At 34.8% G+C, this 144179-nt stretch overlaps 1 pseudogene; it reads right to left on the bottom strand.

The window, feature by feature from the left end:
- Positions 1–30485: 30485 nt before the first annotated feature.
- Positions 30486–127947, bottom strand: LOC149542768 (serine/threonine-protein kinase Aurora-2-like; annotated as a pseudogene).
- Positions 127948–144179: the final 16232 nt, after the last annotated feature.

Below are 144179 nucleotides of genomic sequence, written 5' to 3'. Positions count from 1 at the left end.
TTGATTAAAAGAACATGTCCCCTTTTAATTAAATAAAAGACCCCATTCTTCTAACCCACTTAAAGTGCACACATAAAGTCCTTTTTCTATTTTACAATTAAAAGAAAAGGTTTGTGAGACTTTTGTCTTATATGATAAGTCAACTTATATTCTATTGGTTGACTTGTGTGTGCACATGGATCACTCCTATTTTCGAATTCAACCGTTGATCATCCACCATCTTAACCTTGATCTCCACCGTCCATACATCTTTAAAAGGGAGAGAGCTTTCCCCCTCAAAGGATCCATCCTCATTTTGAATATTGTTATGCTGCAGGTTTTCGAACAGGTTTCCTTGGAGCTTTGTGGAGAACTTCTTTTCCTTGTCTCATTCTCTCATTTCCTTCATATTAGTCTTAAGATCATATTGCATGATAGTGTACTTTCCTTTGAAAATAATTAGATCACATAGATTAATAGTTGAATTTGTAACATTCCCATCTCATTTTTAGCATAGCTTGCATTGTGCATCTCATCTTAATTTAGTTTCATTTTTTCATTGCATGATCCAAGAGTTCTTTGACACTAGCACTCTTGCTCTTGTCTAAAGAATCTCCCATTTTGTGGTTTATTAACAAGGGTTGTATTTCTAAGGCTCATCTGAGAGCTCCTGTATGTTCATTTGTATGCCCCTTGCACTCCATGACTAGGGAGCTCTAAGTTGGCATTCGAGCTTTCCAATCTATGGAGAACCTCAGATAGAATGATTGAGAGAAGTACACCTTTTCTAGTGTACATTTTTGGCACCCACCGTGGGGCAGGACTGTATGTTTCACCTTACTTTTTCTTGTTTTTGCTCACGTTTTTCGTACTGCTCTGTATTTTTTTTTTTTTTTACAGTCGCAGTATTGGGCGATATTTTTCCAGTATCGCGCGACAGTTCACAGTACTATCGTGCGACACTTTTTTGGAAATAGTGTCATGCTTGCAGCCTGTATATTGTCGCCCTCTGTGAAAAATTATGTCGCATGGATAAAGTAAAACTATCGCCTAAACAAAAATTGTCACCCTCTTATACTACGAAGTATCGCGCGACTTTTGTTCAGCAAAAAGTATCACCTGACATTTTTTTGCTCGTTCCTTGAGGAATTTGATCAAATTTCTTCGTAGCTGGCTTGCTGTCATCTTTAAACAGATTTCTAAACTGTTTTACAGAGGTGTAATTCATGGTTTTTATGATTATTTTGTGCTAACTTATGGGCTAACGAGTTGTGATTGCAGGTTGCCTTTTTTTGTGAAGAAAATATCAAAACCTTGCATACAAAAAGAACGCATGTCAAAGCTTCAAATGCGCAAGGGCTACTAACGTTGTTTGCAGGGCTGCCCAAAGCATAAAAACTCAAACTTTCTTTATTTTTTGTTTCCATGTGCGGCATTGAATAAATTGTTCATTTTTTATAGGCACATAAAACTTGTGATTGGAATCTTTTGGTAATAGGAGAGTATGCTCTTCACCCTTGTGGTGAATCAGGAATCTTGACTTGCCATTTGGTTTCAAAAATAAGGGGTAACTAAATCTTCCTGATGTGTTTGGAAGAAAACAATTGGAATAGGAGAGTATGCTCTTCACCCTTTTGGTGAATCAGAAATCTTGACTTCCGAAAGTTGATCCACTTTGTATAGTTAAGATCCTTTAGAGGGCCTGCTCTCAGACAACCTAAGAGGGATGAACCAAGTGGGGACAAGCTAATTACCTGGCTCTTCCAACCCACTATAAACTCAGGGCTACCAAGGACACAAAACTTTGGTAGACATAGTGTTTTTCTTCGCTTAGTGTGATCGCTTATGGGATTTCGACCATAGGGAGATCACTAGGCAAGAATGCTTAAGGTACTCTTGTGATCGCGAGATCGGTTACTCATCGAAAGGTGAGGTGTCCCATAATTGGGAGCAAGAGGAACACTATGAACGAAAGCCCGATCTAAAAACTCTAAGTTAGTAACTACCCTTTTTAGCCGCTCAACTTCTTGGTGCAAGGATCGATCCTAGTGGACTACCCAGATCACCCCAAGATTTACACTCACCATATGTGTTCCCTTGGTTGTGCTTATGGCAGTTCCATGAAAAAGCCAATATCTCTTGTGGGCAACCACTTGGTGTGAGGCCAAGGAGCATCAAGCGTGGGCTAAGTTGTTGAGTAATGAACCGTGACTCTAAGGTAGATTGCTTGGCTATTGTTTTCGATGTTTTGACCAGTGTTAACGTTCTTGCAACATAAACATTCTGATAAAGAGTTGTTAGAAAGGTTGTTCTGATATCCAAAGTGCATATTGACAAGGTTGTTTTTACCCTTGATCAATTATTTTGAAGACATGTTACAACACTTACTGTTTGCAAACCTTGCTGTTTACTGATACAAGCTGAGACGAAACGTTGTCTGATTGAAATGACTATCTGATTGACAAATTGAAACAAACTCCAAACCAAAAAATTGACTTTTTTTACACAAAATTGGCACTCTGTCGCACGCTTTGACGAGAAATATCGTGCGACATTTTTTTCAAAAATTATGTCGCACGTCAGTAGTAAATTATGTCACACTGTGTCTAATATTCTGTCACACTTGGTATAAATATCTGTCGCCTGAACAAAAAGTATCGCACTGTTGGTGAAATTCTATTGCATGACATTATTTGCTGAACTTATGTCGCCCTCCTTTTGAAAAAGTATCACCTAGAGTCATTTTGGGTCAAAAACAAAGTTTTCCATCGGATTTGTTTGGTCTAAGGAGCGTCACGCTCATCACCCTTGATCCTGGTCACATATCAGTGTGTGAAGAATTCATCCTAAGTTGAAAATATGGGTTTAGTCTATCGAATGTAAGTCTTGAAACGTCTTGATAAATCACTTGTCAAAATTTAGCTATTATCTTTCTAACTATCCACTATTGAGCTTCTCGCTCGTCCGCTCGGCTCGAGTCACCCGTGCTGTAAGATCTTGAGCACTATTTGACAAGCCATCTAATCACGTTTTGACAAGTGACTAGTCCTGATCATAAAAGCTTCAAATTTAGCTCGCTCTTCTTGTCCTACTAAACAAAGACAACTCTTTACATGCCGGTCACAACTAGATATCAAGGTGGTAAAGATCACCACACGCCTTTCATTTTCAAACAATTGGAAACACCACCCAAACATCCTTGCAAACAACCTTGTGATAAGAACCTCAAATTTGATCAAACACAAATAGCTAACATTCGGCACAACCCACTTTATAGTTTTGAAAATCCATTTGGTACACCCTTCGAGACACCCAAGGGTATGAGTGGTATAGTCACTATGGTGCATCTTGATGAAATTAAACGTCGCTTAGAAGAACAAGCACGTGAAACCCAAAAGACTTTGGAGGCTATATATGCTACGGAGAGAGAAAATCAACAAGATGAAACTAACAATCAGGCACGCTACGAAGGATATAAAGGAACTTGTCCTCGAAATCCCTTTGAAAATAATGATGGTAATCACATGCCTCCAAGGACTCCTAGAGTTTCCACTGGTGCATGTCCTTCACCTAAACCATCTCATCATGATAGTGATGAAGAAGTAACTAGCGAAGATGTGATCAAATTTCAACAAGATGGCTTCACCCAAAAACTAATGCTCAGAGCTTTAGAGGAAAATGGAGACCAATACTTTCAATACATGGCAGCTAGGGGATGGAAACTCCCTCAAGGTTTTAATGTTGAACATATTATCCCAAAACGAGAGCCCACTGAGGCTGAAATCTTAAGGGAAGAAATACAAGAACTAAGAAAACAATTTACACAACTGCAAACTTCAAAAGAGCCACCTAAGACATCATTTGTTGAATCAATTAGCTCTCTTCCATTTGATAGGGGTCTATACATGCTACCATTTCCTAAGGATATAGAGGTTCCTAAGTATGACAAATACGATGGAAATGGTGATCCTCACAACCATGTGAGACATTTCTATGCTATTAGCATGGACTTTATGCATGAAGACACCTTTCTTATGCGTTTATTCCCTAGAAGTCTAAGAGGACAAGCTATGGAGTGGTTCACAAAATTGAGTCCTCCTCTTAAAACATTTGATGAACTTGCGCAATGTTTCATCTAGCAATATTCGTACAACATTCAACATCCTATGATAGTGCTAGACTTATGCAACATCAAACAAAGACCAGGAGAGTCTTTTGTAATATACCTTCAACGATGGAGATCTTTATACTCTCGGTATCCTTGGCAAGTGCCCGAGGCTGAAAAAATTGACATCTTTGTCAACATGCTTGTACCCAAATTATACTTTGATCTAAGAAAATAGTTATTCACATCCTTCAATGCCATGGTAGAAAGTGCATATCGCATTGAGGATGTTGCTATCAAAAAAGGTGATATTACCATAAACAAGGATAGAATTAACAATGGGAACAGTAAAGACAAAGGCAAACCTTGGAATAAAAACAAGTATGTTGTCAATGACAGAGTAGTGGACACTCCTAAGACTAAGGAACCTGCATTTAACCTTTCCAATGCCATCTATGCAGAAAAGCAACAAGAAGGTTTGAAACCACAAACCTTTGACAAAGGCTCTAAATTTGCAAAGAAGCGACGTGTTTACACACCTATGGTCGAACCTTATGAAGTGGTTTTAAAAACCTTAATTGCAAACAAATTGGTCACCTTACCAGACAACTCACGTCCTTATGATCCACTCGTTAGACCTCCATGGTGGAGAGAAGATCATACTTGTAGCTATCACCGAAGTAAGGGACATAACACAGAGAATTGCTTCAAACTCAAAGATGTAATTCAAGACCTCATCGAAGCTGGAAAAGTTGTTACAGATGGCCTTGTTAAGAATACTGATCATAAGGCTTTCCCAGAACCATTACCTGAATATGAAAAGGGTGAGACCTCAAGGGTAGCTGCCAAAAAGAATCATGATGCCAAAATCAGTTATGCTTACGCTGACACTGATAATGTTATAAGCATGCTTGAGCCCATTGAATACGTATGTATGACAAGCTCCAACAATGAAAATTGGCCAAATTATGATGCTGAAGATGAATAACCAAAAGTGGTCTTAAGGACACGATCCACTCCTCAAAATCATACCGATACTAGACCCAAGGTGGTACTCCGGGTGGCTGAGTCTTCATCTTCTCAAGGTGAACCACTCAACGCTGTCACTAGGGGGCAATCTAAGGTTGTCCTAAAAGTTGCTAATGATCCTAAAAATGATTCATCGTCTAAACAACCAATTACTTCCAAAATCTCCAACTATGATCTTGTTAGCCAACTGCAACACATGCAAGCACAAATCTCCATTTTTGAATTGCTAGAATTATCTCCTTTGCATAGGGATATCCTTGAGAAAGCTTTACATACTGCCAATGTTCCCACGGATATTGATATGGAACAATTCCAAGCTATGGTTAACCACATCTCCTTGCCTCACTATCTCACCTTTTCTAAAGAAGATGACCGAGCTCTCAGTCATCCCCATAACCTTGCTCTTCATATCGAAGTTCAAATCTTTCGTACCCGCGTCCGTCGAGTCCTGATAGAAAATGTTACAAGGTTAAATATCATTTTGTTCAATGTAATCTAACAATTGGGCATGTCTGAATTTGCCATCGATCCTAAGCGCAGGATCACTATAAAGGCCTATGATGAGGTTGAAAGGCCTTCTAAAGGTCTAATTGTACTACCAATCAGAGTTGGTCCAGTTGAGAAGAATGTCATTTTCCAAGTCTTAGACATACCACTTGCATACAACTTGTTGTTGGGACGACCATGGATTCATGATATGCAAGCAGTACCCTCTACATACCATCAGTGCATTAAGTTCCCTTTTAATGGTACTGAAGTAGTTGTCCCCGACGACAACTCCATGTCTATCAACACATTATCTGCTGCCGAAATGCTAGTTCCGCACAATTTCTCTTATCATGAGCTAGCACCTTCTTTCACAGAATGTGAACAAAAACTGAAAATGATGAGCCTTGGTATGGGCGAGTATACTTTGGATTCTATTGCTTCCTTACCACTTTCCCCTCGGTCTTATGGGAAACAAACTATTGTAAAAAGTCTTCTGCTTCTGCTATGACACTTTTTGGCACTTTTGTGCAATCTTCCATACCACTGGAAGCAGAGAAGGAAGAACAAGCCATTAGGGACTGGATCTACAGAGAAGAGGAAGATGAGGAGGTTACAATGACTACCCCTATTTCTCCCAAAAAATATGGAAAAGGCTATAAATTTCTAACAAAAATGGGCTACCAGGGCCACGGGTCCTTAACTGGTTGTAAGAACGCTCTAGTTGAACCTTTAAGTCGCACTCAAGGTCATGATGCTCGAGACACCGCTAGTCTAGGCTTTGGGCTAGACAATAATACACCAAACTGTAGTCAAAGATTACTCATGTCTAGTGAATCGGAGGATGATGACTCTCCCATAATTGCTACTACTGCACAAGACGAAGACTTTGTTCCTCTCACTTCCCTCCTTTGGGGAGAAGACATAGTTACTACTAATAATGAAGAAGCTTCTACCTCCCAACAACAGGAACAAGAAGGGTCTACTTCTAAGGACATAAATAGAGGATGAATTAGGCAGAATATTGCTCATCTCATAAATAGGGGTCAAAGTACAGATTCTCATGAGTATGAGTGGTAAAACCTCTCTGATGCATCTTGTGAGCTAGGGGTGGATGTCATTCATGCCTATGCAACCCAACCCGATGTAGTCGAACAGTCTAATATGGGGTCAAATGATTTTGACTCACAACATGTCTCAATGGATCACACTAGTTCCTCTAGGACTATTCCTGAGCTGGACTCTTTTGTGACATTTTCTATAGGCTCAACTTCACAGGTCACCAGAGATGACTCCTTCCATATCAATCACATTGAAACTTCTCCCTCACTCTCGCTAATTTACCCAGATCTCATAGATTGGTCTATCCAAAATCAAAAACCTGAAATATGGTCTTTCCAAAATGACTATGAGATCGCTTGTTATCTAAACGCAATTGAACTTGCCATTTCTTCCACCGGCGAACCCGCGGTTAACATGATGGAATCAGATATCAAGTACCTCAGTCAAAAAATTAAAAGAAAAAATAAGTGATCAAACGGCGAAAACCACATTATGGTGGTGTCCGACCCTCAAAAAAGTAAAAATAAAGATGTATCTAATGGTGAAAACCTCTCTGAGGCACCTGCGGATGAGGTACTTGGTAGTCTGCCAAGCTATTTCCAGGATAGATCTTCGGTTCTAGTCGAACCTACATAGCCTATCAACTTGGGAATAGAAGAATGTCCTTAGATTATCCATGTAGCTCAATCTTCGTCAGACAAAGAAAAGACACAGTTTGCTCAGTTCTTTCAAGACAAGAAGGTCAACTTCGCATGGACATACTCTGACATGCCAGGGCTTGATACAGATCTCATCATGCATCACTTATCAATCTCACTAGATGTCAAGCCTATCAAACAAAAGTTAAGAAAAATGCATCCACATGTGGCTCTACTAGTCAAGACAGAGTTAGAAAAACTATTGAATGCAAACTTCATTAGGGCCATTGATTATGCTGAGTGGATTTCCAACATTGTACCTATCTCCAAGCATGAAAAATCCATATGAGTCTATACTGATTTTAGAGATCTCAATAAATCGTGCCCCAAGGATAAATTTCCACTACCAAACATCAATATGATAGTGGACATGACTATGGGTTATGAGATGTACTCGCTCATGGATGGATTTTTTGGGTACAACCAAATAAAGATAGCTCCAATAGAACAAGAAAAGATAGCCTTTACATGTGCATGAGGTACCTTTTGCTGGAATGTCATGCCTTTTGGGCTCAAAAATGTTGGCACTACATATCAAAGAGCAATGACAACCATCTTTCATGATATGATGCATAAAAACATGGAAGACTATGCTGATGACACATTGGCGAAATCAAAGAAATGAGACACACATCTCAAAGACCTTAGTTTGATATTGGACCGTATGGAACAATTCCAACTTAGGTTGAATCCAAAAAAATGTGCCTTTGGTGTCACTTCTAGAAAATTGCTAGGTTATATCATTTCAGCAAAAGGCATTGAGGTTGACCCTAAAAAGGTCCAAGCTATCATGGATATGCCTCCACCAAAGACTATCAATCAGCTTAGAAGTCTGCAAGGACGGCTACAATCCATAAGAAGATTTATCTCTCAATTAGTTGATAAGGCTCAACCTTTCAATAAAAATCTGCATAAAGGATCTACCCATATTTGGAACGGTGTTTGTCAACAAAGCTTAGACCAAATCAAAGGCTACTTGGCAAAACCGCCAGTTTTGATGCCACCCATTCTGGGAAAACCTTTGATTCTGTACATTTTAGCTGCGGATTCTTCTCTAGGAGCACTCTTAGCCCAAAGTGATGAGACAGGTAAAGAAAGAGCCATATACTATATTAGTCGAACTTTGGTGGCTTATGAACTAAATTATACAAGTATAGAGAAGGCATGCCTTGCTGTAGTTTTTGCCTCTCAAAAACTTCGGCACCATATGTTGGCCCATACAGTTCACTTGATTGCCAAGATAGACCCTTTGAAATATTTATTAAGTAGAACTGCACTTACTGGTCGCCTTGCTAAATGGATGATGATTCTTTCTGAATTTGACATTCAGTATGTTGAACGTAAGGCAATCAAAGGACATGCCATAACTGACCAGTTGGCTAACTTCCCACTTGAAGATGTAGCACCTATGAAAATTGAGTTTCCAGATGCCTCAATCATGAACATTACTGACAGAACATGGAAATTTTTTTTTGATGGATCCCATACACAGAATGGAGTAGGAGCAGGGGTGTTGTTTGTTTCCCCTCATGGTTATACGATCCCAAAGTCGTACAAATTATTGTTCCCATGTACAAACAATATTGCAGAGTATGAAGCATTAACAAATGGGATCAAAATGGCCCTTGAATGGCGAATAACTGAGCTACACATCTATGGGGATTCTCAACTAGTTGTGAACCAAGTGAATAATGAATATGAAACAAAGGACGATAAATTGATCCCTTATAAAAAGTTGATAGATGCTCTAAGGAATTATTTTACCTTTGTAACATTCCAACAAATTCCTAGAGCCAAAAACAAGGTTGCTGATGCTATGGCCACCTTAGCATCTATCCTCCAATTACAAGAACATGAATCACGATTTGAGTTCCTGGTGGAAGAATTGCACCATCCAACCTATGATTCTTCAGATAACTAGGTGATCTACACTATTGTGGGTCACGATTCCTCCCGCTATGCGACTATTTTCTCCTACCTACGTGATCAGGTTATTCCTAAAACCCTCATGCGCAACCAAAAGAGCCAACTCCTTCGTAATGCCTCACACTACACTTTGGTCTCTGGTGACTTGTATAGGAGGGGTCTAGACGGAACGTTGCTTAGGTGTTTAGAGCTAGAAGAGTCTGAGAAGGCACTTGCTGAAGTCCACGATGGCATTTGTGGGGCACATTCTAATGGCCTTGCACTTGCCCAAAAACTGCTTAGGATGGGTTATTACTGGCCCACCATGCAAGCTGATGCTGTGCGCTATGCAAAGTCCTGTCAGAAATGTCAGCTCCATGGTAACTTGATACATGCTCCTGGGCGAGAGTTAATCCCTTCTGTGACATATTGGCCATTTTAGAAATGGGCCTTTGACTTGGTAGGAAAGATTCATCCAAGCTCATCCAGCGGTCATAAATTCATCATTACAACAACAGAGTATTTCACTAAATGGGTTGAAGTTGTACCATTATCTGCTGCTATAGGAAAACATGTTGCCCTATTTATACTGAATCACATCATTTGTCGATATGGTATCCCATCCTCTATTGTTTATACTTAAAACAGTTGTGCAAAAAGTTTCGAATTAAGCAACACTGGTCTTCCATTTACTATCCCCAAGGGAATGGCCAAGCTAAGGCCTCTAATAAAACACTGTTGAAAATCCTACAACGCATAGTTCACAAGTCTGGGAAAGATTGGCACTTGCAAATAAATCTGACACTTTGGGCCTATAGAACCTCTATTCGTACTCCTACAGGGGCTACACCCTTTTCTCTAGTCTATGGCTCTGAGGTTGTTCTCCCATTAGAAGTCGAGATACCTTCTTTGCGCGTCTCCTTACATGGGTTAATAACCGATGAAGATCATAGAGCTATGAGAGTACAGGAATTAGAGACTCTGGATGAACGGTGCAAAGCTGCTTTTGATCACATGAGAGCTTATCAGAAGCGCATGTCTACACAATATAACAAAAAGGTTCACCCTCATGAGTTCCAAGTTGGTGAACTCGTGCTTAGAGAGAATCCCAAAAATCAGCAAAATTGAGAACAAAAAGGGAAATTTGAACCTAACTGGTTGGGTCATTACATTATCACAGCAGCATTTGGGTCTGGTGCTTACCAGTTGTCTACTTCAGAAGGCAAAGAACTTGCAAAACCTATCAACATCCTACACTTGAAGAAGTTCTATGCTTAGAAGCTTGCTGCTCAACTATCTTGTATATATCTATGAGCCTGAAAAAATTTTAAAAATCAAAAAATGTCCTGAAAAATGATCATCTTAGTGAAAACCTCACTTTGATGTATCACCAAAAAATAAAAAATAAAAAATAAATAAAATTGAAAAAAGTCCTAAAAAAATCTGTCAAGTGGTGAAAACCTGGAAATAGGCACTACTTGAAACCCTCGCACCTATGTCTATCAGTCTCAATCACCTATTTTGCTACACATTTCCTAGCTTGGAATTGTTTCTTGTCCTTGTCGCAGGGGCATAGCTGCTTAGCCTTTTGAGGTATTCTTGTGCATTAGGGTTTCTTTGACAACTCACAAAATAGTGTTTCTCAACACTTCCCCCACCTTGACATCAAGTGTTCTTCAACACTTTATAGATAGTTTACCTACGGTCTCCGATGTCGCAATATTTCTCACTATCAAAATCAATTCTAGAAGAAATGGCCAAGTGACTTACACACACGCACTTTAACACTTAAACGACTGAGCTATGCTGACATTTATCTACTTTGTGTGATGTCTATGATGATTTATTTTCCATGTGTTCCCTCCCTAATAGTCTTTCAAGGATGTCATTGACTAGAAGACTGGGAGCATGGGGCATGTCTTCTTGATTTCTGCTTGTGGGTATACTTTGTTTGTCTATAGTGTTGTAAGCATTCATGCTTGTCCTATTCAACACATTGACTTACAAATGTATCATCCTTGACTGTTTTGCAAGACTGCACTCAGGGTTTACCCTGGTGCTTATGCCTTGATACAAGTGTAATCTTGCTAAATTAAACTTAGGGAATCTAATCATGTAGTTATCTTGACTTACATGTCTCTGATGCTTAGATTGGATTTCCACATACCTATCTAATATCGATCATATTCATATCCTCATAGTTATACTAGTGATGGTTGTATGATCTCATGATGTCCCTAATAAATGCTCAATGATGAAATTAAGAGTCTAAATGTTATGCGCTTCTTGCTGGTAAACCACTTTGCATATTAGCTTGCATTTTAGGTTCATTTTCTAGCTTAGTCTTGCATTCTTCCATATGGGGAAAGCTCTCTCTTCATCTTTTTGTGGACATATCAGCTAACTCCTTTCATATATTTCTTTCTTATTGTTCATGTCTTCTCACCTTCTTAATCTTTCACTACATTTCTTTACCTGTCATCACAAGGGGTTAATCCAAAAAAATCATCACATACGATCTATCCAAGTGTCACATTTTCATGAAAACATTTAAATCTATACCACCCATATGAGAGATCAAAAACAATACACATAAGCATATACACATGCATGAGCTAGAAACAAAAAACTGAAACATCACATGAAAGCTGAAAACATACATTTTTTAGACAAGTACACAAGAATATCGATAAACCCAGTATCTCATATATATATCAAATGTGTCATGGTACATATACAAATGTGAGATCCAAAATCTAGATATATGTCTCAAAAATACATAAGGTACAAATCAAAACACAATGTCATGTCTGACTGCCACCCTCCGCGGCTGGTGCTGGCCCTAGTGGAGGAGTCTGTCTCCTATCTAGTGCCTACACTGCACCCTCTGATCTGCCTACTCACTCTGAATAATTAGGAAGATCCTATCCTGGTGGCACCACACTCCTATAGGTGGCATAATAGTATGCAGCTCGAGCACCATGATGCGCTGCCTCTCATCTTGCAGCATCTTGCTCTCGGTGCAGCTCATCTACTCGTGCTCGCTCGTCCATTAGCTGATGATCCTGTACTACGATAGTCACCCAAAGTGCCTACATCTCTGCCTCCAAGGCACGGATCCTTGCACACTACTCATCTCCTCCTGCTGGCTACTCTGCAGGTGCCTCTACCCTCACTGCTCGCCGTCTCCTCAAGGGCACCTCCCTCTCCTTCGACTTTGAGGACCCCTCTGCCGCATGCCTCTCCTGCGCTCACATCCTCCTTTGCCCTGCTCGGGAACTCTCCCCCTCCATCTGCCTACCCCCTCTCCCTCCTCCTCTGCCTCCTCCTCCGTCACCACCTCCACCTCCCACTCCTGTAGGTGCTGCATCTGGATGTGTGAATCAAGGGAACGAGTGCCTCTACATCTCATAAAGATACCCCGGATCAGCCCCTGCATCTTCCACATCTGGCGATAATCCCAGGGAGTTTCCACTAGTGCTGCGGTATCCCGAACTGTTGTGTGATAGTCCAACATTGGCAACCATCCCAATCCCTCATCTATGCGCATCTGGGCATAGGTAGTAGTCTCCACTGATACCACCTGTCGCTCTGCAAACTACCCCCATACACGACTGATCACAAACTGCTCCACAATGTCTGTGCTCTGACCCACCAGCGGTCTACTATACCTCATGTAATCTAACTCCCATAAATCTAACCATCGCTGACACTCCCAGTATGGTCGCCATGTGAATGTTGTCAGCTCATCAAACACGCATTGATAATAGGTCACATCTCCACTATGCCTCTGTGGGATGAAACCTCTATAACAAAAAATGTATGGCTAGCTACACTCTCGTGGCTGCACCCGTGGTCGGATCATAGCAATGTGCTCCCAAGCCCAGATCTGCGCTAACACTGCTCCGCATGCCCATGATCCACCCTCATGATATACTATCTCATGAAGCTCGTGCTACATCTCTACCAATATCGCAAGCCCCCATGCCATCCTACGTGGTTGGGAGATTAGATCATATACCAGCCGACCCCATCCTAGTAGAAAGCCCTTCTGGCCTCAGTCTGTCACCAGGGCCTAGGCTACCAAAGAACATAATAAGCTGGGCAAAGGATAATCATATCCATACTCAGTCATCAATCTCTCCCAACTCAGGTGATGATCCAAAATAGTCACATCCTGGAAAAGCTCCTGCACTTGCGCTCGCCCCTCTGTCAGGGTCATATCATAGTACACCTGTACCATCATGAAAACTTAACATCAGTACACCTGGCATCCAACATTGAAATGGCTAAATCAAAAAACTACTAACAAAGTAACTTACTAGCTCGCCATGGCATGGCACTCGCAGAATGCGATATACATCCTCCAAAGTAATCGACGCCTTGCCGGTCGGTAAGTGAAAGGTGTTATGCTCGCTATGCCACCTCTCTGCCAGTGTAGACAGCAAACCATGGTTTTCCCAAATATGGGGCATCCGTACAACCCAGCGCAAGCCCATAGCCACTACTGCAGTCTGCTCCTCATTGCTCAAATGCTACACAACGCATAAACCAACCACCCTGGGAGCTCTAATCTATAATGTCAGGAATACCTCCTATCCAGGTAAAACAAGCAATCATCAGTAATAGTCACATGATGAAAAAAAGCATTCAAAAAAACTACAAAACTATCTATACGACATTTTTTTTTAAAAGAGTACGACACTTTTTTTGAAACAGTGTCGCGCGACACTTTTTTAAATAAGAGTGCGACACTTTTTCTGAAGCAGTGTCGCACGATACTTTTTTCAATAATAGTGTGACATTTTTACGTCATGCGACACTTCGCACCATGTCGTGCGACATTTGGATGTCCCTCGAGCGACACATTTTCCTAAGCAGTGCGACATTTTTTTCGAAAAAAGTATCGCGGGATAATACTTCTGAAGCCGTGCGATACTTTAAAAAGTATCGTGCGACTTTTTTTCAAAAAAGCTTGAAAATGTGCGAAAAACTCACAAAAAGCTCGAAAAAGCAACAAAAAGATAGTCACTTACCGGTGCCCCATATCGCTCTGGTCGGTTGTGCAACCGGCTGCGCTTGAAATAGTGTCGATGAAGAGGAATGTTTGCCTAAGCCATGATGCTATGTGGACCACACAAAATCTCTCAAATCACAAAAAGAAAAATGAATAGTGAAAATGACACTTGGACCCCTTTTATAGCCTCCAACCTCATTTTGACCTAATTTTTTTACTCCTCGTAATTGTGCAAAAATTACACCCCTAGCTAATTTCGACGTCCTGGATCCATTTTTGGGATCAAAATTGAAATCTGAGTTCATCTTGATGGTCAAAATTGTCTTTTAAAATTCTACCTTCTTCTGAGCAGTTAGCTGACCATTTGAGGTCTAATCTTTAAAACATCACTGGGGCATCTTCATTTCTTCATGTCTTCATCATTTCCATACTTCATATCTATTCACCTTTTCACATCTAAATCCTCTTTCTACTCGATTTGACCTAATTTTTATGCTATATCCTTCAAGGTCAACTCTAGTCAAACTGGGGCATTTTATCAATTTCTTATAGTCATTCTTGGGTTCTAATCATCTATCTATCATCTTGGACATTGCTTTATTCTATTTTTCTCATGTCTAGCCATTTTTTGCATCCCCTTACCTCATTTCAATTTCGATCCCGAGGGGGCAAAAATACTCTATTGTTGATTGTTACAGCTATCTATTTCTTAGGAGCATTTGTTTGACCTTATCACTTGCTCTCGATCTATTCGCTTTGCTAGGTGTTAAAATTCTTTTTGGATCTTAACATCATCTTCCTAATGTTCAGTACTACCACTATCAGGCTATGCATTTAGGACTTGCTATCTATTTTTGCATTTCATTCTTTGGAATCAGATATCTATATCTATCATCGCCTACTTGGCTTCGATTTTCTTTGACATAATGTGTTCCCAGATCGATCATGCATTATTCAAAGAGGGGCAAATGTAATCACCTAAAAATGGTCATCTAGACTATTAGTCCCCTTCTTAGCATTTTGGCTAAATTAATTTAATCATTTACCTAGACCAAATTGCTAATAATCAATTTATTTGATTATAACCTATAGTTTGACTATGCTATCCTAAGTTCATTATTTGATTAAAAGAACATGTCCCCTTTTAATTAAATAAAAGACCCCATTCTTCTAACCCACTTAAAGTGCACACATTAAGTCCTTTTTCTATTTTACAATTAAAAGAAAAGGTTTGTGAGGCTTTTGTCTTATATGACAAGTCAACCTATATTCTATTGGTTGACTTGTGTGTGCACATGGATCACTCCTATTTTCAAATTCAATCGTTGATCATCCACCATCTTCATCTTGATCTCCACCATCCGTACATCTTTAAAAGGGAGAGAGCTTTCCCCCTCAAAGGATCCATCCTCATTTTGAATATTGTTATGCTGCAGGTTTTCTAACAGGTTTCCTTGGAGCTTTGTGGAGAACTTCTTTTCCTTGTCTCATTCTCTCATTTCCTTCATATTAGTCTTAAGATCATATTGCATGATAGTGTACTTTCCTTTGCAAATAATTAGATCACATAGATTAATAGTTGAATTTGTAACATTCCCATCTCATTTTTAGCATAGCTTGCATTGTGCATCTCATCCTAATTTAGTTTCATTTTTGCATTGCATGATCCAAGAGTTCTTTGAAACTAGCACTCTTGCTCTTGTCTAAAGAATCTCCCATTTTGTGGTTTATTAGCAAGGGCTGTATTTCTAAGGCTCATCTGAGAGCTCCTATATGCTCATTTGTATGCCCCTTGCACTCCATGACTAGGGAGCTCTAAGTCAGCATTCGAGCTTTCCAATCTATGGAGAACCTCAGATAGAATGATTTAGAGAAGTGCACCTTTTCTAGTGTACATATGTCATTTATGATGATCAATTATACAAAAGGGTGACTAATGGAACATTCCTAAGATGTGTAGATAAACCTTAGCAAAAACAGTTTCTCAAAGAATTCCATGATGAAGCTTGTGGTGGGCATTACTCTGCTACAATCAAAACATATAAAATTTTGAGGCAATGTTATTCCTGGCCAGGTATGTTTAAGGATGCCTACAAATGGTAGCCTAATGTGAAAAATACAAATTGTTTTTTGGCACACCTTAGTTAGGTTCCTTGCCTCTAAGACTAGTAGTCGTAGAGGGCCCCTTTCAGCAATGAGAAATTGGTTTTATTGGCCCAATTAACCCTACTTCATCTACAATACATTTATATATCATCACTACTACAGACTACTTTACTAAGTGGGTGGAAGCCAATCCTACTAAAAGAACCACCTCTAAATTTTTATGTGAATTCATTAGAGAAAATATCCTTGTAAGATTTGGGGTCCCACTAAAGTTGGTTATGGAAAATGATACATATTTTTTATTAGCAAAAATTGTTGAATTTTTCTATGATAGTGGTGTCCACCTCTAGCACTCTTTAGATTAATTACCATAGAGAAAAAAGAAGATCAAGTAACAAGAATTTTGTCAATATCATGAGAAAGCTTGTCTCTAATAACCAGAAGGACTAGCACAAGAAGCTATATGAAGCTCTTTGGGCAGATAGAGTAACACCTAAGAAGGCCATTGGTATTTCCCCATTTGATCTAGTATATGGAGTTGAGGCCAATCTCTTCCTTCCCTTGGAGTTATCAGTTTGCAAGTTGCAACAAACAATTAAAGAACCTGTATTTCAAAGTGGTCTAGAAAAGAAAAGAATGTACCTAACCAAGCTAGAAGAGGAATGTGAAAATTTGTTTGAAAACACCATAGAGTAGTAGAAGCATATGAAGAGCTTCTTTGAAAAAAGAGCAAGGCTAAGAAAATTCATGAAAGATGATCTACTCTGGTTGTGGAATAAGAGACATGAACCCAAAGGTATGTACCATAAATTTTATTCTCTTTGGAAAGGTCCCTTCAAAATGGTGCAAGTGAATTAGAATATTCTTTCATACTTTCCTATCCCATTGGTGGGGTTCTTCCATTTTCCTACAATGGCCAAGACCTGAAATTGTGTCAATTACATAGTTGAAAGAAGGTAACCCTTGTAGTTAGAGTTAGTCTAGGTAGCTTTCCTTCTCATTGAATGCTTTAGTTTAGATTCATGTTTTCCTATTTTAGTTTCTTTTCTATTGTGTGTTTAGTTTAGTTTTTGTCCACTGAAGTTTTCCATTCTAGCTATGTGAAACCAGAGATGCTAGGTCCCTTCTTAGGTATTTGCATGTCTAAGTTCCTAGCTAGAGCCAACTATTTCTAGACTTTCAGCCCATCCCTTTTTTTAAAGTTTCTCATCTCAGTGAGGTGATACCCTAGCCCTTTTAGTTACTAAATTAACTATCTTTCCATTTTCTACCTAGAGTAAGGTAACAACCCCAGTTGCAAGGAAGCTCTTTGATCCAACAACCCTATGATGTGGTTAAAATTTTTGGAGAATTTAATGTTAACACTTGTCATGTAGTCAAAAAGGAAAAGTGAATTTATGCTTGACAATTAAGAATAGAATTGGGGCAATTTAAAAAAAATTGTGAGATAGGGCATCAAGTTGCCCACTATTTGATCAACTTAAATTACTGACTCCAAATGAATTTTGGGTCAATTTTGGGCAACAATCATCTTGTATTCACATATTCTCTAGAAAGAGGACATGTGGCATACTTGACATAACATCTATTACACCATCAACATCCTTAACAAGTGTTACACATTGTTCAATCAACAAAGATTGAATGACCCTAGTCATGTTTGGGTCTAAATATTGAAAGACAAATTTTTTTGGAGAAATTCTCTAGAATAATGAAACTTGTCCACACTCAAATCCATTTTGGGCCAAAATTTAAAAGGATCAAAACTAACTTGAAAAGTCATTCGAAGATATGACCAAGGCAGTGATCATAAGTCTTTAAAGGATTTTATGATAAGGTTTTATGTCTCCCAAACCTACACCCAAAAAGAAAGGTGTATGAGCACAACCATAAGGCAAAGCTATCAAAGATGAGAAGTAGTGAGTGTAGAACAAGATTTAGTATGCAAAGAACATTAAAAAATAAAGTAAAAATTCACAAACCAAAAACTAAATTCACATATATGTTTAGACAAAGAAAATCAAAACAAAAAGTGCAAACCTCACAAGAGAAAACACTCCATGCTTTCTTGATTCTGTAGATGTGTCCTTTTGATGTGAATGTATGCTCAAGATGCTCAAAATCTGCTTCAATGGAGGTGGGTAATGGCAAATTGGTAGCTTTGTGAGCTCTCAATTTGGCATTATAAGGGTAAGATTGATGGCTTTGGTTCTCAAAATAGCATGGTAACTTTAGCTCAAAGATTTTTGATGAAATGGCTTGGGATGGGATTCAATTTATAGGCCAAGGGGTAGAGGGATGGAGGGATTAGATGCAAGGATAGGGAGATGGTTAAGGAGGGCTAAGATGCACTCAAAGGGGAGCACATGGATTGTGCTTGTTTAGCACCAATGGGAAGGTGACACTTGTCACAAGGAGGATGAGTGTGAGAGGGTAGGGTAAAGGGTTGGTTAAAGGCATGATGAGTGGGGTTGAGTATGTAAGAGAGATGTAAGAGGAATGAGTGTGGAAGAGGGAAGAGTGTGGAAGATGGATGTAAGAGTCATGAGTGGGCTTGTAAGAGTCTTTTATGGTTTGTAAGAGCACTCATGACTTGGTGGTTGGGATTTTTGAGGGGAGACTTTGGTTTGGATTAGGAAAGTCTTAAACTTGTTTAAGGAATGTGATAACATTAGGGGGTGGATTAGGCTTGGGTTTAGGATTAGATTAGAGATGTTAGAGATGTGCAAGTGGATGGCATTAATGAGGTTGGGTGAGTTAGTGGCTAAGCTAGGTTAGTATGGGTGGATGGGGTGGATTAGGCTAAATGGAAGATTAGGGATAAGTTAGGGGTTTTTAGATTTGATGATTTTACTTATCAAATAGATTTATTTAATAAATGGGGATTTTTGGAATTAGATAGAAGAATAGGATTTAATTGATAAATAATAGGTTATTTGATTTATTAATTAGGACTATAGATGATTAATTAAATTAATCAACTAGGGATGGCAAAGGATTAATTAAATAAAAATTTAATTAATGATGCCTTTAGAGATAACTAAATAGGATTACTAAAGCGATGTAATCAAATTTATGTGTCTACAGTGAGATGATGTCATATGAAAATGACATGGTAAAGAACCTAGGTGTAATATGACAAAGATAGTGATAAGGATCAAACAACCAATCATAGAAGGCAACTTGTCAAGAAGAGTCAACCAAGGTTTGACTAAGCTTGTAAAGGGCCTAATTTTGATTCAAATATATGATTATTACATGTCAAAAAAAAGAGGAAAGATGAGAGATTCTTTATAGTAGAAGTAGGATGAGATTTCAAGTGGACACTTGTCATGTACATGTCAGATCCATGATTCCTCATTCTTCTATATCTTTCTCTTCTTTCTCATTGCAGGGGGGTTGGTTCCAATCTATTGATCAGAGTTAACAATATCCTCATTCTAGGTGTCATGGAGCTAAATAATATAATTGATTCAATGAAGGCCTATAGAGCTCAATCTGTAACTCCAAAGAAGAATTAATGCTCTATCAAAAACATTGTATTCTCCCTACAAGATGATAAGTTTCACCCCTTCTTTGTCTCTCTTTTCCTGATATTTTGGCCACGTTTGGCATTCTTCTCATAGGCTAAGGCTTTGTAACAAATGACTAATTAGTCAACCCTATTTTAGAACACATTTATGCTCTATTTGGTAATCATGAAATGTAACTAGTAAGTTCTAAATGGCCTACAAATGTAACTTTTTGAGAAGTAAATAAGATTGACAAAATTTCTATGTGGGTAAAACCCTATAGCTAGGACTACTATGTGAGATTCTATGTCTACTTTTTGATTCTATCATTCATGTTAGTTTAGTTGTATCTCTTGCATGGTCTTTCGAATGAAATGTTTTTTTAATGGAAATTGTGGGATTGAAGACAAATTGGATTTTGTTGTTTTTTTTTTCAGTGGATATATGACTTATCACCATTATTCACAACATTTTCTCATTTCCTTTGTTCCATGAAAGTTAATTTCATGGTTGCATGAGAAGTTTGAGATTTGGTTAACATTCAGTGTTGAGTAGCAAGCAAATGGTTATTATGGAATCTCAGTAACTAGTTAATCACACTTTCTCTTCTTATGTAATGTGCATCCATAGCTAGTATTTCATTTTGGAATCTCACATTAAAAATATAGAATAGAGCTCATTTTAAGTATTAGAAGAACTTAAAATTGACTCATATGCATTCATAGCTGTGGAGGTTGTGAGTCATCACTAAAATCTACCTCAATTGCTTGAAGTGTTGGGCAATTTGGTAATACCTCTTCTACTCTCTATTTAAGAACATACCCCTAGATATTGTTGATCTACTAAAAATAATATTTACTGCAAATATTTATGCACAAGGGAGATGTACCTTTCAATTCATGGGTCCTTGATAGAACACCTACATTGACCCATTCTATTGCTAACTACTTTGTTGTTCACCACATTGGGCACATTGAGAGTCAAGGTATAAACCAAAATCCAAGGAAGACAAACTATTAACCAACACTCCAATACTTGAAAGATTTAATCTCCTTCGATCTTTCCATGAGGAAAATTTCTCCTTGGTCAACTTTGGTGGCTCTCTTTTATGCATCTTGATCTTTTTCTTAATTTCCTTTGAATATTTTGTCACCATCAAACCAATATAAACATAAATATCTATAATTTTATACATCCAATCAAAGAAATATAAACATCAAAATCTATAATTTTATACATCCAATCATTTTCTAGAAATATCCAACATAAAACTTAACTCATACATCAAATTCTTTCCAAATTGTTCCTTGCATTATCGATTCTCAATAAATTTCCAGTTATTACTTAGTGATAATTTAATTATTATCGAGTTGTAGTAAACTATAAAAAACATGTAAATAAACTTGCAACATAAATAACACTCACAAAACTTTAACAAAAATATCTAACATGTAAACATTATCAAGGGAAAAAACCACGTGGGATCTGATAGCCCTTATTTTCACTGTGCCAAAATTTTGAAAATTCATTGTGAAAATATTTTAAACTAAGTTTTATTGTTAGGGTTTATGTTTTATTTCTTTTTAGTTTCCAAAAAACCCTAACCTAGTCATTTTTTCCCTAGCCTAGTGTTGAAAATCTTTCCCTAGTGAAATAATGTGATATCCTAAAGTTGTGTCTTTACCCTTATTGTGAAAATTTTCATTAAAATCTGCGATTATTTTACCCTTACCCTAAGTTTTTCTTCTAAGTGGGAGATTGTATGTCATTCAAATCATGTGATATAATCTTACAATAAAGGGTTAGGAATCTAGTCATGAAATTAAAATCTCTCTCCCGATGTTACGATATAAGGGTTAGTAGAGGATCACAGGGCTAAAGTTTGAGTCTCCTGATCTTAAGATAGGTTATGTGTTTGTAGCATCGCAAGTATTCAAAATGAGGTCTCTGATCTTATGACTCCATTTGTGTTGTGTCATCTTAAGTTTTTGATGGAAAGGGTTAAAATCAAGGTAGGTGATGTTATGACAGGTAGGTGATTGTGGGATCATAAAGACAGAAATGGAGGCTCATGACCATGTGATAAAATTATGATCGTAAGATTGCAAGGACATAAAAGTGCAAAGGGATGTTTTGAGTTCCAATCTTATGACAAAGGGGAGATCAAGGCATTATGAAGTTATTTAAGAAGACTTCTAAAGATATGAAGAGGTCATGAACATAGGATTATAGAAGAAATTTTTTGGATGTCCAATGGCATGATAAAGAGATGATCATAAGATCATAAGGATCAAATGGTAAAGAAAGGTGGGGCTAGGCATATTTGAATAATTTTTTAAGACACATGGAAAGTCATATCTTCTAATGCTATGACAAGAAGTAGATTGTAAGATATCAAGGGCAAGTTCAAAGCCTTACGAAGCTACAAAGAAGTGTTAGATCATGAGATTGTAAAAATGAAAATTGATGCTTCTGAGGCTACAATAAAGAAAGCATAACTATAATCATGTGGTTGTAGGTCAATGATAGATACTAAAGGTAATATCTAATGCTATAAAGTTAGTTTACTGAATATGGTCAAGGGGTCATAAGGAACAAAAAATGAAGGGATGATGTTACACCAAAGTTGTGCTCATAACATTGTAAGGGTTTGAAGGGTAATTGCCAAAGTTATGAAATGGTCCACTAAACCATGATTGTAAGATCATAAGCCAATGGAAGGAAAGATAAGGTGTAATGACAATATGTATAAATTATGTCTCATGAGATCATAAGAGACTTAAAGGTAAGCCTGATGTCATGATAACTAATGTATCATGAGATCGTGGAGGTCATTTTCAAATTTTATGATAACATGATAAAGGATTTCATTTCAAAGGATTGTAAGATCATAGAGCCAATGTTCCCCACCTAAGATGATATGAAGGACTCCTTTAGTATATTGTAAGATTGTAAACCCTAGTTTGACATGAAAAAGTGAAATTTACTTTTTTGAGTTAGAATCATGATAGATGCCCATGGCCAATGAAATTTGAGTAAATTACAAAGGCTCCCAAGTTGGATAGTTATGTGTAAATGCCATCTAAGGTGATAGACTAAAGTGAATTTAAAGCTTGAGTATGCATGGTATCAATTCATAGATAAGGTTGATGATTGTACACTAAGCATAAAATATTCCATAATTCAGTATATTGTTACCATTTGCAGAGATTTGAGATTTCAAAGTAGTCATAAAGCTTTTAGTGTAAACAAATTATTATTTTTAGAGCTATTTGTAGAATTTTCTAGTCTATTTACAAGATGTCTAACAAGGAAGTAGAAGAAATTCAAGATTCAGACATGGAAGTTGTAGAAACTTTAGCTTCAAAGGGAGGAAAAATCAAGCAAAAGAAACTTAATAGGTTTGTAGAAGAATGGATTAAGTTATTCCCAGAATCTTCAAAATCCATTTCTATAGTTGACCATGAATTCAAGGACCCTTGTATATTTTTTAGAGATGCTACATGTCCTAGAGTCACTAGTTATGAGGATTTCAGATATATTTTTTACAACAAAGAAAACAAGATCCCAGTTTGTAATCCATAGAAGAAGAACCTAATGAAGTTACTCTTTCTAGAGGTTTTTGTGGACATTGATTTGGTAATAGCCCTTATCAACTCATATAATCTAGCCACCAAATCATTTCATAGAAGGGATGGAACCATTCTATGCACACTGGACCATGCCTCTTTTATTGAAGCATTTGGATTAGATAGTGCCATGAGTGAACCTATAGACTTGGTTGACCTATAAGGAAAGTTTGAGAGAAGCACCAAATCCTACACAAGGAATTCAATGCTACAACATATTCCCATGGACCTAAAGTAGGTGGGTGATTAGCCCAAGAAGGTTGAGAAGATGATGTATTTGGACAAGTTCAAGAATATTTTGTGAAAATTGTGTATGTTGTCCACAAGGAAGTTGGTAAAATGGAACTAATATGGAATATGGAGAAAAATCATCATTTCTAAAGACATGCAATACTCCTACCATGGTGGAGAATATGACTATGTTGAGTATATTCTAAGAAGAATGAAGGAGAACATTGGACTGGCCCAAAATGGAGAAATGGAAAAATTCAAATTCCATCATTACTCATTGTTGATGCACCTAATCCTATACAAGAATCTGGGGTATATAAGCCTAGACTTTATTGATTACACGTTTGATGCTAATGGATATTTTGGAGTTCAACTATGGACACAAGTATGGGATAGCTCCTATCATTACTCTAATTTTGTCTAATTTTTCAATAATTTCACTACCATCATAATGAAAATGTTAGAACAAGGTTATTTTAGGTCACTTGAGGTTTTGAAGAGTCTTTGAAGACTAGCCCTACTCCTTAAGAACAAAAGATTCGATCATAATTGGGGAGATCTTTTCCTATTTCCAACTTTTTCCTTGATGAGGGTTTATGGTTGTCCCCAACCCCCACATATATTGCCAAGATTCATTCCCCCTAGAATAGCCATCATTTAATTTATGTGGTAGTTATTCATGGTATATAGGAAGTATCTAGGACCTAAGGTACATATAGGTACATTCTTATGTAGGTGTTTTAAGGTAGGGGACTTTTCAATTGGAAAAGAATCCCTAGATCAAATCCATTCTTTTCTCCACCACTATAATTTGTCAACTAGCCCTTATAGGATGTATGATACTAATAATTGGATAAGGAACACCCTCAAGGAAACAAGAAACTATGTGTTTCCTAGTACTAAGGAGTTTTCCCATGAAGAAGTTATTCCCAATATTGTTGCTAAGGGGGAGGCAACTAATAAATTATCAAAATTTGATGATATGCTAAGGGTAGAGAGGGTGTTGAAGAGATTAGATCCAAATTTCAAATTTTTTTACCTAAATATCCCCTACCCACAAAGGATAAGAAATATGATGGTTGACAATCTATAAATTATGGCACAGATGCCAGCTGAACCACTTGGGGAGAAAGAGAGGGTGAACCCTAATAGACCTAAACCTAATGTAACCTTAGAAATGGAAGAAGATGAGCCCCTTGAGGTGTCATGGTTAAATAAGGGAAATAAGAAGAAGAAGGTTGTCCACATCCCTAAAAAGGTTGAACAAAGGACACTGTAGATCCTTCCTAGTAAAAGTTAGTACTTTGCTGACTTAAGAAAAAGTTATATCCAAGATAGAGTCACTACAACTGAGAACCCATTGACTAACTTGGAGCTAGTAGAAACAATATTGGATGACACGATCATCCAAGCCCAATAATTTATAGAAGATGATGAGTTCATCAAATCATCTAAAAAGTGAAGTCGTGACTCTTGAAGAAGAAAGGGATCTAGTAGAGAGGAGTGGGATGCTATTAGTACCTAGCTAAAATTTGGAACAAGCATTTATGCTTGACCAAATTAGAAGACAAGAGAATGCCATCTAATATGAGGCATATGGTGTGAGTGGACTGCAAAGAGGATCTAGATTCAATAATGATGCCAAGTCTATGGCAGTATGGAGCATGACTCCTACAACAAGAAAGTCCAAAAAAATGGATGTATAGAGCACAAATCAAGGCAACATAATATTATGGAAATTATAAGGTACCTTAAATACAAAAATCTCCAAGGTTGTAAAATATTTCTCATTTATGAATAAGGAAAAAGTAAAGGAGATAGAGACAAGGCTATCCAAATGCTTTCATTGTTACATTGATGTTAGGAAGCTCTATGAAGATGAGCTTGAGAAAAGCTATGTTTACAAAGTGAAGATTGAAAAACTTGAGGCTAAGGTCTAAGGATTAGAAACAAAAGTTGCATCTCTCAAAGAGTAGCTATCCAATGTAGAATAGGTTGTCATTTCAAAATAGAGAAGGGAATAGAATGTTTAGGAACAACTATCCAAGGTCATAGTAGAGACAACTACATAGATAGATGAGCTGGGGGTAGAGGACACAACAGAGCCTAGAAGAATGAGCATTGATGATCCACCATGACAACAAGGTGATGAGACAAGGACAACTATCCTTACAGGTATGATTGGCCATAGGGTTGAAACTCTAAAGTGTATATCACAACATTCCCATACATTATATATTTCTTTACAAGATGTTGAGCAATTTTGTAATGAAGCACTTTCATGGCTATCACCCACTTTCAATGTTTGGGAACCATATATTCAATTGTTAGAGAGTCTTATTAAGTTGATGGCTAAAATGAAAGATTTTCTTGATAAGATCATTATACTAAAAGAAGGCCTAGAAATGGTAAAGGAATTAATTAGCTTATTTATTGGAAAAATTTAAATAATACAAGGAAAAATAAAATTTCTATCTCAGGGAATTGAGCCCTATATTCCACCAATTATGGATGTTGATAACAAGTTAAGAGAATGGTAGGAATGGTCTGGTTCATTCAATACAGTGTTAACTCAAGAGGCCACAACAACAATTTGTGAAGATAACAGTGATGCTCAACTCAATAATTTGATTGACTCCTTGGTCAGAGCTGAAATAGATTGACATAATTTTTTAGTGGAGTCTAAAACCATAATAGATGCCAGGTGGACTAAAGCCACAAGGGACTTAGAAGAAGTAAAATCAACCAAGTGACCCATAAAAAGGGAGATCAATATATGAAAAGTGGTGGGAGAGATTAAGGCTCTGTCAGTGGGAGGTAGTTGTGGAGTTATTTTCTAAAGACAGAAGAAGACAAAGAATTAAAGTTAAATCTCCAGCAATAAATAACCACCTGCTAAATTTTCAATTACTTCCTATTTTTGAATCAAATGCAGAGGGATGTCTTAAATTGCAACATTTTATACATCTCTTGCCACTTTTCTTCCATTAGGGTTTTGACATGTGTCTTCCTCCCATCTGAAGCTTGTTGTAATCCTTTATAAGGATTTCCAAGATGTGGAGTAGAGGTCGAAAGTCTATAGATTTTTTAGTTTTATGTCATTTACAGTCTGTCTAGTTATATTTATTGTATGAATGCCTTCAATCTTGTATACTTGAAGATATAGTGAATATGAATGATCAAGTTGTCAAGTTTTGAGTTATATTTTGAGTCTATCTATATTGTATTCATTTTTCAAAGGAAATTAATACAAAGGGAAACTTTGCATATCTGTGTATCTAAGTTTTGTCTCCTTTCTTGTATGTATGTGATCTTTGGGATTGAAGTGAATAATGTGCTTTAATTTAATGCAATTTGAATAAATTTTATGTCTCTTATTGATTGTTTTTAGTTCAAAGAACTAAGTAATTGCTTTCAATAAGTGGTAGGGTTTTGGGAATATGAGAGGGATACAATAAGAATGAGATTCAGAGTTCTCTATTGACAAATTTAATTGCAAGTTAATTAAATAGTTCTTAAGTTGTTGGTTTTGACTCTATACAATAATGGATAAGGCATTGATCAATTAATCTTAGATTGCAAGTTGATGCTTCATATGGTTGCAAAATATATATCAATCAAAAATCAATTTTTCATTTATGTAACGAAGAACTAAATTTTTTGGTCAGCCCTTATTTGTAATAGCTTTCCTTTTGGTTATAACTAGCTATTGTAATCATAGAGCTTGTTGCAAATTTAAGAAGAAATTATGACCATTATCTGCTATAAGGGATAGTTTTGAAAGAAGTATTAGCGAGGAAGTTTCTAAAGGGAAAATCAAAATAACCAATCACATTCAAATCCTTGAGGTGCACTCACCTTGGCCCTGTAGAGCCTAAAGTGTAGAGAGTCTAGTGTACTCTATTAGAGTTGGTTTAGAGCTAAGATTAATCTTGTTGAGTATGGGACCTAGCTAATCCTTAGGCTTGTTTTCATCTTGTGCACCCTTATATTGGGTCTAGGGTACTTGGTAGTCCATAAAACACCAATAAGATTGGCAAACAAAAGATTTTACTCTTCTTAAGTGATCTTTGTTATGAGAATACCTTATTAGAGGTTACATACACTTTGTTAAAGTGACCTTGTTAGAGGATTTCACCAAAAGAACATCTAGACCTTGTCACTCCCTATCTAGGACTAAAAAGAGTGGTTTGATTTAAAGGACTTAAAAACACCACTAATTGATGTTACTAGAATTTTTAGATCCACTAAATTCTTTAAAGATTTTTTGCTACAATGATTAAAAAATAATGGTGTAAAGTGATCTATTGAGAATAGAAACTACCTTTTCTTGACCAAATCTATATTCTGGCTCTTTCCTTGTCTTTTACTCACTCAATTGATTCAATCTTCCATAAACTCTTCTTCTCTTCTCTCTTCTCTACTCGGTTCACTTGGATCAACACTTCTTTCTTCTCCTTCAATGACTTTACTTTTCCCAATATCCTTCAATAATCTCTCTTTGACATTCATCAACTCTAAAACAACATCATAATGAAATCATAGTCTTCTTTGAACCAACAAACAAAAACTATCATTTTATGCTCCTAAAATGGATTTCTCATTTTCTCTAGACCCTTCCATCTTTTTGTTGCTTCATCAAAATTGTCGATCTTAAGTTTACAATAGAATTCCTTTATACAATGAACTTAGGCTCATAGAAATTTGTGTCAATCCTTATCCTTCTTAAATTTCTTTTGTCAGATCCTTCTTGATTTTTCTCTATCATGGATTTTGCAAAATAAATGTACTCTTTCTTTATACCTTCTTGAACTTTCAAAAGTTGGCCTCATATTCCACTTTCTCAAACCTGGTCATCTAGCTGTCACTTGACAAACATTAAATTTACTCGAGAAACATATAACTTGGTTAGTACTAACTTGCTTGGGTAACACTATATTTTTTTTTCCTTTGTAGTCACTCAAGAAATAATATATTCACTAAATGAATAAAGTCTCCCTTCATTAACCTTGTGACTTGGTTAAGCTTGTGATCTTTAATGCATTACAATAATATATGATTGTAAAACCAATCAACCCAATATTACATAATCATTGTCCATCTCATTTAAGTATCCATTAAATACCTTACATATCAAACCTGACTCCTTCATACTTTCCTCAAATCCTCTTCATCTATCAAATGATATGGTATTGTTTGGAGTTAGCATAATGTCAAGCCAATTAAGACATTGACATCAATGATAATATTGGGATCATTTTTTGAGTAGGTCAAAATTTTGACAAGAAATTTTTTGACCAATTGGTTGGTCCAAATTTGACCAACCTGGGTTGAAAATTCGACCAATAATGGTCAAAAACTTTCAAAATTGTTGGCACAATTTTTGCCAATCATTGGTCAAAATTTTGACCAATGCTAGTAGAAAATTACACATAATTGGTCAAAATTTTGACCAATGCTTGGTGGAAAACTACATAGCATTGGTTGAAATTTCAACCAATGCTTGGTGGAAAACTACCAAGCATTGGTTGAAATTTTGACCAATGCTTGGTAGAAAATTTCCAAGCATTGGTCAAAATTTTGACCAACGCTTGGTCAAATTTTTTTTGAGGCTCACACTTGTTGAGGTCCACTTTAGCAATGGCCTTTCTTGTGAAATAGTTGTCTAAAACCTTTCTAATGAGATAATTTGTTATGAGCTCTTCATTAGTGGGATGGAATGTGAATCCAGGAGGTAGTTTTGCATCACCCATATCATGACTATAACTAAAGTTAAGAGCCTCTATTATTGAATTCTCTTCCCTATCACCCATATTCATTTCTTTTTCTATTCATAATTCACATGATGCATTTATTCTATTTATTTTGACTTTGTAAAAATAAATAGAATAAATGCATCATGTGAATTATGAATAGCAAAGGAAATGAATATGGGTGATAGGGAAGAGAATTCAATAACAAAGGCTCTTAACTTTAGTTACAGTCATGATATGGGTGATGCACAACTACCTCCAGATTCACATTCCATCCCACTAATGAAGAGCTCATAACACATTATCTCGTTAAAAAGGTTTTAGACAACAATTTCACAAGAAGGGTCATTGCTAAAGTGGACCTCAACAAGTGTGAGCCTAAGGGAGGGTTCAATTCCCTCCTTTATTATTCACTATGCATATAATCCCACACACCTATTTGATCTCAAATGATGATATGTATTGAATGCCAAGTGGCTATGTTGACTGCTCCAAAACCATCCATTTCATGTCTTCATATTTACACAATGCCTTTCTAGTTTCTTTCTACTCATACACCCATTTCATTTCATATGATCTTCTAAAAATTGCGTCACTCTAAGCTCTCAATTGTTTCCTCTTGATTGATCATATCATAACTACTGAATGAGAGCTTTGGGATAAGCTATAGGCATCCATAAAAGCATAAAGGATTTTTTCAGATAGTGTAAATGAAGTAGTAGCATTTGCGTTGGGAGACATGCTTGCAAAAGGGAAGCATAGATAAGTCATGTGAACTATTTGACAAGATGCCTAAACGTAATGTGGTTATCAAAAGCCATGGTTGCTTGATATGCACAAAATAGATATATTGAGAGAATATATTTGTTTAAGTTGCAACTGCCCTGGTAGACATGCATACAAAATGTGGAATCCTAGATGAATAGTTCAATTGAATCCTCCTCCTAGAGGAAGGCTACAATAAATACATAGTTCAATTGAATGGTCTACAGATTCCATCAGGATCAGCATTTTGAACAATCCATGGATGTTGTAAAAGCTTTTGTAAAGGAAACCTCTTTGAGGAATCTTTCTACAGTAGCTATGTAAGCATGATAAAGTGTTACCATGATAACTAAAAATTTATATAAGTAGTGAGATAAACATATCTAACAAAATTGTCTTCAGAATATCAAGGAAACATATACTAACTTGAGATATTAGATCTTTAGTTGCAGCAGAAACAAGTGTCTTTAAAGGAAATTTCAAATCCACTTTCATGATCCTACATAAAAAAGCTAGCCATGGTCAAATCCATGCTTGAAATAATAAAATATAAGAACCCTTCAAGTGTATGGCCTGAAACAAAAAATATATATACTAAGAAATAAAAAATAGAATGGCTTCTCAGACTTTTGTAAATGTTTGAATGCTCCTTTGCTTCAAAAGGAGGAACCCCATAAAGAAACTCATAACACAAGATCCACAAACTCCATATGTCTACCCCAAAATCATGCTCCATGTTTTCCACTAGAATAGAAATTTTCAAATATGTAAATAATCTAGAAGGTGACAACAAAGAGAAAAGTAAATATTACACACTAACATATTCATTTTAGGAGGTAAGTAATCCAAGGTTCCATACATTGTTTTCCTTTTATCAAAAGTGTGCATAGACCAATGAAAATCGGCAATTTTCAGCTCACCTTGATAAGTGAATTTGTTAATAATGTAATGATTAGAAAGACGTCCTTGCAAGTTTAAACTGAGTATCATTACAAATATATTCATCCTTAGCACTTGCCTGTATGCCAATTAACAAGTTCTCTGGCTTGATATCTTAGTGTATGACATGCTTTTCATGGCAATATATCAAAGCTTTTGAAAGAGATGTAATGTGCTGTAAAAAAAGAGTCAATAGTTTCCAGACTAAAAAAAGAAAAGTAGATTATAATCCATTTCCAATTGTACTTATAGTACTTGACTACCTTTCACTAAATCATTTACAACATTGGAGCTCTTTGTAGAGCTCACCTTTTGCAACATATTCAAGAATAAGATAGACCCTACTCTGAATAAATTAATGAATCAAAGAATCAATTAAAGAAATACTAGGGAAGGCTTTGATGAAAATTAAATGTCACCCAAAATATTAGAAAATTTTAGGATATGCACTTGATCATAAAAGTATCCAAACAATCGAAGTATAATTGGATGGCGAAAATGACTCTAAATTTCAATCTCCCTACGCAACCGGTGCTCTACCTGTGACTGCTCGAGCTGGTTCTTGAATAGAACTTTTAAAGCCCCAACAAATTTTCTCTGTTCACACAAGTGAAAATAGCTAGTGAATCATTAAGTGATAGTCCTTTGCTAAAAAAAATTATGCCATTCAAAATCTTACTTCTCTTACCATATGATAGATGGGAATCATGCATTAAACTTATCATGTCCCTTGGTTATAAATGGGAATCTCACTATTTATGATAAAAGAAAATATAAGAAACATTTTTTATGGATACAAGAGAGAAAATATAATCCTAGGGTTGGGATCTAATCTATAGGGATGTCAGTGTCACACTATGGAGCACCCCTCAAGCATATTTCTAGAAGCATTTTTTTAGCAAACAAACTGGGATCCAAGCTATAGGGATGTCACCATGGATTGAGGGTTATGTGTTAGCCTAAGCCCCATTTTGATAAGATGACCATGATCATTTTGTTATAAAAATCTAAAGCCATTGAGGCTAAGGCTAGGTTTGATACTCAGCTTATGTTGATTTCAACATGGGTATGGAATTGAATTTTAGTTATGTGATGCCCTATACTGATTAAGATGGCCATGATCAACTTGTTAGGTAGAACCTTAAACCAATGAGCCTACTTGATTTCAAAGAAACATTCCCCATAGAATCACAAAAACACTAAAAGACACTAGCCAGTTTTACCATTGGATTTGGGATTTGCATAATGTAGTCCAATTAATCGAATGTCAAGACAAAAATGCATTGACAATAACTGAAAACTAAAAGTGAGCTAAAAAAATTATTATGGTTGAATCAATGAATTCTATGAAGAGATTCAAACTTTCACTGACACTGCAATTTCACCCACAAAAAAAATTTGTTAGATAAAATCTAAAACGAATGATGCCATGTTTAAAACTCCATGCCATTTTCCTTTTCTTCTATCAATGTCTACCTGGGCAAGGATTGAGTTATGTGTTAGCCTAGGCCCCTCATACTAATAAGATGGCCATGATCAGTAGATTCTAGATGAAACAACATGCTTTACCTTATAGACCTAAGGTGTGCACATCTAAGTATTGTAGAAAAGCCTGCATATCATCAATGAGCATAAGTACCAGTACCACACATAGATATGGACACCTGAAAAAACTTGATTTTGTATAATACACCAAAAATCTAGAACTAGTCTGTAGGTCATAAATAAAATTAGTTTCAACCCACATAAGAACAAACTAAGCACTATTTCATTGATCAACCATCTTACTACAAAATCATGAGAGATCACAACACTAGCAGTTAAGGCATACCATTTCCAACATAAAATTATAGTGTCAAGGCATGTTTAAATTGTAAACCCTCCTAAACCATAAAGAAATAGACACAAGAAATAGAAAACAAGAAACAAAACACCCAAACGTTAAAATTCCTTCATATCTCAACTGCCACAAGCTCTTTGTAGATAGACTTTAACTTTCATCTTTGGCTAGCCAAGATAAATATTGATAAGTAGGAGATAGTTTCCACAACAAGTCAAATTTTGATATTGCTATCAGGATTTAACTGTGTAATCTTGATGGCAATATCACAAGATAAATATTGGCATAAACAATAGATAGATGTGAAGACCAATACATGGATCTGTTTGCACTATATACTTGTTACAACAGAGATCATAAATAGATGTGAGCAATTATATTTACATAGTATAATTGTTAATGTTAGAGTAATTAGTTGTTTTCACTTATTAATTAAATCACTTTGATTTGATTAAATAAGTTATCTATTACTCTAGTTTTCTTAAGCTATCTTGTAGGTGCATATAATTAATATTTTATTAATTATAATGTGCAACCCTAGCATTTTTAGGCTTTAGGTTACCCTTTTTGGGTTTTGATCTCCTTTATAAGGATTGACCTCTTTGTATTTTATTGAATCCATTGAATAATATTTTTTTTCATCTAAATACAATTTTTTTATTTTCAGATCAAACCCTTGCCTCTTCTTTTCTTTTTCTTCTCCATGATAGGTTTTCTGCATGCAGGTTTTCTTGGGCTTCATGGATTTGATTGCCTTATTTTCTCAAATCCTATAGTTAACATTATTGGATCACTGCACAACCCTATTTGCATTGTGATACTTGCTACAAAATAGATCATTTGTGAAGTATCTGACATCATGAATAGTTGAAAGCACTATTACATGAATATGTTATGTTTCAACTAAGAGTTTATTTGTAGACTGAGTGCACAAGCATATTCTTTACAATGCATGGTGGTCTTCAACTATTATATTTTGAAATGAATGTGCCAAAATTTGGTGTTAAATACATTTTTATATTCATATCATCTTTTGTAATGTGCTCTTTAAGTTTCTGTCATAGATTTATATGCAAGAGACTATTAGTGTTTAACTTGGTATTAAAAATTATTTTTCTAACAAATCATATATAAGATATTTGTCCCATTTCAAAGTTTTTTGAATTAATTTATAGTCTTTGAGCTGACCAAGCCTACTCAACCATACTCTTGAGCCATCACAAAATCTTGGAGAGTACCAAGTCAAGTCCTGCTCCAAAAAATTCAATTCGTAGACTTGTCCTAAGCCTTGAGATTGGACAATTCTAATACCTAAACATAACAGCCCTAGTGATTGAAATTTCAAATCTTGAGAGTTAAGGGTCATATCATATGAGTAAGATTTGAATTATATGACAAATTGAGAGTCAAATTGGATTTTTATGTTCTCTAAATGCTTTGATTTCATTTTTGTGCTTAATTATAGGGGTTTTTTTTTGTTGATTCAGTGCTGAGCTTTTATATAAATTCTATGTTGTGCCCTAAGTTTGAGTCAAAAATTTGGAATACCAATCAAGTCTAAGTCCACATCTTTGAACTATGCCTTCTTGTATATTTTAGGTACCAAGATAATTTACATATTCGATATTGAACAAAGATCTGTTGATTTTTACCTCAAAATCTATGGTTCAATCATGACTATGTCATGAGACAATTTTACATATAGCTTCCAATAAAAATGCTTGAGACAAATTGATGGAACCAAATTTCTTCGTGCATTGATAATAAGGTGACTTAATGAAGAGAAGATGAATATTATCATTATGTTTTATAAAAAGACAACTAGTCAACAAATTTCCAATTGTTTTCAAGACAAGAATTATAAGAAATAGAAGTTCTAAATAATGCATTTTGCTTTAACTAACAAGCTATGAAAGTCACATTTCTTTGAAATGAAGACAAATATGGAGGAATGAATTTGCACAAAGCAGATATGGAAATCATATTTAAATTGGAAATAAAACACATTTGAAGCTTACGAATAAGGGATGTGCCTTCAGCATTGTTATCATTTTTGCTAATATCTCAACTCTCTATTTTTGAAACTGATGAGGGAGCTTTAACATTCACATCATTTTGATCCAACTATGACCTTGATAACAACATCTTGTTTTTAGTCCAAAAATGTAGTATGCATCACAACAACTCTTGTTGTTATAGAACACTGGGTTATTGCTTCCTAATGTATACTACCAAACAGTTGATCAAGTCTGTTTATTTATTATATTTATTTTTAATTTATACATTTGAAAAATGGCTAAGAGATTATTTCCTAAAGTCTTAGAAGAATACCATGTTTTTGATAAGGTAAATAGGTTTTAAGGGGTCCTGAAACCCATAAGTTTAACAACAAGAAAGGCTGAAAATAAGCAAAAAAATGCCCAGCCAAAACATAAGCCTTACGGCTGAAAATAAGCCCAAAGGCCCAGCCCGAAACAACTGCCCACTAAAAAGGCCAGAGAACCAACCAGAAAAACAAAGACCAGACAAAAAGCCAAAGCCAGGAGAAACAAAAACCAAAGGACAGAGACCCAACCTAGCAGACTACTTCTCCATCTCGAGCATGGTCTGGGCAGCTTCGGCGCACTCTTGTTGCTCTTTTGCCTTATGATCCTCAGCGTTCATCAAATCCTGCTCCATAGTGCTGTCCTTGGCTTTATCCACATCCAGCCTATCTTTGTCTCTATTCTGTTTATCATCTTCCTCCATCTGGTTCCTGTCTTTGAGATTTTCCAAGAGAGAGAGGATGTTGTCGTTGATCAAAACGAGGAGGGAGATCATTTGACTTGCCAGGTTGTGATTGTAGTTCTCAATATTTTTTACTCTCCTCTCCATCAGAGTCTCCCAGCTGTTCTGGTCGCCTTGGCTTTCTGCACCTGTCTTGCTCTTGATTTTTTCCATTTGGGAAACCCTATCTCTGACATCCTCAAGCTCATGGAAAAGCCATTTAATTGATCTGAAGTTGTCGATCATGCTATTGCGGGCATTGTTCAACAGATTCATGCCCGTTTCTCTTGCATTATCAAAAATAGCCACCATAGCCAGGTTAATTAGCTCATTGAGTCTAGGCTTCTTGAGGTCGTCCACCAGGAGTTGGGGGTTCATCGCCTCTCTGTAGATTCCCATAGTGGCCGTTCTCACATTGAATTTGAGCTGTCCTTCCCAAGATTTTATCTTGGTCGATAAGCAACTTTGCCTCCGCCAAAAAATCTTTTCTGGCATGCCAGGTCAGATTATTGGTGGCGTTAACCCCTTTATTAGCAAACCAATCAGCGACTGGGTTTGCCTCTCTGTAAACATGAGTGACGTGGACCTTATCGAACTTTGTGAGTGGCGCAAGTCTCAGCAATTATGTTCACAATCGTCCACGAGGGAGGGGAAATACCATTAATGGTATTAATAATGTTTTTGGAGTCCCCCTCAAGCCAGAGTTTAGTAATCTCGGCTTCAAAAGCCAACTTGACCACCTTACTCGCAGCTCTTGCTTCAGCCAGATGAATAGTCTGGATTCCCAATGGGGAAGCAAAGGCAGCTATTCCCTCCCCATAGCTATTTCTTATGATTCCACCGCAACCTGAAGGGCCTGGGTTACCCTTAGAAGCCCCATCAAAGTTGGATTTTGACCAACCATCTGGGGGGAGAAGCCAGCTAGCATCCTGCCTTTTGAGGTTCCTGTCTTTTTCTTTAGCTATCTTTCTGTCCCCTTCTTCTTCTTCTTCCTCCTTCAGCACTTGGAGATTTTCCTTTATATTCTTCAAGACCTTCCTGCCAAGGATTTTAGTCGGCTCCTCTCTGTCTCTAAATATTCTATTATTCCTTTCCTTCCAAATTCCCCAGCAAAAATGGGGTAAAATCCAGTCCGAGTGATCCTGCCGACCAGTAATCTTACAAAGACCTTTCCACTGATGGAAAAAATCCATGAGATTATCCGGTTTGCACCAGAGGGTTTCATTATCATGTGTGATGACATTCCACACCTCCCTGGCATAGTCACATAAGATGAAAATGTGATTTCCGGTCTCAGCCTGATTCTTACACAAGGGGCATCTACTGGGCATAACATGTCCTCGCTTCATGAGATTGTCATGAGTAAGGATTTTGTTCTGAAGAGCCAGCCAGTAAAAAATGTTGATCTTTGGAGTGAGACCCAGAATCCAAGCCTCCACCCAAGGGGCCTTCTCTTTTAAGCTCCAAAGGGAATTATAGCCTGAGGCAACAGAGTATCTTCCATTGGGATTATCCCTCCAGACCAGCTCATCCCCCAAATTGATAGGAATCATGGAATTGAGCATAAGCATTATAGGAGTCAAGTCCTCAGAGATGAGGGATAGGTCACTCCATTCCTGGCCATTCCAATAATCACAAACTTTGGACCCAATTTGATCAGTACAAGCTTGCATCCATCTCTCAAAAATAGGGTTATTGATAAGTGGATCTTGGGAAAGCCATCTATCCGACTAGAACTGGATGTCCTTCCCATTTCCCAATTTCCATGATATCCTGGCCTTAGCCAGGTCCCTGGCTTTCATGATCCCATTCCAAATGTTCGATCCTTTTGGGATATCTTCATTAAAAAGGGTGAAAAGAAGAGTGGGTCTTCTAAGGTACTTGTTTACCAGGGTGTCCCTCCATTCACCGGTGCTACTGAAGATCCGCCATATTTGTTTAGCTAGGAGAGCCTTATTGAGGTGGGTGATCTTTCTAATGCCCAAACCTCCGTACCTCTTAGGGAGGCAAACCTTCTCCTAGGAAACAAGAGGGTATCTTTTCTTCCCTTCATTACCATTCCAAAGGAAGTCTCTCTGGATTTTCTCCATTCTTTCAGCTATTTTCCCCGAAATTCCAAAGAGGCTCAGGGCGTAGATTGGCAGATTTTGAAGAGAAGATTTGACTAAGAGGCATTTCCCCGCTTGACTAAGAGAGACCCCTTTCCAACCAGCCATCTTCCTATTGAATCTGTCCAAAATACCATTCCAAAAAGACTCTAGGGGTGAGGATCCCAAAGGGAGACCAAGATAGGTAGAGGGGAAAGAGCCTACCCCACAACCCAGAATCCTGGCGATTTTTCTTTGTCTAACCTCAGAGGTGTTGATGAAAAAGAGCGAGCTTTTGTTCCAATTAATCAGAAGAATACCATGTTGCTCATTAATGAGGGTAGAATTAAATTGATATATTTAATAAGCCACCCATTAGATCTGAATACTATGGGGAAGTTCAATGAACTACGAGAAATGAGAAAAACATCCCAATTGTTTGCAAATTTTATAAATTCAAGGAAGTAAATGCTGATTTTTTTAAATAAGAAACATAAAAAGAAGTGTACTCTTATAATAATTGTATTTTAGGAAGCATCCCTGTATTATATGCAAAAACAAGATTCGTTGTAGTGCCAATTGAGCTAAAAAAATTGGTTGCCTTTGTGCCATGAACCCATAATCCCTTGTTGAGCTATTGATACCGAAATATCAAGAGTAACAAAATGTTCTTATAGATAATCCAAAGAGCCAGTGATTCATATAGATAATCTAAATTATAGGTTGAAATTAAGATTTTTTATTATTATTATTATTTATTAACTTCAAATAGACTAGAATCCAAGACCTTTCATATAAGAAACTCTCAAATTAAGATTGTATTATAGACTATACTGCAACTATTAAATGTTATACATTAAGAAATAAATTAAATTTGAAAAAAAAAATTAATAAACATAAGAACAAATATTGAAATAGTTACCAACAATTTTAATGAGTTAAGTTAATACATGTTTCTCCATTAAGCACGAAGGTCAAGAATCAAACGTTCTTCTTGTGGAGTTATATTGGTGTGGTTCAAATCAGGGTGAAGGTAGTTAAGCCTTCTTAGTCTACAACTCCTCCCACTTCTATTTAGGCCTACCTCATTCTCTAAGAGATTAGATAATAAAAATTCAAAGGGATATTGAAGAAATTTAAACAAAGACAAAAAAAAATTCTTCAATATCATGCAACTCCATTCAAATAAGGAACTTCTAGTTTTATCCTTATACATTAATGCCATTGGACGTGGGAGGAACTACAATAATACTCAAAGAGATATATATAGATGAGATTATGCCTTCACTTTACATACTTGAAGCTTTGGCTAGAAATTCCCAACTCCCTTCACCATGGAGAGTGATATAAGAAATGAGATGAATGTCCTCAAAATTCCAAGATCCTCTCTTTCTTTCATCTTTCATCAACCCACCACCACTTCTGTTGGCCATTATATTTTGATTTTCTACATATTTCACTAAATTAAAATTCATCTTTGTAGCTGATAAAGTTAAAATGATAATATTAAATAAAACAAATTATGTATAAAATTAATATCTATATCCATCCATCAACAACAACAACAATGCATGACTAAAAGATTAAATGGTGGACAATGTTCATATTTTAAAAATAAATCATTTGTTGGAAAACAAAGCTGATGTAATGTATATTAGTTTCTGAATTTTTTCTCTATGTTTATTTTTCATCTAGTCACACTCTATGATTTGTCATCACTATGATTTTTCAATCCATTTTAATGATGGATTACATGGTTGAATAAACAAAAAAAATTATGCAAAGAAAACATCTACAATTAAATCCTTCAAAGTTCTGTCATAATATACCTGCTCTACTATATGGTATGTCTGCGAAGAATTATGTATTGAGTAGGGTTGGAGCCTCGAACATTGCAAACTTGGTGCTAGAGTTGTTTGAGCTGGTACTCATGTAAGATTGTGTAAGTTCATACTTGTGGTGTATAAGAGCTAGAGTTATCAAAGAGAGGGGTTGTCGCTCCTTAGGGTTGAAGCCCTTAAAAGTTTCAATTGGATTGAAGATTTGTGAGACTAGATTAGGAAAGTAGATCATAGCAACTATTATCATCATTATTTTCTCCCTCATTGGGTTTCCACATCACATTATTGCATTTTGTGCTTGCTGATTTCATAGTGTAATTTTCTATTTTATTAGCTTGGATAGATGACTTAGGCCAAGGGTTGAAACATGATTGCAAACTTGAGTGTGATACCATTTCACATCATGGGATGATTAGTTACTCTCCAAGGACACTGCCACTTGTGATATATGCAAATGAAGAGGTAGACTAAGAGTGCATCATGCTTCGTATGGCACTTGGGAATGTAGTTTCTTCATGTGATACATTGGTCTCTGGGATCAATCTCGGTTGGGTCTCAATGTTGGGATTTCTCAACAAGAAGTAATGGAACTAGTTGGGATTCATTGGAGTGACCTTGGAAGATATAAGGATTCATTGGACTTCTGAGGCAATCTAGACTAAGGTATTACTCAAAATTCATGCTAAGACTATAGGCCACTCCTATGCTCTGAATAGAGTGTTGAAATTGGTGATATTAGAATGTATTTCACAAATTCATGTTATGGGCAGCACTAGTCCTGGATCATTTTAGACCTACCAGATGAAAAGTGTCCATTTAATGTTAGTTTAAGCTTCACTTGGTTTCAAGAATACTATAATATTCTCTATTTAACAAGGCCAACCACATGAAGGTGGAAGCTCATCTCGCCTCACCCCCCTCCCCCTAACATCAATCTAAATTACCCATTATCATCTAATTACATATTTCATTCATTCATTCATCCATTTATGAACTATAACATTCAATCAATACAATCACATAACATTCATTAATATCATATAAAATTCATTAATACACAATACTAATCAAGACTTCATTAACACATAACTATATTCATTAACATAAAAGAAAAAAATCAGTATTAATATGCATGATTCATAGATAATTACTTAAAACAAAGTTCTACCATTATCCAAAAAGGTTTATCAAAGAGCATTTTAAAACATCATTTCTTCTTTTTGTTTTTATTAGCTCTCTTAAGAAAAACACTCATAGGAACATCCATATCTATGTCATTCTCCTCCTCTTTTGGCATGTGTAATGTCAAATTCTGATGGCTCCTTCTCTTTGGAGGAGCAGGAGGCTACTATACATGATAACAAGTAAACATGATAAATTGGCATACTATTTTTCTTTTTGTAACTCTTACAAGTCTATAATTAAGTACTAGTACAACATAACATACATTTTTCTTACCTGACAATGCCACATCATGTACATTAACATTTTGATCTGTTGCCACGTCAACATGTTGAACACTTGGAACATGCTCCACTCCTTCAGCATGATATTCAACATGCTTTGTGTACACTCGAAAGTGTACCACTCTAAACCCTTCTATCCAAACGATTCCATGAGTTGGAATGCTTGGATGTCGGCTTAGAGCTCCCTATCCATGGAGTGCAAGAGAGTGTATTTCAAATTCAAAAGCCCTCAGATGAGCTTTAGAGATACTCTTCTTGCTAGTAAACCATGCAATGGGAGGTTCCAAAGACAAGATGCAAGAATGCAAATGTCCCAAAGAGTTCCTCAAGAATGCAATGCAAATGAAGATTAAGCTAGAATGAAATGTAAAGTGTAGCTATGCTAAGCATGTATGAGAGTGTTGCAATCCAACTATTAGACTATATGATTTAAGCTACATGTAAAAATGAAAGCTAAGCTAAGCTAGAATGCCATGATGCCATGGATGAGAGAATGTAGACAAGAAATAGAAGTTCTCCACAAAGCTCCAAAGAAACCTGTTAGAAAACCTGCAGCATAACAATGTTCAAAAGATGGATGGATCCTTTGAGAGGGAAAGCTCTCTCCCTTTTAAAGTTGTACGGACGGTAGAGATCAAGATGAAGATGGTGGATGATCAACGATGGAATTTGAAAAGAGGAGTGATCTATGTGCACACACAAATCAACCAATAGAATATAAGTTGACTTTTCATATAAGACAAAAGTCACAAAGCCTTTTCTTTTAATCGCAAAATAGAAAAAGGACTTTATGTGTGCACTTTAAGTGGGTTAGAAGAATGGGGTCTTTTATTTAATTAAAAGGGGACATGTTCTTTTGATCAAATAGTGAACTTAGGATAGCATAGTCAAACTATAGGTTATAATCAAATAAATTGATTATTAGCAATTTGGTCTAGGTAAATGATTAAATTAATTTAGCCAAAATGCTGAGAAGGGGGCTAATAGTCTAGATGACCATTTTTAGGTGATTACACTCTGAAATATTCAAAAAAAGGATACACGTAAAATTGCAATTGAAGATGTTAAATTGTATTCATAATTGTATAATTAATTTCCAATAGAAAATTGTTACCTCCACCACTATAATGCACATCATGGCCTTTTTCATGAGTAGGTTCTATGGTAGGATATGAAGGCTGCAATAAAATGTTATGCAGTCAATTTATGTTCAAAACTAATACCAAAAAAAATCTTCTCAACTATTCAATTTCATTTATTTTTCATGTAACCAATTTACCTATGGGATATTATTTGGTGCACTAGATTCTTGGGCAAGGTTTTCAGATTCTTTGCATAGGTGTGCAGCCATGACTTTATAGCCTTCCTTCAAGGCAATTTTTCTATCTTCATCTGTGAGCTCCACATTGAATTTTGTGCCATGTAATTTTTACTTAATATCATCAATTTTCCATGTATGGTTTCATTAAAAAAAAAATTTTGCAACATTATATAAAAAAATTAATATGAAATTTCATTGCTCCTACTTACAAGTCGAGACTAGAGATTCATATAGCCACTAGAGCCAAATTTGTTTTGGACAAACTTTTCAAGTCTCACTTTTTTAGCCATGGATGTGTCATGCATTCTATTAATAATTTCAAACATCTTAGATTATATATTTACAAATATCAATAATTAGTGCATGATTAAAACGTACTTAATACTATCATGACATACCTTTTCTTGGCCTGTGCTACTTCATTTACTCTGTTTTCACATAGCTTTTTCTCCTTTTCATCTTCTATTATTTCATTCCACTCCATCAGTGAAATCATAGGAGGATAGTTGTACTTTGGGTTATCCTTAAGAGCCCTTCTATATTGATCTCTCATAGTCTTTATATGCTTTAATGCTCTTTTGAGAAGTAGGCGAGTGTCAAAAATGTTTTTTCAAATTTCTCCTCAAAAGATGCAACCAACTGATTTTTTAATTCCATAGCTTGTAAATTCCACCTTGAAAAAAAAAATTGTTAGATCAATAACTTTAATATATTATAATAAATGGAAGAAAAGAAAAATTATGTAGCAATGATATGAAACTATGTACCTTTTACATATGGTGGGTCTAAATAGTCTCAATGTCATATGAAAAAGATGATCAAAGAAAGCATTATTACCTACAAAAACATAAAGGGTTTATTAGTCCAAAACGAGTAATGTAAAAGTAAACTAAATTTACACTTTAAATAATAACAATTTTAAAGTACCCAGAAGCTTTTGTTCTTTTAATGGAAACATAGTTTTCTTGTTCAGCAACAATGTCCCTTCATATGAACCAGTACTAATCACACGAACTACTCCAAGAAATGGATCATCTTCATAAGTACAGCTCTCTATTGCTCTATCAACTAAAACATCATGACAATTAAAGTAAACACCAAATGAAATGAAAGACAGAGAGATGCCACCAGTCACACTTTTATCAAAATTAAAATCTAGATGTACTAAATGATGAATTTTATTTTTTATTGCATTCCTAGTAGAAAAGAACATCTATTGAGCAATAGAGAACACCTATGTGAAAGAAAGGAAATAACATTGCAACAATAATAATCAACATCTGCGTCATGGAAAGAATCATAAGTTTAGTGCAACAATGAATGTAATGTTCAACATTCACAACAATAATGAATACAAATAAAAACAAACCTATGCAGTGAATATCATGAAATTGAATGGGGCTACTAATGTTCATTTTGATTGTCAGGCCTAATTTTCAAAGTTTTGGGAGACTTAATTTTCAATGCTTTATTTATATAATTTGTTAATCACAACTAGTATAGTTAGGAAATTTTTTAATAAGGAGAGCAATGAAAAAAAATCCTTTGTGGAGGATATTCATATTCATTTTGCTAATGATGCAGGAGCATCCAGAGGTATAAGGGCAATCCTATGTCACCCAAAAAAATGTACTTAGACTTAGTTTATGTTTCATGTATTTACATTTTTGGATACCCATTTGGCTCAAATAAAGGTTCCAACTCTCATTGTTCAACTATCAGTGTGTTTGAAAATCCCAAAAAAATAGGAGCATGTATTTGGGCCATCATTTTGGTAAACTAGAAGGTGTGAATTGGCCAGATGAATGTAATCATGATTTAGAGCATTCCAGAAAAAGAATCAGGTCAATAGGCCCCATGGTTTGAAAGTTATTGCAGTTTTTCAGGTTTTGGAGACCTCCTAAGAATGCTTCAAAGTCAGGTTTGGGGCATTAAATGACCTCAAAAAGGGCCAAAAATCGGGGACGAGAAAATTTGGTCCATAGGACTATAGAGCACTTTGAGAGCTTTCCAAAAATGTAAACGGTTTGTCAATCGGAGCTACGGTTGAAAAGTTATGCCTCCCAGAAGTTCAGTTACCGTTTTTGGATTCTTCTAGATTTGCACCAACTTCTAACGCAGCTTTTGAAACCTTATATTTCATCGGTGGATGCCTACTAGCACTTTCTAGAATGTACTCCTAGTCCTTAACCCTCCGGGGTCTATTTAAGGAGATTTATGGCATTGTAAAAGGAGTTCGGAGTGGAGTTTGAGAGGAGGTACTAAAAGGAGAAATATTCTCCAGATTTATGCTATTGTAAGCCCTTAGGGCATGTTTTGAAGTTTATTTTCTCTGTACTATTTGTACTAGCTCATTTTCTCAGTTAATATAATTTCCCTTTTTTGTTGTGTCCATTCTGTTCTTGGGTTGTGTCCCCATCAAGTGGTATCAGAGCGGGTTTTCCTGAGTGTGTAGACAAAGCGTCGACTGTGAGGCAGTTTGCACCAGGATTGTGTGGTTGTGGGTTCAAGTTAGAAGATGCCTCCATGAAGAGAGCATGGAAGAAGGGCCAGAGCTATTGATCCTAAGGAGGTTAGATCCCTCTAGAGGCAAGTACAAGCATTGCAAGAGGAGCTTCGTAGAGGAGCAAATGTTTCCACAGGTGACAATAGTGAGGATGACAATGAAGAGGAAGTAATGGGACTAGAAGAGGAAGTTGACAGGGAAGTTCTAAATCCTGTAGAGGAAAGGCTTTTAGGGCCATTACTAAGTTTGGGAAAAGACCTACAATTGAAGTGGGTATATTTTCAGGAAATCTGGAACCAGATGAGTTGATCGATTGGATCAATGAACTGGAAGAATACTTTAAATATGAGGATATAAGGGACCCAGATAGGGTTAAGTTTGCAAAGGCCAAACTAAAAGGCCATGCAAAAATCTGGTGGCAAGAGGTTCAACTGGAAAGAATTAGAAGAGGAAAGGAGAAGATCACAAGATGGGATCGCATGGTGGACAAATTGAAGAAGCAGTTCATTCTTGTGGACTACGAGCTTGATCTGTTTAAGAAGATGCATGGGTTAAAGCAAGCAGGAAGATCAGTCCAAGAATATACAGAGGAGTTTTACTGACTCTTGATTAGAGCGGGGCATGCAGAAGCAAATAAGGAGAAGGTTGCTCATTATATCAGTGGGTTGCGACCTAGCATCCAGGAGGAATTAAGTCTGATAAGAATGACCAGCGTTGAAGAGGCATACCGGTTTGCCCTACGAGTTGAAGAGAAGCTAAATAAAAGGTTTGAAGGAAGACAAAGAGGGTGCAGTCAAGGAGGAAGGGGAAGCAGTAGATCATCTGGAGGCCGCAATGAAACCCAAAAGAAAAATGAAGATGTGGGTACTAGCAGAAACCAGAGGAATGAGGGTTTCAACCGCTCCCATGATCAAGACTTTGGAAATCAAAGAGGAAGAGGTAGAGGATGTGGAAAAGGAAGAGGGGGCTTTCGTGGTACCTATTTCCATTGCAATGGAGAAGGTCATCATGCCTTTAAATGCCCTCAATGACAAGGAAGGACAGATAGGAGAGCTAAGGGCCAAGCTAGGGTTGCTCATGTGGATGAGGATGCACAATCATCACATTCAGAGGATGCAGAAAGAGGAGAGACCTTGGTAAATGAAAGAGTCCTACTAAATGGTGAGAATGAACCAGGACAACGAAGGAGTTTGTTTCGTACTAGATGCAAGTGTGAGGATAAATGTTCTGACGTGATCATTGATGGCGGTAGCACTGATAACCTGGTATCAAAAGAGATGGTCTCCAAGCTAAAGCTCAAGAGGGAGAAACATCCCCAACCCTATCGGATTTCTTGGGTAAAAGATGATCATAAGGTCCTGGTAAGTGAACAATGTTTAGTAAAATTCAAAATTGGGAGTTACCATGATGAAGTTCTCTATGATGTTATTTTGATGGATGTTTTCCATCTATTGTTGGGTAGACCATGGCATTTTGATAGACATGCAATACATGATGGAAATGCAAACACATACTCTCTGACAAAGGATGGAGTTCGCCACAAATTGAAGCCCATGAAAAAGGAAGGTGAAAAGGTATGTAGCAGTGCTAGGATTTGTCTTGTTGATGGAAGGAAGTTTTTATATGGTATGAAACATCAGCATATGTGCTATGCTTCGATTCTTAGGAAAGATAAAGAAGGTAGTAGTGAAATACCATTTGAAGTTTCAGATTTACTAGGGGAATTTGGAGATATTATATCTGATAATGTTCCAGATGGATTGCCACCAGTAAGGCAAATCAATCATCAGATAGATCTGATTCCAGGAGCTAGTTTGCCTAACAAGGCTGCTCACAGGATGACTCCTACTGAAACAAAGGAGCTAAATAGACAAGTTCAGGAGTTGCTGAGGAAGGGCTTGATTCGAGAGAGCCTGAGTCCATGTGTAGTACCTACATTACTTGCACCAAAGAAGGATGGAGAATGGAGGATGTGTACAGATTCTCGAGCTATAAATAGGATAACCATCAAGTATCAATTTCCTTTACCAAGGATGGATGATCTTATGGACTGCTTGAGTGGAGATTAGTACTTCACAAAGATAGATCTGAAGAGTGGCTATCATCATAAATGGATTCAAGAAGGAGATGAGTGGAAAACAGCCTTCAAGACCAAGGAGGGTCTTTATGAGTGGTTAGTCATGCCCTTTGGATTGACGAACACCCCAAGCACCTTCATCCAGCTCATGAATGAGGTACTTAAGAAGTTCTTGGGAAAATTTGTTATTGTCTATTTGGATGATATTTTAATTTTCAGCAAGACTTTGGAAGAACATTTATTGCATATTTGTAGTGTCCTTGAAAGGCTAAGGGAAGAGAAACTGTTAATTTATCTAAAGAAGTGTGTCTTTGCAAAAAGGGAGTTAGTCTATTTGGGATTTGTTATATCACCTGAAGGTCTCAAAATGGATCCAGAGAAGGTAAAAGCCATCTTGGAATGGCCTACTCCAATGTCTGCTACTGAGGTAAGATCATTTCATGGTCTGGTTAGTTTTTACAGGAAGTTTATTAAGAATTTTAGTGGCATATGTGCACCCCTAACTGATACAATAAGAGGGGATAGAAAAGAGTTCAAATGGACTGCAGCAGCTGCGAGAAGTTTTGAATTTCTGAAGAAGAAGGTGACTGAAATGCCTGTGTTGGCACTTCTAGATTTTAGAAAAGTATTCCAGGTGGATTGTGATGCTAGTGGTAGCGCTATTGGGGCTATATTAAGACAAGAAGGTAAGCCTATTGCATATTTTAGTGAAAAATTGAATGATGCAAAGAAGAAGTATTTTGTTTATGATCAAGAGTTCTATGCAATAGTTTAGGCCTTAAAGAAATGGAGGCATTATTTATTGCCAAAGGAATTTTTTTTGTATACTGATCATCAAGCATTATAGTACCTAAATAGCCAAGGTAAATTGAATCAGAGTCATATGAAGTAGATAGAATTCTTGCAGAGTTATACATTTGTGCTGAAGCATAGAAGTGGAAAATCTAACAGGGTTGCAGATGCACTAAGTAGGAGATAGTTGTTGCTTACAACAATGCAGGTTGAAGTAGTTGGGTTTGATGAACTCAAAAATTTGTACCCTGAGGATCTTGATTTTGTTGAAGCATGGAAAGCTTGTAAAGAACCTATTTCTGTAGATAGAACCAAGTGGTTAGACTATTTGATTCAGGATGGCATGTTGTTCAAAGGTAGTCAATTGTGCATTCCAAGGAGTTCCATGAGGGAAAATTTGATTAAGGAGAAACACAGTGGAGGGATGGCAGGACATTTTGGTCAGGATAAGACCATTGCCATTCTTAGAGAACATTATTTTTTGCCTCAAATTACACAGGATGTGAAGAAGTTTGTACAGAGTTGCCAGGTTTGTCAAGTTGCCAAGGGGTTTAGTCAAAATACTGGCCTATATCAACCATTGCCTGTTCCATCAAGGCCATGGGAGGACATAAGTATGGATTTTGTTCTTGGATTGCCAAGGACACAAAGGGGTAATGACTCAGTATTCGTAGTGGTTGATAGGTTCTCCAAAATGGCACATTTCATTCCATGCCACAAAACTCATGATGCTGTCCATATTGCAGACTTGTTTTTCAAAGAGGTGGTAAGACTACATGGTCTTCCAAGGAGTATAGTTTCTGACATAGATACTAAATTTGTGGGGTATTTCTGGAGGACATTGTGGAAGAAGTTGAGAACAGACTTGAAATTCAGTTCCACGCATCACCCATAGACTGATGGCCAAACAGAAGTGGTAAATAGAATTCTGGGAAATTTGCTGAGATGTTTAGTTGGAGATAAGCCCAAGGGATGGGATTTAATTCTACCATAGGAAGAGTTTTCTTATAATAACTCTGTAAATAGGAGTACTAGAAAATCACCATTTCAAATTGTATATGGGAATAGCCCAAGGACTGCACCAGAATTGAGGAAGATAGAACAAGGGGAGAGGACAAGTGTTGAAGCTGAGGAATTTGCTGAACACATCAAGCGTCTACATGAGGAGGTTCAAGCACACATTATCAAGATGAATCAAGAGTATAAAGCTAGGGCTGATCAAAGGAGAAGACATAAGGAATTCCAAGTAGGGGATCTAGTCATGGTGCACTTACGAAAAGAAATATTTCCGGTTGGTACTTACAACAAGCTGAAAATGAAGAAATTTGGCCCCTGCAAAGTTTTGAAGAAACATAACACAAGAAATGCATATGAGGTGGAGCTGCCAGATGGTATTCACATTTCTCCCATTTTCAACATTGCAGATTTAACAGAGTATCATGATGATGGTGCAGATGAGGATCTAGTTTTAGAGCCATGTCCAATTCCTGCTTCTAAGAAGGAGGAGATAGAAGACATTCTAGATCATCGTGTGGGTAGGAGTACCAGAAACAGGTAGTATGAAGAGTATTTGGTCAAATGGAAAGGATGGCCGATCGAGGACTCAACTTGGATTTCAGCAACTGAGGTTTTCCATTTGGGATTTCCTCTACCATCCATAAAGTGACAGGGTCACTTTTCAATCTACCCTGGGTGTCTGATGCAGGAGCATCCAGAGGTATAAGGGCAATCCTGTGTCACCCAAAAAAATGTACTTAGACTTAGTTTCTATTTCATGTCTTTACATTTTTGGATACCCATTTGGCTCAAATAAAGGTTCCAACTCTCATAGTTCAACTATCAGTGCATTTGAAAATCCTAAAAAAATAGGAGCATGTATTTGGGCCATCATTTCAATAAACTAGAAGGTTTGAATTGGCCAGATGAATTTAATCATGATTTAGAGCATTCCAAAAAAAGAATTAGGTCAATAGGCCCCACGGTTTGAAAGTTATTACAGTTTTTTGAGTTTTGGAGACCTCCTAAGAATGCTTCAAAGTTAGGTTTGGGGCATTAAATGACCTCAAAAAGGGCTATAAAATGGGGGATGAGAAAAGCTTGTCCATAGGGCTATAGAGCACTTCGAGAGCTTTCCAAAAATGTAAACGGTTCATCAATTGGAGCTACGGTTCAAAAGTTATGCCTCCTGAAAGTTCGGTTACCGTTGCTGGATTCTTCTAGATTTGCACCAACTTCTAACGCAACTTTCGGAACCTTCTATTTCGTCAGTGGATGCCTACTAGCACTTTCTAGAATTTAATCCTAGTCCTTAACCCTCTGGGGTCTATTTAAGGAGATTTCTGGCATTGTAAAAGGAGTTCGAAGTGGAGTTTGAGAGGAGGTGCTAAAAGGAGAGATATTCTCCAGATTTATGCTATTGTAAGCCCTTAGGGCATGTTCTAAAGTTTATTTTATCTGTACTATTTGTACTAGCTTATTTTCTCAATTAATATAATTTCCCTTTTCTGTTGTGTCCATTCTATTCTTGGGTTGTGTCCCCATCAGCTAAGCAATCCTCCATGCACCCTAATAGTACTCTTATTCATTTTAACAATGAGGACATGAAGGTAGCCATAAAGAATTTTTGTAGAGATAATATTATTGGTGTTGGGGGGTATGGGACTGTTTACAAGGGGTTTTTGTTAGATGGATCAGTTTCTATGAAGAGGTCCAACAACCTTATTTTCATGTTTTCTTCAAAGCTTCTTGTGGTGTTTATGGATGATTAGCATTGACCTAATTTTCTAGGTGTTGATGGATAAGAATCTTGTTTTATTGTAGGCTACTTAAGAATATTTGATTTTACAAAATAACAATTGATATGTGAGGGTAAAAGTTATTATGGTGCACTTCTATGTTGTGCTTGGAGGCAAAACAACTATTAAAATGAAATAGATACAATCAACTAGCATTAGTCTAAATATCAACATGAAATGATTCTGAATTAATTACTAAAAATTTGATTTTTTGTAATAAGAATTATTTTGTGATTAGTGTTTATATTAAATTTTAGCAACATGTGTCAAACACCAGTTGGGGTTTGAGAGCAGACAGTATTATAATAACCTAGGTTTTGTTTTAATTTGGATTAGAAGTCTTCTCTAGTTGTTCAAAGTGACTATTGTAGCCATTCAGTTTAGATGGAATATTTGGCATAGAGTAGGTCATAATTTGGAAGGGCCATCTTATGTATATTAATTCTCTAGAGTTTGAGTGGAGTAGAAGAGAGAGGGTGACATATGCTACCTTATGCAGACAAAATGAGTAGTATGTCCTCTCACTGAGCCTTTTAGGATGTCTTTAGATTGTGAGATCTTCTTCTTTTTCTTATTAATTATCATAGAATGCTCTACACCAATCTTCCTTTAATCATAAAATGCCTTTGGGGTTATCATTCGAGTTTGAGACTCATAATTCAAAAGGTTTGATTGGTTGGAGTTGAATGGGTATGCCATGTCTCATTTGTGTCTATTTGTCAAGATATGACTAGGAATAGATGCTCTGCATCAGTCTTCCTTTAATCATAAAATTCCTTTGGGGTTTTCGTTCAAGTTCGAGACTCATAATTCAAAAGGTTTGATTGGTTGGAGTTGAATGGGTATGGCCTATCTCATTTGTGTCTCTTTGTCAAAATATGACTAGGAATAGATTTTAGCATAGCCACCTTGTCTTGAAATTGCCAGTGTCATGTTTATGATTTGGCTAGGAAAATAAGTGTTGTTTAAGGAAGAGGATAAAGTTAACTGTGGAGCTAAAAATAGAGGTGCTAGGAAGAAGTTGTGTCAAAAGGGAGAGTAGCCACCAGTTATCATTTGAAAAGCTGTCAAGAGATTATTCAATAATCGTCCAAAATATTTTGAATCAATAGTTTGCAACCCAAAGAAAGAATAAGGCCCAAATATTCAACATGAGTCTATTAAATTTCTTTCCATGTGACCTCTAGGAGCAACATCTAGGAGCAATAGGGTAGGAAAATGATAAGTCAAGGCATAGGAAAGACATACAGTCCAACAAAATTAGGAAGATATGGAAAACTTGTTAGAAATTTATCTTTAGGTGTAAAATTTTGTAGGAGCCATGGAATGCTTTATGTCAACTCTATAGGTAGAAGAAAATGTGGTGTAAGTCTTGCAACACACATTTCAAAAATTTAGGAAATGGAAGTCCATGTTTGGCAACATCTAATATATGCATTCAAGTTGCCTATGTTCCTATGTGGTTGGTATGCATGCTTCTGTAGACATCATTTAAGCACTGATATGCTAGTTCAATGTTCATCAACTTGTAGAAATACCTCTTTACCTGTCTCCATGTCTCTCTATGTGTGGGTATATGTGTGTGTGTGTGTGTGTGTGTGTGTGTGTGTGTGTGTGTGTGTGTGTGTGTGTGTGCATGTGTTTATGTGTATGTAGGCTTCTGTAGACATCATTTAAGCACTAATATGCTACTTCACTATTCATCAACTTGTAGAAATACATTGCAAAATATAGAAAAACAAGGTTTTACCAGTTCTAGTGGGCATAGATGAGGATGTTTGCATGGCCCTTATTGTTGATAATGCACTAGGCAATATTGGACCACCAATCGAAGGAGGATTTCGCATTTCATCATGAGCAGAAGAATACAATATTGTTAGTAAAGAAATTTGCAATGGATAAAGATCAAATGGGATACTAGCTAGAAGCATCCACAAAAAAAAAGGTAAGTGTTATAATGTTGATGAAAACAAACAAAGAAAATGTTACTTACACAAAGGTTGTGCACGACAACCCTCACCATGTTCACCATGTGATGTCATAACTGGCACATATGTCTATACAAGAACACATAAAATTAGAGATCATGATCCATAAGATACTATAAAATATTAACATCTATTGAACTTCTATTATTGCTTTAGTTGAATTACTGCTTACCTTCAAAGATTGAATTCTACAATCCAATTCTTTTCTCAGTGCATGTTTCTCCCCACTTCTATCACCCTCAATGATAATGTTAACAAGTTCACCAGTGTATCTTTGTTTAATTTTTTGGGTGATGAACACAAGGTCAGCACTAAGGGCATTGTCATGTAGAAATGATGCCCGTATTTTAGATCGCATTTGATCAACAGTTATTCTAGCTTTTTCCTATCATTTGTGACATCAAATATCAGTAAAATTTCATCAAAATAACCCCAAATTCATAAAGAAAAGAACATAATAATATGACATTTGTTTCTATATTAACATTAAAAATTACAATAATTAATGTTTACATCCACTAAAGGTGTTTGAGATGGTGCATCCATGTCGACCTATGAAAAAAATTAGTAAGTCTTAGAAATTAGTAGGGAAATAAAAGTAATAGACTTACCAAAAAAAAATATTAATAATAAAGTAAATTGTATATGTAAATCATTTGTCTTAAGTTAGCCAAAAATTTGGTGTAACTAATGTGTATATCTAAAAAAAAATTGACATGTTCTACTTAATGTTTATATCTGCACAGATGGTTTGGAAAGAAAAATTTGGTCATACATGTCATCATCATCATCATCATCACCATCATCATACTTGTCACTTTGATCATCATCGTTACCACCACCATCTTCATCATTATCATTATCATCTTCATCACCATCATCATCATGACCATCATCACCATGATCATCACCATGATCATGATCGTCATTAGCTTCATCATCATCATTATCGCCATTATCGTCAGCATGACCAAAATCATCACCATCTTCTTCTTCTCCATCACTAGGTAACTGTCATTCCTAATAATCATTTACTTCATCTCATGCTTCTTCAATATATTCTTCTTCCATTACATTATACTTTACCAACCTTCCTCTTGGGTCATGTCTAACAAAAAATGACCAACCTAGTTTGTGTGGAACACCAAAGTAAAACACTTTCTTGCATTGGCTTGGAATAACATAGGGCTCATCTATGACTAGCTCAAATGACCTTGTATTAATCATAGTAAATCCACTATCAAGTTCAATAACAGTCCTATCAAGATCACTTCAATTCAGTCATAACCTTAACCATTTGATGACAAATAGAACTATTTTGAATGAATTAAAGTCACACTAAAGTATATTATCCAAAATGCCATAGTATTGATTTTCAGATTGTTGAAAATGTATGTCAGCTCTAGACAAAATATTAGTGATTGCAAAGACAACACTTATCCCAAAATCACACATTTTCTTTGTTTCATCTGACTTTATTGTGTGAAATTTATAGCCATGGTAGTACATAGCTTTGTGGTGTTTGACCTGTAATTATTCAAACATGTCAAGATTATTTGCACCGATTTGTGAGTTGATATTAAACTTATGTCTCATGATTAGTAATCTTATGCATACCTTTGTATCTCTTAAGCTATATATTAGATCAAGTACCATTGGTGTACCATTGAGATCTCCATTACAATGAGCTTCTTTAACCAATGTTGCGACACCATCCCACATTAATGAGCGACCATTTTCTTGAGACTGTTCAATCCATACCTTCATCTAATCAAGATTTTTTGCAATATACAAATGTAGTGCATCCCACTCATGACCAACTATAAAGAAGACAATTAAACCAATTAAAAACAACTTATATATATATATATATATATATAGATGATGGATAAGAATTATTAAACTACAAAAAAAATAACTTATAATTATCTCTCACCCTCCTCAATCTACCTTTTCCCATCAGGTACTCCCCTTCAAAATTTTCATTAGAGTTGGGATCCCAAATGTGATCTACATGGATATCTGCTGCAAACTTTAGAAGATATTCACTAATGTACACCATGGTCTAGTATACCATATATCCCTCTATCATAGAACCCTCAGGAAGTGCTCTTTGTCAAACCAAGCCCTTCATAAATTTCAAGTGCCTCTCAACCATCCACATTGACCTAGTTTGTACAGGTCCACACAATTCAATTTCTTCAACTTGATGTATGAGGTAGTGTTCTTGAGCATTGAAAAAGGTTGGAGGTGAAAACTTTTGCATTTCACACATAAACTGTGGAATTTTTCTCTTCCAATATTTTATATCTTTTTTAATCAATTTCTTTAAAGGGTAACCACCTAAAAGATATTCAACACGCAAAAACACATAAACAAGATTTTAAATAAAATTATACAATAGATTTCAGATAAAAAGCTACAAATCTAAGAAAATTTACTTCTAACCTCGTGTATTTTCTAAGATCATATATAACTTGTTTAATACTATTTTCAAACTATTGTGGAAGGGATAGAGGTAGGACATACTACAATCATTAAAAAAATGATCATTTCAATATATTTTTAAATAATGCAATAGGTAGTACATTCAATTTTACAAATATATTGTAAATAGAGAACATTACTTACTTGACGAAGGTATGCCAATCATGTATTTTCAACCCTGGCCCAAAATCACCTTTATTTGATAGAAGAGTGCTTATATTTGCAAAAAATCCTATTGGAAATTTTTCTTTATTTATGACTTCTTTTAATGCATCACTTTGTTGTTCCGTTAATAACCAAGGAAGGCCACTTGTATTTATGTAGTCTCCATTACTATTTGATTCAATGAAAGCTTTTAGTGCATGATTGGATTCATGAATGTCACTACAAATTTTGTCAATTTTTTCTTTATCACACCTTCCATCCAACATTTTCCATAGTGTCTCTATTACATTCTTTCCAATATGCATAGCATCAAACAAATGCACGATTGGGAGATCTTTGTAGTATGGTAACTAACTAAATGAGTAGGATAACTTTTCATTCCTCTAGGAAGTTGGTCATTGATGCCTTGATGACCTTCATGAGTATCATTTACAACATTAGTAAATATAAGACAATATAAAAATACAAATTTTAAACTTTGGATGACAAATTGGACATTACCTTGATAATTTAATCAATCATATTTAGACTTTCATAGTGAGGTGTCATTCTTCGTGGCCTTGATGGTGTCTCTTCTTTCCCATTGAAAAGATGTTTTTCAAAAATTTGATACTCATGATTATTGTGGAGAAAGTAGCTAAACTCATCGAATGGTTGCTTTCCTAAACTTCTTGAATGACAAAATTTCATCTTCGGACCACAAACTAGACATGTGAATTTTCTCTTTGTATGAAGGCCTAAAAGATCATGTACAATTATCATGTGCAACTTAAGCATGTGATAGTAATGTGTAAGCACTATAATAGACCAAAAATATGTGATCTTAACAATATAACATACCACAAAAATGAGTTAGCCCAGGGGCATCATGTATTGTCCATACAAGCATTACATGGAATTAAAATTGTTGATGTCCTATCAGTCTAGAGATGTCATACATAGTAATGCCATTCCATAACTTCAACAACTCATCAATTAGGGGCTCAATATACACGTCCATATCTTTAACTTGGTACTTACCTAGTAATTGAATGAGCATAAACATTGCATAATTATTATGACCATTTTCATGCACTATATATAAATTAATTTAAATAACTATAAAATGAAAAAATACCTGGCACAATTATTGAAAACATTATGTGCTCCCTCTTTATGGACATCCAAGGAGAAATGTTATTGTTAATAACAAAAATAGGCCACACTTAGTAAATAGATCTTATATCTCCATATGGATTGACACCATTTGTTGCTAATGAAAGCTTCAGATTACAAGGTTCTTCTTTAAAGTGTGACCACGTTTCTTCTATTTCTTTAAATGCAGAACCATCGGTAGGCATTCACATAATGTCATCTTGACTACTATTGCATACATGGTAATCCATAAATTGTGCCAAGCTAGCACACCTAAATAATCATTGAAGATGTGGAATAATGAGAATGTACCAGAGAACCTTGTGAGACACCTTTTTTTGTTATTTGATCTGACCAATATCTACTATTATGACAATCAAGGCATTTTATTGGAAATTTGTGTTGTTTATGATATAGAATATGATCATTGGGACATGCATGTATTGTCTGATACTTCATTCCAATCTGATTCATAATGTTAGATAATTCTCAGTATGAACAAGGAAAAATGTTTGATGGTGGTAAGAAAAACTCACTAATCAACCTACAACAACAAATATGCATTGTTAATATAATGAATAGTAATTGTATTCTAACATTTAAGATGACAAAAATGGCATATCTTAGCATAAGTGACATTGTTACATTGGATATACCATTCACAACCTTTAAGTTTACCAACAACACTATAGCCAAGAGTAGAGTTATTTGGGAGACTTCGTATAAGGGCTCGTATGCCTTCTCAAGTAAAGGTATATCAAGACCATCTTCATCATCATTATCAAATTTGCTAGTACCATCATTGTGAGCCTCTTCATCACCTACCCCAATACCATCTTCTTCAATCATGTCCTCTGGCACATTATCATCTTCTTCTATGGGAGTGTTATCCTCATCTTGGATATTCATACCTCCATGTTCCTCCAGTAGGAAATCCACATTCAGCAATGGATGAAAATTGTGGCCCCTTTCAATGTGGCCATGTTGCCTACAATAACTCTAGGATGTTTTGATTAGAATTCTTCAATTCTTTAAGCCCTTACACTTTTTCTAAGGACAATAACATTTATCAAGTTTTCTTCATAATTGAGCCCACAATGCAGCCATTGTCTCACTATTTTGTTCTGGGTTCATATTGTCAAGCATGGTCTTTCTTCATAGAAAAATATATCTGCAAATAAATTGGAGATGTTGTAGTTAATGGTTATATTTGCACATATGGAAATTGTTGATTAGTGTTTTCAAATGTAACTATAATGATCCTATAATTTCTAGAAGGCCTAGATGTTTGCAAAATGTGGAGTTATAGACAATGTATCTTAATTATTTGCAGAATGCCTCAAAGAGATGTCACAAGGTGAAAGTTACTTAGGTGTTATCAGCAGCATGCCTTGACTAATCTTGATAGCAATGACTAATGTGATTAATGCATCAACTAATATAGATGACTAAAAGATCGAAACATATTATTGTATAGCAATTTTTTTCTTGAGGAAATATATGCTCTATAGTAAGATATAAAAGGAAATATGAATTAGATGTGATTTATGTGTGTTCTAGGCAGATGGACATTACCTTTTGAAAATCGTTCAACAGGGGCAAGCATTTTCTTAATAGGTATATTTATTCTTTATATGGCTCTACTCTATGATTATAAATAATATACTTATTTTCTCAAGAAATACATCAAATTTACAAGGGTTGTTATATTGCATAGTAGCAGTCAGCATTGCATGGTGGTCATATTGGTGGAATACTTTTTGTAGATATCAGAAATTCAAAGCTATAGTAAAAAAAATGCTTGTTATTTAGTTTCAAAATTACTCCATGCTTTATTTTAAAATAATCAAATTATTTTCACAAAGAACCTATGCAAGTAACTGGCCCAATATGACTCCTAACTCTCATGTAGCAAAGGACAGAGCTTGTGCAAACTACAGAAGCTAATCCTGAGATTTTAATATGAAGGGAAAATTAGTTGGGTTTTCATAGCAGTAAAATAAAGCAAACTGTTTGAAAAAATTTCTCAGAGTTGAGGTTACAAAAATTTCAATATGAAATAGCATAGCATCCTATAGTGGTATCAAAGCACAAAACATCTCCTAGCCTATGTGTAGTGATTCAGTATTGGAGATGGCTAACGCGAGAATAAGTCTTTTAAATAGTTAAGTGCAATAAATTGTTCAAAGACAATAAATTATTACCTTCAAATGAGGTTCTTGAAGTGAGTATTATGCTCTTCCATTTGGGAACCTAGATGCCCTCTACAAAAATAGCTGGTGGTTTTGATTATCCCATAGGAATAGAGGACCCAAGATGTTAGTATGCAGAAAAAGTCTGAAATAATCCCAATTGCATTGCTTTAGTTTGAAGAAAATTAAATTTGGGTCAAGAAATCTACCTAGCCCTTGTGTCAGTATGACAAAACCTTGAGAAAAATTTTTTAGCCATCCTTTGAGAGGCCTTGTGAGGACAAATACTTTTAACTATCATTCGTATGTGCTCCTTGTAGCTACAAGATCGAGGCCTCCTTGTAACATATGTGCTCCTTGTAGATACAAGATCGAGGCCTCCTTGAAACACAATATCTACAGCCCTCCTAAAAAAAGATGCTTCAAATCATTGTGTAAGAAACACTTGTAAATCATTAAACTTTAATTTATTTTCTTGGTCATCGTACTTGCATAAAAGAGACTATGTTCCTAAAAATGCAAGAAGGACTTTGTAGCTTACACTAAAGTCTACTTTCAAGAGTTTGGAGATAGAGTGAAACACTAGATCACTTTAAATGAACCTTATGCCTATGCGGCTATGGAACCACTAAAACCATAGGAACCATTCAAACCATGAACCAGAAAGAAAAATAGTCATTGATTCCTTTTTCTCTCATACTCTACAGGAACCATTGAAACCATTAAAGTCTAACAATGAGTTATACTATTTAAACCATATTAAGCCACTATACAAACATAAATCAGTACAAAGTCACATTTAGCAAACATTATTAGTAATAAATATTAACTCTTGGGAAGGTAAAAGCTAATTTACATAATATAGCTTTTATTTTAAAAAAAGATAGGAGCACATTTAATGATCCCCAGAGAGGTGTAATACAAAAGGATTAGGTTTAACTAGCTCACTGAAGTTAGGCACAGTTCAGCAGGCAATTACAATATTCCTCTAGTTTGATTATTGTTGCTTTCAAATGCATTGCATGGGATGAATTTCAAAGACTTGCATTTATATGTTTTAGTTTCTTTGCTATCTGACAACATACCTATGTAGATGACTAGTATCAATAGGTTAGGAAATTTGGTAGGTTGTAATGATAAAATATAAAACATATGGTAGGCTATAACAATAAAATATATCCATCCCATGACAATTCATGTCAAATGGGATCAATTAAATCACATGTTAAGCTTTGGGTTGATTATATAATAATGCAGCACTTAAATCTGAAAGAAGAATCTCAGTATTGGACCAGCCTACATCACAATCCACAAATCCACCACCACTATTTCTTGAACAATGCAATTATATAGACATGATTCCATGAAAGTTGTCAAAATTAATTGAATAGTATCATAAGTGTACAACCACAAGCCACAACTAAGCCAAGTAAGCATATATACCTTAGATGTCTTAGGTTTAGCATCATAGGAAAATCCCCTTGTACACCACCCACCCCCTGATTGCACAAATTCCTCCTAAATTTTGTTAAAGCCATAACCCAAAAAGATCAAAAGGATAATTCACAATCCACAATCTTAACAAAACTAAGATCTTGGGAGAAATAGCTCATATTATCTACATGAATGGAAATTATCTTTATCATCCCTATATCCTACGTGAACCCACAACTACCTTAATAACTACAATCTAAATCAATCAAGGATGACCTCTATCAAGCACAGTATAAAAATTTCTTTAGTCAAAGCCATACCTTTTGTTGTATCAATAGAAAAATTTCTCCAATCATCCACCTTGATTGAATTGGTTCTATAAACAGTTGTGTTCCTACATATTATTCTTTTCAAAGATTAGAGCACTCAAATTTAGTAGCTTAAACCCATAAATACATCACACAAACCAATTTTGATCAATCAAGGCTAACTCTCATAATCAAACACATCAAAATTTCATTAAGAGATCCCCCATCTGTTTAGCTCATCTTTATCTAAGTTTCTTGACATTCACTTTATCTTGGGAGCTTAAGTTCCTTTACAAGAAACCTTGCAGAGAGTGTTGCATTAACCTTTAAACAAATATGTGTAGTATAGCCTTTACCTTCCCACTTTAATCCTTAAATTAACTAATATCCTAATTTTTGAAGATAGAACTTATCTTCAAAGTATTGGGTTAAGGATTTTACTAATGATAGTCTAAACATAACAAAAATCAGTCTAGATTAAACCACTTAAGTTCCATAGCAACATGGGCATTATAGTAGAGAATCTGACATGCCTTTCCCTCAAATCTAAAAACCAATAATTATTTCATAATGGAAACATTTATGCCAACTTGGTTTGTATCTCAATTACAAGAAAACCATCCAACATTCTTTCTAATGTCAAGCTTTGATAGTATCAAGGGCATAATGAAGCACTTTGCAACAATCACAAAGGAAATCTTCTAGTTTGCCATATACCAGTTCAAACTTAGATATATATTGCTTATCTAATAACATCCCATCATTAAAAGTGCCAAAAAGGAAAGAATATGCAAACATTTGTAGATCAGCATAAGATCCATAATACTGAAATGTACTTGTAATATGCACTTGGAGATGATGCATAGAACCTCTATCTACAAGAGTCATCTATGAAAAATCCTACAAAAATAAAAAATTTCCAGATACAAGAAAACAATAATGTGCTACTCATCTTGCATCTTATGACTTGCCACACCTAAGATATTAATATTTTTAATTTATGAAATAGTAAATGCTGCCACCAAAATCTCTTCAAATTCTCAAGCTACCAACTAGCATCTTGTATAATATTTATGCACTTCAATTCTCATTTAGCCACCTCAAGCTACAAGAGCCTCTTCTCATATAAAAAGAATGTTGCCTTTAAAAAATTAAGTTATGCCCCTTAGAGCCTGATTCTATTCTAGCCTATGGCAGCCTCATGATCACATATCTGTATGCCATAGAGATGTGTTAAGGAGACATCATACTAAGATAGCTCTGCAGTCTACTACTCAAACCCCAACAAGCTCTCACAAACAAAAGATTAGACTTCATTGTTAGAGACTAAAATTTTATAGTAGAAAATCTAAAAATTATACTTACAGCTTAATAATAGGATGAGCCACTACCACCTAAGTATCCACCACCCATGCCACAACTCAAATACAAAGATGAGTAAGAACCTCCACCAATCTGAATACAATAGGAACTAGTTAATATTGTTGCAAAATTAAACAAATCAAAATAGAAAGATATCAACTTACATACATCAACACCACTACATGACAAATAGTCATTGCCAGAAACCCCTCGAGCTTGAGGGATAAAACCCAACCACACTAAAATATATCTTTTTTTATTAAATAGAAGAAGTTTGAGTACAATTTTTTCAATTGAATACATGATTATCACACATGAGTACAATGTTATCAAATAAATACATGAGTACCATTTGCTTAAAAATCTTATTCTAGAGCCAAACTCTTTCCTTACCTAACAGTTTGATCTTCATGTTTTCATATTTTTCCTATTCTTGGCATTATGAAGCCAATATTCCAAATACATTTTCTTTGTGAGACTCGTATGCCTATAATTTTATGAATTTAGATTGTTTGAAATGGTGCAGAATTGGCAACATCAAGCCAACTTTGTAAAAAACATAGAGAAGGATGGCAATATAGAGTCTCCCCATATTACTACTCTATTGCAACATTTGAAGGATTATATAAAGCTACTCATAAATTTAGTGTATTTTTCAGCTAGTAAACCAAACAAAACTTTCTTATGCAATAGTTTTGGTGACAATAAAGAGATTTTAAATGATAAGCCAACAGTGAGCTATATTTTGCAATAAAGTGTCAACTAGGAGCTCAAGGTCAATGGCATCCTACATACTCCATTTAAGTAACTCGTTAGATTAGTGGAAAGGTTATAATATCATATTGCAAACTCAATAATTTGGTCCTTGAAGCATCAATTGCTCATCTATTCCATCACTATGCAGAATATAAATTGGAAGATATTGAGAAGTGCCTCGAAAGCATCAGACGATGGGATGATGTTTCATTTGCTTAGAACTATAAAAAAAATAGAATATCTTAAAATTATAGGTAATGTCCAATAGATCAATGAGCAGCTCCATCCAAATGAGCATAAGTCCTTTTCCTTATGTTTCCAAAATATTTTCCCCTAATGTTGTTATGGACATTGATTTTGAATGTGGTCATGTGCACTATTCCATGAAGTACTATTTCCAGGCATCCATAAGGTATATATCCTACTTTATGATGGAATATGCTTCCCTAAGTGTGTCATCTCTTATGCTACATTTCTTGGTGTAACAATGCAAAAAGGGCATTGGCATGACCAGGCTCAAGGATTTCTTAGCTCCCCTTTAGCAGACCTCCACAAGCTTTCCCTTTCACAAAAACTACTTAATACTTCCTAGTATACTTCACTTTCCCTCCCACCCTACCATCTACATGTTTAACCATGGTCAAACACATCACAACCTTTTTTTTCACACTGGGAAGATGTAGCACAGGAGATGACAAAATAAAGGAATTGAGTCAGTATTTATCTTCATCAAGCAATAGGCATACACATGATAGTTTCTAAATTATAAATTGTGTTTTCTTCAATCAGAGGTTGATGTGGATTTTTTTTATGGATGCATAAAAATCATTACAACTACCAACAAGAGGAAAGGAGGAGCTCAAGTAGTTCATATATAGGCTTTCATAGCAAAAGTTGAGCATTAGATCCTTAGAGAGAAATATTAATTGAAAACAAATGGTAAATGATCGAGCTTTTAAAGCAAGAATCCAAATTTGAAACCAAGATCCAATCCTAGACACAATGAAGCCAAAACAAAAGGGACCAAATGAATTTGGTGCAAAAGACAACCCTTAATTATGGCAATGAAGCCAAGGGTGTACTACTTTTGTGGTCAAAAGAAGATCAATCAAAATTTTAAAAACAAAAAACAATCTTCAAAATATCAATCTCTCAAGCATGACTTTAGGGTTCAAATCCCCAAGTTAATATGGTAGCATCCTCCATAAATAAAGGTTGATTGTGTCACATGATCAAAAGATAAGTACATTTCTAGCTAGTTCATTTTAGCTCTCACGAGATGATTATGTTGCTTTTCCTATCTATTTTGAAAACCTCGCATTTTAGTTCTCCACAGGCAATTAGATTGATCCTTCTTATTCTAAACTAGTTCAATTTTTAGTTCCACTCATTGCTCTCTATCATCTTCTGTTGTAATACTTTGTTTCTTGTTGAAATTATATGAATACAAGCTAGGCAAAATTGTCACGGCTTCATTCTTGTAATCTAGTATTTCTTTGAAATGAGTAGCTAAGAGTTACAAGTTTCTTCACACACATTTGTTATGTTTATATTATTATTCTAAATTATTTTCTAATGAAAAATACTAATCATTTGTGGATAAAAATGGGAAATACAGGTGTTGCAAGTGGATTGTTTAGTAGGATGCAATTTGTGTATGCCATTTACTTGCTATGCCACTGTAAGTCAACAAAAAAAACCAAAGGCTTAAGACCACTTGAAATATTTATTTATTATATGAATACTCACCAATCCATCTCTAAAACATCCCCCTCAACCCATACACAACTTCTATGGAAAATCTCAGTGTTGTAATTTATCCTTAATTATTGTACCTTTTCACCACACATATAAAAGTCACAAGGGGAACTAGTCTTGCTTGTAATTTCACAAGCCTCATCATAATATATGAATATTTCTATCTACTTTATTCTCTAATTTAACTGCAGAAGCACTTTGACCAATGTATCGCAATGGGTTACCTACCTTGGGCTTGCAGAGTCTATGATGTCCCCATACTTAAACCAATAATACTAAAGCAATTATGCACTTTGTGATCAAGGGGTGGCAGTCCTTGAACAACAATAGTAATAGAAGTTAGAATAATTAAAAGTATCTGCACATATATGTTAGTAGAAGAATAAGATGTGGAAAGCTGTGAAGTCTTAAAAATAAGATAGTGTCCCTAATTGCATTAGGAAGAATAAGGGTTCGTTCCATTTGATGATCCCCTTCAAGAAAGATGTTGAACATTCTATACATCTTCATTTTCATTAGCATCAAACATTCTATGTTGTATGGGTAAACCATTGAAAAGGGTAGTCAGCATAAAAAATGGTATGTAAAAATATAATTATTTAGATAAATTTCATACTGTAGTTTATTAATTATTTATATCAGAATTCCTAGTCAAAGACTACCCTATTGGTACAAACCCAATCAAACAGCTTAAGCACATCCCTAAACCCAACTCCACTCCAATAAAACATTAAGAACACTAAATTACAGAGTTACCAAGATAAAAAAACTTGCTAAACTCTTTGTTAAAGGGTCAAAATCCCAAAGAAGATAAAACTTGAACTAAACATACATACATACACATATATATAGTCTATAGCATAAACCCCTATGCTTCCAAAGGAGATCTAATGTGGCACAAGTAATGCCTAGGTTGATGTTGAGGTGGTAATGCTCATGCAGGCTCAAATGCTTGTGATCAATTCTTAATATCATCTAAGTTCAAACCTCAGCCACCAAAGAAGCTTACAACACAACTCACCACTTCATCATGCATCACCAAAATAGTGACTCAAAAATGAATGCAATCCCACCAATCCAAGGAATCCTCTAGCCATAAACAAGCATGAAATAATGGTACCCAACCTCTTGCTAAAGGTAATAGCCCACTCCTATTACTGTTGCAAACCAAGTAAAAGGACTTTCCCTACTCAAATAAGTGTTGGCTCATAGACTATATCACTTTCCATACAAAGATCCACTTCTATTGTAGTAAGTTAGATCACAATGCCATGAGCTCAATAAATAGGTCAAAGGGTTAAGCTCCCTTGTCCGAAAGGTGGCCTTAGTTACACCTCGCTAGGAAGCAATCTCAACTGCAACCTTCCCTTTAATTAAAAGATTCACAGTGAGATTACTAATCTAATTGTGAAAATAACACAAAAGATGATTCCCTTGCTATTCTTTACGAATCAAAGTGAAATGCAAGCATATGCAGTAGATCTACTAATCTACAATTCAACATTACCTATCAAGCATAATCATTATTAGATCACATAAGGCACTCACAAATTTCCAATAGGTGGTCAAGAGTTCAATTCCCATGGACACTCAAAACCTAGTTATTTTATTTAACAGTACTCTTATAAGTCCATACCCTACGCCCATTATTTCCATTCGAGTTTTTCCTACCATTGTTATTAGCTAATTCTACATCCTCTCCACTAAAACCCATTTCCATATCAATTAAAAACCCACAACTTGTACTATTGAAATTTGGGGGTTTGATTTACATAAAACTGTATTCAGATAATCCAAACAATTAATATACGATGATTTCTGAACACAAATAAAGACACAAAAAAATAGAGTCAATATGATGTACCTTTTAGAGTTCGAGAAAAAATGATCGATTCTCGAATGCAGTGAGTCCCCTCCAAGAAAAAGTGGGATACCAAATGAATACAATTTGAAAGAATTAGGCAAGGGGGAAATGGAGCATAAGCTTCCTACAGGGAAGAGAATTTACAATGAAATTCCATAGCCAACAATGTTGAATTTTGTGTGAGATTTTTATTATTATAAACCCTGCTCCTTCGCTCTTACACTCATGTAAACATAACAATGAAATAGGAAAATGTCATTTTTCATTTTAACATTGTAAGCTCATGTTGGTCAAAATTTTGACCAAAACAAGTATGGATTTAAAAAAAAGATATTTTTCCTTCCATTTTCTAACCAATCTAAAACATTTTAATAGATGGTCAAAAATTGAGGTCAAATGTACTAGTGGTACTTCACTAAACCCTTCTATCCAAGGTATTTCATGGATTGGAATGCTTGAATGATGACTTAGAGCTCCCTATCCATGGAGTGCAAAGGTGTACAAATGAGAATATGAAAAGCTCTTAGCTGAGCCATAGAGACACAACCCTTTCTAGTAAACCATGTAATGGGAGATTCCTTAGACAATAGTAAGAGTACGAATGTCCAAAAGAACTCTCAAACATGCAATACAAGATTGAACTATGCTAGTATGGAATGCAAGAATGCAACTAAACTAAGAAAAATGAGCATGTTACAAGCATTTTAATTAAGCTATGTGATAGATACCACTGTACATAGAAAGATAAGATATTGAAAATACATCTAAACTAAAATGAGGATGATAATGAGAGAATGGGACAAGAAGCAAGAAGTTCTCCATATTTAGCTCTAAAATAATCTGTCAAGAAACCTACAACATAACATAAGCTCAAAAATGGGATCCTTGGAGAGGGAAAGATCTTTCTCTTTTAAAGGTGTACGATTGAGATCAAAATCAAGAAATTGATGATCAAGGGTGGGGGTTGACTTTTGGTATGATCCATGTGAAAGATCAAGTCAACCAATGAGAAAGAGTTGACTTTCAATGTACAAAAGGCTTTTCTTTTAATTTATAAATAGGGAGAAGAGTTTGTGTATGCACATTGAGTGTGTTGGAAGAATGGGGTCTTTTATTTAATTAAAAGGGGACATGTTATTTTAATCAAATATGGGTGTAGGATGTTATAGTCAAACTATAGGCTAAAATAAAATAAATTTATTTTTAGCATATTGGCATATATAAATGATTAAATAAATTAGCCAAAATGCTAAGAAGGGGGTTAATAGTGTAGATGACTATTTTTAGATGATTAAATTTCCCCTCTTTGACTAATAAATGATCAACCTTGGAACACATTATGTCAAATAATAGTATAGAAGCCAAGCAAATAGTGATAGATAAATATCTAATTTCAAAGAACAAAAATTGAAGAATGAGATAGCAAGTCCTGAATGTTCATCCTGATAGTGATAGTACTGAACACTAGGAAAAAGAAGAGTACTAACATTAAGAAAAGTAGATAGATTAAAAGAAAATACAAGGGTCAAGAATATGATCCTAATAAATAGATAGTTGTAGCAAGCAATGATAGAATATTTTTGCCCCATCAGGGTCAAAATCAAAATGAGGTAAAGGGAATGCAAAAATGAGCAAGGTATGATTAAATTGAGATATATAAAAGTCCATGATAACAAATAAATGATGAGAACCCAAGAGTTACCATAAGGAAGTGATAGAATTCCCTAGTTTGACTAGAGTTGACCAAGAAGGATAAAGCCTAAAAATTAGGTCAAATCAAGTGGAAAGATGATTTAGAAGGGAAATATGTGAATTGGAGTATAGATTATAGAAATGGTGAAGACATGGAGAAATGAAGATGCCCAAAAGAAGATTCAAAGATTAGACCTCAAAAGTCAGCTAACTACATAGAAGAAGGAAAGATTTTAAAATTTAATTTGGACCATAGATGAACTTGGATTTGAATTTTGATCCCAAACATAGATAAAGGACATCAAAATTAGCCAAGGGTGCAATTTTCATGGAATTCCAAGGAGTTTGCAAAATGGGTCAAAAATGAGGTTGAAGGACTATATAACGGGTCCAAGGGTCATCTTTAATGCATTTGTCTTTTGTAATTTTTTAGATCTCTTGAGTGATTTTGAGAGATATTGATGACTCTAATAGGTATTATGACCCATAGGCATCATTTTGAGCACAATCAGTTGCACAATTGGCCACCTGACTATGAAGCCCTGGTGAGTCTCTAAATATTTTACAATTTTTGAGCCTTTAAATTCATTTTAACAAGTTTTAAATGATTTTTATGAGTTTCTTGCAAAATATCTTGCAATAATTTAAAAGAATCACACGACTACTTTGAGAAGTATCACGTGATACCTTTGCCACCAAAATTATATCAAAAACCTTATGAAATTTTATCGTATCAGGCATACCCAAATATCGTGTGACATGGTGTGAATTATTGCATGAAAGAAAAGTATCACACAGATATTGTAAAATGTATCACACAATACTTAATAAAAAAATTGCATCACTTGATTGTTATGGAAAGTGTCACACATTTATATGTTGAGAATTTTTACATGTGCAAAAGAAAATTTTGTTTGTGATATTATTGTTTTCTTTTGTACTTAGTTTTTTACAATGTCACTTGTTCTACTATAGATAATACTAACATTTCAATTATTTCTTGACTTGATTATGCAATTTTTTCTCCCAACACTATTGATTAGATCCCCCAATGTGGTGGGGTCATGCATCCTTTTTCATTTAGAAAATGACGAGAAGGCCACTATAGATAGCATGGTATTCAGGTAGTTGTTGTGTATGCCCCATATTTAGGAAAACCATGGATTATTGATTGCATTAGCCAAGTGGTGGCATACTAAGCATAATATGTTTCATTTTCCCACTGGTGAGACCACCATTACTCTTGAGGATGTGTATCACATCCTTCGTGTATCTTGTCATAGAGATCTTGTGAGTATGATCCTATGTCTTGATAATGGTTTTATTTAAGTTTATGATTTCTATATGAGGTGTGTTGACATGAACTTTTACATGTCACTTGTTTACTATGATCAAACCTCGATAGAGGGGAGATTGGTAGTATAACAATTGTTTGAGAATGTGACCATCTTGGATCAGCACCTTAGTTAGGAGAGACTCATAAATGAGTATGGGGATCAACATCCCTTAGCTTGTCTCATTTACTCACTGGTTTCCCAAGCTCTGGTCATATTAAGGGCCAGAAGGGCTTCCCTGTATCAAGGCATAAGTGCTAGGATAACTCCTGAGTGTGGTCTTACAAAAACAAACAAGGATGATACATTGTAGGTCCAAAGGATCAAGTAGTAAAATCATGAATGCTCTCAACACCTTAGGCTCAACAAAGTATACCCACAAGTAGAAAGAAAGTAAAACATGCCTTATGCCCCCAATCTTCTAGTCCATGACATCCTCAAAAGACTATTAGAGAGCGAACACTCAACAAAGAAATTATCATTGACAAAGCACAAAGAAGATAAAATTCATCATGTCTCAACAAGTTTAATGTTAAGAGCATCTGTGTATGTCACATGGTTATTTTTTCAAGACTCATATTTGATAGTGAGAAATATCATAGCATCCTAGACTATAGGTAAGGTATCTAAAAAGTGTTGAGAAACACTCAATGTCAAGGGGGGAAGTTTTGAAAAAAATTGTTTTGCATGAGTTTCCAAAGAAATCCTAATGCACAAGAAGACCCTAATAAGTTAAGAAGTCATTCCACCTAGACAAGGACAAGAGACAATTCCAAGCTAAGAAATGTAGTTATGAAATGAATGAGAGTGAAGTGAAACTTATATACATAGGTGTGAGGGTCTCAATAGTGTCTTTTTCTAGATTTTTTTCCACTTGTAGATTCTTTCAAGACTTTTTTGTATTTTTTTTGGTATTACATCAAAGCACCTATTTCTACGTTCTCACTAAGATGATCATTTTGTCAAGACATTTTCTAATTTTTAGGATTTTTTAGGATCATAAGATATGTATAGATAGTTGAGCCATGGGCCTTAAGCATATAATTTCTTCAGAAGTAAAATATTGATAGGCTCAATAAGTTATTCTCCTTTGCAAGTAGAAATTTTATAGGCCCTAGATCCAAATGATGTTGTGACAATGTAAGGGCCCAACCAAATAGGTTCAAATTTTCCATTATGTTCACTATTTTTCTAATTGTTAGAGTTCTCTCAAAGAACAAGTTCATCTACTTGGAATTCTTGTGGTTTGACTTTTTTGTTGTAGCTAGTAGACATTCATTTCTGATAAGCCCTAATGTGATCAAAAGTGACCTTACAGTGCTCATTGAGGGTTTCTATCTCATGTATCCTCATAGTTCTATGATCCTCATTAGTTTTAAACCCATGTAGGGGGACTAACAAGGAAGGAATCTTGACTTCTAAAGGTAAGACAACCTCAGAACCATAGACTAGTGAAAAAGGTGTAGCCCCTTTTGGGAGTAAGTATAGTGGTCATGTAAGCCCAAAGTGTTGGATTGATTTGTAGGTTCCAATCTCTACCTGATTTGTGGACCATTCCATGTAGGGTTTTTAGCAATATCTTCTTAGAGGCCTCAGCTTGGTTATTCCCTTGAGGATAGTATATAGAGGACCAGTGTTGTTTTATATTGAATTTCTTGCAAAATTTCTTGAGGTCCTTATTTTTGAACTACCCTCCATGATCAATGAAAATGGAGGATGAGATACCATAGTGACAATTGATATGGTTGAGAATAAACAAGAAAACATGCTTTCCTATAGTAGCAGATAAAGGCACATCTTCAACCAATTTTTTGAAGTATTCAATCATTTTAATGATAAATTTGTGTCTACTAGATGAGCTTGGATGAATTTTTCCCACCAAATCATAGTTCTACTACTGAAAAGGCAAATATATGGTAGAAGGGAGAAGCTCATGTCTAAGAGCATGAATCACATTGCAATGTAAACTAACACTTCTTGCAAGATTTAGCATATCTAATAGCATCAGCCTACATAGTTGAGCAATAGTAAGCCACCCTAAGAAGTTTTTAGGCCATTAGAATGTGCCCCACAAATATTGTCGTAGAATTTGACCAATTCCTTTCAGACTCTTCTAGTTATAGACACCAAAGAATCATTTTTTCTAGATCCTTCCTATAAAAATCACTAGAAACAAGGGTATAGTGTAAGGCATTGTGGAGAAGTTTGCATTTTTGGTTGCACGTAAGGTTTTTAGGAATAATCTAATGATACAAATAAGAGAAAATAGTGGAGTAGCAAGAGAAATCATGACCAAAAATAGTGCAAATCGCATGATTATCAAGGGATTCATATGTAGGATGAAGTAATTCTTCCACCACTAACTCAAAGTATGATTCATGATCTTACAATTGTAGAGTAGATGCCAAAGTTTCCATAGCATCTACAGCCTTATTTTCTACCCTAGGAATTTGTCGAAATGTCACAAATGTGAAGTATCCTTAAGGAATCAATAATATTTTTGTAAGGTATAATCTTGTCATCCTTACTTTGGTAATCATTATTAACTTGGATAATAAAAAGATGACAGTCTCCATAGATGTGCAACTCTATGATCCTCCATTCTATAGCCATTTTAATCTCATTTTTTAAAGCCTCATACTCTACTATATTATTGGTGCATGGAAATAAGAGTTTACAAGACTTTGAGATTGTATAATTGTGAGGTGTGACAAATAAAGTGCCTACACTAGACCCATTATGGGTGTGAGATTCATGAAAGAACATCTTCCATGTTCTTTCAGTGAGTTACATGATAAAATCATGAGGAAACTAAATTCACATTGAGTGTATCTTGTAATGGAAAATTAGAAAGTTGATCAACCATGGCTTGTCCCTTAATGGCCTTGTGTTTGACGTACTAAATGTCAAATTTAGAGAGAATCATCATCCATTTAGAAAACCATCTAGTGAGTGTAGCTTTACTTAATAGATATTTGAGTGGATCAATCTTTGCAATGTGATGCACTATGTAAGCCAATACCACTGAAAGGAAAGCCTTTTCAATGTTTCTATAATTCATTTCATAAGCCACTAAGGTGTTAATAATGTAGTATATAGCACATTCCTTTCCATTTTCATCACATTGCACTAATAGTGCTCCTAGGGAAGAATCTATAGTGGAGATGTATAGTATCAAAGGTTTTTTTGGTATAGGTGACATCATATTGGAGGTTTAGCCAAATATCCTTTGATTTGATCTAAGCTTTTCTAGAATTACTCATTCCAAATACATGTGGAGCCTCTATGTAAGTTCTTATTAAAGATTGATCTCTATCAACTAACTAAGATATAAACCTCCTATTAGATTAAAGACATCCTTGAAGACTTTTTAATTGACTGATGTTCTTAGGAGGAGGAATTTCCATAATGGCTTGCACCTTTTTTGGATCAACTTCAATTCCTTTTGTAGATATGATGTAGCCTATAAATTTTCCAGATGTGACACCAAAAGCACACTTTTTGGGAATTAACCTAAGTTGAAATTGTTCCATGCAGTCCAATATTAGACTCAAGTCATCAAGGTGTGTATCTTTTTCTTTTGAATTTGGCCAATGTGTCATCTACATAGTCTTCCATATTATTATGTATCATGTCATTTAAGATAGTTTTCATGGATTTTTGGTAAGTGGCTCTTATGTTCTTTAACCAAAAGAGCATGATGTTCCAATAGAAAGTGCCCCGTGCACATGTAAAGGTTGTTTTCTCTTGATCCCCATGGACAATTTTGATTTGATTTTATCCAAAGAAGCCATCCATTAAAGAATATATTTCATACCCCCTAGTCATATACACTATCATATCTATGTTAGGAAGTGGAAAATCATCCTTAGGGAATGCTTTTTTTAAGTCTCTAAAATATGTGCACACACAGATGGATTTATCATATTTGGACATAGGTACAATGTTCGAGATCCACTTTGCATAGTCAATAGCTCAGATGAAATTTTCACTTAAGAGTTTTTCCAGTTCTTCTTTAACGAGGAGAGAAACATGTGGATTTCTCAACTTTTTCTTGATGATTTTGACATCGGGAGAAATAGATAAGTGATGCATAATAAGATATGTGTCAAGACCAAAAATATTTGAATAGGTCCATGTGAATTTGATTTTCTTTTCTTGAAATAACTTAGTGAAGTTCTCCTTTTCCTCACCTAATAGTGATTGAGAAACATGAGTAATCTTGGAAGACTCTTTTGTACCAAGATTAATAGGTTGTAGGTTCAATGAGAAATGAATATCTATCTTAAAAATAGCTTGGCAAACTACCAAGTACCACATCCTCATGTTCCTTAAAGATGTTCTCACCCTTGGATACATCTTTGTTTTCACTCTTGTTTAGACACTTCCACAAAGCGGTTTTCACCATCTAAACACTTATTTTTTGTTTTTCTTTTGATTTTTGACTAAGGCACTTGATTTTTTTTATATCATGTTAATAGAAGGTTCACTAGTGGAAGATGTCATGGGTTTAATGGCATTGAGATAGCAGACGATCTCACAGTCATTCTAAAAATATGGTAGTTCTGGTCTTTAGTGTTGATGAGACCAATCTATGAGATCAAAGTGGAGTAATGAGAGGGAAGAAGAAGGTTTGAGGTTGTTTATGTAGAATGAATTATCTCTGGTGAGATGAGAAGTTGATCCCATAGGGAAAGTTCTAAAGGAATCCAAATAAGGAATAGACCTAGAGGGACCGATGTGATCCACTAGAGAAGATTTCAAACCAAAATCATTATACCTTAGACTAGAATCATTGCCTACATTTGGTTGGGTAGCATAGGCATGGATGACATCCACTCCTAATTCACAACATGCATCTAAAAGAGGTTCATATTCATATTCACCAGAACCTATACTCTAGTTTTGGGCTATCAAGTAAGCAATGTTTTCTCTTGTCCTTCCTCTCTTAGGATCTTCATGGTTAGATTCATCAAGTTTGTGTTGTTTGGAGGTGGAAGCCTCTGCATCATTATGGGTGCTCATTGGTTCTTCTCCCCAAAGGAGGGAAGTAGGAGGCATGAAATCATCTTCTTGTAGAATAGTAGTAGCAAAGGGTGGATCTATTGGAAGCATGAATGCTGATGATATTGCTATGGGGGAGTACATTGGAAATCTAATTGAAAAAGCTCATTTTTTGAAGATCAAAGAGGAAAATTGTTGTAAAGAAGGAAGATTGTTGTAAAAGAATGTTTTCAATCATTGTTCTTTCATCGATGTCAAACTTGCTATTTGTAGGAATGGCATTTTCTTATAAGATCCAAAGTACTATCACTTAGTTGATTGATGAAGAGGATTTGATCAATAAGATGTAACAAGAGGACCTAAGAGAAAGGTTGAGTTATGATGTTGTAAAGAAGTGCAAGGATCAGTTAAGACAATGGTCAAATGATGTATTGATAGCATACTCAAAGATACAAAGGTTGGTCACACTTAGAAACATTGGACGAAGAAGGTGTAACAATGTTAATTGCAAAGCTTAAACTAAGATCATTAGTGGGTGCCGAGAAATTTAATTGAAGTTGAGCGAATTCTTAGTTGGAGCTGAGTAATAGTAAATTCTAGTGTGTTCCGAGTGATCTTTAGGTGCCAAGTGAAGTTCAACTGTCAACCATTAGAATAATCTTAGTTGGTGCCGAGTGATCTTTAAATGTCGAGCATCAGGAAAAATACAGTTGATGCTGAGTAAAATAGTATGTGTCGAGCATCAATATTTCAATAGTGTCAAGTTGCTGCGTTATTTCAAATGACAAAGATTCACCAAATCTGAGTTGGCAAAGTGGTTACCTTGAATTTTGTGAACAAGTTTAAAGATAAGGATGATGAGCTGGTGGCACAAAAATCTATGTAAACCATTTTTGGGTGAATTCTAAAGGATTATTCAAGAAGTTTCTAGAGGGAACAAAATATAGGTTAGATACAATGAATCTTACCTAATCCATGCAAATTTAAATTAAAGAATGGAGGAATTGAGCTAGAAAAGAAACTCCAAGACTTCTACTTAAGGAGTCATAGACCAAGAAGCAAAAGAGTTGTTGATACTATTGTTGTTGAAGAGCCTAATCTACAAAGTGGTTAGAAGGGTGTCAAGCAGGAGACATCTAGGAGAAGGAAGAGCACATAAGCTCTGCTTCTATGAGTGGTCATGAAGAGATGATTGCACTGGTACATTGAGCATGGAGACTTAAGGAAACTAAGCTTGAAAGGAGGGCAAGTTGTCAGAGTTGTAGTGATTGAAAGCCAGGCAATGGTATGAGCTGAGAAGTGATCTAGGATCTGCAAGATAAGTTGCATGTTGTAGCTAGGTCAATAATTTTCTAATAATCTCTAGCAATTGTATTAGATTTGGAAATCATATGGACTTAGGTTGGCCTAATATCCATTTGTAAATCTTTTAATAGGGTTGCATTCCAAGTGAATGTTCTAAAGTCCTCTAACTAGGCCCACTTTTAATAGGGTGGTTAAAATCCTCTAACAAAGTCACATTTAATAGTGTTTTGTAAGCCTTTAATAGGGCAGGCCTTTCATAGGGCATCACTTCAGAAGAGTGAGAATTGGGTAGCATGTTACTAGTGGTTTTTCCCAAATTGGGTTTCCACGTAAATCACTATGTTATATGTTATGTGTTGTGCTTGCATGTTGATTTACAGTAACTTGTTGATTAGAAAAGTTAAAGCTTGGATGAATAAATGGTTGAATGGGCTCACTATACTTAGTGAAAAGTTTGAATAGGACATTTGGACCTTGAATAACTAATTCACCCCCCCTCTCGGTTATTCTAAAGCATTTCTAATAGAGTATTATAGATATGTTACTATGATGATATGTTACATTCATGACTGAGTTTTTCATTGATGTCAACATAGCAATTTAATATGGTATTTGATAGAAGAATAGTGAAAAGATCAAGTTAGTACAGATGACTTGTTGAGTATTCTCACAATCCAAGGTTATGAGAGATATGTTTGAGTATCTAGTATATGCAGTTAATGTTGGATATAGAAATGATAAGTCTGGAAGAAGTTATGTAAGTTTTGGTGATGTTTGTTTTGAGATAGACTTTACAGAGGTATGTTCTAATAAACTTGTTACATCTCTTAGTAGGATTGTTATTTTGAGAATCAAGTTTGAGGACATGAAGGAGACATGTTGGTGATGATGTGGCTAAGTTTTCTTGTTATAATGACACATGTACGGAAACTTATTCAAGTTGCAAGGCAAAAGATTAATGTTATCGTTGTGTAATGTGTCCTTAATATGGTCCTATAATGATTAATTGAGAAGGTCTAATATACAAGTTAGGGAATTATTTTATGGAATTAGTATAAAGGAAGGACATTTTCCTTTATCATATAGACTAGAATTGTATTAATGCAAAGTGATTATAAGCAGCAGAGAGAGAAGAATGTGAAGTTGAGAAGAGAAGAGTAGAAGTGAAGGAAACTTCATTGCTAAGGTTTTTCCAAGTGATCCAAGGTTTAATATTTGGATCTAAGGTTCATGACCTAGTCTACAAGGTTTGATAGTGATTGGTTCAACTAAAAAAATAGAGAAAAGAGGAACATAATAGTAAATTATATGTTTGAGCAGTAAGCTCGTCTTGTAGTTGAAATTGCATGTTTGGGTAGTGGGCTCATCTTGCATACATTGTACTACAACTTCTAACAGGGTTGGCACAATTCCTAATAGGGTTGGAATCTCCTAATAGGGATTCAAAGTTTCCTAACAAGGACTCATATGTACTAAATGTCATGATAGACTCCCAATGGGGTCCATCCTCTAACAAGGAATAATTATATTAGTACATCATCTAGTAGGCATCATTCCCATTGGGGTTTTCCCTCTGATCAAGGGTTTCCCTAGTCAACATATCTAGTGTAATTGTCTATGTGCATCTTTGTATGGTTGCTAGTTTCTATTTAATTTGGTTGAATGGTTAAGTTTATTTAACGAAGATAAATATTTGAATTTTTGGATAACTGATTCAACCCCCCCCCCCCCCCCTCCCCAGTTATCTTGGTGGAATATTATTTCTAACAATTGGTATCAGAGCATCAGGTCCTTGAAGATAAAGTTTAACAATTTTGGGAGATCCATGGTGAACATGTTCATGAAAGATAGTTTGAAGTTTGATGGAACAAATTATGATAGTTGGAAAGAAAAGATGAAGACATCTATTGTGTATGGGTCTCAGATATTGGATCTTGACAAAAATAGTAAAGACAATCATTGCTGAAAATGATTTGGAAACTTGTACCAAGGTAGAAAGAGATTTTTTTATGTGGGACATGAGAACTAGAGAAGCATAATTGACTTCACATCCTAAAATTGAATACAATCAGGTAAATTCACTTGCTACTTCTCATTTGATTTGGAAAGCTTTGGAAAATAGTTTTGAAGGTGATGAACATTTTAAGAAATTGAGGTTAAAAAGTTGGATTTGTGTATTCCAAGATGCTAAGATGGTGGAAGATGAATCTGTAAGAACATATGTAGGTAGAATATCAAAAATTACTATAGGTATTAGATCTCAAGGAGGAACTAAATAAGATGATGAGGTTATATGGAAGATATTGAAGAGCTTAACACCACCATTTAGCTAACAGTTCAAATGATATAGTTGTTGATATCTTGTACCAAATATTTCACAAAGGAGACATTGCTTGGAAGACTTGAAGGAGTTGAGAAAGAGCTTAGACAGTCTGGAGAATTGACCAAAACTAAAACAACTTTTAGTGCCTTGAATATTCAATCTAGTTTATCAATAAGCACAAATTCTAGAGGAGATTTTGCTAGCAGTAGCAAATCTAATGAGGATAGAAAGATTGAAGAAGGAGCAGCCCTTCTGGTAAGAAGAGAAAAAGTTGATAAGAAAATCTTTAAATGTTGGACTTGTGATGAATACAGTCATTATGCATCTAACTATTTAAAATGAGAGAAAAAGTATAAAGGAAATTACAAACCTAGAAGAGATAGAGAGTATTTGTATGCAAATGAAGAAAATGATTCTGACGATCAAGCAATAAGTACTAGTGATGATGAAATAGGATTTATGGAAATTAAAGAAGAAAGTATAGAAAAAGTAGCTTTGGTGTCACAGGTTGAAAATAAATCTAATTGGATACTTGATAGTTTTTGTTCACATATATGACTAGTGATATAAGCAAGTTTATTGACTTCAAAAGTCGGGATGGAGGCATTGTTAGAGCTGGAAACAATGTAGCATGCCAAGTTAAAGGTATTGGATCTATAATTCTTGATGGTAAAACTAATATTGAGGATGTATATTTTGTTGATGGTTTAAAGCACAATCTTTTAAGTATTGGACAACTAGTGGACAAAGGTTATCTATTTTAGTTCACAGAGAAGACATGCATGATCAAAGACAAAGATGGAAAGGTAATTAGAATAGGAACCAGATCTAGAGGTAATTTATTTCAGTTGAATCCTATCGAAATGATGTGTTTAGTTGCAAAGGCATATGGCAATTTTTTATGGAATAAAATATTTTGTCATATAAAATTTGATAGAATTGTGAAGACTAGTAGTATGTTTGTAATCAGAGATTTGTCTAAGATTGTAAAGCCTACTAACACAATTTGTAAGGAATGTGTTTTGACAAAGCATAACAAGACTCCTTTTCCTAGCAAGAAGTTTACTACTATAGCAAAGTTGGAAATCATACACATAGATCTTAGTGGACCTACGAAGACTAAAGGATTCTATGGTGAAAGTTATTTTATGATTCTAGTTAATGACTTTTCTAGAATGATGTGGGTTGCATTTCTTACAAAGAAATCTAAGGCATTTGATAAGTTTAAGATATTCAAGAATAGAGTTTAGAATGAATCTGGTATGAAGATTAAATGTTTAAGATTAGATAGAATAGGAGAATTTACTTCAAATGAGTTTAACATGTTTTGTGAAGTAAATGGAATCAAAAGACAGTTATCAACTCTAAGAACCCCTGAACAGAATGGCATTACAAAAAGAAGAAACAGATTAGTAATAGAAGCAACAAGAGCTATGTTAGTTGAGAATGATATATCCAAGATGTTTTGGAGAGAAGGTGTGAATACAATAGTCTACACTATGAATAGAGTGCAATTCAGAAAAGACACAAACAAGAACCCTTATGAATTATGGTTTGGTCACTCACCTACAAATGAATGAGAGCCAAGGTAGGAACAAAGCTTAGAACCTTTAGTAGGGCCAAGATTTGAGATAACAACTCCTACTTTAGGAAAGAATATTATAAAGAATCACCCATCTAAGTAGATCATTAGAAGCAAAGATAAAGGTGTGATGACAAGAAGTAGAGTCAATAAAGAACTATGTTTGATATCTCAAGTTCAACCTAAGCATGCAGATGAAGCATGTAAAGATGATTATTGGAAACAAGCTATGAAAGAGGAATTGGATCAAATAGTAAAGAATGAGACATGGGAAATGGTTCTTAGACCAGCAGACAAGAATATGATAGGAACTAAATGAGTATTTAGGAACAAGATCAATGAGCAAGGTGAAGTTGTAAGGAATAAGGAAAGATTGGTATGTAAAGGTTACTCATAGCAAGAAGGAATAGACTATGATGAGACCTATGCTCATGTGGTTAGAATAGAAGTAGTAAGATTATTCTTAGCCTATGCAACACAAAATAAATTCAAAGTATATCAGATGGATGTCAAGTCAATATTTCTAAATGGAGAACTTGAAGAAGAGGTGTACATAGAATAGCCTAAAGGTTGTCCTTTGACAGATGATATGGACATAGTATGCAAACTGAAGAAAGCATTGTATGGCTTGAAGCAAGCACCCAAAACATGGTATGAAAGGTTGGAAAAGCATTTGACAAAGCTTGGATATAACAAAGGTATGACATATAGTAATCTCTATTGGAAAGAAATTGATGATGTTTTGATGATTTTCCTAATATTTTTTGATGATATCATATTTGGAAGAAATAATGATGAAAGTGACAAGTTTGCAAAAGATATGAAAAAGGAATTTGAAATGAGTATGATAGGAGAAATGAAATATTTTCTAGGACTACAGATTGAGTAGAATAAAGAATGAATCTTTATTTTTCAGAAAAAGTATTTGAAACATTTATTGAAAAGGTTTATTTTGGAAACATGTAATCCCATTGGAACACCTATGGTAACTAGACATAAGTTATTGAAAAAGGATGAGACACCTATTGTTGAGAAAAAGAAGTATAGATCTACGATTGGAGGTTTGCAATATTTGACTCACACAAGGTTAGATATAGAAAATGTAGTTGGAATTGTTGCAAGATTCCAAGCTGGTCCCAAAGAAGCACATTATGCAGCAGTCAAAGGGATATTTAGATATTCAAAAGGAACATCTGAGTTTGGATTGTGGTATGATAGATCTAATGATTTTACTCTAAATGTTTATATTGATGTTGATTGGGTAGGCAATATGGATAATAGAAAGAGCATCAGTGGTGGAGCCTTCTTTCTTGGAGGAAGATTGGTTTCTTGGCTAAACAAGAAGTACGATTGTACCTCACAAAGTATAGCAAAAGCAGAATATGTTGCAATAGAAAACAATTGCAATTAAGTTGTTTGGATGAAGTAAATGTTGAAGGATATAAGGGTAGAAATCAGTGAACCTATTTTCATACATTGTGACAACACAAGCACGATAAATATGTCTAAGAATCTAGTGTTGCATTTGAAGACCAAGCACATTTTTATTAAGTATCACACTTTGAGAGACAAAGTTGCAGAAAAGAAAATTAGATTGGAGTATGTGAGCAATAAAGAATAGATTGTAGATACATTCACTAAGCCTCTTCCCAAAGAGACTTTTGAGTATTTGCAAGATATGATGGGGGTTATACCCCTTCCTACATCAGAATAAAAGATGCAAAAGTGCATTAGTCTAGTGTAACAAAGCACTATTGTTTGTGTAGACTGAATGTTGATGCTTCCTATATGGGGGTGTATCTATGATGGATAAAGTGATCTAGGACTATTATTGGATGTTGTTTTGAATAGTGTCTTTGGACACTTGAGCTAGTAAGAATCAATTTTTGCAGAAGTTTGATGGTTGTTGAAACCTTTGACATTGATGTCAATAGGGGAGAAGTTCAGCATGAAAACCATCATGAGAAGATCATGAGGAAGAAGCCCATGTTTGGAAGAAGTACAATATGGAATGAAAATTTAATGGAAAGCACATTTAGGTATATCAATGGGGGAGAATGATTGATGAAGAGGATTTGAAAAACAAAGATTAATAGTCTTGATTGGTATTCTTGGAATTAGATATTTTTCATCTATGTTGCCATCAATTCCAAAGGGGGAGATTGTTGGAAGCATGAATGCTGATGATATTCCTATGGGGGAGTATTATAGATATGTTACTATGATGATATGTTACATTCATGACTAAGTTTCTCATTGATCTCAATATAGCATTTTTCTATGGTATTTGGAAGAAGAATAGTGGAAAGATCAAGTTGGTACAGATGACTAGTTGAGTATTCTCACTATCCAAGGTTATGAGAGATATGTCTAAGTACCTGGTATATGTATTTAATGTTGAATGAAGAAATCATAAGTCTAGAAGAAGTTATGCAAGTTTTGGTGATGTTTGTTCTTAGATAGAGTTTACAAAGGCATGTTTTAGTACACTTGTTATATCTCTTAGCAGAATTGTTATTCCAAGAATCAAGGTTGAGGAAATGAAGAATACATGTTGATGATGATGTGGCTAATGTTTCTCATCATAATAACATGTGTAAAAAAATTTATTCAAGTTGCAATGTGGAAGATTAATGTTATCACTAAGTGTAACGTGTTCTTAATATAGTCCTATAATGATTAATTGAGAAGGTCTAACAGCTGACTTAGGGAATTATTTTATGGACTTGGTATAAAGGAAGGGCATTTTCATTTATCATGTAGAATGAAATTTTATTGATGCGAAGTGATTGTAAGCAACAAAGAGAGTGGAATGTGCAATTGAGCAGAGAAGAGCGGAAGTGTAGGAAACTTCATTGCCAAGGTTTTTTTGAGTGGTCTAAGGTTTAATATTTTGATTTGAGGTTCATGACCTGGTCTACAAGGTCTAATAGTGATTGGTTTGGTTGATAGGACAGAGAAAAGAGGAAAATAACATTAAATTGCATGTTTGAGGCGTGAGATATTCTTATAGCTGAAATTGTATGTTTGGGTAGTGGGTTCATCTTGCATACACTATACTGCAACTCCTAATAGGGATTCAAAGTCTCCTAATAGGGAATCATATATACTAAATGTTGTAACAGACTCATAATAGGGTCCATCCTCTAACAAGGAATATTTATATTACTACATCATCTAGTGGGCATCATTCCCACTAGGGTTTTCCCTCTAATCAAGGGTTTCCCTAGTAAACATATCTATTATAATTATCTATATGCATCTTTGTATGGTTGTTGTTTACTTTGGTTGAATGGTTAATTTTATTTAAGGAAGATAAATGTTTTAATTTTTGGATAACTAATTCACTCCCCCACTCTTAGTTATCTTGGTGGACTATTGTTTCTAATAGGATTATCATTCTTTGAGTCACTATTCATAGGATCTCTTCTATCAAATGTTGGTAATTAATCTTCAACGCTACAACCTAGTCCAAAAATGTCTCTATTTTTGTATTCGTATGACTTAAGGGTTCTACAAGAGCTTTATTATCACTTTTTAGGGATCCCTGGCCATTATATCCCATATTTTTAAAAACTTTATAGCCTTTTCCATAACACTTTAGAGAAATAGGAGTAGTGACCATAACCTCCTCAACATCTTCCTCTTCCCTTTAAATCTAATCTCATATAGATTGCTCTTGTTGTTCTACTTCTAAGGGAATACATGACTAAACAAAGGTCCCAAAAATGGTCATAGTAGAAGTTGAGGGATTCAATTTATTAGAAGGACTCCCATAAGATCTATGAGAAACTAGTAAAGTAGCAATATAGACTAGAGTGTATTCACCCATACCAAGGCTCATCATTTTCAATTTCTATTCAAACTCTTTGACAATTAGTTTGGGCTCATAAGAAGAGTGATTGTGGGGGAGCAACATTTTAGGAGCAGACAACATATTGATAGACATTGAATTTTCCCTAGAACAACTATTTGTATGCCATTGAAAGGGAATTTTATACATTGATGGTATGTTGATGGCACTACTTGAATGTCATGAATCCATTTTCTTCCTAGCAATAGATTGTATTCCAATGAGATTTCTAAAACTTGAAATACCACATCTTTTTCTATTAAACCTCATCATAAGCTTTGATGTTGATTTTCCACCTAGGGTTGATAGAAAATTCAGACATGCCTAGCTATTGGATAACATTGAAGGAAATGATGTTTATGTCAACACCATTATCTATCAAGATACAGTGGATGTGATTACAAAATATTTGGATCTCGATTTGGAGAGCTCAATTATGGGATGACTAAGTCACTTATCATCTTCTTAAGAGAATGTGAGACAATGTGGTGAGTAGATATGGTTCACTATAGCTTGGAATCACTCAACATCAATATCTATGGGGACATTAGCTATGCATAACGATTTTTTGAGAATCTCCTTGTCCAAAGGGGATAATTCTAGCAATTCAAAGATGGATATTTGCATGGGGGTTCATTGAAAATGACTAACAAGATCATAGCTAGATATAGCTAGGGTAGCAACTTGTTTGGATAAAAATGCATTCTTGGGATCATTTGTGACTTTAAGGATAACCTTGGATTTCCCCCTAGTGATAGCATTGAGTGTTTCACCATGCGAAGGGGATGGTTCCACCACCTTAAGAACTATCTTAGGTCTAGTGTCCCTATGATCTTGTTGAGAATTCCATTTACTTAGGACTACCTTAGGTTTGTAATCATTAGTGTCATATTTGGGCTCATACAAAATGTTCAATCGGCTCTAGCATGTTTATGACATTGTTTTTGTTAGTGTAAGTGTAGTTGATCTTTGCATCATGATTTTTCTTGTTGGCATGGGATTATTCCCCTCTTCATATTTAGGTAATGGTTTCTTGAAGTCTTTGTGATTAGAATTTTTTACTAAGCCATTCATTATGACTTTTCCTCCATCAATGAGGTCTTCAATAATGTCCTTTAGCTTTAAGAATTTTTTAGCTTATGTCCCTTGCTCCTCTAATAATTGTAAAAATTATCATCTCTCCACTAATAAAGTTTGATGGGTGGATCATAGGGGTGAGAATTATCTAATAATGTGATATGTTTGTTAGCAATCAAGGTTTTTAGGACTACTTCATAAGATTCTACCATGGGTGTATAAACACATTTTATCTTAGAAGTTTTTTTAGTTTTTTCAAAGGTTTGAGACATTGAAGTCTCTTATTTTTTCATAGCATAGATAGAATTGTAAATATTAAATGTTGATTCCTTGGTCTTAGGAGAATCCACTACTCCATCATTGATAATGTACTTGTTTTTTCCCATGGTTTTTTTTTTATCTTTGCCATTCCCATTGCCATCTTTATCTTTATTCAACATAATGTCTCCTTTCTTGATGGAAACATCTTCAATATAGTAGAAACTTTTGACCATGTCATTGGAGGATGTGAATAGTTGTTCCTAAGATCATAATAGAGATTAGGTACAAGTGTATTGACAAAAATGTCAATCTTCTCAGTCTTGGGAATCTTCCAAGGGTACCTAGAGTGTAAAGATCTCCATCATTGGAGATACAAAGAAAAGGGTTCACCTTTTTTTGTTAAATGTTGCACAGGTCCAACATAGTGATAGGATGTTGAATGTTGTCAAAATATTATTGGATGAAGTGTTTCACAAGTTAGTAAAATTTCTTGAGAGGAGGCAACATCTTCATGAACCATTCCATAGCTTGACCCCTCAAGCTCCTAGGAAACAACCTCATAAGGTAAGTGTCTTCGTGCATAAATTCCATACTAAGAGCATAGAAGTGCCTTACATGATTATGGGGATCACTATTTCCATTATATTTGTCATATTTAGGAACCTGTACCCCCTAGGAAATGGGACTATGTAAAGGCTTCTATCAAAAGAAAGAACACATATTGATTCAAAAAAAGATGTCTTGGGTTGTTCCTTGGAAACTTTTAATTGAGCAAGTTGATTTTTGAGTAGGTTCTTAGTTTTGGATGATTCTTTGCATATAAAAATAATGAGGGAATTTCCATCCCTTAGTTGTCATGTATTGAAAGTATTGGTTCCCATTTTTCTCTAAGGCCTTTAGCATCATCCTTTGGGTGACCTTGTCTTGTTCAAATCTCATAAGGTTTTCCCTGGTGATCTTGTCATTGATATCACTTTCTTGATGTGATTGTGAGCATCTAGGTGCTGATGGACACCCTCTGTCATTTATTTTAGAAGTACTAGGAGCTGTATTGTTTCCATCATTTCCACCAACAGGAATGTTGTCAAAAGGATTGTTATAGTAGCAATATCTATTTAAAGCATTATGTGTGTTCGCCCTTGTTTTATGCCCCATTGTTTCAAAATGGTTCTACAATTTTTTTGAATTTTCAATGGTCATATCCTTTGTTTAGGGTGGGAATTTCAAAATAAACCCTGAGTACAAATGTGAAATGTTTTGAAAAACCCTAGTATTACTTTAAAAAGTCTTTGGTAAGGTTTTTTTTTTTAAAGTTAACGTGGCAAGCCACTATAATATTTATTAATCTGATTCAATGAGGTCAATTGGGAAAGAATTAGTGAAGAAAACCCAGCATCGTCCCTAAAGTTTACATGTATGTATATATTAATAGAAAATAATTACAAAAGGTTATCCTCCATCTTAAGATAACCAATCCTAAGCTTCTACACAATACATATACAATAAGTTTGGCAGCAAATAGACTTAGAGCTGCAACATAAGAGATACCTCCAATTGAAAAAAGATAATTGCCGTGATGAACCATTACTTTGCAATTCTGCCCAAACTAAAAGAACATGAATAGAAGAGCTAGAGACCAAAAAAGAGAATTCCATAGCCAAATCATGAAACTGAATTATGTACGAGCCAATTTAAATCAAAGTTAGGCACACCAATTGAATCCCAAAGATTATGTTCCAATGGTTGTGGAATTACTACCAATCTATTCAACTGAGTGGGGGTTGAAACATTAGGATCCAACTGCAAATTAATCATGGCCATTCCAACTAACAATATTCTTTCCACCACCCACTCACCCAAAAACTGTGGATTAGAAGGCAAAGATTGTTTCAAATAATTGATATGCAATTATCTATGGAATTTTTCATCACTTCAAGAACAATATAATATTCATGCTTTTGCAGGATTTGAAAATGTGAAAATAGACCACCTACTAAAGCCATACCATTCCATAAATCATATTTCTACATGGCCATCTCCAATTTATAATCTAGTAAGAAATGTGGCAAAATTACCTTACGATCCAATCCTTGAGGTAACTCTAGAGATTGTAGAAGATTCATGGCATTGGAGAGGAAAATAGATATGAGTTGGGAGGGATACAAAAACACAAGTGCCGAGGGACAGAGAAGCTCCTCACCAATGATGCACTGAATGGCCGAACTGACCCAGTGTGAGTTCATAGTGAACATTTGATTTAGCACCTCATCCGTTATATGCCTAGGAAGCACAACTTCATCTAAGGCTGGCTATAGCCAAATTCAAAAAAAAATTGGCATGACTAGACGATGTTGCATATGACATGTTGCACAGGCTAAATCAATATCCCACCTAGAATTCATATTTCAACACAATCTCAGCTTACAGACTAAATTTTCCTAATTTAGCATTCATAGATTTTTTTTGAGATGATGCGATGAGTCTTATTAAATAATCAAATTGTAACTTTTCATTTAATCTCTCCAGTGACGTCCTAATCCTGCCTATAAATAGTACTACAAACATTACTCCTTAAATATTCAGATTTGTTCACATGAAGCAATCGACCAACATGACATTTGGATCCTACAAGATTTGGATAAAATATTTGGATCCTACAAATTGTACTTTGGAGGTCCTATCAGTGTAAATGCTCTAAATAAAAGCATACGACATTAAATTCATTTGCGTACGACACCAAATAATAAATAGGGTAACTCGGCATCTGATAAGCATAACTCATAATCAGAGACACTCAAAAAAACTCAGCATCTAAATTATAGACTCAGTTGCTTGACACTTAATAACTTAGCACTAATTACTTTTATGCCTACTCGACACCTAAAAGGATCCAATATACTCGGCACTACTGAAGAACTCGGCACCAGTTATCAGATTGCCAACTTGGCACCTAAAAGGATCATGTATACTCAGAACTATTGAAGAACTTGGCACCTAAAGCCTGAAGAACTTGGCACAGCTAAAGAACTTGGCACCAGTTATCAGAATGCATACTTGGCACTTGAAAGGATGTAGCCTAAAGAGCTCGGCATCTGAAAAATTGACTGAGCTTGACTCACAATGAAAAATACTAAGGAGCTCCACTTCTGAAGAATGATGCATAGCTCAGCACATGAAACAAAAGTACTCGACATCTTAAGATAACTTGCTTATCTCAAACATTACTACTATCAGCTATTGCCATGTCATTGTGAATAAGATTTTTTAAAACCTTATGTTGCTCAATAAAAGGTAAAGAATGAAAAGTAAAGACATTAACCACATCACATCCCAAATTTGATATAAAAAATTTGCAACTTTATTTCCTTCACGATAAGTATGCGAAAGGCTAACTTCCCAACATTCATCAAGGAGTCTCTAGATTTGATTGAGAACATACTTTAGTTTCCAGGAAATAATGTGTCTATGAATACAAGCATCAATGATAACTGAAGAATCACCTTCAATATGTAACCTATTAAAATAGCCTTGTTTAGCTAATAAGGTTATTTCCTTGTCAATTTTGAATTTTCATAAAATGAGGGTTATTTCTTTTTAAGTCATGTTTTTACTCAACCCATGGTTTTCTCCTAGTTAGGTCATGTTCTAGTTTTAATTTTTCTTTTTTAACTCAAGTGACAAGTTATTCTTGATAACAATTTATCATCATTTTATGAAGTTGTTGTATGTTTATTTTATGTGACAATGCAAGCTTGTGACATCTATTCAATGGAACCAACGAAATACAATAATCCTTAGCTTTGATCTCAACCCTCAGATCCTATTAAGATCAATGCCTGTCACTTTTTTGTTGCACAAAGTTGTGCATGATTTAACAAATGTGACAATGATAGTCTAACATGTGGACATTGTGAGTCCGTAGAAGACTTTCATCATGCTTGGTCATCATATGCCAACTATCACACCATGATAGGTTCTCCACTCAACCTAAGATCTTTTTCTTGTTAATCTTGTGATCAATGATCAAATTAAAGATCAAAGGCTATTACGTTCTCACAAAATGAAATTGTTCGATGTTCAAGAAGTCCAAAAATATGAGGGATTTCCACATGTCCATGTGGGTCCCCAAAACAATGGATTAGTGTGCAAATTTTTTAACCATTGATCAAAGACAAGATCAACAATCCTCACATTATCATGAAATTGAGATGCATGTTATTTAAAATGTGTGACAAAGTGAGTTTTCAACACATGTCTTGGTGGGGCCATTGCATTGAACAAGTCTAAAGAATGGGCACTTTTCTCAGTGAAATTAAGACGAAGATCTACAGTGGTCACATACTTGCAAAAGAAACATAAAAGTTTTTTAACCAAAGAGAGAATGTGAGGGAGTGACATGTGGAGTTGGTGGGCCCAACTTGTATTACAAGCTTCAAATGAAATGATGTCAACATGAAATACCAAGTGGCATGCTCTAATTCACTCTTAGTTTTATTCATACAACATTAAAGTCTTTATTCCCTACTGTGAGACCAAAGAGTGGTCTACATTTCTCTCTATCTTGCAAGTTCAATTCGTTCAATCTTTAACCAAAGCAAGAATGTGAGGAATCACTACATATCCCTATAGACCAAATTTTTAACATAGCGACATGCAAAATCATAGTCATCCATATGGTGGTCGCATTCTCACAAAAGAAATACACAAGATGATTCGCTAGTACATTTGGACCCAACTTTTGACCAAGGTTCGTCACTATTTTTCTTGTCAAAATTTTGACCAAATTGTAGGTTGGTCAAAATTTTGACAAATACATTCATCAAAATTTTGACCAACCTACAATTTGGTCAAAATTTTGACAAGAAAAATAATGAACCTTGGTCAAAATTAAACCAAAATTGGTCCAAATTTACTAGTGATTAACCAAAGTGAGAAAGAGACAAAATTACATGTGTCTTAATGGGCCCATTTTCTAAAATAAATATTAAGAAAGCACAACTATTTTTGATCATCCAATGCAAAGATGATTGAAGATTGTCATTATGTTTCAACTTTGAAGTGTGAGATGTTTAACGAAAGTGACAAAGAAAGAAAATGACATGTGTCCCACATAGAAAAAAGATTATGTAGTGTTGAATTTGAATTATAACCATTAGTTTTCTCATGGATCAATAGCTAGTTTTCAAATTTCTTGTGTTCCATGCAAAATTTGACTATTGAAGCATTAATGGTGATTCAAGACAACCTCATGCAAGTGAATTCTCCATAAAGTATGTAGTTCTTTCCGTGATCTAGTAAAATGCAAAATAGAATTGAAGCAGAGTGAACAAAGCCTAGATTTCTCAATCTTCAAACTATGAATTCTTGTGAATGATTTTTTTCTTGCTATGATCAAAGTTTTGTGAGTAAGTGCCTAGATGTTTGCAATGAAAAAAATTTCTGTTTAAATTTTATGAATTGATAAGATACCTCCATGAAGAGAATTTTCTAGAAAAACAAACTATCCACATAGGAATGTGCATGATGATTTCCTTGAACAATTATCTACTTCCAAAAATGAAACTGCAAAGGGAAAAGAATTGGTCATAAAGAGCCCTAGACTGAAGATTGATGAGGGTTTCTATGACAAAGGCAATTGGTTGAGGGATGCAGAAACATCAATGGGGGATTTGGAGTTGTTTAGGAAATGGTTTTTAAAAAGAAACCATGATACACCACGAAGAAATGTTTGGGAATTTGACATTGGAAAGTTGGTTGTGTCAAGTGTCTTCATGGATGATGATGTATTGGCAATGTTCACAAAGAAGTATGACCTTATGTTGCAAGTCATCAAGAACCATGCTGTAGAGAATCTATTTAGGGTAACAACTGAGGTGATGAGAGAAATCTTTATGTTAAACAACAATATCGCTCTACGTGAGAAGATTGACTTTGATGTTTTGTAGGCAAGATATGATGCTTAAAGGATATACCTTCAAGGTGGACCATTGCAAGAGAATTTTGTAAAGGTAGGGTGTTTGACACTAATAACACCTTCTACCCAAAAGCCCCTATTGAAGGAATATTTCAACCCTAGGGAAAAAGCTCTCTATATTTCCCTCTACAAGATTTTTAGCATGGATGAATAGGAGTACATCCTAGGGTCCTTAGTCTTTATGGTGGCTCAAATTGTGAAATATAGGATCAGTTCTATTTTGGAATTTTCTTCTCATTTGGTTGAAGAAATACATAATGAGATAATTGACATAAGAAAGGGTAAGGTTGATAAACCCTTTGGCTAGTATTATTCTCTGATGTATATGTGTCTATTTAAGGGTGTTTCTATCTTTGCAAAGGTAATGAAACTATAATGAGAAAGGGATGAAGAGAAGCTACAAATACAAATTTGGAGTGTAAATATGACTTGGGAAGTCACAGATGCCAATTTTTTTTCATTTTGATAGATATTTTGTATCCAAGATGAGGACATTTATAAAGTCAAGAAAACCCTCAAATTCCTAGACCCTTACTGGAGTTGATCAGGCCTAAGGACCATGCTAAGGGTTTCAAGGTTACCACAACTAGGGAGACATCATCCAATATTCAATATCAACTATGTTCAAATTATGTGGTTTCTAAGGGAAAGAGCATGTCCTACCCTACCAAGTACTTTTCAAGGTGGGAGTTGCTAATATTTTATGGTAGGTTGGAGGACTTGGAGAGAGAGAGAGAGAGAGAGAGAGAGAGAGAGATAGAGAGAGAGAGAGAGAGAGAGAGAGAGAGAGAGAGAGAGAGAGAGAGAGTTGATGGGAAGATCTAGGGGGACAATCTTTCCAAATTTTACATTTGTCCATGATTTTGTGCTAACCAGAGGAGGATGGAGACACTTGGATAAGTTCCTTGATACGTATCAAATGGCCCAATCTCATTCTTGTTTTGGGGATTTTTTGAAATATTTACCAGAAAGAACTAAGGCCAAAGCATATGACCATATATTTTACTTTCCTAAAGATATAATTATAGCTAATTTCTCTTTACAAGAACATGAAGTAAAGAAAGAAAAATGGAGAGTTTATGATAGAGTTTTGGAATTTTTTAATGCTTTAGATAGAAAATATGATCCTTTAGCTAACATCAAGTTTTGGGGGAATAAGATAAATAAATTAATGTCACATTTTGCTAGGATTATGCAAAACCTGAATGAAAAGAAAGAGGCATAAATAAAGGCATATCCAAACTAGGCTAAAAGAGGTGGAAAGAAGAATTGTGAATAAAGTTGTCATCAGCCCACGACAATATACCCTCCAAAGGAAGGCTAGATATGTAGTTGCTAGGAATGTGGGGGCACATCCTATGTTAGTTTATAAAAGGTAGCATTCAAAGAGCCCACCCTCATAGCTATCAACTAAAAGGAAAATTTTGGAAGATGAATCTATTAGCCATTTTATCCTCCCTTTTTTCCTTATCACCACAATTGAATTCCGATTAGAGATATCTATTCATAGCATCAAATTTGAATAGTGTGCCAAGCATGTGGCCAAAACCTAAATAAAACCATAGTTATCCTCTTAAATGATATAATTTTTCATTTCCCTTTTTGAAGGGTCAAATTACCCATGTGTCACTTAAGTTGGGTCCCCTTGTTAGGTTCATTCACTTTAAGTGTTGACCTGGCACCCTATTCATTTAAATCATCTCACTTCTACCTTTATATTTTCCCTAACTCTATTTCCAGTAGGGTTCAGTGGTGGTGATGTAGCAAGGTGGATGAGTTTCAACATTCTATGAAGGTCTTGATAGGTCAAAAAAAAAAAAAAAATCTTCAAAGGCTCGTGATCAATCATGATTTTCAGATCAAAAGAAGATCAACGACTATTGTTATTCTCACTTTTCAAAGATACATGAATATTAGCCAAAGAGAGAAAGAGATGAGATGCCTCATGTCCTAATCACCAAAAGATAAAGTCAAAATTATCACATGATTGTAGTGGTGAGATAAACTCTAGTTTCAAGTTTCAAAGGTGTAGTAAACATCAATAGTTAACTTTAAATGGTTATCACAAAGTTGTACGATTAAAGCAAAATTAATGTCTAATGGTTGTGAAGTGACAATAAAGCATAGAATGAAGAGGTTGCAATTTTACAAAGCCATGTAGTCAATGAAGAAATTGAAGTAGTGACAAGAGGAAGTGTATCATTGTAGGCTTGACATGGCATTTAAAAGGCAAGATGATCTAGCGGAATGCTTAAAAGTTCTAAGGCCATGTGGCGAGATTGATGGTTGAATTTAGTTAAATTATGACACAAATAACATAGCACTATTGTGAATACTATCAAGTGGCTCTTTTATGGAAAACAAGTCCTTTGATCATCTACAACCACCTTTTGGTCTTCTCGAGGCTTGATAAATGTAAAAGATATTCCTCCACTGCCATGGTAATCCATCTACCAGTCATAGTAGTTATGGCCACTATTTCTCTCTTTAGGGGCCAAGTTTACACATAAAGATTAGATTTTCTACTTATGGATGTTCATTTGATTAAATCTTCCTCAGATCAATAGTTATTGTTCTCTACAACTTGAAGATAGTGGTTCAGTTTTAGGTTTTCAATGGAAGTTGTATTGCATACTCTACTACTATAATTTCCTTTTCCTCTAAGTGAATATATTTCTCTATTGTACCTCTTTCTTCCATTAATACATGTGCAAAACTTTCTTTCCTTATATTAATATATTGCTTTCATTCTTCAAGTTGTATGTTGTATCCATTTTGCCTCTAAATGATATATAGTGAAGTTCCTTCTTGATAACATTCCATTGTTGAGTTAAAGAAAAGATTGAATTTGTGTACTTTGGGATTATTTTGATGAATTTTTTAGTTCTAGGTAGAGATAAGATTGAACATTATATTTGGTGTATCCCCCCTCTAGCTTAGATTAAGTAGTTTGATTTCATGCATTTCCTTCTCCTTTTTCCTTCAAAGAAGTAGTTAGGTGAATTCTGATAGTAAGGAAGCCAACCTTCTCTAGAGACTCAATCTCATTGTTTAGTTGCCACAACTTGGAGATTGTTTCCACGTTTCACAAGGTTGCCTTTAGGTCAAACTTGAGGCAAGGGTGCAAACTTTTGTGACAACATTTTTTGTGCACTCCCGGTGGGATAGATATTAAAGAACTTTTGAAGTCTACTAGTTCACTAGTGTCAAAAAAGGAACTTCAAACTCATACTAAGGAGATAGTGTTGGTCTTAGCATTTTAAGCCTTCAAGAGGCTCTTATTCAAAGCACTTGTCAACTCCATCTCTACATCTTGGTTTCTAGACCATAATTGCTATCATTCATGACTAAGGTTTAAACAAGGGCATCATCTAGAGGTATTTTTTAATTTTGTAAAATTTAATTTTCAAACCCTAGAAGAAAATCAAATAGATTGTCTCTATCACTAGTTAGGAGTTCAAAAGTAGCACATGCGCTTGTTAGATCTCTTTCTACTCCTCTAGTTGATAGATCAAAACCTATAGTACCATATTTTCATATGAATAGATCATTATTCCACATGGCCCTCCCTAGGAATTGGGTTTTTACTACCTTCAATGGAGGGAGTCCTCTCATCTTAGTCCAAAGACATGATATCCTAGTATCTTCTCTTAAAAGTCTACCAAATTTTATCAGTGAAACTTCCATTTCCCCAATAGAACATTTTCAAGAAGTTTCAAACATTTGCAATATACATGGTATTACAGAGGATGATGTTGTTGTTAGACTTTTAGCCTCATCATTTAAGGAAAAATATTTACAATGGTATAGGGGATTACTACATAATTTTTATCAATAACTAGAATGAGCTAGGAGAAAGATTATGCAAACATTTTGAAGATAAAAGTGATCACCTATCACTTTTAGAGTAGCTAACTACCATTAATAGAGAACCCAATGAATATATGACAATATTTAATTATAGATTCCAAAAGACATGGGATAGAATAAATGTTGTAGTAAAACCTTCCCCTGGTAATGTTTTCTTTTATTACCTAAGAGCTTTCAATACTGATATTGTTACTACTTTACAAACCATGGGAGGGGATGCCTTGCCTGCTATATATGAAATTGTCATAAGAGTAGAAAATACCTTGATTGAAGGAGGGAAGTTAGCTCAAAGGACCCCGATGCCTAGTCATCAACCTATAATAGCCCCTATTCCTACCAAATCCATGAGATAACATCTTTCCATAACCCCAATAGCCTCTACATCCTCCAATGAGTTAGGAGAGTTGAAGAATATGATGAAGGCACTGATATTAAATCATTAGAAGTTGCAAGATCAAGGTTCCAATCTAGAAAAGAAGTTGGAAAACAACTTCTCTATTTTGCAAAAGATGAGCAACAAGGTGGTGACCTTAGAAAGGAAACAAGCTTAGAATAATAGGCCTCTCCAACCTCATCACCACAACCTAACATATAATACACCACCATATTAGACTTAGGCCCCATGGATGTGAAATAGGCCTATGCATCATATGCTAGCTATAAATGAAAGCACAAACTCAGTAAGGATATTAGTTCCTCAAAACAACCTTGCTCAAGAGAAATATTTTTGTCCTTCTTGCAATTATCCATATGAATATTGTATGTGCTATAAGCTAGAACCATCCCAAGCACTAACTATATAGGATCAAATAGTAGGACAATAGTATAGTGCCAGTCAACCCACTAATGTTTCTGACCTACAATAGCAAGGTGATTATTTTTTAATGGACCATCTTCTAGAGGAAGATTGTCATGCTAACCATGATAACTATGATGCTATAGATCATAATACTGGAAGAAAAAGAAGAGCTATTGAGAGTGTTACACCTCTTCCATCAAAACTAGGTTGCAACTTCAAGTGTTGCCTCTCATACTCCAATTATAAATGCACAATCAAATATTGCTCCCCAAAAAAAGTAAAACATAATCAAAAAGAGGTCTATTGAACCTCAAGCTACTCAAATTCATTCATTAGTTCCCATAGCCCCCAAGGCTCTAATAAAAGTAGTTGGCACTCCTCTCAACATTGTAGATCAAAAGATGAGGACTATTGTTAATATTTCTATGTGGGATGTTCTCTTTATACCACTAGTACATTTGGAGCTACTACAATAAGGATTAAAGAGTATAGAGGTGTCAATCAGTCAACTATCTTAGATGATGCAATAAGTATGGTGAATCCAATGAAAGAAGGAGACACAAGTAAGAAAAAAAACCTCATCCTTTTTATGTCTCTTTGATTATAGGGGACAAAATAGTTCAAAATTGCATGATAGATTCTAGAGCTAGTAGTTCTAAGATGCCTAAATGTATATCTAAGTTCCTTGGTATTAAATATGAAATAATGGTTAGAGATGTACTTTAGTTAGATGGTAGTTCTATCAAAAAAATAGGAAGTTAGATGGTAGCTTTCACAAAATAGTAGGAATCCTAAAAAATTTGGAGATGGCATTACATGCATGCCCTGGTTTTACTATCACTCAAGACATATTAGTAGCTGAGGTTGATCCAAATTTTTTCATTTGTCTTTCCAAATACTTCACTACATAGATAGGTGGTTATATATTATTATATTGGTCCTATATATTCTTTAGGACAATATATGGGATGAAAGCTTCCATAAGAGCAAAGCCTCTAGCCCTTAATCACATAGAAACCTACACACCTAGACCTATAAACATGAATTTTTCAATCTATGAGATAGATGATAAGCACATAACACATGAATCTACCACTTCCCTAAAAAAAGTTCCTAATTTTCTATTAGATGAATGGGCTACTTCTTTTTAGTTTGATCTAGCAGAAGAAGCTCTAGAAATGGGACTTGGTACATATTTCATATTGGAGAAAGGTGCTCCTCTTCCTAATCTCATAAAAATAGAAGAGGACATCGATGGATTATGGAGCATGTTCTTTATTGGCTTGAGAAATAAGAATGACTTCGAAGCTAGTGTAATTCTTGTCTCCCCTAGTTTGGAGAGGTTTTACTTCTCTTATAGGCTCCAATTCAGTTGTAGTAACAACATAGAATAATATGAGGCATTGATTCAAGTCCTCCAACTTGCACAAAGGAGGGGGATCAAATGTTTAAAGGTCTTTGGAGATAGTGAGCTGGTTTTTAACCAAATAAGGATCCAAAACATCACAAAGAATAATCTACTCGAATCATACAAGCACAAAGTTTGAGATCTGCATGAGGGCTTCCAAGCAGTCAATATCCAAAGTGTCCCTAGAAGAGATAACAAACATGTTGATAGACTTGCATAAATAGGTGATCACTATGATGTACTAGAGCATGTTGAGGACAAAAGAGAGTAACACATTGGACTGGTTATAAGACCTATCATTCCAAATAACCATGCCAATTGGTAGATGCTTGACTCTGATGTGCAAATTGTCAATTTTTTGCAAAGTGAAGAAAAATTCTCTGATAGGAATTAGTCCATGCTACAAAGCCAATATGGTTATCAAATCATGAATCTTAGATCCAAAAATTTTCTTAAGTGTCTAATAACTTTAGAAGGTGTTTTCAATCTTGATGATTAAGAAAGGAGCGGGGGTCTGAACCTAGCTGCAAATAAAGATGATCACATACCAATTGCCATTTTTGATAAAAGGTTCACAATTTGGGAAAGGTATTCTTTGAAGTCGAATGAGAAAATTTTGTTAATTTATGTCAAGAATTTAATGATGTATTTGCATGGACATATGATGATTTAAAGGGTTTTGACCCAAGTTTGTTTCAAAATACCATAGATTTAAATAATGATGCAAAGCCTATTAGGCAAAAGAAAAGATCAATCAATCCTAAGATTGAACCTATGGTGAGAAAGGAGCTATCCAAGCTAATAGAGGCTAATATTATTTTTCCTATGAAGCATTCCTCTTAGGTATCCAAACTTTTTCCTATTAAAAAGAAGAGTGGAGAAATTAGATTATGTGTAGATTTTAGAGACCTAAATAGGACCTCTCTCAAAGATCATCATCCTCTCCCTTCCATGGAACAAATATTATCCAAGGTCAATGGCTCTGAAATATTTTCCTTGCTAGATGGGTTTTCAGGTTATAACCAAGTGTTATTCCAAGAGTCTGATAGATACAATACAACCTTTACTACTAAATGGGACACTTATTCCTATAGCAAAATGCCTTTTGGACTAACCAATGCAGGTTCTACCTTCCAAAAATCAGTGAAGATGGATTTCAAGAGAATGCTTGAGAAATTTGTGCTATTCTACCTTGATGACATAATAGTCTACTCAAATAATGTGGTAGACCAATTTGGTCATCTGAGGCATGTGTTCATCAAGTGTGGGGAATTTGGTGTGTCCTTAAATCCAAGCAAGTGTATGTTTTCTATCAGTCAACAAAATTTTTTAGGACATATTGTGTCTAGGGATGGCTTAACCATTGATCTAGAAAGAATAAGAGCAATCCTTTCTCTTCCACTTCCTAGGCATAAGAAAGGGCTACAAAGTTTCCTTGGTAGAATCAACCTTGTAAGAAGGTTCATCCCTAACCTTGCTACCATGGTCAAACCCCTTACAGCCATCTTGAAGAAGAATATGGTTTTCACTTCAAAGGAAGGGAGAGCCAATTTTGAAGAAATCAAAGTAGCAATAGCATCAACTCCTACCCTTATCAATCCCAACTTTAATAAATATTTCATTCTCTATACCCTTGGGGTTGAGTCAAGCATATTAATTGTCTTGACATATTTGAATGATGCAAATGAAGAGAAACCTATAGCCTTTTTCAATGAAAGGCTAAAGAATTATGAGGACAAATACAGCCATGTAGAAAAATAATTTCTTGCTATCATAAGAGCTTTAAAGAAATTCATACATTTGTTATCAAATAACAAGATACAGTTCCTATTTCCACATGCAAGTGTGATGGAGTTCCTCTTGAACAAAAGATATCAATGATAAAAGAGCTAGATAGATCACCAAGGTCATGGAATATTAAATTGACATCAAAATCAAAAATCTTGGGAGATGTAAAGGATTGTGTGAGTAGATGATTTCATCCTAGGAAATGATTGAAGAGGTTGCACTAGTATTAAAGGATGAGCAACTAGCAAAGGATGAAAATATGAATAGTTGGATACATGATATGAAAATTTTCTTATTAGGAGGAGGATACCCATAAGGATTAGACAAAGCTAAAAGAGGATAGTTTAGATTGCAATCTATTCCTTTTGTCCTAGAGGATGGAATTTAGAAGAGATCTCAATGGAGTCCTATTAAGATGCATTAACCCTGATCAAACAAATGGAATGATCAAAGATTTTCATGATGGCTTTTATGGCCTTGATGGTGGCCACTTCTCAACTAGAATAATAGTCATAAAGATAATGAGACTTGGTTATTATTGGCCAACTCTATTCAGTGGTTGTCATAAACATGTGAGGAAATGTGAGAAGTGTGCCTTCTTTTCAGGTAAACAAAGGTTAGCATCTCTTCCCCTTCATCCTATTCATGTTGATCAAACATTTTCTGAGTGTGGGATGTATTTCATTGGTCATATCAATCCACCTTCTATCTCTAGTGATAAGTGGATCTTAGCTACAACAGACTACTTTACAAGTTGGACAGGAGTAGTAGCTTTAAAGGATGCCACAAAGATTTCAGTAGTGGAATTCCTTGATGGAATTGTTACTAGGTTTGGTGTCCCTTCAACAATTATATTAGATAATACCAAGTCCTTTTTTGGACTCACATTTTCTCTTGGGTGGTTGACTATTGTATCTATTTGAACACTTCCTCAAATTACACAAGGAAATGGCTTGGCTAAGTCCTCCAACAAGAACCTAACTAGGATTATCAAAAGGAAAATTGAAGAAAATCAGAGGTGTTGGCATTTAAAGTTAAGAATAACTCTTTGGGCCGATAGGATTACACCTAAGAGAGAAATTGGGAACTTCCACTTCATGCTAGTAAATGGAAGGGAAGAAAGGATTCCTATTTCACTAGAGTTTCCCTCTCTTGAATTAGCTCATCAATTGGAGCTAGTTGAGGATAATGCCATGACAATTAGGATGACAAAATTGATTGAACTAGAAGAAAAAAGACAACAAGCTATACAAACACTTGAGACACACCAACAATAGGTCAAAATGAGTTTTGATAGGTAGGTTAAAGCTAGGCTTTTCAAGGATGGAGACCTTGTTCTCAAGTGGGATGCAAAGAGAGCTAAACTAGGTAGACGCTCCAAGTTTGATGCTATGTGGAGTGGCCCATATGTTATCACTAGCTATACATAGGCCAATGCTTTTCAATTATCTAGGTCTACTGGTGATATTTTCAGCCAATTTTGGTCAATGGAATCTACCTTAAGCCTTGTTTCTAGGGAAGGTTAAGGTTTTCTATACATAATAGAGTAGTTTCTCAATTTTCAATAAGTTCATGAGCATAGGCTATTTCTTTTTGAAATAGCAAGGTTTTGAGTTTTTTTGCAGTTGCAGAGGTTACATTTTTTTGTTTACAAAGTGGGGCTCATTTTTGTGACTCTATAGTCCAGTGGATTGATTAAGGCCATTGATCCTTTGCATCATAGGAAAGCATCCCTTATGAGTCACCATAAATGTTAGCCATTTTACCCCCCCTCCCCTTTTTTTTCCTTGTCACCGTTATTGAAATCTGATTAGAGATATCTATTCACAGCATCAAGTTTGCACAATGTGCCAAGAATGTGGCTAAAACCTAACTAAAACCCTATTTATCCCCTTTAATGATATAATTTTACATTACCTCTTTTGAAGGGTCAGATTACCCATGCATCACTTAAGTTGGGTCCCCTTGTTAGGTTCATTCACTTTAAGTGTTGACCCTATGCCCTATTCATTTAAATCATCACATGCCTTTATATTTTCCCTAAGACCATTATTAGTAGGGCTCAATGGTGGTGACGTAGAAATATAGATAAGTTACAACATTCTGGAAGGTCTTGATGGGTCAAAAAAATAAAACCTTCAAAAGCCCACAATCAATCACAACTATCGGATCAAAAGCAAAACAATGTCTATTACTATTCTCACTTTTCAAAGATGCATGAAGATTAGCCAAAGTGAGAAAGTGACAAGATCACACATGTCCTATTCACCAAAAGATAAATTTAATGTTATTGCATGATCGTAGCAGTCAGATAAACTCCAGTTTCAAGTTGTGAAGGTGTGAAAGACAATGATAGTTAACTTTAAATGGTTATCACAATGTCGCATAGTTAAAGAAAAATTTATGTCTAGTGGCTACAAAGTGGAAATAAATAATAGAATGAAGAGGTCACAATTTTGCAAAGCCATGCAGTCAATGAAGAAATATAGTTGTGAAGAAGTGACAAGAGTAAGTGTATCATCACAGGCTTGACATGGCAATTAAAAGGTAGGATAATCTGGTAGAATACTTCAAAGCTATGAGACCACATGATGAGATTGATGATTGAATTTAGTTGAATGATGACATAGCTCACATGGTGCTATTATAAACACTATCAAGTGGCTCTTTGAGGCAAACAAGTCTTTAATCCTCTCCAACCACCTTTTGGTGTTCTCAAGGCCTGATAAATGTAAAAGAAATTCCTCCACCACCATGGTAATTTATCTACCAGTTAGAGAAATTATGGCCATTCTTTTTGTCTCTTTAGTTCTTGAGTTTGCACATATAGATTAGATTTCCTACATATGGATATGCATCCAATCAAATCTTTGTCGGATCAGTAGTTATTTTTCTTTGTAACTTGAAGATAGTGGTTGAGCTTTGGGTTTTCTATGGAAGTCTTCTAAGTTATGCCTAAGCTATAAAGGTAGATTTTGTAACTCCTTCAAGGGTCAATCTCTCTCTAATTCTATAGAAATTGTATTGCATACTAGTCTACTATAATTTCATGTACCTCTAAGTTAATATATTTCTCTAGTGTACTTCTTTCTTCCATAAATACATGTGCAAAACCTTCTTGCCTTCTGCTAATGTGTTGATTTTATTATTAAACTTATATGTTGTATCCATTTATCCTATGAATGATATAGAGTGAAATTCCTTCCTTATAACATTCCACTAGTTTCTGATCTGTATGTGATTGTTGAGTTAAAGCAAAGATTGAATCTTTATTCTTTGGGATTATATTGACGAATTGTGTAGTTCTAGGTAGAGATAAGACTTAACATACTATTTGGTGTATCACCCCTCTAGATTATATTAGGTAGTTTGATTTCAAGAATTTCCTTCTCCCTTTTCCTTCAAAGAAGTAGTTAGGTGCATCCTAATAGTAAGGAATCTAGCCTTCTCCAGAGACTCAATTTCATTTTTCAAGTCCCACAACTTGGAGATTATTTCCATGTTTCACAAGGTTGTCTTTAGGTCAAACTTCAGGAAAGGGTGCAAACTTTTGTGACAACTGGATCTTTAGCAAAGATAGAAGATTATTGTAATATCATATATCCCAAGATAATTATATATCAAAAATTAATTTAAATATATAAAATAATTAATTAATTAATTAATTACCAAAAAATCATAATAATATAAATTGTTATTGAATATATTATATATAATAAAGAATGAAACATTAACAATTTATAAATGAGTCAACATTATTATGATCTCATGAAACATTAAAAAAATTCTATAACTAAAATATTATATTATATTAAAATATAATGCTCTGTTGGTAAAGATAATGATGAACCTAACTAATACAACCATTAGAGAGACATCAAACAATATATAATAGATTTATATAAAGGGGAGAGAGACTGAAACAAATAGTTATTATCATAAGTGGATGAAGAGAGGATATTGTTGGTAGACAAAAGAACCATAATCGGGTTACACCAACCATGGGGAAGCAATTAAACAATACATAAGAACCTCAATGAATTTGATAGTCTATCATAAAATGATGGAAGCATCAGCTTGTAAAACTAATATACAATGAAACATCACTAAAACATATAGCCATCAAGATATTTGATATAGAGGATGGTCATAGGGAAGATCAATTAAGTTTCCAACAAACAACAAAGAAATCCCTAAAGCACAAATGATCAAGGAGAGTAGTGATAAGTAAGCAGATGGAAAGACATGAATACATAACCATCAGCATGGAAATATAATACGACATAGTTATAGAACAATAAGGATATCACAAATGTGGACAGAGACATCATGAGGATGGCATGAATAATAGAAAAAAAATTGACAAAAGAAAGAAAAATAAGATAACATCTCATGTGAAGGAGGGCATATATATATATATATATATATATATATATAAACAGTAGAGGACGAATAAAAAAAAGAAGACTTTGGCAATGGACTCATGATACGCAGACCAATCTAATAGCCAATAGAGAATTTTCCATCATACAAAGCAATGAATAGAAGGATATTATTATCCCAATGCAAACAAGTCTCATTCTAGATTTGCATAGATTTCCAAGATCATTACATAAAATATATAAACATCAGAGAGTAAGAGGAATAAGGAAGAAGCCCAAAAATGATCCAAATAAAAGTTTCATCTACCATTTCATAGCCAATGAATATTGGGAGTGAATCAAATACTACATGAGGAATGAATAATATCAAGTGCACTATCTAAATAAAATGCAATGTAACTTCTATCATTAAAAGGTGAATTACCTACCTAGGGAAAAGAGTAGGAACTAACATAGTCAACATATTGTTAATGCATGGTGATAGAGAAGCAAGAAGATAAGGAGGAAAAATTGACATCAAAGGACTAGACACCTTGCACCTATAGCTTAGCCAAATTGGGGAGTATCAAATATTCATATCACTAAGACAACCTCCAAGCCATCATAATTCTATGAACAAACCATCAATGAAGAATCAAGAAGTTAAGGAAACACAATGCAGGTCATTAATTCTAGTTGTAGAGAAACACTCAACATTTATTCACTCTATGGTTAGAGCAATAAACAAATAGTACCTGAGAGTGAATCCTATTAAATAAAGGTCTGTTATAAGATGACATTTATAGAGACCAAATTGATCTTGGTAGAGGGCATACGTTAGTGGATGTCAAGTTCTCTTCAGAGAACTCAAAGACTAGAGGGCATTCATAATCCAATATCAGAATACCAAATTGGATTCCATAGAGGGATTCATAGAGAATGTTGATCTTAGATTGGTTTTGACATGTGAGTGTCAACAGACTTAAGCTATATACTTAGTTCATGCCGAACTAGAAATACATGTCGAGCACAACATGTAAATATTAGACCATGCCAAGTTTTAATGAGTGTTGAGTCACTCATATGCTAAGTCACTCAAGTGCCAAGCAGATAGACCATGTGGAGTGATTCAAGAACTAAGTAAATAGTGGATGTCAAGAAATGCAAGTGTCAATTCATAGTATACAAAATAGTGCATGTTGAGCACTAGAGACTTCATATGCTGAGTGACATAGTTTTGACATATTTGTTTGTTATGGCACAAACAACTATATAAACTATTTTTGAGCTGACTTAAGATATAAAAATGATATTTTGGAGATAAGGAAAAATCTCTATTTGGATTCCCTATGCAATTACATGTATCAAATCATAAAATGGGAAGGATTAAGGGGCAAAACGGATGAATCTTAGTAGTAGATACATACCTAACCCTAAGCCACCAAAATCTTCTTAAGGAGGATGAAGCCCTAAACTATTTAATGGATAGAGGAGTGAATGGTATGTAATGTTTAATGAATTGAAGGAGCAAACAAGATAGTTTGCAAGCAAAGCATTCAAGGTGACTTAGAAGTTATGAAGAAAGAGTGAATTGCATAATCAGTTAGAGAAGAACATAGGTTAGAGAAAAGGATATGACATTGAGACATTTGATTGGAAAATACCAAGAAGATATTATTTAGAGGTGATCTATTATCAAGGAAGCAAGTGCTAACCACATGATCTATGTTGAGATATTTTAACAGGTGATTTCAGTCAAATCTCTTAAGCAGAGTAGTCCTAACAGGTTGTATGAAATCCTTTAATAGTGTGCTTACTTAGTTGTAAGTTGAAGTCCTCTAACATGGCGCACTTCTAATAGGGTGTTGAAATCCTCTAACAAGGTGATAACTAACAATCTTTGTAAGCCTGTAATAGTTAACCTTTCATAGGGTAGATCATGTTTCATGGTCAAAACATTGTAACCTTCATTGGATACAATTTATTACTATAGTAGTGAAGATTTGTGGGTGTCATCCCCACCCAAGCTTTACCTTCTCACTTGGAGGGTTTCTAGGTAATCATATCTAGTGTTATGTGTGTGAATGCTTACATGGTTATATGATTTAGATGCATATGCTTTACATGTTATTTTAGTTTATTCACTGAATGCATGTGATGGATGTGTGGTGAAATTTTTATAAGTCTAAGTTTAAACTACTAATTCACCCCCCTGCCCCCAAAGTTTACCTTTCCTATTGTAATTCCAACAATTGGTATCAAAACCTTGTTCTCTAAAAGAGAAGCTTTGAAACTTTAAGTAAAGATCTTGAAATGGAAGTCTACAAGTTAGGAAAGACTGTTGAGAACCAGGAGATTAAAACACATCTCATACTACATCAACTGAATGAAGCAAGAGAGGAGCTAAAGAAATCCTTGAAGAGAAGGAAAGAAATTGCTACTATAGAGAATGACACACTATACAAAGAGATAAACACTACTAAGCTATTTGTAGATGGAGATTCTAATGAATTTGATGCAAAAATTGTAGATATAATGGAAAAGACTAAAGTTCAAGCTGAGGAAATTAGAAATCTTAAGTTAGAGCAAGAATCACAAGCTATACTACTATGTGAGGTAATTGAACAAGAGAAGAAAGCTATAGTAGAAAAAGCCATGATTGAAGAAGACAAAAGAATTCTGGCCAACAGATTAGAAGAGAAGTCAATAGAGTTAACCAAGATTTCAACATGAAATTGGATACTCTAAGTCAAATGATGAATGCCAACTATGAATTTAATGTCAAGGACATTGAGATAACTACATTGAAGTTGCAGAATGAACAATTGTAGAGTGACCTAAAGAAAGAAAGAATTTGTTGAAAGCTTCAACAAGCCAAATGAAGCCATCAAATACTATGAGCAATTAATGAGATCTCCTAAATCCAAGAATGATACATCAAGACTAGGATACACAAGCACTAAAGAAGGAGAATCATCCAAAAGTGCAAAAGAAAGGAACATCAAAGGTAAGAACTCCAAACCTACTTGTCATAATTGTGGTAAGAAAGGACATACTGCTAATGTGTGTAGGAGCAAGTTCACAAATCAAAATTTCAAGCCTAAGAACATGAATCATTGTCATAAGTGCAACAAGAATTGTCATCAGGCACATGAATGCAAAACCAGGACCATGCATACACAAAGATTTGAAGGATATTGTTACAATTGTTAGAAGTATGGACATAGAGCTTTTGAATATAGATCCAAATCCATGTGGTCATCAAACTAGTAAACAAAGGTAAGGAACAATGACAACTCTTATAATTGGGATTATAATACAAGATATAGCTATCATTATTGTCAAGAATATGGACACGTTTCTAAGAATTGTATTAAGACACACTTCAGTGGTAATTACAAAAGATGGTTAAGTCAAACTACATGTTTTAGCTATTTCAAGATTGATCACATTAGTAAATATTATCCAACTAGGTCAAAGGCACCAAGTTGTCAATTTGATAAAGGTAAAGGCAAGGCAGATGTTGAATACATTAGAGATGAGATGAACAAGATATGGAAAAAGAAAGATATTTGTAGCACATCAAATAGAGAAGGGATCACTTCACCCAATGGGTCAAGTGATCACACCTCATCAAACTAGGCAAACAAGAAGAATGTGGGACTAATATTTAAAGGCTATATCATGCATCAGTTCCAAAAGGAGATAGTACTAAAAAGACTATATTAGCATGAATAAAGATGCAAGATGTCAATAGGAACTCAAGATAAATCTTTAAGTTTTTCATGTTGTTGTCAAGTATGAAAAGTTTCCTATATGTGTTGAGTGGAATGTTAGTTGATTCTGAGCTATCAATATTAGGTAGTTGATGTTGATCTCGTAGTAGCTGCCAAGTGATGGAAATATCAATAGATGTTGAGTGAGCCCGAAATTGGTTATTGTTAAGCTCACAATGGTATAAGTACTTAGCATTAAATGCAAGGTTTTCAAATGGTATATGATTGATTATAACTCATTTTTCACCATTTCAAAATCAAGAAAGAGCAAGAAGAGAAAGAGGTGATTTATAAGTTCTTCAAAAGAAATTGCAAAAGATTTGTGTAGCAATTCATCACCACTTCATCTAATCTCACAAGGTATTTATCAAGTGTCGAGCTACACAGTTTAAATTTTCATAAACCCTTGTTTGACACAATGGCATCAAGTTCAAAAAATGTTGAAGGGAAGCAACTTTTAAACATTTAACCAGTAAGTAATGAAGTTAAGCAGCCTATATTTAAAGCCATTACTGACATCGCTTATTAACAAGATCCTTCTAGCACATTGTCTATGATCCCGTCAAATGTGATAATTGTACAAGATGTGAGGAAATATTAAAATTGTAAGATAGGAAACACTGGTGACATGGAAATAAGAGGTGTATACAACAGGTTATGTGAAAATAGTATTTTGAAAGAGGAATACAAGATTGTTGAGAAAAAGGGTTTAACACGAGCCCTAGATTTTCCTAATGTTTTCAAAATAGAGTGGATAAGAATTGTACTGAGCCAAACTCATGATGATTCCTTATGGTTGGAAGGTGGACCAATCAAAATTACCAAAAGAATAATTCATAGGGTTACTAGCTACCCAACCCTAGATTGTCCTAAGACACTCAAGAGTGATTCCAAGGAAATGATTGGAAAGAATACTAGAGCAGTCTAGAATAAAAGAGGTATGACTATAGCCACCATCATAGATCCTCTTATCAACTTTTTTGTAAGGGTAATCTCACACATATTATGTCAATCTAGTAGATTGAATCGTGTACCCTGCATAGTTGTGGATGTTGGTTATAAGATTGTTAAGAAAGATCATACATATGATCTAGCAGAACTTTAATTACAACTTATGGAGAACCTTGGAGTAATAAGGTAAACCAAGAGTGCACAATGCAATTTTTTTTCAATATTAATTTGTATATTCTTCTATGTACAAAATACATTTCCCTATTTGGAATAGTAGGATGGAAAACTAATAGATCAATTACAGTATAGATAGGTGAATACATTAAGTAGCTAGGAGAAAATTTTGAATCCTTAATGACTAGCTACTTTGAAGACTTCAAGAAGCCAATGAAGAAAAGACTTAGAATACCAGTTTCCTTAGTTGAGAAACATTATAATGATGTATGTGTGCTTTTTTATGCTGATTACACATTTGTGCAAGTTTTCACACCTAGGGTAGATGGTTGAGACCCTTAGGGTATGAGGTAAATGTAGATGAAGCCTCGATAGCAACACAACTCTACTTGCAGAAGAAGTAGACAAGACTGTAAAAGTTTTTGGAAACTATGAGGTGGTAAAATCTAAGATTACAATGGACTTTATGATTTCCTTTGCCATGAAGAAAAAGGAAAAGATAGTAAAGAAATTGAAAGCAAAATTTGGAGAGGATGTCAAGGAGGACGAGGAAGAAGAAGAAGAAGAGGAAGAAGGGGAAGAACAAACTCAAGCTCAAGAACCTCTAGCATTAACACAAGGCATGCTAGTGGAAAGGACCAAGAAACTTGTTAAACCAAGTCATTCAAAGCCCATTGCACCTACAACTAGAGCCAGCACACATGCTACAACACAAAAGGCTAGGGAAAAGTAAAAGAAAACAAAGCAAGGTGGTCAGGAGTAGAAATGATAGAGAAGGAAGTATATGGCTCAACCAGATTTTGATGAAGAGAAGACAAAATTAGATTATAATATCCAATTCAAGGTGGTGAGTCACAATCCCCTCTAAAACCTTGAGAATCTATGTGAAAATATTAAGAACAATGCAGATCTTTCAGGTTTTAGTCATGTTGAATTTGATAAATTGGGTATAGTGGAGAAAAACTAGGTGGAAGATGTGGTAGATGCCATGATGTCAAAGTTAAATACCACACCACTAGAATTTGCAACTCAGTACCTAAAAGTCTATATGACATTGTTGAACAAAAATGACATTATTGTCTAATTTTGGAAAGACAAATCAAGGAGACAACACTAGCCCAAGTAATGCTAGAGTTGACTAAGGGAAAAATTGCTAAGGTAGTAAAGAAACATGTAACTTTAGGTATACACCTAAATACAAAGCCTTTAGCATTCTCCAAAATAATATTGAAGATGTTGTAAAGAAATCAACACAAATATGGAAACTCATTTATGGGTTGACCATTGTCAAGAAAGGAGAAGCTAAATCCATAGAGATTAATGATGATGACAAAGAAGCTAATAATAAGGAAGATGATGACAAATTTGGAGGAGAGATAGAAAGAAAAGAAGATTACATGACAACAACTAAACCAGAGTAGCAAGAAGAACAGAGTGTGCATTATACACAATTGTCGAGTGCCAGTCCTCCCCATGGCATAACCAAGACTACTGATACTATAACTATAAAGGATGTTTCTGATATGTCAACTTAGAACATCATTCCTCTTATTGTAGGATACTTGAAGAAGATCTTAGATCAATCTACATTGCAAGCCAATCTATATGGAAATCCAGTTTTGGTTAGTGTAGAAGAACTATAAAAGGTAGTAATTGATGTCACAAGGGAAAAGGTGAATCCACAAGAACCACCTTCCATCATCCCTTCAGTTACTATTGTACAACCTTTGATCCAAATGAAAATAGATACATCTACTAAGGTTGATATGATTGAGAAGAAAATAACAATAGAAAAAGACACCATTGCAGGACAACAAAAAGAAATGGGATAGATAAATTCCTTTGTACCTACAACACAAGAAGAAGGTGCAAGCCAAGTCATGGTGATAAACTAGGACAAGCTTGAAGAGATAGAACCATAGGTGAAGGAACACGTGGCCATCTAAGCACCGGTAGCCTTACTAGTATCTGGCACTCCTTCCACACAAACTCTTTAGAAGCTAAGCACAAATGCTACTCCATTGCAGATCTTAGTACCAAGCCCAAGCTCATCAAAGGTTGATAAGGTAATACATTATGGAGACATAATCCTTGATGAAGATATTGTTTTCCCAACTATGATTATGATACTATGATATTGCAACAAATAGGCATTTTATAGCAAGCCTTAGAAAGGAAAAAGCATCAAAAAATTCTTAGGAGAGAACATAGGTAGAAGCAAGCACTTCAAGATATTAAGGACATATTTCTAGATGCATTTAGTCTGTCAACTCCTAAAGAGACCAAGCCACTAATAGAACAACTTATAGATATATTGGAGAAGGTCAGCAATGAAGACCTTGATACAAATGCAAAACTATTAGAATGGTCAAAAAAGAAGTTCCAAAACAAAGTAAATAAGAAAATATCAAGTGATATAGAACTTACTCAAGTTGCATTGGAAACTAAGGTGGAGAATGTGAAGAAGGTACTTGAGAACATATTCTCATTATACACAAAACTATGCAATCCTACACTCTTCACCCAAGAGACTAGAAGTCACATTCTAAGCCTAGAAAGTCAAATATCCACATCAGGTGCAAGACTACCTACAAATCCATCTCAAAGTGAGAAGCATTTTAGGACATTGCTTCAGACCCAAAGTTAGTTAGTTGTCTTAGCAACAGATAAGGCTGACATTAGAGCCAAACTAAAAAATTTGGGCTATGCTAAAACTCTACTGAAGAAAGACCCCAATCTTTCTACTTTAGATGGTCTAGTACACCTTGCTGCCAAGCTTGCAATCTAAATAAAGTCATTGGATGTTGCATGTGATAACTGGGATGTAGCCCTCAAGATAATAATGGATTTCCATAAATCTTTTTTGGACAAACACACCATAGGTATATAGCCCATTTGAAATTAGTGTCAAAAAGGGGGAGAGAAAAATACTATGAGATAAAAATACTATGGGAGAGAAATAAGAAGGGGGGAGCATATAGCAGTAGGGAGAATAAAATAGAGGAGAAAAGGGGGAGATATATAATTTAAGATATATACATTTTGGGGGGAGAAAGAGCAAAAAGGGAGAGATATTAGCTAAGGGAGAACATATCAAATGAAAGAATAATAGTAACACAATGCATTAAAGTCAAAGTCTATCAGTAGAGAGACATTTACTTAGAAAGGAGCACAAAATTTTGGATACAAAATAGAGATATTAACTCAGGAGGATTTATCAAAACTTGAGGTATCTAAGTTATTGAAAAAATTTAAAATTTTGAAGTTTTGTATATAAGCCAAGTCATGGATATATTATGCTCAAGAGATTAAGGATGATAATGCATATTTAAGTTTTTTTGACACTCATGTCAAAGGGGAAGATTGTTGATCTCAGATTGGTTTTGAAAAGTGAGTGTCTACACACTTAAGCTATTTACTTAGTTCATGTCGAACTAGTAATACATGTTCAGCACAACATGTAAATATTAGACCATGTTGCATTGCAATGAGGGTCGAGTCACTCATATGCCAAGTCATCCAAGTGCTAAGTAGATAGACCATCCTGAGTAATTCAAGAATCGAGTAAATAGTGAATTCCAAGCAATGCAAGTGTTGAGTCACAATATACAAAATAGTGCATGTCGAGCATCAAAGACTTTATATGCCAAGTGACATAGTTTTGACATATTTGTTTGTAATGGCACAAACAACTATGTAAACCATTTTTGAGTTGACTTAAAATTAAATTGTGATATTTTGGAGATAAGGACGAATCTCTATTTGGATTCCCTATGCAATTACATGTAGCCAATCAAAAAATGGGAAGGATTAAGCAAAAAAATGGATGATCTCAGCCGTAGATTCATACCTAACCTTAAACCACCAAATTCTTCTTATGGAGGACAAAGCCCTAAACTATTTAATGGATAGAGGAGTGAATGGTATGGAATGTTTTATGAATTGAAGGAGTGAATAAGATAGTTTGCAAGTAGAGCATTCAAGGTGACTTAGAAGTTATGAAGAAAGAGTGAATTGTAGAACAAGTTAAAGAAGAACAAAGTTTAGAGAAAAGGATATAGCATTGAGACATCTAATTGAAAAGGATCAAGAAGATATTGTTTAGAGGTGATCTATTATCAAGAAAGCAAGTGCCAACCATAGGATCTATGGTAAGATATTTTAATAGGTGATTTTAGTCAAATCTCTTAAGAAAAGTAGTCCTAACAGGCCATATGAAATCCTTTAACAAGGCGCTTACTTAGTTTTAAGTTGAAGTCCTCTAACAAGGCACACTTCTAATAGGGTGTTGAAATCCTCTAACAAGGTGAGACGTAATAGTCTTTGTAAGCCTTTAATAGGGAAGACCTTTCACAAGGTAGATCATGTTTCATGATCAAAATATTATAACCTTTACTGGATACACTATTACTGCAATAGTGAAGATTTGTGGGTGTCATCTCCACCCCAGTTTTACCTTCTCACTTGGAGGTTTTTTGGGTAATCATATTTGGAGAAGCTCTTTCTATCACAATTACCTAATCAAGATGTAGTTCTCCCCAGAGGGTTAAGTGATTGGAGAAAGGATCTCTCCTGAAGGATTAGGATGGGTAGCTTGGGTAGTATTCAAATTACTATTTACTTAAACTTAATGTTGCTGATATTTTTTGCATACAATTTTTAGATATTTTACTAACAAATGGTTGCAGGTTATAGCTTTTGAACCTAATTGTAAAATGGGGACATTGCAGTGGTATCAAAGCATGATCTTCCCATCAAGTTTAATTATATAGTTACACATGGTTGTGTTGTTAAGTTCAAATTTGGAAATGGAACAAGAATCATGGGTTGGTTGAGATTTGATGAATTGCTTGAGGACAAGCAATCTTGGGAGGGTAGTACTATAATAACTCATATCCCAAGATAATTATATATCAAAATTCAATTTAAATATATAAAATAATTGATTGATTGATTAATTAAATAACAATAAATCATAATAATATAAATTTTTATTAAATATATTATATATAATAAAGAATGAAACATTAACAAGGCAGAGCTTGAGGAAGAAAGCCCTGAAAGATATTGTTGCTTTGGCCACTGATTCCATCTAGGATACTGCTCTAATTGGTAAAGAGGCTGTCAAGATGATTACGGAGCTGCAATAGTTGCCTTGGGTTTTTGTTCTTTGGTTTGTCTTGTTCTAGTCCTATTTTCTGGATGTGGTACTTGGTACTGGTTTTTGGCCCTGTTAACTAGTTTTTGGTCTAAACTATTTTAGTGGTTCCAGGTCCCTGTAAAACCTAGGTTCTCTTGTTTTGGACTATGTTAGTGGTTTCAGGTCCCTGTAAAACTTGATTTTTTTTTTGGTTTTAGGACTTCTTTCCTGGTGGTTTTATTGCTATATCTTTTCTCTAGTTGTTAAAGGGTTTCGAGGTCCCTTCAAAACCTACTTTTACCGTAATCTAAAACATTCACAATTTATAAATGAATCAATATTATTATCATCTCATGAAACATTAATAAAATTCTATAGCTAAAGTATTACATTATATTAAAATATAATATTTTGTTAGTAAAGATAATAATGAACCTAAACTAAGACAACCATTAGAGAAACATCAAATAATATATAATAGAGTTATACAAAGGGGAGAGAGGCTATGAAAAAATAGATAATATCATAAAAAAATGAAGAGAGGACATTGTTGGCAGACAAAAGAACCATAATTGGGTTACACCAGCCATGGTGAAGCAATCAAACAATACAAAAGAACCTCAACGAATCTGATAGTCTATTAGCAAATGATGGATGTATTAGCTTGGAAAAATAATAAACAAAGAAACATCACTACTACATATAGTCATCAAGATATCTAACATAGAGGATGGTCATAGGGAAGATTGACTAAGTTACCAACCAATAGCAAAGACATCCCTAAAACACAAATGATCAAGGAGAGCAGTGATAAGTAATCAGAGGGAAAGACATGAATACATACCAATCATCATGGAAACATAATATGACATAGTTATTGCACAACAAGGATATCACAAACATGGACAAAGACATCACAAGGATAGCATGAATAATAGAAAAAAAATTGAAAAAGGAAAGAAAATAAGATAGCATCCCATGTCAAGGAGGGCATATATATATATATATATATATATATATATATATATATATATATATATATATATATATATATATATATATATATATATATATATATATATATATATATATATATATATATATATATATATATATATATATATATATATATATATAGAGAGAGAGAGAGAGAGAGAGGGAAAATAAAATAAAAACATGACAAAGATAGTGTGAATAATAGAAAACAAATTGACAAAGGAAATAAAATAAGATAGCATCCCATGTCAAGGAGGGCATATATATATATATATATATATATATATAGTAGAGGGAAAATAAAATTAAAAAGACTTTGGCAATGGATCATGATATGTAATGAATAGAAGGATATTATTATCCCAATGAAAATAACTCTCATTTTCTATTCACATAGATGTCCAAGATCATTATATAACATATAAAAACATCATAGAATAAGAGGAATAAGGAAGAAACCCAAAAATGATACAAATAATAGTTTCATCTACCATTTTACAGCCAATGAATATTGGGAGTGAATCAAATACTACATGAGGAATGAATAATATCAAGTGATTAGTATAAATAAAATGCAATGTAACTTCTATCATTAAAAGGTGAATTACCTACCTAGGGAAAATAGCACAAAGTGACATAATCAACATTTTGTTAATGTATGGTGATAGAGAAGTAGGAAGATAAGGAGGCAAAATTGACATCAAAGGACTAGACACCTTACACCTGTAGCTTAGCCAAATTGGGGAGTATCAAATATTCATATCACTAAGACAATATACAACCCATCATAATTCTATAAAAAAATGATCAATGAAGAATGAAGAAGTTAACAAAATATAGTGCAGGTCATTACTTCTAGTGGTAGAGAAATATGCAACATTTATTCACTCCATGGTTAGAGTAATAAACAAATAGTGCCTGAGAGTGAATCCTATCAAATAGAGGTTTTTTATAAGATGGAATTTATAGAAACGAAGTTGATCTTGGTAGAGGTCATACATTAGTGGATTTTGAGTTCTCTTCAAAGAACTCAGAGACTAGAGGGCATTTGTAATCGACTGTCAGAATTCCAAATTAGATTCTAGAGAGGGATTCATAGAGAATCCCTTAGAGATGATATATATTTTAGTGATCAAACATATGCATATTTCAGAGATAGAGACTTGGTAGAGGTGGGATCTCTACCAAGTAATATTACTAGAGATCCCAAAGAGGCCTAAGGGAGAAGCTCTTTCTTTGACAATTACCTAATCAAGATGTAGTTTTCACTAGAGGGTTAAGTGATTGGAGAAAGGATCTCTCTCGAAGGATTAGGAAGGGTAGCTTTGGTAGTATTTGAATTATTATTTACTTAAACCTAATGTTACTAATAGCATTTACATATAATTTTTTGATATTGTACTCATAAATGGTTGCAGGTTATAGCTTTCAAACGTAATCAAAAAATAGGGACATCACAGTGATATTAGAGTATGATCTTGCCATCCTATAGGGTGAAGGGGTTAATCTTTATAATTAAGATTTTCCCATCAAGTTTAATCGTACAATTACACATGGTTGTGTTGTTAAGTTCAAAATTGGAAATGGAACAAGTATCATGGGTTGGTTGAGATTTGATGAATTGCTTGAGGACAAGCAATCTTGGGAGGGTGGGACTTTAATATCTTGTATCCCAAGATAATTATATATCAAAATTAAATTTAAATATATAAAATAATTGATTGATCAATTAATTAAATACCAAAAAAATCATAATAATAAAAATTTCTATTAAATATATTATATATATAATAAAGAATGAAACATTAACAATTTATAAATGAGTCAATATTATTATCACTCATGAAACATTAATAAAATTCTATAACTAAGATATTATATTATATTATATTAAAATATAATATTTGGTTAGTAAAGTTATGAACTTGAAATAATATGACCATTAGAGAGACATCAAATAATATATAATAGAGTTATACAAAGGGGAGAGAGACTGGAAAAAATAGCTATTATCAAAATAAAATGAAGAGAGGACATTATCGGTAGACAAAAGAACCATAATCGAGTTACACTAGTCGTGGGGAAGCAATCAAATAATACAAAAGAAGCTCAACAAATCTGATAGTCTATTAGGAAATGATGGAAGCATCAGCTTGGAAAAATAATAAACAAATACGACCATTAGAGAGACATCAACTAATATATAATAGAGTTCTACAAAGGGAAGATATACTAGAAAAACATAGCTATTATCAAAAGAAAATGAAGAGAGGACATTATCGATAGACAAAAGAACCATAATCAGGTTACACTAGCCATGGGGAAGAAATCAAATAATACAAAAGAACCTCAACAAATTTGATAGTCTATCAGGAAATGATGGAAGCATTAGCTTGGAAAAATAATAAACAAAGAAATATCACTAAAGCATATAGCCATTGAGATATCTAACATAGAGGATGGTCATAGGGAAGATCGACTAAGTTGCCAACGAATAACAATGACATCCCTAAAGCACATAAGATCAAGGAGAGTTGTGATAAGTAAGTAGAGGGAAAGACATGAATACATACCCATCATCATGGAAATGTAATATGACATACTTATTGCACAACAGGGATATTACAAACGTGGACAAAGACATTATGAGGATAACATGAATAATAGCAAACAAATCAACAAAGAAAATAAAATAAGATAGCATCCCATGTCAAGGAGGTCGTGTACATATATATCAATAGTAGAGGGGGGAAAATTATTAAAAAAAGACTTTGGCAATGGACTCATGATACGTAGACCAATCTAATAGCCAGTAAAGAATTTTCCATCACAGAAAGAAATGAATAGAAGGATATTATTATCCTAATGCAAAAAACTCTCATTCTCTATTCACAAAGATGTCCAAGATCATTACATAACATTTACAAAAATTAGAGAGTGAGAGGAATAAGGAAGAAACCCAAAATTGATCCAAATAAAAGTTACATCTTCCAATTCGTAGCCAATGAATATTGGGAGTGAACCAAATACTACATGAGTAATAAATAATATCGAGTGCACAATCTAAATAAAATGTAATGTAACTTCTATCATTAAAAAGGTGAATTACCTACCTGTGGCAAAGTGTAGGAAGTGACAAAGTCAACATATTGTTAATTTATGGTGATAGAGAAGTAGGAAGACATGGAGGCAAAAATGACGTCAGAGGACTAGACACCTTGCACCTCTAGCCTAGCCAAATTGGGGAGTATCAAATATTCATATGACTAAGACAATATCCAAGCCATCATAATTCTATAAACAATTCATCAATGAAGAATGACAAAATTAAAGAAACATAGTGCGGGTCATTACTTCTAGTGGTATAGAAATAGTGCCTAAGAGTGAATCCTATCAAATAGAGGTCTGTTATAAGATGACATTTATAGAGACCAAGTTGATCTTGGTAGAGGACATAAATTAGTAGATTTTGGGTTCTCTTTAGAGAACTTAGAGACTAGAGGGCATTCATAATGAATGCCAAAATTCCAGATTGGATTCTAGAGAGGGATTTATAGAGAAACCTTAGAGATAATATATATTGTAATGATCAAACATATGCATATGTCAGAGATAGAGACTTGGTAGAGGTGGGATATCTACCAATTAATATTACTAGAGATCCCAAAGAGGCCTAAATGAGAAGCTCTTTCTATGACAATCACCTTATCGTGACATAATTCCCACAAGAGGGTTAAGTGATTAGAGAAAGGATGTCTCCCAAAGGATTAGGAAGGGTAGCTTGGGTAGTATTTAGATTAGTATTTACTTAAACCTAATGTTGCTAATATGTTTTTCATACAATTTGTAGATATTGTACTGACAAATGGTTGTAGGTTATAGCTTTCAAAACTAATCAAAAAATAAGGACATTATAGTGGTATCAAAGCATGATCTTTCCATCATGTAGGGTAAAGGACTCAATCTTAATAAGTAAAATTTTCCCATCAAGTTTAATCATACAATTACACATGGTTATTTTGTTATGTTCAAACTTTGAAATGGAACAAGAATCATGGGTTTGTTAAGATTTGATGAATTGCTTGAAGACAAGCAATATTGGGAGGGTGGGACTATAATATCTCATATCCCAAGATAATTATATATCAAAATTTAATTTAAATATATAAAATAATTGATTGATTAATTAATTAAATACCAACAAATCATAATAATATAAATTTTTATTATATATAATAAAGAATGAAACATTAACAATTTATAAATGAGTCAATATTATTGTTGTCTCATGAAACATTAATAAAATTCTATAACTAAAATATTATATTATATTAAAATATACTACTATTTTGTTAGTAAAGATAATGATGAACCTGAACTAATACAACCATTAGAGAGACATCAAATAATATATAATAGAGTTATACAAAGGGAAGAGAGACTGGAAAAAATAGCTATTATCATAAGCAAATGAAGAGAGGACATTGTTGGCAAAGAAAAGAACCATAATTGGGTTACACAAGCCATGGGGAAGCAATTGAGAGATACAAAAGAACCTCAATGAATCTAATAGTCTATCAGAAAATGATGGAAGCATCAGCTTGGAAAAGTAATAAACAAAGAAACATCACTACAACATATAGCCATCGAGATATCTAATGTAAGGGACGATCATAGGGATTGTCAACTAAGTTTCTAACGAACAACAAAGACATCCCTAAAGCACAGACAATCATGGAGAGTAGTGATAAGTAAGTAGAGGGAAAGAAATCAATACATACCCATCAGTATGGAAATGTAATATGACATAGTTATTGCACAATAGGGATATCGTAAACATAGACAAAGACATCATGAGGATAGTGTGAATAATAGCAAACAAATTGACAAAGGAAAGAAAATAAGATAGCATCCCATGTCAAGGAGGGAATATATATATATATATATATCAACAATGGAGGGCAAATAAAAAAAGAAGACTTTGGCAATGGACTCGTGATACACAGACCAATCTAATAGCCAGTATAGAATTTTCCATCATAGAAAGTAATGAATAGAAGGATATTATTATCCCAATGAAAACAACTTGCATTCTCTATTCATGTAGATGTCCAAGATCATTATGTAACATATACAAATATTAGAGAGTAAGAGGAATAAGGAAGAAACAAAAAAATTATCCAAATAAAAGTTTCATCTACCAATTCACAACCAAGGAATATTCGAAGTGAATCAAATACTACACAAGGAATGAATACTATCAAGTGCATAGTCTGAACAAAATGCAATATAACTTTTATTGTTAAAAGGTGAATTACCTACCTAGGGAAAAGAGTAGGAAGTGACACAATCAACATATTGTTAATGCATGGTGATAGAGAAGCAAGAAGATAAGGAGGTAAAATTGACATCAAAGGACTAAACACCTTGCACTTGTAGATTAGCCAAATTGGGGAGTATCAAATATTCATATCATTGAGACAATCTTCAAGCCATTATAATTCAATAAAAAAATAATCAATGAAGAATGAAGAAGTTAAGTAAATATAGTACAGGTCATTACTTCTAGTTGTAGAGAAATATTCAACATTTATTCACTCTATGGTTAGAGAAATAAGCAAATAGTGCATAAGAGTGAATCCTATCAAATAGAGGTCTATTATAATATGATATTTATAGAAACCAAGTTGATCTTGGTAGAGGGCATAAATTATCAAATGTTGAGATCTCTTCAGAGAACTGAGAGACAAGAGGGCATTTGTAATTGAATGTCAGAATTCCAAATTGGATTCCAAAGAGGGATTTATAGAGAATCCCTTAGAGACAATATATATTGTAGTGGTCAAATATATACATATGTCAAAGATAGAGACTTGGTAGATTTGGGATCTCTACCAAGTAATACTACCAGAGATCCCAAAGAGGCCTAAGGGAGAAGCTCTTATGACAATTACCTAATCAATATGTAATTCTCGACAGAGGGTTAAGCGATTGGAGAAAGGATCTCTCTTGAAGGATTAGGAAGGGTAGCATTGGTAGTATTTAGATTAGTATTTACTTAAACCTAATGTTGCTAATATTTTTTACATAATTTTTTTTGATATTGTACTGAAAAATGGTTGCAAATTACAACTTTCAAACCTAATCAGAAAATGGGGACATCATAAGTATTCTACCTTTTAAACCCCCATTCATTTTGATAAAGAAGAATCCTTGAGGGATCAGTTGAAACAAAAGGTAGTCCAAGATGATGTTCTAATAACAAAATCAAAAATAGAGGAGGGAATGCCTAAAGAACCCCCAATGCCACTCTTAGCACTCACTATTGAGGATTTCAAAGGTAAAGAGATGGACCCTTTAGTAGAGAAACCTACTAGAAAATTTTTGACTTATGATGATTTTTTCATGTCTAGGGATTTCATTCAATTCTTATGGAGAAGAAATATATCTAATTTTGAGGCAAAATGCAAAAATGTTAAGGCGGAGCAACCTAATAGGCAAGACTATGAAATAGAGGAAGAGATTAAAACTGAACTGATGCATAATTTCAATCAGATAACCCCTAAAGGGGGAAGGTAATTATTGAAGATTTAGGTTTCCTCATACTCCAAGAATGGGACATTACTAATGAAATGTTTTTTTATGTTATTAAGAAAGAAAAAGAGACCAAATTTAACACAGAGGAAGAGGTTAAGGAAGCCCACAAAGGGGTAAAATATAGTAATAATCATAAGGCTTTAGTAATGTGATCTATTCAAAAGAGAGATTATCTAGACTCTAGGAAGCTTCAGACACAAAAGTTATCGAAAGCCTGGTAGGGCACAAAGTGGGAAATGTGGGTAGTGAGAAATTTGTTTACATGAATAAAGAGGTATCTGACTTTGGTGTGGAAGTGGCTATAAAAGATAAAATTAAGTTTCTTAAGATAAATGTTAAATTTGAAAAAGTTTTAAAGTCTTATGATAAGACTAGAAGAAAAATAAATGAAATGGAGAAAATCATTTCAAATTTGCAGAAGCAACAAGGTAAGAGAAAGGTGGGGGAAGAACCCAACAAGCTTCTTATTGTAGCCTCCCTTGCTCCGCCACCTCCCATTGGACCTATTGTTAAGATCCCAAGTACACCTCAACACCAATATTTTTACACTATAGATGAGCTGAGTGAAGAAAAAGATAAACTCAGGAGAAGCACAGGTAGGGGTGCAAATCCAATATGAGGATAGGGTTAGAGACATAATTCTTTTCTTAATGGATATAATAAATTGATGTATGTTCTACTTAGAGTGCTAGAAATGTTTAGAATGACTGAGATGGGAGGGTTGAATTAGTTACTCAAGGTCCATATGTACCAATTGAACAATAAAGCATAAACATGCACTATTCTTCTTATCCTATTATTTCTTGATCTCTACTATAATACTGAAATTACTGTCTCAAACATAGCTTGATTTTCTTAATAAAAACATTGTCAAATTTAAAAACACTTAAACTATTCAACACAATTTTGATAGTAGGATTTTACATGGAAACCCAATTTAGGTAAAACCACCAACAACATGTCACTACTTTTCACTCTTTCAAAGTGGGCCCTGTTAGGAGCCAACCCTATCAAAGGTTCACAATACACACTATTAAATGTGACTTATTTAGATGATTTAATCACCTTGTTAGGAGTGACCTTGTTAGAGGAATTTGATCATTCCATTTAGAATATCACCTAGTTAAAGGATTTACACAGACTGTTGAGTCTTCCAAATCACTATTAGGTCAACCTTAGTTAAAAGGATTTTAATACAAACTATTTATAATGATTAGAAAGAAAATAGTAGGCTTTGATCTATGTGATTACAACTCACTTTTCATATTCAGATATATGTTTGTTCCTTGTGCTAACTTATTGATAATCTCTTCATTGCCATCTCTCTATTTTTGGTTCTCTTGGCAACTCTTAAAGAAATCAACCTTCTCACTTAAACAATACTAATCTATCTTTCTTTGATTCACTTATCAATATTAGTAGAATCTATGCAAGCTATCTCTTTTATCTTTTCACTCACTAGCACACTCTTGTTTTCACCCTTTTTGTGTCTCTGATCCACCTCTATATGTATGCCTTGCTCATACACACTATACTTGCACCACACACTCTTTATTTGGCTTTGTACCTCTTTAAATAGGCAATTCTTGCTTTATCTTTTTCCATCATCACTATAGATCTTAGGGTTTACAATCAAGTTCAACATGATTCATTTTATCTATCCATCATCTTGATCTTCCTCTAGAAAATTCTCTAAAATCTATTTGTTAGCTCTTTACCTAATCCTTTCTTTGAATTTAATAATCCAATTCATCAATATTATCTTTAATGTAGTTTACATCTCCCAAGAAATCAACCAAGACAGCTGTGAATCACGATTTATTCAAATTCATTCTCAATACTGTTACTTGGTAATCTCTAAATTCTAACATTTGGTAATCACTGAATTACTTGATCAATGTAAAACATGTAGCTTGGCATCAACTATCTTTCTCGGTTGATACTAATGCTCAGTCAACGCTAGTTTTTCTCAGCACTTACTATAGCTCGGTTGAAACTAGTATCACTAGGCATTCCTTAGCTTTTAACTCCATTGCTTTGATTATCCTAACATTCTTGATCTAAACAATCACTTTGCTTTATCAAAGTCTAATTAATCAAATGTCAATTGTAACTTTCTTTTCATCACTCTACTTTCCTCTAGGTGCTATTGTTATGAGCAATATCTCAAATCATCTTCTTCAATCAAATGGATATGATATTTCAATTAGGTAGCAATATTTCTTATTAAATAGATTTGACATCAATGATAAAACAACAATTGTTCCAATTGTAAGTTTCCAACAATCTCCCTCTTTTGCATTGATGGAAACATTTTCAATACTAGTAATAGCTTAGTTACCATACAATCCAAAAGATTTGTTACTATCATTCTAATTCATTTTGATTTTCTCTTCTGATGTCTAATTTTCTCCCTCTGAAATGATAGTTCTCCCTCTTGGATACATCTCCTCTTTTGTAGAGTCTCCCTCTTTGACAACAATCTATTTTGTTGTTGTTTGTAGCATCTCTCCTTAACTCAGTATCTTATATCTTATCTCCATCTTTTAGTATCTTTTTTGATTTTATTATCTCTCCATGTTTGTCTCTTCTATATATATTCTCCCTCTTATTATTTTCACTATCTCTCCCTCTTTGACAATAATGACAAAGATACTTAGCTTCTCCTTTTGTGTTTCAAAATATTTATACATATGAATTATGTAGATTTTTCATGTTTGGCTGATTTCTATCATTTTTCTATGGATGGTTTGTTATGATGTACTTGACTATTCTACCTTAGCCATTTCCCAAAGTAGAGTTGTATTAAATCAATGTGTAAGATATTCTAATAAGCACATTTGATGCAATGCACCTTGCCTCCTTAAGTAGCTTTTTTAGGGGAATCACCCCTAGTTTACCTCTAAGATATTCATGAGCATCTTTGGGTAAGGCTTTAGTGAATATGTTAGCAATTTGTTCCTTAGGGTGCAAATATTATAGCTTCACTTCTTTGTCTTGAACAGGTTCCCTCAAGTAGTGATACTTGATAGCAATGTGCTTTGTCTTAGTCTACATCACTGGATTCTTTGAAATATTGATAGCACTTGCGTTATCATAGTAGATAACCACTAGATCTATAATATCTTCCTTCATGCCTTTTAGAAATTGCTTAATCCACATGATATTTGAATAGTTCACTATAGCTGCTACATACTTAGCTTCAGCTATTGATTGGGAAATACAATTCTATTTCTTGCTTGTCCCTAACACCAATCTCTTTCCTAGAAAGAATGCACCTCCATTAGTTTTTTTATGTCATCAATATTTCTTACCCAATCTAAGTCAATGAATACCTCCAGTTCAAATCTATCACTTTTTTTGTAATACAATCCATAGTCTTTTATATCTTTTAGATATCTCATTAAATATTTTACAACCATCATGTGATTCTCTTTAGGATTTTCTAAAAATGTAGCAACAATCCCAACTACTAAAACAATATCTGGTCTATTGTAAACAATATGTAGTAGTTTTCCAATAATGAATCTATATAAGGTCTAGTTCACTTCAGCAAAAATGTCATTCATAGATAGCTTATATCCTTAGACATAGGTGTGTTCACGAGCATTAAATCTTCCATAGAAAAAGGCTTTAGTATCTCCTTGATGTATTTGGATTGAATAATAAAAATACCAAACATCATTTGACATACTTGTAATCCAACAAAGAATTTGATTTCATCAAACTTAGACATTTTAAATTCCTTCTTCATTTCATCAGCAAATTATTTGCATAATGCTTCTCTTCCTCCAAATACAATATCATCAACAAATATTTTAGATAATCATACTTCATTTTTCTTACCATTTTGATTATTGTTATCATTTTTCCTTTCAAAACCAATCTTCACCAAATAGTTATGTAATCTTTCATAACATGCTCTTTGATCTTGTTCCAATCCATAAAGGGATTTTTTTAGTTTACATACCATTTTCTTATTGTTTGGATGCACAAATCCTTCAGATTTTTCAATGTGCACTTCTTCTTCAAGTATACTATTTAAAAATGTAGTTTTGACATTCATTTGATATACCTTGAAATTTTGGTGGGCTAAGTATGCAAGCAGAGTTTTGACTCCTTCAAGTCTTGCCATAAGAGAAAAAGTTTCTCCAGAATCAACTTCTTCTTGAGCATATCCTTTGTATAATATTCTTTCCTTTTTTCTTGTTACTTAATCATTTTCATTGAGTTTGTTTGAGAAAATCCATATTGTCCCAATAATATTTTTTCCTTGAGCTCTTCGTATTAAAGTCCAAGTATTGTTCTTCTCAATCTTGTCAATTTCCTCGTTCATAGCTTGATTCTAATCTTCATTCTCTAACGCATCTTTTATAGATTTGGGCTCAAATTCACAAAGTAAGTGTGTGTCATCTTTGAGTCTTTTCCTTGTCATAAAACTTGATTCAATATTACCAATGATTTATTCAGGTTTATGATGTCTTCTTACATAATTTTCCAACACAAGTAGTTTCCTACTTGGTTCTTCTAGAAATTCATCTTGGAAAATGATTTCAGGCTCATTTTCTCCTTCTTGTTCAGGTTTTGGTTCATATTTTGTATGCTTAGCATTTGCTATTTGATGATCAACATTTCCTATCTGTGACTTGACATCTTCAGTTTATTTCCTGACACCCACTCTCTACTACTTGGTAATTTGTATTTTTACTCCATCATTTCTTGTTTGTTGGGAAAATGCAACTTTATTTCCTTGTTCATATTGAGTGCTTGGAGAAGCATCATCCACATAGATGAATCAAACTCATCAATGTTGACATTTGCAATTTCCACAACTTTGTTAGTGTAAGAATTCAAATACTTGTAAGCTTTACTCTTGGTGGAATATCCTAGGAATATACCTTCATCACTTTCTGCACCAATTTTTCCATTCCTACTATCTTTGAGTATATTGCATTTGCTTCCAAATATTTGAAATATTTGACATTAGGAGCATAACCAAACCATAGTGTTGAGCTGTCATTTTGCATGATGCTTAATGGCAGGAATCCTTTCAAACTCCTTTCTTGAAAAGTCAATCTTGTAGATTAACTCCAAGGTTTTGGGTGATCTTGTGACCTACTAAAATCCACTCAATTGAAGATAAATGTTTTTGTTCATGAGGAGGCCTTTTTTGGTTTAGATGATTATGGATATGATGTAAAATTTGTTCACCGCGTCAAAATAAAACATGCAAAAGAATTATGTTTTTGTATTTTTCTATTTTTTTAATTAATGCAATTTAACAATGCAACTAATATGAATTCCTAATTTAATAAGGGGTTAATAAAGAAAATAATGAAGATAAGGTAACAAGAAACTTAAGAAAATAACATTAAAGTAAAATCCTAATGTATATAAGCTACCGAAACAACACGTCTGTGAGTTAAGCTTTCGAAAAAAATAGTGGGTAACCAATGAAAGTAGGAGCAGTGCCTCCTTGATTCCACTCATGCAATCATTGATTGGATTTTCTTAGAAATTGTAGGATGTTTCACTTTTCATCAAATCACAAGGCCACAAAATGTGCGCTCATGCAAGACAAAAAGTTATGCAGGAACATAATGGGTGATCTCTTCTCGAACTAGATACATCAGTGGAATTCATAAAACCATAGAAAATACTAGAATTAAAAGATTGCACAACCAAGAATAATGCAATGAACTTTTGGCTCAATCATAATTCCATAAACATACATTCACAAAAATATGACACATTTAGGCAAGAATCACTACACTCCAAATGTGAGCACCAAAAGCATATATTATTGCAAAATAATGGCAGCTCTCATTACATATTACATTCCTGTATCTATAAGAAATCATCTCCTCAATTTATTTTGAGAGTGAGAGATATATTCATGCAATCATATGCTTCTAAATTAATTAAAACAAACTAATTATATACAAACTCACTATCTAACTAGTGCTTAGTAGAACTCCATCCATTTTTATATCATTAATTGGATGCATGAGCCTTTACATGTCATAAAATAAAGAAATAACAAGAAAATAAGAAAAAGAGAGCCTTCAGTTGATGTAGAAGTGTCTAGAAGTATCAAAAATAGAAGTTCAACCTTCACTGGGCATCTGTCAAAGTTAAATTGCTATCAGAATGTGTTTTTGATGCATGGAAAGCTCTATTTTTTGAACTAGCAGTTAACTGTTGGTGCACCTCTAGAAAAATGCACCTTGGAAGAAGTGCACCAATGCACCTATGCATCTCTGACTTCTTCAAAATTCCTCCAACACTTTTTTGCAAGAAAATGCACCAACACACCTCAAGGGTCCAAAAATGCAAAATTTCACTAAGTATCAAAAATGAAATTCTAGCTTCTGGGTTTTGTCCCACCTCATACCAGAGCTATGTTTGGGTGATTGCCCTTGAATTTCTAAATAATATCAGTAACATTTGTGACATTTTTTAAATCTAAGTCATTATATTTATCTTTGAACTTATGTCTATAATTATCCACCTCTATACAGGTCTCAATAAAATCCCCAAGTTTGGTATCTAGCTCTAGCAAGGCTTCTTTTGTTCTAAACACTTGTTGAATGTCTTCATCATTAGAAACTTCTTCAAAAATATTTTTGAATCTCTAGACTACTATCTGTATAGGTATCAACTTCTCTCATTCATTGTCTTAAAAAATGTCCAGACATGTATCACTATAATATTGCTCTGTATCCAAAATTTGCTCTAGGGCTTGGTCCTTAAGCTGGTGGATCTTCGCCTATAATGATTCCATTAATTTATTGCTACGAGCTATTTTTTCTATCTAATCATCAATTAAATCTAACTCTTCCATAATATATATATCCATGAGCATTCTATATCTCTTGCCTTTTATTTCCTATAGCACCTATAAATCCTTTTGCTAGTTATGTACTTCATCCATAAGACTGAAATCTTGATTCAAATTGCTACCATTTTATCCACATTCTCTTGCATAACATGAAGTAGCTTCAAATTTCCTTGGATGATAAGCACACCTTTCTCCACAAAAATTTCCTACCATTGTTGATAGGAATTCAAAAATGGATCTAATTGCACCCCTCCCTTATCTCTTCTTTCAATTGTTGCATTTAAGTTCTCCTTAGGGTGTTCAAGATCTAAGTAACCAACAACTTTAGTTAAATATCCCTTTAGGATTTCATTTTGTCTTCAAAGAATTATCAGTTCTACCCCTTCCTATTTCAAACTTCTGAATACTTCTTTCATTCCCATAGTGACCATTGGCTTCACTGAATCCAATGTAGGCTTTCCAAGCATAACCTCTCTGATTTGATAGTCATGTGGAGTCAAATACTCTACCTCTGTATCAAAAGGAGGAATAGCCACTTGTGTAAACAAATCTTGAATCTGGTCACTATTGAGGAAAGCCAATACTCTTGCCTCCTTTGATGGAGACCCAAGTTTCCTAAGAACTTCAATTAATTCTATCATGTCCTCCTCATCTGCATTGAATTGTTGCTTCTTATTCCTTATCATTTCTTTCCACAACCATCTTAGAATCTATTCTACAAAAGTTTTTCCATTTGATGATGAATGAGTCATTTCAACTACCCTCTTTCCCTTATCACTCCTTTCCAAGGTTTTCTCCATTTGTGATGGCTTTATTTTTTCATTCTTTGTTTTGATCAAGACCACAATTCTCACCTCTATGTCCTGGGAATTTTGTTGAGGTTGTTCACCTATCTATCCTCCTTTCAAAACTTCATCGGTAGATACTTGTTGTGGCCCCATTTCAGGTTCTACCTAGACTTATTCCATTTCTTTACCTAGATGAGGAGGAGTAATTGATCCCTTGTCAAGACAATCCATGACTTGTAATGAGCACATGGATACAGGAACTATCTTGAGTCCTTGTGACTCTAGGGGCATCTGAGTCCAATCTTCCTATTGAGGTTGAGGTTGGTGTATCTCGGATCTTGTCTCCCACCAATTCAATGCCAATAGGTATGAAATCAAAATCTGACATCTTAAAGACATCAATCCCCTCTACATTCTCTTCATCAATCCACTATTGCATCTCATCCTCTAATGTGGTAGTTTGCAGAGGTTCATTTGGGATTGGTGGTGGTGTAGCCATAGAAATTCTTCTCCTTTCCTATTCTATGGCTCTAGCTAGCCTATTCCTCTTATTTAAAGGTACATTATCATCATCATCCTCCTCTTCATCTTCTTCAGGAATAGGTTCTAGGATTGATGGGATACGAACTACTTTCCTGATCACCCTTTGCCTCTTTTTGACTGGAGTTTTAATCTTTCTTCCCTTTTTAGGTATAGAAGAGGATGCTTGTTTTGTTTTTTGAGGAGGGGAAAATTCTTGAATTTCAATCTCTATTTCTATTTGACTAGGTGCAACTGATGTCACTTGAGGGTCTACCTGGACTTGTGAAGCTCCAGTATCTTTCAGCTCTTGTACATTTTCTTTTCCTTGCTGTGGAGGTGTCAAGATCTCACCCTCTTCTAGATCAACTCTCTAAGGAGAACTTATTTTCCTCTTGCCTCACCTCCACCCTTCTGGGCTAGACAATAACCAACTAGCCTATCAAGTTGATGTACTCTCTCAAGCCTCACTCATGACTAAGTTGCAAAGGTAGGGATGGTGACTTTCTTCCCTCTACCTTTGGTTGGACAAGCTTGTGCATGAATTATTACTATTTCAAGTATTGGATCAAGTTTTAATGATTTCTTAATCCAATCCTACATCATTTTAGTGGTGTACCTCACCTAATGGTTGATATTTGAATTCTCTTCCTTGTCAACCTCGGCATTCATAATAGGCCTATCGCCTATCCTATCCCTATTAAATAGAGGATCAAGAAACTCCTTGGAATCCTGTTGTAATATCTTCAAGGCAATCTTTATTTTTTAGGCCTTTTTTGCTAGATACAAAGTTATTCTACAATAATCCCTTATTTGGATATCATAGTCATTTCTCATATTCATCCAGTGGTCTTTAATAGCTTCTTCATGGGTGAATGTTTTACCTGCTAAATATTGTACTCTCCTAATGTTGCCAAAACATGGCCATGGACAATTCTACTCTTCCAAGGGATATTGATCCCATTCACATTCAAAAGAGGGAATATCTTACCTCTGATCTACCTGAAAAGGTACAATAATCAATGGTCAGGTCCAACATTTTTTACATTTCCTTCTGACCCTATCATAGGTGGACAAGATTTGTGAAGAAATCTCCAAGAGAACCAGTCTATCACAAGAGTAACTTGGGAGCTTCTTGGGGTTCACTATTGTACCTGCAACCCTTAGATATGTGAATGTTCTGAATTGAATGTAGTATGCTTTGAGTACTATTATCTATGTTACTGCAATATTAGATAACCTCTTCGCATAATCCCCTTCTATAAATCTTATTATACCGAATATAAATGTATCATTAACAATTCTATGCTCTCCGCTCTACTCTGAGAGTCTCTTCTTCACCAATTGAGGATAGAAAATATAGGGCCATGCATTAGGATCCTTGATGTTGCCTCAATTGTATAATCTTGGATAGTTTTTTGCTCTTGTAGCTAAAAAATACACTAGGTATGATGTCATATAAAACTTCCTTTGGTTCTTTGCCACTACCAGCTACTCACACAAATTTTGACTCAAAGTGGAAGCCCAATCTAGTGGCATTTCTACTTTCTTTATTGTTTCAATAAAATGTACCATGAAGATATTCAGATGTTCTGTCGTAGGTAATCCCATAATTCTACTTAGAAGTATGATCAAGTACCCAATATCTTCAATCATGTATCCCCTAGTCATATTAACTTTGCAAATTTTCTTTCCCAAAAGAGTCTTCCCTATAAGATACAATGATTGAATGATCTCAGAAGCTTCCTCAACATGTTCCTAGTACCACCTTTCTGCTTGCTCATATGTGAGCCTGATGAGCTGATCTACCTGTGGGAGATGAAATACTTTCTCAATATTCATTGGGCACAGATCAAGGAAAATTTCTCCTATTGTACTCTTCACCACTCTCTCCTCGAGGATAAAGTATCATGACGAGCTTTGAAGATTGTATCGACACTGGTTGTGAAGCTGCATTGACAAGTCTTGATTGGATGAGTGCAGAAATCATTTGTGACCTCTTAGTAGGTTTGTTGCAAATCTTCAAGAATTCCCCAAGTCTATATTTCCCAATTCAATATCATTGGTCTCTAATTTATCATCCTAAAAACATGACCTTGTTGGAATGCCCTAGAACTTGAATATGACAAGTTTCAGTGCCATTTTCTCACCCAAGGAAGTTAAGAAAGATTCTATAATATCTGCATAAAGGGCACCCATGAGTTCAAAATTTGAAGGGGATTTAACACATTCAAATCATAAAGTTAAGTCACATGAGATTCACAAAACCAAACTATTCAAAAACATGGAAAAAATAATTTTAAATTCTAAAACAAAGAAATAGCACACCAGGAGCACCAAGAAAGTGCACTTGGTACACAAAATCCTTATGTTCTATTTTTTTCCTTTTCAAAATTTCAAGTGTGCACTAATGCACCAAGTTAGGTGTGCTAGTGCACACCTAAAATTTAACTTTGACAGAGTTTTGTTTTTTTATGAACTTCCCACGATTTGCAAATTGGTAAAGTGAACTGATGCACACCCAACTTGGTGTTGGTTTTAACTTTGTTTTCTTTGTTTGTATTTTTTATTTTTGTGTAGGTTGAAGGATAGAAGGAGCCACACCTCACCTAGTGTAGTGTTGCACTTGGATTGTGCGGGGTTGAAAAATTGGAGATGTGGTGTGGGGAAGGAGAGGTCAATAATGCATGCAATAAGTAAAGTGAAAAAGGAGTGGGACCCTCCTATTAGTAGATGATGTGACTCTTGGCATAGGTGCACCACTACACAGCTTAAAATCCTATTTTCAAACCTTGGTCAAACTAGCACACTTGATGAGGTGTGCCTAGTGTGCTAGAAATTCCCAATACTTAGCCTTTTATTTAAATTCTCTTGGATTTTTGACCTTAAGGTTTTTTTGACAAGACCCAAACATGGCCTAGGGGACTAGGGGAAAGCTCAAAATGGCTCAAATCTCAAACTGGGAGTCCAAAAGACAAAAAAGAAAAGTAGGGGGTCCCCATTTTGCTAGGAAATGGGGCATGCATTGTGGAACCACAACAAATAACCCCAACAAAAAGAAGAAATGACAAAGGCATTTCTTCATTAGGAAACATTCCTCTGATGTGTGTCAAACACCAATTGAATCTTGAATATTCCAAGTGCATTTTGAATGACTTCACAGTCAAAACTTTAGGATCCAAAACCTCCAAGCTCAGTGTGTGCTCTGTGTATTCATTTCCTTTGACATCTCTGGATGTAGTCTATCAAAATCTTCTAACATCACGAAAGCAATCTTCCACCCCATGTGGCTCATCCAACGAGAATCTCCACAAAGGTTGTTTGTCAATCCTTTCCCTGACTAGATGAGAGAATCAGTTCAATGGCTCTTAGTGGGGTGTCACTCTATTTGAAATTCTTTTGAATTTTTTGACAATGTTTTGAATACTTGCTCCATATAGTTCATAATGTAGCCATTTGATTCTTCGATGAAGTAATGTTTTGGTACTAGATAGCTCATTTTGAATCCATATCGATTTTAACTTTTAGATCTCTTAGAATCCTTTAGTCTTAACATCATTCCTTCTTTTTTATTTTCTTTTGTATCCTCACTACACTTAGACTATGTAGCCAATACATTGGTTGCATTTCTTGGATTCAATCTCTAGTAAACATCCCTTGCATTCCTCTTTTAAGAACTTTTTAGAAACTCTCCTACCAAACAATGATCTTAGCGATTCCTTTAAGAAGACCCTTTTGTTTGAACCCATTGGGGTTTGGGTTGTCCCTTGCTGTCATCAACCTTAGTTTTAAAACACCTGAGAGAATAAACCTTAAATTTGCAAAGTGTTGAGAACTTGTTGATCTACAATCCTGAATTCAAGACTGAAAGTCTCCTATTACTGCAAGTAACCTCTGTTCCTCAGTTGGTATAAGGCACACAATCATCAAAAAAAATTTGACAAAGAAATACCTCTTCCTAAAATTCAAACCAAAAGAGTAAGTAAGATATGTCAAGATGAAATCTTGACTGCACCTACCCCTAGACTAATGCAACTTTGAAAACAAACACGTGATGGAAAGAAAACACACTTGTAGAAATGAAATCTATCTAACTTTTTTTTTTTTTTTTTTTAATTTTAAATTTTTTGGTTTTCTAGGCTTCAAAATTATGTTTCAAAAATTTCCCATTCACTAGAAATCAAACTGATTCCCCCTGTAAAGAATTGAGCCTAAAAGTATTTTCTCTAAGAATCTCTGTAATCTGATAAGAGCCAATCCACAAGCATTAAAACTTAGTGTGGCTGCTCAGCTTTTCTTTTTCCTTATCCAAAAGTAGAACTAGGTCAAAAATTCTAAAGGATTTTATCGTGGCCCTCTTGTCGAACCATCTCTTGATGACTGCTTGATGTTTAGCCATGTGCTCCAATGCAACTATTTGTTTCTCATCCTTCTCTAATAGATTCATCAATCTAATTTGTACTCTATTAGCATCTTCAATGTACCTACTCATGAATTTCAAAACAAGAATCTTGAGATTAAGCAGCAATACTGGCTCTTGTCTATAGGCAAGCAAATATGGAGATGTCCCCAAAGTGCTCTTGACCCTTACTTGATCTATTCATAGAGCATATTTGAGGTGCATATGCCAATCTTTAGGATTCTCCTTAAATAAACATTTTATTACTATGATCAAGTTCTTGTTTATAGACTCAGCTACCCAATTTCCTTATGGGTAATAATTTGAAGAAAACTTGATAATAACCTAATTTTCAAATGCCCATTGAGTCAAAAATATTGATGCAAAAGCTAATCTATTATCGCATACTAAGGTGAATGGCATCCCGAATCTAGTAACAATGTGTTCCTCCAAGAAGTCTATTACCACCTTAGCTGTGCAATTTTTGAAAGTTTTCTTCTATCCATCGCGTACAATAATCTATGGCTATGAGAATAAAAGTGTGTCCAATTAAAGATGGTGGATTGACTGGACCAATGAAATCCAGCCCCCACTTTGCGAAGGGGTGTACCTCATACACTAGTTGCAAAGGCATTGTTGGGTATCTTTCTATGTTAGCACTACTTTGACAAATATGACAAGGACATATGTGCTCAAAAGTATCTTTGAATATTGTATGCCAAAAATAACCCAATCTTAAAATCGTATGAGTGGTTGCTTGTGCCAAACCATGCCCTGTACCATACTTATTGTGAAACTATTCCAAAACTTCATTTTCTTCCTCATGTCCTAAGCACTTCAGGTAGATTCCTTCATAGTTCCTTTTGTACAACTTTCTATCATGCAATATATAAGATTTTCACTTCATCTAAAGTCCTCTATATTATGAACTATTCATCTAGCTGGAGCACTGATTCTATAGAAGATAGTAAACAATATCTGGTAATAGACATCTATCACTATACCTTGGCCAATATTGAGTTGAGATACAACTATCTTTTGATCTTTCGTATCCATTTCACTGTCAAATGTGAATTTATTTTCATCCCCAATCTAGTTATCATCTATCATTCTTGACAATCCTTGACCTCTGACTAACCTCATGGGTTGGATCTCTAAATCAAATTCTTGAAGTATTACCATCCATTTTATTATACATGAGTTCATTTTGCATCAATAATTTCTTCACTACTGGCTCAAGAACAATAGTATACAACTTGCTTCTTAGTATGTATGAAATGTCCCTTTTTCTAATTTTATATGATATTTCAAGCCTCTAATCAGATTTTCAAAATCAAACGACCAATATTACAAAGATCCACCAATTTCTCAATAAACCCCAAATTGGGTATGTCCGAAATAGTGCCGAAAACTTCACAACTTCACACATTATTAATAAATCTGAAAATGGAAATTTTTATAAAAATTTCAGCAGCATAAAGGCCTACAAAATAACATTTCCAGATTTGTATAGCATTTACACAACAGCTCACAAACATAGGACAAAAACTATGCTCATCAGCCTCCCAAAATTAACACAAAAATGCTCGGAAACACCACAAAAACACTAATAATCTATCTCAGAAGTTTAATCACGTCCCAATACATATATTCAGCTCTATTTTAACAGCTTAACATCTGAAATACAGCAGCAACCCAAACTGATATGAAATACTCAACTAAAAACACCAAACTCTTACAAAAAAAAACACCTGAAAACCTACAAATTTGCATTGTTTAGCACAAAGGAAAACTCTACATGAGCTTGCACATGGAATGACTTCAAACTCCCATACTTAGCCTTCCTAGAAACCTACAAACTCCCATCCTTGGGTCTCCTTCTCCACAGGTTTGGCAGCCTCTGAAGAACAACAAAGCAATAAGCGAAAATCAAGTTCTGAAATGAGCCCAAAATGCCTCCAAATCCCTTAAAAGAGGGCATAACCCTAACTCACGTCCAAGAGGGGTTAATAAAATATATTTTAATAATAATTTTTATTTATTAGTCCATTGGTTTCCAAAGATTAGCCCCTTTTTCTGAAACTTCACCTTTTTTGGGCCTACCTGTGTTAGCAAAGATTATTATTTTTAAATATTTGAAAAGGGGACATGACAAGTCCTCCCCTCCAAAATATTTCTTGTCCTCAAGAAATGAAGGTTGGAATTCTCAGGAATATTTGCTCCTTCCCAAGTTGCATCCTCTATTGGTAATCCTTTCCATTTGACCAAATGCTCTATGACGCTCCTGTTTCTCAATCTTTTCTCTCTTGTATCCAAAATCTCTTCTGGTATCAAAACTAATTTCCCTTCATCATCAAGAGGTGGTAATTCTATAGATACTATGGTTTTCTAGTCTAGAACCTTCTTCAAACAAGATACATTGAAAATATTATGTATTTTTCTGTTTGGTGGGAGCTCCAATTCATAAGCTACCTCTCCTACCTTCTTGATGATCTTATAAGGCCCATAGAACCTTGGCTTGAGTTTCTCTGCCCCACTCCTCTTCAAGGTGCTTTTCTTATATGGCTGAAACCTAAAAAATACCAAATCTCCCACCTCAAAAGATCTTTCAATCCTTTTCCTGTCAGTATATAACTTTTGTTGGTTCTGTGCATGTTGTAGATTATCCTTGAGAGACCTTATTATGTCTTGACTTTGCTTGATGAAATCACTTGCTGCAGGTACTTTGCTATCAGAAAGTATTAGATCAACAGAGGAAACAGAATTATAACCATAAAGAGCATGAAAAGGAGGCATACCAATAGACATGTGATGAGATGTATTGTAACAATACTCCCCTAGGTGTAACCATTTCACCCAAGCATGTTGTTGATTTGAAACATAGTTCCTCAAATATCCCTCTATCCATTTATTAACTATCTCTGTTTGTCCATTTGTTTGAGGGTGATAGCTAGTACTGGGAGTGAGTTCAATTCCTACCAAATGAAAGAGCTCCTTCCAAAAAGAGCTGAGGAATCTATTGTCCCGGTCACTAACAATGTTTTTAGGTAAGCCATGTAATCTAAAAATTTCCTTGAAGAACAATTCAGCCACTTATGATGCCTTGAAATTAGATGTGATAGGAAATAAATGTGCATAATTATTTAGTCTATCTACCACCACATATATGAAATCCTTACCTTGAACCTTGGGCAACCCAGTGATGAAGTCCATGGAAATACTTTCCCATTTTTGTTTAGGAATAGGAAGTGGCTGCAACAACCCTGTAGGAAAATTTTGCTCACTCTTGCTTTGTTGGCATACCATACATTCCTTAATGTGTTTAAGGACATCCTCCTTCATACCCTTCCATGAAAACCGCTCTCAAATTTTCCTGTATGTCTTGAAGTATCTCTGATGACTAGCCAAAGGTGTGTCATGAAAGGCCCTCAATATCCTCTCCTTGGTTTTTTATCCTAGCACTAAGAAGATCCTGTTCTTGTAATAAATAAATTCATCAACAACCTTGTACCTATTATCATCCACTAACTTATCCAAAATCTTGGTGGCAAAGGAATCTTTAGCATACTCTATTATGGAGACTTTCCAATCAGCAGAGACAGATGTTAAGGAACACAAAGTGGGCTTTCTTGAGAGAGCATCAGCAACCACATTATTCTTTCCTTTCATGTATTCAATATCAAAATCATAAGCTTGCAATTTTCTTACCCATTTTTGTTGACGATCATTCAAATCCCTTTGGTTCAAAAAGAACCTAAGGCTATTATGGTCTTTCTTTACAATGAATCTCCCACATACCAAATATTGTCTAAACTTATGAAGTGCATGCATGATTGCCAACATTTCCTTATCATAGATGGAGTAACCTTTCTCTAATTGATTTAATTTTCTACTCTCAAATGATATTGGATGTCCCCTTTGGGTTAGGACAGCCCCTATACCTTCTCCAGAAGCATCACATTCAACAACAAAAGATAAAGAGGAATCTGGAATTGCAAGCACAGGGCATGAACTCATTACCTCCCTAAGCTTATCAAATGGTTTTTGTGCCTCTTCTATCCAAACAAAATCTCCTTTCTTTGTCAAATCAGTCAAGGGGGCAGCAAGCTGATAAAATCCCTTGGCAAATCTCCTATAGTAGCTACACAACCCGAAGAAACCTCTCAACTGTGTAAGATTAGTGGGTGGAGGCCAATCCAAAATTGCCTGGATTTTTTGTTGATCAACCTGTACTCCTTTAGAACTTATAATATGTCCCAAATATAGGAGCTCTGTCAAACCAAACTCACATTTAGATAGCTTAGCATAGAAGGATTACTGCTCCAAGATTCTCAAAATAGTGTCTATGTGCTTTAGATGCTCTTCCCATGTTTTACTGTAAATCAAGATATCATCAAAAAATACCAAAACAAATTTTTGAAGATGCTGGCTGAATACCTTATTCGTAAAAGATTGAAATGTTGCAGGTGCATTAATGAGGCCAAATGGCATAACAAGAAATTCAAAGTGCCCATAGTGACATCTGAAAGTAGTCTTTTCCACATCTTCACTCCTTATTCGAATTTGATGGTATCCTGATCTTAAGTCAATTTTTGAGAAGTATACAGCACCATGTAACTCATCAATGAGTTCATATATGCATGGTATGGGATACTTATTTTTTATGGTCTTCTTGTTTAGAGCCCTGTAGTCTATACACATTCTCATTATACCATTCTTTTTCTTGACAAGTACCACAGATGATGCAAATGGACTAGAGCTAGGCCTTATGAATCCCATGTACAGGAGTTCTTTAATAATTTTTTCAATTTCTTCCTTATAACCTCTTTGATGGCGGTATGGGGTTGTTATAACTGGTTTGGCACCCTATTCTAACTCTATAACATGCTCAAAACCTCTATCTGGTGGTAATCCTGGAGGCAAGTCATTGAAAACTATACTATGCTTATCAAGAATATTTTGAATTTCAAAATGGAAATTACCTTGATTCTTTGGAGAACTTGTTGGATGGATTATGACTCCTACTGCCCATGCTACTTGTCCTCTTCAAAAAGTCCTCTCCATCTTCTTTGCAGAGACTGCCTTAGGTGCTTCATTCGATAAGCCTCTCAATATGACTTCTTTCCCATTGGAATGAAATTTAAACTCCATAGTTTGATGGTTCATGTACTAGTCTCCAATAGAGTGCAACCATTGAACACCCAATACAAGATCTATCTCCCTAATACCAACCACATAGAAGTCATCACATAACTCATAATCTCCTAAGGTCATCTTGAGTTGTTTCACCACCCGTGTGCAAGGCATAGTGAATCCATCATCTACAGTAACATTGAATCCCTCAAAATCTTCTTCTTTAAGCCCTCTTTTCATGAAAAATCCCTCATCAATAAAATTGTGAGTTTCCCCACTATCAAGAAGAACTGTCAACCTTTTCCCTGCTAGTACCCCTCGAATTCGAAAGGGATGGTATCTTGGGACTCCTGATAATGCTGCTAAAGTGCCATCCTTGCTGATTTCTTTTTCTTTCTCTTCTTCTACCTCCTCCTTAGTGTCATGAAATCCCTCGTGCTCATCTAAATTAGATTCTAAAGTAACTTCAATATAGTGCACTTGACCTTTCCCCAAACATCTGTGTCCTGGAACCCATGGTTCTCTACAAGTAAAACAAAGCTTTTTCCTTCGTAATTCACTCCTAGTCTCTTCATCTACCTTTTTTTTTGCCACATTTATCACATCTTTTGGTGGTAGTGTTGGAAAAGTCTTTTTTTGAAAATTTCCCTTATGTTGCCAAAGATTTGGGGGTTTTTCATTAGTGACTAGTTTCATTGGCACGCAAGTTTCAAGTTGCAAGCTTCTTTTGATAGCTTCCTGTAAGGTTGAGGGTGAGAAAGCCTTAACCAAACCCTTAACAGAATCTTCTAAACCATCAAGAAAAAGATAAATAATCCTCTTTTCACTCATATCAGGTACCATAACAGCCACTTTTTGAAACTCTTCTATATACTCATTAACTGATTTGGTTTGCTTCAACTTTGACAATTCTTTAAAGTACTCTTCATCATCCTTGAGGTCAAATCTATCTATCACTCTTTGACTAAAATCATCAAATGTAGTTACCTGATCATGACCTTGAGTAGTCATTCCATGATACCACCAATCATAGGTTGCATCTTCCAAGTGTAGACTTGCAAATTGAACAACATCACTCTCCTTCATGGGGTTAAGTGTGAAGAAAGTCTGTAATTTTTGTAGCCATGCTCTAGCTGAAATTTTATTTGTTCCATCAAAAGTAGGTGTTGTAAACTTGCTTATTTTATTTTTGAGCTCTCTTCCATTCATGTCATGCTCCCTCCTTTTCTCTTTCTTGGGCATCAAATTGTTCATCATATCCACATATTCTCTAAAAGGAACCAAACTGTGAAAGTCATCATCTAAGTCATTGTAAGTAGCTCTTAATGCAATCAAGTTACTTGTAACCTCTTCCATGGGATTAAGGGCTGCATTCGGTACTGGTGGCTCATCTGCAGGCAAGAAAATAGTTTTGATTGATTTATATGGTGTGGATTTTAGATTTCTTGGCTCCTTTGAAGTGGTCCCTTTCTCATTAATAGATGCAACTCCTTGCAATTTTTCTGTCAATATTCGCAAAGCCTCTCTAGTTTCTACCAAACTATCCACAATTTGCTTCTGAGTATTTTGGATGTCTTAGAAGAATTTCTTTTCCATCTCATCTGGATCAGCCATACTTTTCCCTTCCTTGGGTTTTTTTACTTTTACTTTCAACTGGAGGTTTGATCAAAATTTCTTTATTCTTTTCTCGCTGCAAATATCTTTTTTCTCTTTCACTTAGTTGCATGCAAACTTCTACAAACCCTTAGGCTGGCAAGATCATAGCTCTGATACCACTGAAATGTCCCTTTTTCTAATTTTATATGATATTTCAAGCCTCTAATCAGATTTTCAAAATCAAACAACCAATATTACAAAGATCCACCAATTTTTCAATAAAGCCCAAATCGGGTATGTCCAAAATAGTGCCAAAAACTTCACAACTTCACAAATTATTAATAAATTTGAAAATGGAAATTTTTATAGAAATTTCAGTAGCATAACAGCATAAAAAATTAAATTTTCAGATCTATATAGCATTTACACAACATCTCACAAACGTAGGACAAAAACTATGCTCATCGGCCTTCCAAAATTAACACAAAAATGCTTGAAAACACCACAAAACACTAATAATCTATCTCAGAAGTTTAATCACGTCCCAATACATATATTAAGCTCTATTTTAACATCTTAAAGTCTTAAATACATTAGCAACCCAAACTGATGTGAAATATTCAACTGAAAACACCAAACTCTTACAAAAAAATACTCCCGAAAACTCACAAATTTGCACTGTTCAGCACAAAGGCAAACTCTGCATGAGCTTGCACATGGAATGGATTCAAAATCTCATCCTTAGATTTTCTAGAAACCTACAAACTCCTGTCCTTGGGTCTCCTTCTCCACAGGTTTGGCAGCCTCTGCAGAACAACAAAGCAATAAGCGAAAATCAAGTTCTGGAATGAGCCCAAAATGCCTCCAAATCCCTTAAAAGAGGGCATAACCCTAACTCACGTCCAAGATGGGTTAATAAAATATATTTTAATAATAATTTTTATTTATTAGTCCATTGGTTTTCAAATATTAGCCCCTTTTGCCGAAACTTCACCTTTTTTGGGCCTGCCTACGTTAGCAAAGATTATTATTTTTAAATATTTGAAAAGGGGACATGACAATGTAATGGTGGAACTTCTTTACTTCTTTAATCAAAGAAAAAGACTATTTATCGAGGTTTGAATAATTCAACTTAGCATTTCTCAAAGGGCAACTCATAATATCAATAGGTCTTTCATCTTCCTTTTCTTTCTTCTATGTTAGGATCCCAGTTAATGAATGTTTTGAAGTGAAGCAATATATCTTAAAGAGAGCTTGTAATCAGGACTTACCAATACTGAAGCCATGGAAATGGCTATTTTGATAATTTCAAATGATTTCTTTACCTTTGGAACCCATTCTATTTTAGCCCCCTTTTTGAGTAAATCATTAAGGGGATGCACTATCTCTGTAAATCCACTTATGAATTTTCGCACAAAATTTATCTTTCCAAAGAAAGACTTTCCTTCTGACTGTGGGGAGGTGATAACTTCATAATGGCTTCAACTCTATCAGGATCAATGGAGATGCTAGTTTCAAAAATAATATGACCTAGGAGCTTTCCTTTAGTGACCCCAAATGAACATTTCTTGGGATTGAGAGATATACCATATTTACAGCATCTATTGAATACTTGTCTTAAATAAGCTATGTGAGTACTTCAATCCTTTGAAAAGATAGTTAAGTCATCTATGTAAATAACTATACACTTATTTATCAATCCATTAAAATTAGCTTCTTCCATGGCTTGCTGAAATTTAGCCCCTACAATAATCAGTCCAAATGGCATTCTCCTATAGGTGAAGGTTCCCCATTTGTTTGTAAAGGTTGTCTTTAGCCTATCTTCTTCATCTACCATTACCTAATTATATCCTAAATATCCATCAAAGAAAGACATCATCTTTGAACCATTCACAATTTGCAAGACCTCACCTAGTGAGGGTAATGGCTAGTTGTCCTTTTGAGATGACAGGTTCAAGTTACAAAAAACTATGCAAAGTCAAATCTCCTCAATCTTTCATACAGGAACTAAATTAGCCACCCATGTAGAGTGGTGCATAGAGAAACTAATATTGGCATCCAAAAACTTCTTGACTTCCTTCATTATTAGGGGTTTGAGGATAGGATTAACAAGTATCTATCGTTGTCAAAAATGTTTGGTGTCAAGTTTGAGTGGAATATCATGCATAATAATCTGAGGGTCATATGTCTTTATTTCTTCATAGCTCCAAGCAATGACATCCTTATACTCTATAAGTAATTTGAGCATGTCTTCCCTTTCTTGTGGATTGTATGCTTTCCCAATCCTTATCATTTTAGGATCATTGTATGTACCTAAATTGTAAGAATTGCATTCCTTAATCCCTTTCTCTTCAGCAATCCTTTTATTAAATTTTGATTCGTCACGATCAAAAATGTACCTCAACTTGATCATCCCCTTAGGAATAGTGTTGGTTTTCAAATTTAGGATTCCATCTCCATCTTCAAGCTCATTGTCCTTTGGTTTTTCATTTGGAGTGTTATCAATTTCTTGCCCCTTAAAGTGGCCACTGTACATAATAAATTTGAGTATATAATGATCATCCTAAAAGACTTGAAAGTTTGTGATATTGTCAGGAATAGATGGAGCAGCAACCAACTCAACTAAAAACTGTTTCAATTTTATTCTTTTGATTGGTTGTAATGCACTTGTTGAAATAGCGAGAGCATCTGCTACCATGTTTTTCCTTCTTGGAAGAGACTTTATGTTCAAAGCCTCAAAATCATCCAATAAATCCCATACCCTTTTCCTATAAGCAAGAAACCTCTTATCATTACATGCATATAATGATTTCACTTGTCGAATAACCAATTGAGAATATCCTTTGACTATGAGAGTTGTAACTCCTTTCTTGAGTGCAAAGAAGTCCTCTAATCAATGCTTCATATTCTATAACATTATTAGTACATCTAAACTATAATTTATATTCTGCATAGAAAGACTTACCTTTTGGATTGATCATCTCAATACCTGTGCTAGCTCCTGATTTGCATTTGGAGCTATCAAAGAAAAGTGTCCAAATTGAGTTTTCCTTGGGTTTTCTAATCTTATGCTTATTTTTCCTCAACTTTTCCTTTACCTGAGCCTAGAAGGATTGTCTCTTGGGTACCCATTTTAGTCTTTCGCAGGGTGGGCTTGCTGATTTTCCATTGTCATTCCTTGAAACTAGGAGTGTATGTTTTTCTTGTTTGTCTTGAATTTCTCCTATCAACTCTTTGATTTCATCCACTTTAAGTTTAGGATGGATGACTACCAAAGTCCATCCTTGGACTTTTATGTATTGTCTTCTTCTTTGAACTTTGATCATTCCAGGTGGATGAGAAGACAAACCTCTACCATTTGAAGAAGTGTTTCCATATCATGTATTTAGATCTTCGATTTCCTCTTCAATATCTTCAAAAGATTTAGACATGTTTATAGAAATTTGGTTTTTTGTGGGTTCATCTTTCAAATCATTGCCTTTCTTTACTTCCATCATTTGTGTTAATACCTTAGCAACTGCTTCTTGACATGATGAACATTTGAACTTTGAATGGATAACTTTTTGCAACTAACAAAATCCTAGAAGGAGGAGGATATTGGGGTCAAATTCTCCTCATAGACACTATAAATTAGCCATCATATGTTCTATGAATCATGTTACAACCTCATCTTTCGGGGTTGAAATCATGGAGTCCATATCATGATCATCTAATATTTTGATCAAAGTTGTATCAAAAACCATTACCTTGTAGGAGCCCAAATTTGTTTGTAAGAAGGCTACCTCATTAGGAGAATTGTATTATGTAATCATCTCTTTTAACATTGGCTCTTGATCTATTTTGATTTGATTTTTCAAACCTTTCCATGGTAACCAAAGCTGAGTAAAATACGTGGAAAACCATCCCCTTAGGCATTTCGTCCATTCTCTACATAGACATAATCCATATGTTTCTAGGATATCAACCACATGTATATCAATGACGTCTTGAATTCATGGGTTGATTGTTAACTATATTTCAACATCTTTTAACACACCAATGACTTTCACCTCTGTTTTGTCCAACTATATCACTATTCAGTTGGAAGGTTGAGGATTGACTCCTAACCTTTGCACTATGGACAATGGCATGAAATTACATGAAGCTCTTGAATTGATTAGGCAATTGTGGAGATTCTTTCCATATATCTTGATGCAAAGAAAAATATGGGGACCTTAACCTTGTCTTTAAACATAGTGGGCATTGCCTCCACAACATTAACTTGTTGAGATACTATATTTTAAGGGGTAGTATTCATATTATGGGATACCTTTGTATGATCCAAAGTATTCATGAGTGCTTCTCATTATTGTGGACAATTTTGCAACATGTCAAACATGGACATGTTGGCCTTTATTCACTTCAAGTATTCTATGGCATTATACTTTTTAGAAGACCAAGTAGGATTTTTCAATATTGTTGGTACATTTCCTTGGTTCTAATT

Source organism: Cupressus sempervirens, chromosome 8 (genome assembly GCF_028749045.1).
Source record: "Cupressus sempervirens isolate cs-2001-9-10 chromosome 8, ASM2874904v1, whole genome shotgun sequence".
Taxonomy (NCBI): domain Eukaryota; kingdom Viridiplantae; phylum Streptophyta; class Pinopsida; order Cupressales; family Cupressaceae; genus Cupressus; species Cupressus sempervirens.
This window is presented reverse-complemented; position numbering and strand designations above follow the sequence as displayed.